The sequence below is a fragment of the Hypanus sabinus genome, chromosome 4 (genome assembly GCF_030144855.1).
Source record: "Hypanus sabinus isolate sHypSab1 chromosome 4, sHypSab1.hap1, whole genome shotgun sequence".
Classification (NCBI taxonomy): Eukaryota; Metazoa; Chordata; class Chondrichthyes; order Myliobatiformes; family Dasyatidae; genus Hypanus; species Hypanus sabinus.
In genome coordinates this window covers 117,698,360-117,842,538 of record NC_082709.1, presented here as the reverse complement: position 1 = coordinate 117,842,538, position 144,179 = coordinate 117,698,360, and the positions used below count along the sequence as shown (strand labels likewise).

The following is a 144,179-nucleotide window of genomic DNA, read 5'->3' as shown; positions in this document are numbered from 1 at the left end:
GTACCATCAGACTTCAACGGACCTCTCTAACTTTGCTGGTAAGTGATCCAGTTACGGAAATTCGTAACAAAAGGGAAAAGGTAGGAAAGTACTCTCACATAGGTCAATAGTCTATGGACAATACCATTGAAACATCATAGCCAGTACAGCCCTAATACTGTCAGGACAATTAACAAGGAGTTATCTACAGGATTATACAGATGAACATTCTAAATCCAGATTCTACTGTCCTTAAGTTAATCGAATAGAAACACATTCTCACTTGGACAATTGCTAAGTATGACATCAGAGTAAGCACTTTAGCGTTGGCAGATGCAGACAACTGCACAGCTTATAAAATGCAGATTTAATCCTGTTAGATTAATCCATTAAAATCTTGATCTCAGTGGGAGAGATGTGGAGTGAGTTCATGAGTTTCTCCATGTAGAGGTAAACAAGGAAGATGGGGTTGGTACCCAAAAGGATTACCTCACTGACAGGCATTTACAATGTTTCAGGTAAAGTAATCATATTCTCTATGTCAACTCTCTAAGGATACTTTCTACTCTCCTAAGACTCCAAAGTGCTCAGTTGCGCTCTCAAAAGCATAAAGGTCTCTGACCATAGTCAGAGAATCAGAGTTATACAGCACAGAAAAGGCCTTCCAGCACATTCTTGTCCATGCTGAGGTTCATCTTTCAGCAGGTCAATGACACTGCCAGGGCAACCATGGGGTTGCTTCAAATGGAAAAATTTGATGTCCTTGAGTGGCCCATTCAGAGTCTTGACCTTAACCCAACTGAATCATCTCTGGCAAGACCTCAACAGTGTCGTCCACCACCACTCCCCAACCACTGGCACAGCTTGGGCAATTTTGCAAGATGGAGTGGCAAATTTCACTCCATCACATTGTGCAAAGCTAGGAGATACTTATCCAAAAAGACAACTGGCTGGAATAGCTGCAAGAGGTGGTTCAACTGGATGAATACTTTTGAACTGCTGACATTTTACTTCTTAAATTAATAGTTTTTCATGCTTTAGCATGTTCCCTGGTTTCCGGACTCTACTGTGAAAAGGGAGCATTTGATTTACAAATATAAAAATCAGTAACATTCATCAAAATCCCTGATTGAAATGTTAATTTATGGTTTGCGGACTGCATACCTTTTAAGAGGCTGTATGTCCAAGTTAATCCCATTTCCCACTTGACCCATTGCAGAGAATTAGATCTTTTCATCTTCATCTTCTATTACATTACCGAATCCTTGTTGACTATATCTATTGTTGCAGGGAATTCAGTAAAGAGGACAGACAACCCTAAATACGGGTAAGTTTTAGCTATTTACTAACAACACTAAGACATTCACTAAAACATTCAAGTTTCACAGGTACTTATCTAAGTGTGTGCACAGGTCTTCCATCTGTAGCACACTTCCAAATCTATCCTCGGTGCTGTTTGCACGATCCCCATTCCGCAGTGAGCCCTGAGCTACACTAGCGGTGCTTTGAAGCTGGAAGCCAATGCCATGGAGCCAGAAGCAGCCAATGGAAGGGCTGTAGTGTTCTTCAGATGAGCCAATTGATAATTAACATGGTGGCAATGGCTTTCAACAGGCAGATAGTGTTAACCTTTCACATTACATCCCACCCCTCAAAAGATGCAATAGCGTAACACCCTGCCGTGGGCCAGTATAATCCTGGTGAACACCCCATTTATATAAGAAATAAAAACTACAATACCCAGTACAATGAGGACAGCAGTCACTCCCCAAGGTAATATGGTAACCCAACAACCTTCTGGTGCTCAAAAAGGCCACCAGGTTCCCCTCAGGTATAGAAGCTATGGAACTAGTCCCAAACTTATATAATCTTATTCGCTGACTATTGGTTGTAGTTAGCCAGGTGAGCAATGTTTTCTGACTCATTGGGATATATATGCAGCATAATCGGCCATGACAGCACAGGTGCCACCCCTTTCTTCAAGCACTTCCTCAGACTGCCAGGCCATACCGTACAGGGGAAAATTCTATTATCCGAAACCTTTCTGCCTCTATCTATGTAATACGCCTCTTACTATGCCGACTATCATGGGCAAGGTACTCATTCAGACTGCTAAGGTGACGAATATAATGTACGGCATATCCCAGATAGCAGCAGCCATATGACCCCATGGGGAGCTGTGGGTAGGTCTGGGAGCTGCATATCCAATAAGTATCATTCCATTTTCAGAGAGTGCCTACATTCACAGCAATGTGTGGCGTAGATACAGCCATCCCTGGATCCTAACTGCATCCCATTAACTGATCGGACTTGTGCTCATCATATCACCTTCACCAATATTCCTTTACCTTCCTTGTTGGCGTTTGGAGCTGGGACCTTTGGATGAGATAAATCATAAGCAGGAAATTACCAGTGTTTAAAGCTCTTATTCCACCAGGGTTACTAAGACCCAAGTTCTTTTGGGCCACTGCCATGCTGCAGAACGGGGTTGGTTGCAATGGACTACCCCCTCCCAGCTTCTCCCAAAACAGAAGGCCAAGTTTTTAAATGTTTCTTGCACTCTTTCCGGTTTAATCACATCCCTCCTATAATACGATGGCTCTAACTGATCACAGCATGAGGACTCTCGCTGTGTCTCACGCAGCAAGCCACCTTCCTCCAGATTCAGAGCAGTCCCTTCTGATCCCTGGAGCTCTCACCTCATTAACGAGAGATCCTTTGCTTGCCCAGACATCTCATATTCAACTGTCCCACATTTTGGAAATGCTTTTTGCTTGTCTCCCAACGTAAAACAAAGCTAAAGTTCACTCCAGGATGCTGAAACTACGACCCACATCAATATGAAAACACAATCCCAGTGTGTGAATATACAGATTCAACCAAGCTTCCTCCTCCACAAAATCAAGGCCCACTTTTGTGACTTTTAATCCAGTTTCGTTACTTCTGCTCTTATTCCCATCGGAGGCTTAGGAAGGATCCCATCCAGACCTAGTGGCTTACCCTCTTTAAATACAGTCATTTTTTTCTTAAATTTTAACACCTCAACCTTTTACCTCCTTTGGTAAAGACATGAATAAACTAACTCAGCCTTACCCTCCACCTTTACGAACTGCTCACTAATCCACCCTTCCCTTCTGCTTATTACTCATTTACTGTTTATCTGCCTCCAAAAGTCTTATGGGTCCTTTTTGAAGTTTCAATGAAGTCTCCTATTCTTTCTTTGCTCCTCTTTTTATTTTTCAACTTGAATCTGTTCAAGATGGTGCCAGCGAACAGCATGACCAACCACAACGTCTTGTAGACAGATCACAAAACTACTACTTTGACTTCTTCCAAATATGATTCTACGACTCAGCTGCGTGTGATTGGAACCTGTGATTTCTACTTTGATGATGTGGTTTTGGGTCGAATGAGCAATCTGGTCCTTTGCTGTCTCTGAGGGAGTTTGATGAGGTTGGAGAGCAGTGTGCTCAGCCTGGTGGCCTGAAGCCTGGATGTGGGGCGTGAGCCCATGATCGACTCCATTGTTTCTCTCCGAATGAGGCTTTGAGCAAGGTTGAAGTCAACTAGGATGAGATGCAGAGAACAGGTGGGTATTCAGTGCTGCCTGCCTGTGCTTGGCCAGTTCTCCTCTCCCTTTCACTAGTTACAGTCGGAGAAAAATGTAGGAGCCTTGTGTTCCACATTGCAAGGATTGATTGGCAAGGCTTATGACTGTGGACTCATTTTGGGGGACCTTGATGTTCATGTTGGATATATTTCTGGATTCTGCTACTCTATTTTATTGCAGTGTTTGAGCAGTTCATTCAGTGCAGACCGGGGCGCCTCAGTGAAGACTGGCTCTGTGGCTTGCAGCTGGCTAGCAGCACAGAGATGAACTGAACTAAACCGAATACTCCTGGACTCCTAGTTTGATGTTGATATTCTAAGTGTTGTCCGTTTACTTTGTGCTGTTTGCCCAATTTGTTCTTTTTTCACTCGTTGGGTGTTTGACATTTTCTTTGAACGGGTTCCATGGTATTTCCTTGTTTTGTGGCAGCCAGCAGGACAAATCTCAGGGTTGTATTCTGTATACATTCTTTGATAAATAAATGTACATAAAGTCTTTTGAACTTAGAATCTATTCCAACCTGACATCTATCATCCACCTATTTGTCCTGCTCTTATTTGGCTCTCTCATCTCTCTCATTGTTTATGGAACACCAGCTATGTTTGCCCGACCTTACTCAGCACTCATCATATTGTTTTCCTATCTTTGATTCCCTGTTAACAGAGCGATATCCATCCGAATCTACTAAAATTGGCCACTCTCCAGTTATGTATTTTTAATCTAAGTTACTCTGTGCCCTTCTTTCATGACTAATCTTAGCTTTATGATACTATCAGAAGGCGATAATATATTTTATCTTATTTTACACTCCTTTTACTATGGCTATTCACCTATTTAGTTGCCTTGAAACCGGCAAACTGTTATGGTGCTGTGCTGACTTTAGGTGATTTTTTTAAATGTAGTCTCTAATTACTTGCCAGGGATGGGGCTCAAGTTCAACCTGCATGTCAACCCATGTTACTTCAGGCTTCGGGTGCAGTGAGGAGATGAGATGATCAGGGATTCTTGACTTTTAGTGAGATTGAGGTTGCTTTTATTGAATGAGCAGATGATTTAAAATGTGGAACCTGTGAGGACTTTTTGACAGGCTTAAGGTTGTCTGGTTTAAAGGAATCTGTTTAAGTTGAGGTTTCTGTCAGGTTTCTCTTTCTTTGTGTATTAGTGCTTAGCTAGAGTAATGAGAGTGGATCCCTGGTTAGTGATGTGATCCACGTGCAGTACGTGGAAGATATGGAAGACCTCCATTCTACATGATTGCTACGTTTGTGAGAAGTGCAGTTCATTTGTGAGAAGTGCAGTTGGGTGCAGCTCCTCACAGGAAACTGAAACAGGAGCTGGATGATCTTCAGCTTTCCATATAAATCCTGTTTGTGATAGATGTCATTCAGAAGTCGCCTCTTTGACTCATATGTTCTGGTCTTGTCCTCTTTTAGAGAAATATTGGAAAGGCATTTTTGATATTAATTTAACAGTTTTGAGTATTGATTTACATCTTCATCCTATTGCTGCAATTTTTGGCTTACCAATGGTGAAACATAGTTATTTATCCTCTTCAGCTCGTCGGATGATTGCATTTGTTACATTAATGTCCAGAAGATCTATTTTATTGAATTGGTAAGAGATTAATCCTCCTACTACATTCCAATGGTTTTCCCAAACTATATCTTGTTTAAATTTAGAAAAAATCAGAAGTGTCTCTTTTGACCCTTCGGTTAAATTTGAAGGAACTTGGAGACCATTTATTCAACACTTTCATATGATGTAACTTGACATTTTCTGAATCCCTTTTATTATCCTTAAATATTTGGATAGAGGAGCAGAGTTATTGGCATTATTGATTGTATTCAATATAATATAATGACCCAGCTTTGTTGAGTTTAGTTTTGTTTAATTTTTTTTTTATTTCTAATTTGGGGGTTTTTTGATGTTTTTTTCTATCATGTTAAATATATCAAGAGTTTGAGAGGATTAGTACATTTGTGTTATCTATAGCTTATACTCATATATACTGTTTACCAACTATGTATTTGCAATCTCTCTGTATTACTAATGTTATTGTGCCTGTGTATTTGAAAATTAATAAAAAGATTGAAAAGCAAGATTGAGAGAATGAGGAGATGATGGGTTAGAGCTACAGGGAGGTGCTCCTGCACAGTGAAGAGGGGGAGTTTGGAATGTGGCTGAAAAGTAGGTCCTCAAAGGTAGTAATCAGTGCCAAAGGCAGTAGTCAGGGCTGGAATAGAAAGATAGAGCAGATGTATGGGTGGCTTAAGAACTGGTGCAGGAGGCAACATTTCATGCTCTTGGATCATTGGAACATCTTCTGGGGCAGGGGTGACCTGCAGAAGAGGGATGGGTTGCACCTTAACTGGAGGAAAACCAATATGCTGGCAGGGAAGTGTATGAGTGCAACTTGGGGGGGGGGGGTTAAGCTAGTTTGGCAGGAGTATGGGAAGCAGAGCAGCAGGCCAGAAAGTGGTGGGTAAGGTAGATGTCATGAATAACACACCAAGGTAAAAACACAATGGGATGGGTTGAAGTGTGTGGACTTTAATGCTAGGAGTTTTATGGATAAGGGTGATAAACTTAGAGGCTGGATCTGTAGGTGAAACTCTAATGTTGTGGCCAGAACAGTGACTTGGTTGAAAGAGGAACAGAAATGGATACTAATTTGTTGATGGTTTTGATGTTTTTGAAAAGATAGAGAAGGAGGTAAAAGGGATCGGGATGTAGGATTGTGCTATTAATCAATGTCACAGCTGCATTCTGAGGGGACAAAATGGAGGTCTCACCTATTAGCATTCTATGACACTGAATAACAGATATGCAGATGGATTAGGGAAAGGTGTAAAAACAACAGGGTTGTTGTAGTGGGTGACTTCAGCTTCCTGAATATAGCCTGGGACCTCCTTAGCACAAAAGGTTTAGATAGGGCAGAATTTATCAGGTGCACCCAGAAGGGATTCTTAAATCAATACAATTGTAGATAGTCCAACAAGAAGGGGGACCATACTGAACCTGGTGCAATGAACCTAGCCAAGTGATTGTCCTTTCAGTGGGAGAACAATTAGGGAATGTGATCGCAACTCCTTAGATCTTAAGATAGCTGTAGCTAAGGATAAGTATGGACTTTGCAGGAGAGTATGAAATTGGAGAAGGGCAAATTACAAAACTATCGGGCAGAAACCAGACAGGGTTAATCAGGAATGGTTGGTTTTGGGCAAGTCCGCATATGACTAGTGGGGTACCGCAAGGCTCAATGCTGGGACCCCAGTTGTTTACAATATATATTAATGACTTAGACGAGGGAATTAAATGCAGCATCTCCAAGTTTGTGGATGACACGAAGCTGGGCGGTGGTGTTAGCTGTGAGGAGGATGTTAAGAGGATGCAGGGTGACTTGGATAGGTTAGGTGAGTGGGCAAATTCATGGCAGATGCAATTTAATGTGGATAAATGTGAGGTTATCCACTTTGGTTGCAAGAACAGGAAAACAGATTATTATCTGAATGGTGGCTGATTAGGAAAAGGGGAGATGCAACGAGACCTGGGTGTCATTGTACACCAGTCATTGAAGGTGGGCATGCAGGTACAGCAGGCGGTGAAAAAGGCAAATGGTATGTTGGCATCCATAGCAAAAGGATTTGAGTACAGGAGCAGGGAGGTTCTACTGCAGTTGTACAAGGCATTGGTGAGACCACACCTAGAATATTGTGTACAGTTTTGGTCCCCTAATCTGAGGAAAGACATTCTTGCCATAGAGGGAGTACAGAGAAGGTTCACCAGATTGATTCCTGGGATGGCAGGACTTTCATATGAAGAAAGACTGGATCGACTAGGCTTATACTCACTGGAATTTAGAAGACTGAGGGGGGGATCTTATTGAAACGTATAAAATTCTAAAGGGATTGGACAGGCTAGATGCAGGAAGATTGTTTCCGATGTTGGGGAAGTCCAGAATGAGGGGTCACAGTTTAAGGATAAAGGGGAAGCCTTTTAGGACCAGGATGAGGAAAAACTTCTTCACACAGAGAGTGGTGAATCTGTGAAATTCTCTGCCACAGGAAACAGTTGAGGTTGGTTCATTGGCTATATTTAAGAGGAAGTTAGATATGGCCCTTGCGGCTAAAGGGATCAGGGGGTATGGAGAGAAAACAGGTACAGGGTTCTGAGTTGGATGATCAGCCATGATCATACTGAATGGCGGTGCAGACTCAAAGGACCGAATGGCCTACTCCTGCACCTATTTTCTATGTTTCGATGTTTCTATGAAATATGCAGGGTGTTTAAAAACTAACAGAATACAGGTAACGGAAACTTGAATATTAGGAGAGGTGGTGAATTAAATAAAAAGGAGAAATTGAAGCATATGTAAGATTAAATTAAACAGAGCTCTTGAGAATTATAATAAAACCAGAATTTAAAAACTCAAGTAAGGAATTAGGAGAGCCAAGGGGGGGTATGAAAAGTCCTTGACAAATAGACAGAGGAGAATTCCAAGGAATTTGATATATGCATCAAGAGCAAAAGGATAACTCAGGATCAGGTTGGACTACTCAAGGATAAAGGAGGGAACATGGAAGATGTGAGTGAGATCCTAATGTTACGAGGGAGCATTGGGAGCAGGACACAGACACTGAGGTAGTATAAACAGAACAGTGTTTATTGATAGTTACTAGTAAGGCCAGGGAGCGAGGACAAACTGTCAACATAGACGTAAATGTTGGATAACGAACCGGTAAAACTTGGACTTGACCTGGACTCGGATTTGACTCGGACTCGGATCTTGACTCGGAAATTAACTGGGACTCAGCCCGGACTCGGAATTTGACTGGCACTCAGCTTAGAATTGGAACACGAAGCCTGGAACTGGAACAGAGCTTGGAGCCTGAACTTGGACACAAACCACGTACCTGGACTCAGAACTTGGACCACGAGCCTGGACTTGAAGGACTTGGACAATGAAGAGACAGAATACCCAACTCAAAGGAATGGCAAACAGCCGGAACTACTCAGTTGGAAGAACTTGGACAACAAGGAGACAGAATACTCAACTCAAAGTAGCGGCAAATGGCCAGACCCATTCAGCTGGAAGGACTAGGACAGCAAGCTGTCGACTTGACCCAGGAACTGCGGACATCAGGCTCTCAATTCAGTCCAGGAACTGCGCACTGCAGGCTCCTGACTCGACTCAGTCTCAGCCAGCCATGAAAATGACAGAATTCGTATGCTACTTGGAGCCGGCAACCCAGCTGGATACGAAAATAACTAAATTCACTGAAGCAACTAGTGTCCACAATTCTCAGCAGTCCCGAGACAAGCATAGCTGCCTTGCTGAGATGTCTGGCTTCCGGTGACGAACTTCTGATGACGGTCCAGCAATAACTGTTGTAACCCAAAGCCTTTTATGTTGCAAGTACGAAATGAAGATCAGGTGTCTTAATCAAGGCACCCAACAGAACACGGGAAAAAGGAAATAACTGGAATGAGGAATCCACGGACCGGACCGTGACACCTCAATGAGTAGTTTGCATCAGTATTTACCAGGGAGAAGTATGTGGAAAATAGAAAGAACAGTGGAGAGCATACTTGTTTACTGGGGCTTTTTAAGATAAGGAATGAGATGGGGTTGGGTCTAGTACAGAACATTTAGGTGGATAAATGCCCCAGGGCCTGTTGGAGTATACACTAAGTTATTAACAGAGGCAAGAAATTAAATTGCTGAGGCCTTAACCAATATTTTTGTGTCCTGTTTGACCACAAGCTAGGTCTTGGATGACTGAAGGGTAGCTAATGTTGTTCCATTATTCAAAGAGGGAAATAGATATAATCCTGGAGACCAGTGACCCTCACATCAGTGGTAGCAAAGACACAAAGAGGTGTCTTAGAGATAAGGTTTATGAGTATTTGGAAAACAATGGCCTCATTAGGAACAGTCAGCATGGTTTTGTACAGGGCACGTCATGTCTTACTAGCTTGACTGAGCTTTTTGAGGAAGTGGCAAAGGTGAATGTTGAAGAGAGAGCTGTGGATGTTGTCTCCATAGATTTTAATGAGGCCTTTCATTGGATATTCATCCAGAGGATTAATACGCATTGGATCCATAGTGAATTGAGCATCTGGATTCAGAATTTTCCCAGAGCTATTAGCTGTTAGAGGGCAGTGGTCAATGGGACTTATTTTGGCTGGAGGGTTGTGATATGGGTTCTGCAGGAATCCATACTGGGATATCTGTTGCTTGTCACATATATATGACAAGGAGAATCAGCAGATGGAGTTTAACCCATCTGAACTCCCCACTTTATACCCCAGCAATATCCCAGACTTTCCAGATCTCCTTATAACTGTAACAGGGGTTAAGAAGCTTCTTGAGGAATTACAGCCGAAGAAAGCATTAGGACCTGATCAAACACCAGCCATGATTCTGAAGAGTTGTGCTTCTAGTCTATCTCACGTTTTGCAAAAGATATTCCAGAAGTTTATTGATACTGGGACATTACTGGACGATTGGTTGAAAGTGAATGTTATTCCAATTTATAAGAAGGGCGAGCGTACAAACCCGGGAAATCACAGACTGGTTTCACTCTCTTCCAGCCCTTGTAAAATTCTTGAGCATATTATTCACCGTCACATTATGGACCATCTAGACAGACGCAATGTTCTTACACACCACCAACATGGATTCCAACAGGGCAGATCTTGTGACACGCAACATGGACAACAGAAGCCAGGCAGACTTGATCCTACTCGACTTCAGCAAGGCATTTGACACGGTCCCCCACCAGAGATTGCTACGTAAGCTTGAACATGTGGGCATTAATAAAAGCCTTCTACATTGGTTAAACATGTTCCTTATCAACAGACAGCAACGCGTGCTTCTCGAGGGGGCAGAGTCCCCTGAATCTCCAGTAATATCCGGAGTGCCCCAGGGGATGGTGTTGGGACCCTTACTTCTTCTCATTTACATCAACAACTTGCCAAATAGAGTCAAGTCCAAGGTCAGACTCGTTGCAGATGACTGCATAATCTGCCATGAGATAAAAAATGACCAAGATGCTCAGCTGCCATAAAACGATATTTATTCATTATGTCAACGGGAGTCTCAATAGCAAATGTCCTTCAACTCATCTAAATGTTATGCTATGCATGTCAGTCACAAAGTTAAACCAATCAACACGACATATAACATGAAAGGAAAGACCCTTGAACCAGTCACCCACCACCCATATCTTGGTGTTGAAATTAACAAGGATCTTAACTGGGCATGCCACGTCAATCAGATTACAGCCAAAGCAAACAAAATGCTGGGTATCCTGCAAAGAAACCTCCACTCATGTAGTAAATCCGTCAAGGTCATGGTGTACAAGACACTCGTCCATCCAAAGCTTAAGTATTTTGTGGCCATACGGGATCCCCATCAAGCTAACAATAAGAAGTCCATTGAAAAAATCCAATGCCATACTGCTCATTTTGTGCTAAATGATTAGTAGGAAATCCAGTGTCATCAACATGCTCTCTAACCTTCAATGGGAACCACTTGAAAACTGACGTACTGAACTACGGTTAATCTCCATTTTCAAAGAAGTTCACAACATCACTCCATCAAACATCCAAATTCACCACAGGGTCAATTCAACTCGACAGCAAACTGGACCGCACATACTGGAAATCCTTCCATTCAACAAGATTTGCTACCAGTACTCCCTCTACTGAAGATCAACAAGAGAGTGGAATCTTCTGCCGCCAGACCTGCACAGTATTTCTGACAGTAATATTTTTAAAGATAGACTCAATCAAATCAATTTAGGGGATCTAGTCAAAAAAGCTCATTTTACAATTCAACTCTCACGCCGTTCACACTGACTGCACGTCATAAGAGCCGCCCGGCAATGCTTGTGCAGTCACAAACAGAAGCAGAAATGTGAAGTGTTGCACTCAAATATAAAGGGACAGGACATTGTTAATGACAAAACCCTTAGCAGTGATGTGCAGCCAGATTTTGATCTCCAAATCCATAGCTCCCTGAAAGTGACCACACAGGTAGAGAGGGTGGTAAAGAAGGCTTATGGCTTGCTTGCTTTTGTTAGTTGAGGAACTGAATTCAAGTGCTGTTGCAGCTTTAGGAAACTCTAGTTAGACCACATTTAGAGTATTGTATTCAATTCTGGTTGCTCCATTATAAGAAGGATGTCAAGGTTTGGAGAGGGTGTGGAAATGCTACCAGGATGCTGCCTGGATTAGAGGGCACGTGCTGCATGGAGAGGTGGACAGACTGAGGTTGGTTTAGGTGAGGCAGGGTAGGTTCAAAGGAGATGTGCAAGAGTGGTGGGGATCTGGAATGTGCAGCCAAGGTGGCAGTGGAGGCAAATACAACAGGGGCATTTAAGTGGCCCTGAGATAGACAAGTGAATTTGTGAGAAACAGAAAGATATGAACGTTGTGTAGGCAGAAGGGATTGGTTTAATTGTGTAATGGTTACTAATTTGGTTACTTCAGCACAATATCATGGGCCTAAGGGCCTTCTCATGTATTGCATCTTTCTATGTTCTAAGTTCTAAAACAAACTTATTGCTTTTCTGTCCAGCTAAGATCAACATACCATACTGAAATGAATGAAGATGTGTTCAATATACTTGATCATCCTCAGTACAAAACTGAGGAACAGAGTATGCGGTGTAATGCACAGTCAATGTCTGGAGGTCAAGAGCAAATTGTTTCCTGCACTGATTTAAATTGAATTGACTTTATTACTTACATCCTTCATATACATGATGAGTAAAAATCTTTACGTTACATCTCCATTCAAATATGCAATGTGCAATTATCGAAATTTATAATAAATATTATGTACAACAGGACAGTCAATATAACATAGAAGTACAGTTACATCAGTATGAATTAATCAGTCCGATGGCCAGGTGGAAGAAACTGTCCCGGAACCTGTTGGTCTTAGCTTTTATGCTGCAGTACCATTTCCCAGATGGTAGCAGCTGGAATAATGTGTGGTTGGAGTGACTTAGGTCTCCAATGATCCTTTGGGCCCTTTTTACACACTTGTCTTTGTAAGTCTCCTGAATAATGGGAAGTTCACATCTACAGATGCGCTGGGCTGTCCGCATCACTCTCTGCAGGGTCCTGCGATTGAGGGAGATACAGTTCCCACACCCAGGCAGTGATGCAGCCAGTCAGGATGCTCTCAATTGTGCCCCTATAGAAAGTTCTTAGAACCTGGGGGGCCATACTAAACTTCTTCAACCATTTGAGGTGAAAGAGGCGCTGTTGTGCCTTTTTCACCCCACAGCCGGTATGTACAGGCCACGTGAGATCCTCAGTGATGTTTATGCCGAGGAACGTAAAGCTGTTCACTCTCTCAACCCCGGATCCATTGACTTCTATAGGGGTTAACCTGTCTCCATTCCTCCTGTAGTTCACAACCAGCTCCTTTGTCTTTGTGACGTTGAGGGAGAGATTGTTTTCTTGACACCCCTGTGTCAGGGTGATGACTTCCTCTCTATAGGCTGCCTTATTATTATTTGAGATTAGGTCAATCAGTGTAGTGTTGTCAGCAAATTTAATTAGCAGATTGGAGCTGTGGGTGGTGACACATTTATGGGTATACAGGGAGTAAAGGAAGGGGGCTTAGTACACAGCCCTCAGGGGCACGTGTTGAGAGTCAGAGGGGCAGAAGTGAGGGATCCCGCTCTTAACACCTACCAGCGATCTGACAGGAAGTCCAGGATCCAGCTACACAAAGCAGGGTGAAGGCCGAGGTCTCTGAGCTTCTTGCTGAGTCGTGATGGAACTATGGTGTTGATTGCTGAACTGTAGTCCAAGGACAGCATTCTCACATATGCATCCCTCGTCTCTAGATGTGTAAGGACAGTGAGTACAGCTGTGGCTATTGCATCATCTGTCTATCAGTTGTGTTGGTAGGTGAATTGTAGGGGGTCCAGTGTGGGTGGTAGCAAGCTGCAGACCAGCCTCTCTAAGCACTTGACCAGCCTCTCTAAGCACTTGCTTTGAGATGAGTGCGACAGGACTTCAGCTGTCAACTGTGCTTTAAAGAATCGTCAGCTGTCATTAGTACAATTCAGTCCATTGCTTTACTCATTTGAGTTTTGAAGACAGCACAGAGAACTTCATTATGGTATCCTCAAAGTAAATTCTCAAACTCCTGAAAATATCTAGTGGAAGAGGACGTAAATTTTGAATGAGATTGAGTGGCCATGATAGAGAACTTTAATTTTATAAAATAGAGCGTTCCCAAAATAATCCAGCAAAAAGGTATTGTTTAGTTATCACCTAAACATGATGATAAACTTTATTTTTAAAAAAAGAACCCAGAAAATATTACGGAGTATTGATCTTCAATTAGCAGGAGCACATATATTAGTTCTGGTAATTAATACAACAATTCTGCAGACTGTAGAGGTAACAGTAGCAAATAATTTTGAGAGGGTTTAAGTAAAAACAGAATTACTTATTCCACTCAGTTCATAACAAACCTTGTGCAGAAGCATAAATGCTTTTTCTAAGTGATAAACAAGAAGACAACAAAATTAGCAAAATACTTAGTGATGTAATTATCCAATAAAAACGTGAACAATTAAACTAATAAAGTACTGGTAAATTAAACTGATAAAGGTGATATAAGATGAATTAGGGTGCATAAAATTGAGTGAAGTATTAACTGGTTAAAAAAAGAGAGTGCAGATAATAAATTTATTGATCTATCGATTGTAGCATAGTCCAAGAGACTGCCAAGGAAAAGAAAGTTTGAATAAAAGAAGAGGGCGAATAGCCAAACTTGGTCAAAAATAAAGATTAAAAAGAATTGTACAACAATACTAAATCGAGGAAGAGAAACGGCCGTGAGAAGCATACTAATTTATGAATGGAAACAAAAGATCAGAAGAACTAATTGAAAATTGTGCATCCTACAAAAGGGAACAAATTAGACAAAAGGCAAGTAATTAAATATGATAGGAAGCATTCAGAAATTTGAAGCAGACATTTTATGATTAATGTACCATTTTTGTGAGAGCAATTTGTTCCAGTACTTATTGAAAAAAAATGAAAGACAAGTTTTGAGAAAGTCAATGCAATTACATTCATCTATGGTTTCTTGAAAAGGCATTCGTCCCCAACCCTTTGTTCACATAAATGAGTATTACAACCTGGGATTTTGATCAATTTAACTGAAAATTTTTATTTGTGAACCACATGCTTCTTTTTTCACAGTAGAGTTCAATAAAAGGGAAAATTTTAAAGCATGAAAATCTAAAAATTCAAAAACTGAGATGTCAGCAGTTCAAAAGTATTCCTCCCCCTTTGCTCAGTACTCAGTACTTGAATCAGCTCTCACAGCTGTTGCAGCCAGTAATCTTTTTCAATAAGTGTCTATTAGCTTTGTACAAAGTGATGGAGCAAGATTTGCTATTCTGCCTTGCAAAAATTGCTCAAGCTGTGCCAGTAGTTGGGGACGACAATATTGAGGTCTTGCCAGAGACACTTAAACAGGTTAGGACTCTGACTGGGCCACTCAAGGACATCAATTTTCTTCATTTGAAGCTACTCCATGGTTGTTCTGGCAGTGTGCTTTGGGTCATTGCCCTGATGAAGGATGAATTTCTTCCCCAGTTCAAGCTTTCTGGCAAAAGCTGGCTGCTTTTATCCAGGATCTCTCTGTATTTAGCGGTGTTCATCGTTCCATCAATCCTGATCAGATTTCCAGTCCCTGCTGCTGAAAAGCATCCCAATAGTGTGATGCCAACTCCACCATACTTTACAGTGGGGATGGTGCTACCTGACTAAATGTGCAGTATTAGATTTATGCCACACATAACACTGAGAAAAGCATATTCTTTCCAGTAAAGAACTTGCAAAGCATCACTTAGAAGATACTATAAAGATTATGAAGGTCTTCTGGTCAAAAAACAATAAAGTGGAACTTCTTGGCCTCAACATAAGCGGTGCTTGTGGCATAAATCTAACACTGTGCATCAGCCAGGTCACACAATCCCTACTAAAAAGTGTGGTGCAGGTAGCACCATACTATGGAGATGCATTCAAGCAGCAGGGACTGGGAATCTGGTCAGGATTGAGGGGAAGATGAATGCTACTAAGTACAGAGAGATCCTGGATAAAAACCTGCTAGTCTAGATCAGAAAGCTTAAACCGGGGAGGGGATTTGTCTTTCAGTAGGACCATGACCCAAAGCAGACTGCCAGAGCAACCATGAAGTGAGTTCAAATGAAGAAAGTTGATGTCCTTGAGAGGCCCTGTCACAATCCATTTGAACATCTCTGGTGAGGCCTCAAGAATGCTGTCCACTGCCACTCCCCAACTAACCTGGCTGCTTGAGCGATCTTGCAAGGACGAATGGGAAAATGTTGCTCCATCACATTGTGCAAATCTAATAGAGACTTATCAAAAAAGATTACTGACTGTAACAGAGGTGGCTCAACTAGGTACTGAACAAATGAGGATGAATACTTTTGAATTGCTTGCATTTCAGTTTTTGAAATTTTAGTTTTTGATGCCGTACAACTTTTTGTGTTTTGGGGACTGTACTGTGAAAAAGGAGCGTGTGATTCACAAATAAAAATTCTCAGTTAAATTGATCAAAGTCCCTTGTTGTGATGCTCATTTATGTGAACAAAGAGTTGGGGGATGAATACTCTTTCAAGCTTAGTGCTGTTAAAAGGCGTATGGTATGATGGCCTTCATCAACAATGGGATTGCTTTCAAGAGCTGGGTGGTAATGTTAAAGCTGCATAAGTCCTTACTTAGATCCCACTTGGAGTACTGTGATCATTTCCGGTCACCTTATTACAGGAAGGATGTGGATACTATAGAGAGAGTGCAGAAGAGATTTACAAGGATGTTGCCTGGATTAGGGAGCATGCCTTACAAGAATAGGTTGAGTGAACTTAGCCTTTTCTCCTTGGAGAGACAGAGGATGAGAGATGACCTGATAGAGGTGTATAAGATGATGAGAGGCATTGATCGTGTGGATAGTCAGAGGCTTTTTCCCAGGGCTGAAATGACTAACATGAGGGGGCATAGTTTTAAGGTGCTTGGAAGAGGTACAAGGGGGATGTCAAGGGTAAGCTTTTTTACACAGAGAGTGGTGGATGTGTGGAATGCACTGCCAACACCAGTGGTAGAGGCAGATATAATAGGGTTGTTTAAGAGACTCGTAGATGGGAACATGGAGGTTAGAAAAATAGAGGGATATGCAGTAGGGTAATCCTAGGCAGTTTCTAGAGTAGGTTACATTGTTGGCACAACATTGTGGGCCAAAGGGCCCGTAATGTGCTGTAGATTTCTCCGATTCTATGATTCTATGAAGCCACTGTATTGGAGTTTATGTAGCTGACTGAATTGAAGAACAGTAACCAAACTGTCAAGATTTGCAGCCAAAAACAATGACAGATTTTATTTAATATCTTTTTATGGACAATAATTCTAACAATCTTGTTAAAACATATATCTGGTTGCTACCAGTCTATAACAGATTAGATTGTATATTTGTTATTCACTCAAAGCAATAAATGCAAGCCCAATATTTATTGCCCAGGAGTTCCAATACTTTCCCAATACATAGGCAGCAAAATTTGAGGAAGATGGTGTTCTACAGTACTTGTCAAAGGCTTTGATGAGGTTGCAGGTAACTGGATATCTATATTTGCTGGTGCTGTTCCTTACACCAACAAAAGATCACAGCACTGTGCCGCCAGAGGACGCGATCCATTCTACGATTGGAGAGCAGCATTTCAGCTGCTGAGAGGAGGATGTTGAGTAGGGAAAGTTTAGATCATTGGAACTTGCCTTTCAAGTAGATTCATATCCTCTATACAAAAGAGTTGAAGAGTTTACTCTAGTATTCTATCTTCCCTTTCTTTTAATCGATTTCTTTGTCTTGCCTTGCTCTGTTGCAGAACACTACCACACTAATTAAAGGGGCAAATGATTTAAGGGTGCTGAAATGTGCAGGTGAATTTAAAAATAATTTGTAGAAATAACTGATAAACAAGAGGCAATGTATAATATTGCTATCTCAGATAAGAATGAAATTTCTTCAAAAACCAATCTGTCAATAGGTTGTGGATTCGGTAGAATTTTGAGAAATCTGTCATTTGAAGTAACAATAACTGATGAGTTGAAGTGTTGAACAAATATGCCAACACTGTGACAAATTGTAAATACGTATTCAGGGGAAACTTGACAATACAGTACAATACAACCTCTCCAGTTCATGAGCATCATTATTAATTGATATTTTTCATTGGTGTTATAGTTAGACCAGGATGTTTACTTGGCAATTCGGCAATTTATTAGATTATTGATCAACTGCTACTTGCCATCGTTTTCAGTATGTCAAATTTTGATGTTCATTAAAATTGCTTCTCACTGGTGTTCAAACATTTTTTTAATAGTATATTAAGCAAAATAGACTTAATAGTTAATTGACCTATGTGAAAAGGTTAGTAATTATTTTGCCAGCATTTGCATTTAATTCATATTTTCTTTTAAACATTCCCTTGAAAGAAATACTTACTCTAAAAATTTACAATTTGCCTGAAAATTACAAGTAATTTCCTTGATGTGTAATTACATAAAGAAATAACAATTAATCACATATTTGCCTAATACCTTATTTTTTCTGCAATATGTTTTATAAGATGAATATATAAAGATTATCTCCAGTGTTCATACACAGCATTTGCAAATTTGCCAACAAGCCTTCCACAAGTTAAGAGATTTTTTGAATTAAATGTACTGTGCAATTCGTTTGTGTTTAGTGTGAAAACATGCACACTCTAAGTGCAATTCTGTCTTTTTCTTGTTTATGCATTTTGCATTCCATAATGAATAAATAATATGCATTGATTCAAGTGGAAATTGACTATGGTAAGTCATACAAGTCATACAAGCAGAGCAAAGACATTGGGGGATTTCACTGACAACAAAGCCAGTAATTTGATTGAGTCCTTTTGGTATCTTTCCAATGGGGATTTGTGCCTCTTTTTCCTTGATGTGCCATTTTAATTCTCTGTCTCACTCCCACTCTGACCCATCAGTCTGTGGTCGCCTATACTGTCACAGTGAGGCACAACATACATTTGAAGAACAGTACATCATATTCTGTCTGAGCATACTGCCACCTTCTGAAATCAACATTCAACTCTACAAATTAAGATAAGTTGATTTCTTGGTCTGCATCCTACGCATTTTGCATTTTGCAACTCCCACATTCTCTGGTCTGGTATCTTTTATCTATGCTCTCACCCTCACGGCTCCCATTAACTCACTGACCAGATAATCTGACATTCGCCGTGATGAAGTGATGAGGTTGGTGATTAAATGTATCAGCTCCTGCCTGTGTTGGATCCATTCCAATTGCCTACTGCCTCAACAAGTCAACAGCAGATGCCATTTTATTGTCTCTCCACTCAAACCTGGAACACCTGGACAGCAAAGATGTATACATCAAATTGTTCTTCGTCGACTGCAGCTCAGCATTCAATACTATCATTTCCTTAAAGTTAACCAATAAGCTTCAAGTCCTGGGCCTCTATACCTCCTTGTGCAACTGGATCCTCAGTTTCCTCACATACAGACACCAGGCAGTTCTGAATGGCAACATCTCCTCCACAAACTCCCTTAGCACAGGTGCACCACAAGGCTGTGTGCTTAGCCCTCCGCTCTACTCACTTTATACTTATGGCTGTGAGGCTCCAATGCCATATTTAGTTTGCCTTAAATGTGTTTACTTCTAATGACCATTTCATTCGTGTCTTTCTTCCCTTAATTCCTGAGTGGTCTCAGTTGTAAGTGGATTCTCCCCGAGAAAGGCCTGCAGCAGTCGCAGCCTGTGGTGTTTGTGGGCTACTTTGAGTACTGGCTGTATCATTGTTGGGTTTCCCGGTGTCTGTCTGCCTCACTATGGGTTTGCTTACTGTCACGTCCAGTGCTAACACCAGGCATGCCTTGGCGATCCCCATGAAGTGGCCATATCACTCTATTGGATAGACATCTCTCCAAAAGATTATTTTATACCTACAGCCAGGTTTTGGATTCAGCCACCCCTCATGTGGAGAACATGTGCTGACTGGAACAACTGCCAATCTGGATACAGGAGTGCCTGGATTTGTTTCTGTGTTGGTCCGTGGGTAGTACTTTATTTCCTACCTGCCCTGCATATCTGCAGAGCTTTCCCCAATCCACCACCTGGGGACACGCCTGATGGGAGACAGGATACCCCTCACGGGTTATTATTCTTGTTTTTTTTCTCAGCTCGAGCTGGTAAAACCCGAGATACGGGCATAGGCGATCACACTCAATTCTCAATTGCTAGGAACTCTCAGACCATTCTAGTGGTGTTTAGTATTATGGCTTTCTAGAGATTTACATGAATATTGCTGAATAGCCCTCATTGATTAATGCTATTGTGTAGTGACTATGGAATGATACTAATTGTAGATATTTATACTGGGGCAATGTATACCTTGTTCATGTTCCACAGTCTTTCAATTTCCTCTTTCAGTTCAGCATGTTTCTGGTGTTTTTCACTTAATTGAGTTTTGTATGTTTTGTGTGTTTGGAATGGCTATATCTATTAAGTCTGTTCTTGTTTTGTTTATCCTGTAATGTTATATCCAGATGGTTATTACAGTTCTACCTGTAATAATAAATCAGTCATATAACAATTTGAAGGAGTCTGACTCTAAAACTCCATCAGGCTTGTATTTATTGGAAGGTATGGTGTCTTTTATGAGTTTGTATTTTAAAGCAAGATTTTGGTGAATGATGTTTGCTACTTCATTCTGCATGTGTAAGTAATCAGACTGAGTTAAACCACTACAGGATCCTGTAAACCGTTGGATTGTTTCTGGTTTCACTTGGCATTTTCCGCATTTACTATCTTTTATTACCGTGTGTACTTCTGACATTGTTTGTGTTAACCACCTGTTCCTATATTGCCACAAGAAACCCCTCTGTTTCTGGGAAGAGATCTCCAACTCTGAGCCAGGGGTTCAATACTTCCTTGTTGACATCTAGTCTGCTCAGGTCGTAGGGATGACTTCCATGGAAAGTTGTAGTCTTCCATTGGTTAACTTTTTCTTTTATAGTGATAATTTCTTCATTTTTCTGGGTTGTGCTTTAATTGTCTACTTATCAGAATTATTTATGCTCGCAATATTAAATCCTGTTCTCATTGATGAAAACATATCCTTAGAAGTCTTATCAGACTGTTGTGTGATTTTTTAAGTCCATTCTTCCTCTTCCCCCTTCTGTCCTAGGTAGTGTTAATTTAAGTGCATTCAAGTGGTCATAGTGTTTCCTAAAATTTGTCATTTCAGTTCTTATTTTTCCTTGTTAATTTTCCAGACCAGTTTTAGACCAAGACATTCTTCCAAAAGAATACCTTAATATGAGATAGCAAAAGTGTTTATTGCCTTTGGTATATCTTTACTATTGAGCTCTGTTTGACAGATTATCATAAGCCTTGAAGTAAATTCTGATGGAAATTTCCATTTATGATCTATTTTCTTCGCTTGATGATATCCCAGATATTTATATGTTTCACATTCATCCATCTGTTGTATTGTATCCTGCTGCTCTGTTTTATAGTCTACTAGCTGTATTGCACCTTTCTTTATGTTTAATGTTCTGCACTCATCTAGTCCAAAGTTCATGTTTTTATCTTTAGAAAATAGTCCTACTATTTGAATTAAATGCTTTAGTTTACTGATGAAGGAGCACATAACTTCAAATTATCCATGGATAGCAGGTGTGTCGAGGTATCATTTGTTTGCTTGTTTCTAACTTGATACCCTATTTTTGTCCAATTCAGTAAACTGGAGAGGGGGTTTAAAGCTAGTCAAAACCATTGTCAGCTGAGAGAGTAACCTTATAAAATGCCTCGGTTTATTTTGATAATGGTAGTTTTTTTTTGGTTGTCGACAAAGGGGGTGATTATAGTACGCCAAGGCTTCATCAGATGTTGTAGGAATTTCACAAGTATTGGGTGTAGTATATACACAGTATATTAAAAACATCTAATAACCATGAGTGTGAGACAGAATCAAATGATTTTTGGTAGTCCATATAACAAAATGAAAGGTTTCCACTTTTCCAATTTTGGTTATGTGATTTGTTTTGGTATGTAGAGTCTTTTTGTTGGGTCAGTGCCTATGTGTTTTGTTAGTGTGATGTTAATTTTGTCTACATCTGTGTCGGTGCTCTTACTGTTAAGTTGTAGAGCAGTGGTTGAAGTAATTCGATTTTCATTAGTGCTTTGGGGGAGTGGCATCTTCATTTTCTTGTTGCATTTTTGTGGTCTTTCAATTGGCTCCTTTCTAGCTCTTGTGCAACTTCATGTTTTATTTGTTTTAACATGTCTATAGGGATTAAGTTATATTTTATTAGCTCTCATCATTGATCTGCTATTTGTTGTGCATTTCCTGGCATGAAAGGATATTATGCTATAAACTATTGATGGGGTTTGTCCCCGTATGCTATCATGTCAGTCTCAAGTTCTGTTATTCGATAATATACACACATTATGAATGTGTTTACTTCTATTGACCATTTCATATGTGTCTTTCTGCTCTTAATAGCCTGAGTGGTCTCATTTGTAAGTGGACTGCTCCCCCTGAGAAATACCTACAGCTATTGCAGCCTGTGCTGTTGGTGGGCTACTTTCTATTATTATTATTATTATTAATTCTTTTCTCTGTCTTTTTTGTATTTGCACAGTTTGGTGCTTTTACTTCTCACATTGGTGCTGTCAGTCCTGTTAGGTGCGGTCTTTCATTGATTCTATTGTGCTTGTAGTTACTGAGATTGCCTGCAAGAAAATGAATCTCAGGGTTGTTTAGGATGATTTAGATGTAATTTAATAATTTTACTTTTAACCTTGTTTGTAGGTTATCCTGCAGTCACCACAGTTTTGCCCTATCAGAGGCACCCTCTCCCCTGCCCTCCCTGCTGCTTTACAAACTTACTATCTCCTTTTCAGTTCTGAGGAAGGATCACCTACCTGAAAAGTTGACTCTGTTTCTCCTCCCACAGGTGTGGCCTGACTTGCTGAGCATTTGCAGCACTTTCTGCTTTTGGTTTAGATTTCCAGCACCTGCAGTTATTTTTTGTTGATTTCCTCACAATTCGTAGTCTATTTGCTACTGAATGGCTAAGAGGCTTATAACTGATTGCAGAAGGAAGCTGCATCTGGCTGCCCAATATGATGACCAAGCTGATAGACTAGGATAGATGGATTTTTCTTGGCATCCCTCACCATGCCAATGTTAGGTTCTGATCTGCAAAGCAGTGAGGGACTGCACTGGGCTTTGAGGGAATAAGCAATCATCCCCTTTCATTGTTGAACTTGGTGACCTTGTTTGGATAAAATGAGCAACTCAAGTAGAGTGAACCATGAATCATTCAAGTGAAGCAGGATTACTGAAAATTGCCGGAGTGAATCAGAAATCAGGTCATTCTGGGAAAACCAAGTGAATAATAAACAGCTTTATCATAACAGGAGTGTGTAACTCCCTAATCCCTCAGATCTTTACCACAGCCACTTACTCACATTGTTTCCTTATCCAATTTACTGTGCAAGATTGTACTGGAACCAGCCGTCCCGTCCCCCCCACACACATGACCCCCCCCCCCCCCCATATTACATCAGGGAAATGATGGTAGGGTGAAAGACCCATGGTGTACAAGGTTGCAGAAAATCTTGTTAAAAAGAAAAGAAAAGCTTACGAAAGATTCAACGAACTGCACATTGAAGTAGACTGACCTTGTTTTCACTATTTTCTCAGAATTCAATTACCTTGCACTGATCAACTGTGCTATACAACCAATTTATATGCAAGGAGGTCCTGCCAAAGGCAGCAGTAAAAAAACAAACTATAAAACGAATGAGTGGAATTCATATAATTCTTTGTAAACGGAACATTTAGAAAGAAAAAAGCATAAAATGGCATTAGAAAGACATATTCAGAGATTAGAAGAGGCATTAGAACAAAATTGTTTCATAATTATGTTCTCTAATTTGTATGTGAGAATTTGAGTAAGCATCAGGAAGTATATTAATATCAGTTAATTTAATAATGATAGAAGCGCTCTAACATTATTCAAATCAGATAATGATAAAATCAAAGATTACAACTTCTTTAAGCAAACAATAAATTTAATTTAAGAGATTATTTTCATTTTTATTTTGTATAAAATCAGAAGACTCCAGCTGATTCTAACTTCTTACAAATTAATAGCTGGATGAGGAATGCTGCAGAGCAAAATCCTGGCTATACGGTTTCATTAACCTGAATCAAAGTCATGTAGTGTGTTATTGTAATATCAACATAGTTGATTGTTATTTCAACATTAAACTTTGATAAATAAGTAACAATGATTATTCATAAAAATAACTGTCTGTTTTCATGCTTATACAGTATAGTTCCAAATTGATAAACTCTAATGATATGAACTGAGAATAGACCCTTATACAGTACCCGAAGTTTAGCTAATTGGGAAAGTATTGCAAATTTGGGGAAATTACAGCATTGTCAACATGCACCAATAAAATAGCTATGTGAAATATGAGCAAGAAATCTGTATTTATTCAAAAGCCCTAAGCTTCAATTAATCTGAATATGCAGAGATCAGTACAAACAGCATCTGTTCCTTCTGTATGCACTAAGTATTTGCAACTAAAGACAAATGTCTCCCCATCTTTTAAGTTAATATTCCAAACCAGGATCACATACTGAATAATACAGAGTCAAAGGCAGGCTTAGAAATAACAGTTTCATTTGGAAGGACACCAAAGTATTGGTACAGTATGTCAAAACTGGTGATTGTTGATCCACAGGTTCTTAGGAGTCCAGGAATGAGTTGAAAATGTGTTGCTTCACGATCGTTTATTGCAAGTTTAAAACAGAGCACAGGAAACTAAAGAAAAATAACTAAAAGCAAAAACAAAGACAAGATGGCGATTTTTCCAGAAACAGACACTCTTATACAAAAATAAGGCAAATCCCTGAGATTAGCAAGGGCCTATTAGAAGACACACGGGTATTGCATGTTTTAATACTTAGCCAATGAAAACGATGATAAACCGTTCTGTAACAGTTATATCATTTTGCCACCAACAGGTGAAGGCTAACACCACATATTGTGAAAAAAAACAAGTTATATGTGAGTGAAACTAAGAATTTATTCTTGCTAAAAACTCATTTGTTCAATTAATACCTTATAAAAAGCATAACAAACAACCAATTCCAACCAGTGCAACTTGTGACAAAAAAGTTAAAATTATTCTGATTTCAGATACTTAACAGAACAAAAATAGGTTATAGTTAAGCGAATCAGTACTTTAACTAAGTTGATTGCAAAATCAGCATTCGTATTGTTTTTTGCTTATATTAAAACTTATGTGATAGGAAAACACTGCTGCATTTAAAGGTAAGAGAAAGGTTTTTAAAAGGAAAAGTTTGAATGAGAATTTTAATATGAATTATTTATCAACTCAGATACTGAGAGCAGACTGTGTTCATTGCCACAACATGTGTGATTATAGTAGTAGGCCTCCGTTAGTCTCGATAGACCATCGATTTGCGCCTTGGAAAGTTTCCAGGGCACAAGCCTGGGCAAGGATTTTTTTATGGAAGACCAGCAGTTGCCCAAACTGCCAGTCTCCCCTCTCCATGCCACCGATGTTGTCCAAGGGAAGGGCATTAGAACCCATACAGCTTGGCACCGGTGTCATTGCAGAGCAATGCGTGGTTAAGTGCCTTGTTCAAGGACACACATGCAGCCTCAGCCAAGGCCTGAACTAGCGACCTTCAGATCACTAGACAAACACCTTAACCACTTGGCCATGCGCCATTACATGTGATTATAAGTACTAAATGATAATATTCATGTTCAAGTTCAAAGTAAATTTATTAACAGCGTACATATTTGTAACCATATTACTACCTTAAGATTCTTTTTTTCTCAGGCACTTACAAGAATTGTAAATACAATAGAATCTACGAAAAACCATACATAAACAAAGCCTGATAACTAACCAACGTGCAGAAGTCAAATTGTTTAAATAAATGAATACTGAAAATGCGAGCTGCAACAAGTCCTTGAAAGAGAGGTGGTAGGTCTTCGGAACAGTTTAGAGTTGTGGTGAATGAGGTTTCCACTACAGTTCAAGAGTAATAACTGTTCCTGACCTGCTGGTGTGGGACCTAAGGTTTCTGTACCTGCTGCTCGATGGTAGTAGTGAGAGGACAGCATGGCCTGGATTGTGGTGGTCTTTGATGATGGATGCTGCATTCTTGTGATCAATGGTGGGAGAGTGTTGCCTGTGATGGACTGGGCTGTGTCCACCACCTTTCCATTCCTGATCATTGGTGTTTCCATACCAGGCCATGATGCAACCAGTTTGGATACTCTCCACCACGCATCTGTAGAAGTTTGTCAAAGGTTTTGGTGACATGCCAAATCTACACTCGTCTCTAAGAAAGTGGAGTCATTTACATTTTGGTCCCAGGACAGATCTTCTGATATGTTAATATCAAGGAATTTAAAGCTACTGACCCTCTCCACCTCCGATCTCCAAATGAGAACTGTCTCATTCGGCGTCGATCACCGAGTGTTACAGACAAACCTTCGGTGATAATTGTCCGGTTCCATTATGTACATGACAAAGAACAAGTTATAAGAGCAGCTCGTCGACTAGGAATGATTAAAATCAAAGATTTTTCCTTCCGCCTGATCGAAGATTTTAGTTCAGATCTTTTAAAAAGAAGGCTTCTTTTTAAACCGTTGATGGCTGAATGTTATGAGAAAAATCTGAAACCTGCGCTTCTATACCCTGTGAAGCTTCGAATTTCTCCGTCGAATGCTCCACGACAAGTTTTCCTTTCAACTTCAGAAGTGAGAAAATATCTGGAGGAGAACTTCCCTACTGCTACAGACACCAGTCTTTAATAAATGAATGATTCTGATCGTATAAGATGGTTCTCGATCTCTTAAACCAGAATTATAATCTGGTTATTGGTGTAGGTTCATCCTACACTTTATACTCAAGTTAAAGTGTGTTTGCGTCATGTTAATTGTTTTGCCTTATACACTTTAATCATTTAACTACATACTTGTCTATTAACTTTGTTCCTTCGAAGGTATATTTTTAATTCTTTGAAGGTAAATTTTTCCTTGATTAAGATGGTGGTTTTTTGGAAAAGATTTTTGGTTTTGCTTAAGATGGCATTATGTTTATATTTTTCATGTTTCTTCTAGACAAGGCATCGCTTATCTCAGCTTAAATATTTTTTTGTTTTGTCTGGGCCAGAACCCGAGTTATAATTGTTTTTAGTGATTATATTTTTATTCTTTTTACAACTAACTATACTTAGAAATATGGTTTTTATTATAGCGATTTTATTTTTAAAGTCGGGGTGATTCTTTTATGTATATCCTTTTTATATGGAGTGTTCTTCAGCTGACATGGGGGTAGGATTAGTCTTACTTTTTCTCTTTTTAAGTCATATTTTGGCTTTTTCTCTTTTTCTCGGGGGGTGGGGGATGGTCTGTTTTCTAATTCTATTTTTTTTTGTACCAGTTTGTGTTAGTTTTTTTATTCGGGCTGTTTTTGAACTTCAAATATGTCTGTGTTGTCGTCACTTCCGGGTCTTCTCACTACTTTTGTTCCTCTTCCGGGTGCATGAGTTTATAAGTTGGTTAACCCTTTCTATACCAAAGGGTTGATTATAGAATTATGGCTCAGACCATTAATTTTGTGTCTTGGAATACTAATGGTTTAAATCATCCAATTAAACGAAAGAAGATTTTCAAAGTATTCCAAAGACTTAATGCTCATATCATTTTTGTACAAGAAACTCATGTGAGGAGGGAGGACAAATTTCGTTTTTTTAGATTTTGGCGGGGTCAACAGTATCATGCAAATTCGAATGCTAAAGTAAAAGGAGTTTCAATTTTTATTGACTCCTCTGTTTCATTTGTTCAACATGATATTTTTTCGGATCCGAATGGCAGATTTTTGTTAATTACGGGTTTACTTTGTAATAAAAAGGTTGCTTTGGTTAATGTTTATGCTCCAAATGTGGATTGTCCTGACTTTTTTATTTACTTCTTTACCCAATCTAAACGAATATAAGTTAATAATGGGTGGTGACTTTAATTGTTGTTTAAATCCTCTGATGGATAAATCTTTATCTATTCAGACTTTACCTAATAAGTCGGCCACTTGTATTAACTCCTTTTTGACTGACAATGGAGTTTTTGATGTTTGGAGATTTCGGCATTCTAACGACAAAGAGTTTTCTTTTTTCTCACATGTTCATCACTCTTATTCAAGAATTGATTATTTTTTTGTAGACTCTTGTTTTATTCCATTGGTAATCGGTTGTAACTATGATATTATAGCTATCTCTGATCATGCTCCGTTATTACTTTCTATGAAATTTACGGATACAGCTTTTAATGCTAGACAATGGCGATTTGACTCTACCTTGTTGCAAGACTCTGACTTTATTAAATTTATGGAGGAGCAGATCGACTTCTTCTTCTCAACTAATTCTACAGATGATATTTCCTGCGGAACACTTTGGGACACTTTTAAAGCTTATATACGTGGACAGATTATTTCTTATTCTGTTGGTTTGAGGAAACGTATCAAGATGGAAACTCTTTTATTGGTTGATAAAATTAAAGAGATTGATAAGAAATATTCGATTGCTCCTAGTAAGGAGCTTTACAAACAAAGGGTTGAACTTCAAATGGAACATAGTTTATTACTTACATCCTCGATTGAAAATCAATTAATGAAAACTAAATCTGATTTTTATATACATAGTGATAAATCTGGTAAACTGTTAGCTAGTCAATTGAAGAATGCTCTGGTTAAACGTCAAATCACTAAGATTGGTCAGCAGAATGGGAATCTGACAGTTAATCATGATGAGATAAATAAGGCATTTCAAGATTTCTATACCTCCCTGTATCAATCTGAATTTCCTCAAGATTATAATACCATGTCTGATTTTCTGGGGAAATTAAATTTTCCAAGGTTATCATCTGATGATCTTTTGATATTGGATACTCCTATTACAGATGTAGAAATTAAAGGGGCTATTTCCTCAATGAATTCTGGGAAAGCACCGGGTCCAGATGGTTATACAGTTGAATTTTTTAAATTTTTTTCCGCTACTCTTTCCCCTTGGTTAGGTAAGGTTTTTGAGGAGGCCATTAGTTTAGGGAATTTGCCACAATCTTTTTATAGAGCTTCCATTTCTCTAATATTGAAGAAAGATAAAGACCCTACTAATTGTGCTTCTTATAGACCTATATCTTTATTGAATGTAGACTCCAAGATTTTTTCTAAGTTACTGGCATCTAGATTGGAGAAGGTATTACCCAAAATTATTTCAGATGATCAAACTGGCTTTATTAAAAATCGTTATTCTTTTTTTAACATTAGGAGATTGTTGAATATTGTTTATACTCCCTCACATGATATTTCAGAATGCGTGATTTCATTAGATGCGGAGAAAGCATTTGACAGAGTTGAATGGCCTTACTTATTTAATGTGTTGGAGAAGTTTAATTTTAGTCCGATATTTATATCATGGATTAAATTGATTTATCATACTCCAGTAGCCTCAGTGGTTACCAATAATCAAAGATCTCCCTTTTTTCGCCTATTTCGGGGCACTAGACAGGGATGTCCTCTTAGTCCATTACTATTTAACATTGCCTTAGAACCTTTGGCAATTGCCATCAGACAATCACAGGATATTTTGGGTATTAATCATGGGACAGATATTCATAAGTTATCTTTGTATGCAGATGATTTATTACTATTCATTTCTAACCCGGAGAAATCCATTCCAGCAATTTTATCATTATTGGCTCAATTTAGTGAGTTTTCTGGGTATAAGTTAAATCTTAATAAAAGTGAATTGTTTCCATTAAATAAACGGGTCCCAATCTATGGAAATTTACCCTTTAAATTAGTTAATGACTCTTTTACTTATTTAGGGATCAAAATCACAAAGAACCATAAAGATTTGTTTGGATTTAATTTTTTACCCTTAATTGATCAGATTAAAGGTTTGTTTACTAAGTGGTCACCTTTGTCTCTATCTCTAATAGGTAGGATTAATGCTATTAAGGTGGTTATTTTACCTAAGTTTTTATATATTTTTCAAGCGATACCAATTTTTATCCCGAAATCTTTTTTTACTAATGTTGACTCTAAAATTTCTTCATATATATGGCAGTATAAAAATCCCAGGTTAGGTAAAACATATTTACAGAAGACAAAAAAGGAAGGCGGGTTAGCATTACCTAATTTCAGATTTTACTATTGGGCAGTTAATATTAGATGTTATGCTGGTTGAAAGATGGGGGTGGATCTTTTGGCCCTTGTTGGGTGAGTTTAGAAACTAAATCGGTATCAGCTTATGCTTTGGGTTCTATTTTAGGGACTTCTCTCCCTTTTGCTCTTTCTAAATTGCCGAAACGAATTGACAACCCGATAGTTAAACATACATTGCGTATATGGTTTCAATTTCGGAGATTTTTTGGGTTGACTCAATTCGTTTTAAATAGTCCTATTGTATCTAATTGTTTTTTTCACCCTTCCATTATAGATCAAGCTTATTCAGCTTGGAAAACTAAGGGATTACTAAGATTTTCGGATTTATTTTTAGATAATTGTTTCATGTCTTTTGAACAATTATTCAACAGATATAACTTGCCGAGATTTCATTTTTTTAGATATTTACAGATTAGACATTTTTTAAGTTCTGTACTCTCTACGTTTCCAAATTTTGTGCCTTCAGATACTTTGGAGAGTTTATTTGAATTAGACCCTTTTCAAAAAGGGCTTATTTCAAAACTTTATAATATAATTATGAAGATACGTTCAGAGCCCCTTTATAAGACTAAACAGGATTGGGAAAGAGAGCTTAGTTTTAGTATTTCTAGTGAGAATTGGGATAGAATTCTTCAATTAGTTAATACATCATCGTTATGTGCCAAACATTCACTAATACAATTTAAGGTTGTACATAGGGCCCATATGTCCAAGGATAAATTAGCTCATTTTTACTCTCATATAAGTCCTATTTGTGATAGATGTCATTCTGAAATTGCGTCTTTAACTCACATGTTTTGGTCGTGTTCATTTTTGGAGAAATATTGGAAAGATATTTTTGATATTATTTCTGCGGTTTTGAATATTGATTTACAACCTCATCCTATTACCGCAATTTTTGGTTTACCAATGTTAGATTCACAGCATTTATCTTCTTCAGCCCGTCGAATGATTGCATTTCTAACTCTGATGGCTAGAAGATCTATATTGTTGAATTGGAAAGAAATTGATCCTCCCACTGTATTTAATTGGTTCTCTCAAACTATGTTATGTTTAAATTTAGAAAAAATTAGAAGTGGTACTTTTGAGACTTCTATTAAATTTGAAAAGTTATGGAGACCATTTATTCAACATTTTCATATGATGTAATATGACCCTGTGCCAAGTACATTTGATTTCCCAGCTTTTAGCTTATGTATTTTGAGAGGACCGGAAGTGACGGCATTGATGAATACTTATTTTTGTGAGATATTATAAACAGCCCACTTTTTTTTTCCTTCTCTTTTGTTTGTTTTTTTTTCTTTTATATTACTTATTAGTTATAGTTATTAGATTAGATTAGTTAGTTTTGCATTATATAAATTTTTTTTGTTTTTTTTTCTTTCTTTTTTCTGTTTTTTTATATTATACATCATGAAATATTTAGATTTACTGTGTCCATACATATATCTTATGGCTTATGTCTTGGTAAACTCATTTATATTGTAACTATTATGTATGTTTTTTTTTCATATGTAATGGAATGTGTATGTTGGTAATTTCTTTATCAATATATCATCTGTATTCTGTCCATATTACTAATATTAATAAAAAGATTTAGAAAGAGAACTGTCTCATGGACCTCCAGCAGGTCTTCCTCCTGTATTCAATAATAAGCTCTTCAGCTTTGGTGACGAGAGGTTGTTGTTGTGGCACCATTCAACCAGTTCTCCAGTCTCCTTCCTATACACCGATTCGTCACCACCTTTGATTCAGCCAACAACACTGGTGTTGTCAGCATGGCTGTTTACTTAGCCACACAATCAAAGGTATAAAGTCAGGAAAGCAGGAGGCTAAGCACACGGTGCTCATGGAGAATGTGGGAGAGATGGCGTTGCCAATTCCTTCGAAATGGGCTCTGCCAGTGAGGAAATCAAGAATCTAGTTGCACAGCAAGGTGTTGATGTCCAGGTCTTGAAGCTTAGTGATGAGTTTCGAGGGGATGATAATATTGAATGCCTCGATGTAGTAAATGATGTATGCAGCTTCATTGTCCAGCTGTGCCATATCTGAGTGAAGAGCCAATGACCTGTTGTTCTGGTAGGCAAGTTGGAGTGGATCCTGCTCACTCTGCAGGAAGGAGTTGATGTGCATCATTTGCTCAAAGCACCTCATTTAAGTTCTGCCAGATGCTAATCACTGAGATAGGTTCGCGGTTGAGCGGTAGCGATCGGGGATTCTATATTCAGGGGGGCAGATAGGAGATTCTGTGGGAAAGATCGGGAGTCTCAGATGGTATGTTGCCTCCCTGGTGCCGGGGTTCGGGGCATCTCAGATCGGGTGCAGGTTATTCTCAAGAGGGATGGCAAGAACCCAGATGTTGTGGTCCATGTAGGGGCAAACAACGTGGGTAGGATGAGTGATGGGGTCCTGTGTAGTGAGTTCAGGAAGTTAGGTGCAAAGCTGAAGGGCAGGGCCTCCAGGGTAACAATCTCAGGATTGCTACCTGTGCCATGTGCGAGTGAGGCAAGGAACAGAAGGATTGTATAGATTAATAGGTGGCTGAGAGGATGGTGCAGGAGGGAGGGCTTCAGGTTTTTAGATAATTGGTCTTTGTTCCAGGGAAGGTGGGATCTGTTCCAACGGGACGGTTTACACCTGAACTGGAGCAGTACTAACATTCTTGCAGGAAAGTTTGCTAGTGCTTCTCGGTGGGGGGGGGGGTTCAAATAAATTTGCAGGGGGCAGGGATCCAGAATGCGAGAGAGGATAGCGAGATGAAGAATAAAGGACAGATGGGGACTACACGGTTCCAGAATATTAAGTGCATAGTAGAGAAAGGTGAGGCGGAACAAGTGATAAGGAGGACACATGTACAGAGGGATGGTCTGACGGAACATGGAGTTAAACGTGCTGAAAGAATAAGTAAATTTAGGAAGGGCAACAAAATTCAAGCGGCGTATAGCCCGAAGGGAGTTCAGGGAGCTGGGTTAAGCACAATAGGCAGTGATTTAAACAGAGAGAGGAGAAATGGGCTAAAAATTCTATATCTGAATGCACAAAGTGTCAGAAATAAGGCGGATGAGCTTGAAGCTCAGGTGCGAATGGGTAACTATGATGTTGTTGGGATAACGGAGACATGGCTGCAGGGAGATCAGACCTGGGAAATGAATGTACAAGGGTATACGTGCTATCGTAGGGACAGAAATGTGGGCAGAGGGGGTGGGGTGGCCCTGTTGGTGAGGAATGAGATTCAGTCTGCGAGGGGGGACATAGGGTCAGGAGAAGTAGAGTCTGTGTGGATAGAACTGAGGAACAGTAAGGGCAAAAAGACCTTAATGGGTGTTGTCTACAGGCCACCAAACAGTAGCTTGGATATTAGGTGCAAGTTGAATAGGGAGTTAACATTGGCATGTGACAAAGGTAATGTCACAGTAGTTATGGGGAATTTCAACATGCAGGTGAACTGGGAGAATCAGGTTGGTGCTGGACCCCAGGATAGGGAGTTTGTAGAGTGCCTACGGGATGCATTCTTGGAACAGCTTGTACGAGAGCCAACCAGGGACAAGGCTATTCTGGATTTAGTGTTGTGTAATGAACAGGATTTGATAAGCGATCTTGAAGTAAAGGAGCCATTAGGAGGTAGTGACCATAATATGATAAGTTTTTATCTGCAATTTGAGAAGGATAAGGGCAGATCGGAGGTGTCAGTGTTGCAGTTGAACAAAGGAGATATGGAGCCATGAGGGAGGAGCTAGCCAAAGTTGACTGGACGGATATCCTAGCAGAAAAGACAGTGGAACAGCAATGGCAGGTATTCTTGGGAATAACGCACAAGGTGCAAAATCAGTTCATCCCCCGGAGAAGGAAGGATTCAAAGGGGGGAAAGGGGCCATATTGGTTGACAAAGGAAGTCAGAGATTGCATAGTATTAAAAAAAGGGAAGTATGACAGAGCTAAGGTGAGTGGGAGGACAGATGATTGGGAAATTTTTAAAGAACAATGGAACTTAACTAAAAAGGCAATACGGGGAGAAAAAATGAGGTATGAATGCAAGCTAGCCAGGAATATAAAGGAGGATAGCAAAAGCTTTTTTAGGTATGTGAAGAGAAAGAAGATAGTTAAGAACAATGTTGGGCCCTTGAAGAATGAATTGGGTGAAATTGTTATGGGAAACAGAGAAATGGCAGAAGAATTTAATGAGTACTTTAGATCTGTCTTCACTAGGGAAGACACAAGCAATCTCCCAGATGTATGGATGGGCCAAGGACATAGGATTGCAGAGGAAATGAAACAGATTGACAGTAGGAAGGAAACGGTGATGAGTAGACTGATGGGACTGAAGGCTGACAAATCCCCAGGTCCAGATGGTCTGCATCCTAGGATACTAAACGAGGTGGCCCTGGAAATTGCGGATGCATTGGTAATCATTTTCCAATGTTCCTTAGATTCAGGATCAGGTCCTGAGGATTGGAGAATGGCTAATGTTATCCCACTTTTTAAGAAAGGAGGGAGGGAGAAAACAGAGAACTATCGTCCTGTCAGCCTAACATCAGTAGTGGGGAAGATGCTAGAGTCCATTATTAAAGATGAAATAGTGGCATATCTAGATAGCAGTGATAGGATTGGGCCAAGCCAGCATGGATTTACCAAGGGCAAATCATGCCTGACTAATCTATTAGAGTTTTTCAAGGATGTAACCTGGAAGTTAGACAAGGGAGATCCAGTGGATGTAGTGTACCTCGATTTTCAAAAGGCATTTGATAAGGTCCCACATAGGAGATTGGTGGGTAAAATCAGAGCTCATAGCATTGGGGGGAAGATATTGACATGGATAGAAAACTGGTTGGCAGATAGAAAGCAAAGGGTAACGATGAATGGGTGTTTCTTGGAATGGCAGGTGGTAACTAGTGGGGTGACACAGGGCTCAGTATTGGGACCACAGCTGTTTACGATTTATATCAACGATTTAGATGAAGGCATTGAGAATAACATCAGCAAGTTTGCTGATAATACTAAGCTGGGTGGCAGTGTGACGTGTGATGAGGATGTTAGGAGAATTTAGGGTGACTTGGATAGGCTGGGTGAGTGGGCAGATACTTGGCAGATGACGTTTAATGTGAATAAGTGTGAGGTTATCCACTTTGGGAGTAAGAACAGGAACGCAGATTATTATCTGAATGGTGTAGAGTTAGGTAAGGGAGAAATACAAAGAGATCTAGGAGTCCTTATTCATCAGTCACTGAAGGTGAATGAGCAAGTGCAGCAGGCAGTGAAGAAGGCTAATGGAATGTTGGCCTTTATTACAAAGGGAATTGAGTATGAGAGCAAGGAAATCCTCTTGCATTTGTACAGAGCCCTGGTGAGACCACACCTGGAGTATTGTGCACAGTTTTGGTCTCCAGGGTTAAGGAAGGACATCTTGGCTGTAGAGGAAGTGCAGCGTAGATTCATGAGGTTAATTCCTGGGATGTCCGGACTGTCTTACGCAGAGAGGTTAGAGAGACTGGGCTTGTGCATGCTGGAATTAAGGAGATTGCGAGGGGATCCGATTGAAACATATAAGATTATTAAGGGATTGGACAAGATAGAGGCAGGAAATATGTTCCAGATGCTGGGAGAGTCCAGTACCAGAGGGCATGGTTTGAGAATAAGGGGTAGGTCATTTAGGACAGAGTTAAGGAAAAACTTCCTCTCCCAGAGAGTTGTGGGGGTCTGGAATGCACTGCCTCAGAAGACAGTGGAGGCCAATTCTCTGGATGCTTTCAAGAAGGAGCTAGATAGGTATCTTATGTATAGGGGAATCAAGGGATATGGGGACAAGGCAGGAACAGGGTATTGATAGTAGGCGATCAGCCATGATTTCAGAATGGCAGTGCAGGCTCGAAGGGCCAAATGGTCTACTTCTGCATCTATTGTCTATTGTTAGCTCATTCTATTTGTGCACCACTGTGATTGACGCCTGCTGGAATCAGATGGGTAGCTCAGAGCGCAGAAGTGAGAGATTGAGGATATCTGGAAATACTCCAGTCAGTTGATTAACACAGGTCTTTAGTACTCAGCCAGGTATCCAATCAGGGCCAGATGCTTTCTGTGGACTCGCCCTCTGAAGGATGATCTCACTTGGCCCCCAGTGACTGAGATCACTGGATCGCCAGGGGCTGTAGGGGTTCATGAAGCGGCCTCCATGTTCTGTTGATCAAAGCAAGATGAAAAGCACTGATCCCACCTGGGAGCAGAACCTTGTTGTCAGTTATGTCCCAATGAAGGGTCTCAGTCCGAAACTTCAACTCTTTAAACCTTTCCATAGATGCTGCTTGATCTGCTGAATTCCTCCAGCAATTTGTGTGTGTTACTCTGGATTTCAAGCATCTGTAGAATCTCTTGTGTTTGTCATTTATACTGCTTGATTTTGCTTTGTAAGCAGCGAAGGCCCTCAAACTCTGCCACAGTTCTGATTCAAGTTTAGTACAGAATTGCCACTTTGCATATGGGATGGTCTTCAGGATTCAAACCTAGACCTCCTGTACTTCCCAGGACTGCCAGTCCTGAATGCCGCTGATCTAGCCCTAAGCAGAGTTGGAGTTTCTTGTAGGTACATGTTTGCATATACAATAAAACTTTGAATATTTGACATCAATGTTACAAGAAACTTATCAATTCTGTGAAATAGAATATTAAGCATATCCTCTAACAAATGCACCTAATAGAATTGTTGGGAGTGATGTATCAAAGGGAGTTGGAAACCAGAAATTTATATTCATTTTTTTCTGTAACCTGGGAGTGCTCAGTTCTGACAAAGGTATCAAAACATCTGTTTACATGCATAATCATCATCATGCTAATCCCTGTCCTTCAGCAGTTAGATGGAAAAGACAGAAGCATAAGGCCAAATAGAGGAAGAAATACTAAGAATTTCCCTGATGCAACTCCCTGAAATTTCCTGTGCAACCTATCTCATATTATCCATCTTCATTCAAGCTACTTTGCACATCTGCTGTAAAACCAGCTTCCAGAAGCAGAAATCTAATCATCACCAATCTATCTTAATAACAGTGGTCAAGAGATAAATATTAGCCAAGACTTGAAATAACTCTTCTTCAACACAGCTCAAAGAAGATGTTTACATTCACCCAGAAGAACACATGAGCCCTTCATTAAACAGTTATTTATATTAGGAGCAAGAGGATAACTACAGAAAGGGTAAATCCACAGAAGGACAAGTGAGAGAACTTATGCCTGGAGCCAGAAGAAATGGTGGAGATTCTTTATGGGTACTTTGTATTGCTCTTCACTAACGAGGACACGGATGCCATGAGATCTGAGAAGTGAACATTGAAATTCCAAGGCACATCAATATTAAGGAGGTAGCAATGTTGGATGCCTTGAGGAGCATAATGACAGGTAAGTATCAGACCCTGTCCATGGGATCACTCCTGTTGATCTGCCTCTCTACCAGAAGCCTTTAGATTCACACCCAGGGAATAACTGTCAAACACAGCTTGCTTAAAAGTACATACTGTTAATTAGCAATCTTGCATGCTCGGTTGGCAACACAGAGTCTCTGATCACTGAGTGAACCCAGAATACTGTTTGGAGCTGCAGCTATACATTGTTATCACATTCTTTGACAAGGGTAGGATGAGAAGCTTCTTGTGGAACAAACACTTCTTTGTTCATACATTATTCTCGCAGCACGACTTGTCAAACGACCAATAAGTCAGTTAGGTTCTAGCCCTTTTAATTCTGTATGTAATTCCTCAATCCCAGGATACTGAGGGAAATAAAGAATGAGATTGATGCAATCTTGAGAAAGATCCTCATTTCCTCTTTAGCCATGGGGGAGATTCTGTAAAACTGGAGAATAGTCAATGTTGTTCCTTTGTTTAAGGGCAGCAAGAACAAACCAGGAAGTTGGAGGCTGCTGAACCTTAAACCAGTGGTAGAGAAATTATTGAAGATTCATGGAGATGACTAAACTAAGCCACACAAAGGCTATAACTGGGAAATATAACAGTCTTTATAGAACACAGCAGTTACTCTGGGGAGAATCCCTCTTTACTCTTCTAGCACAATGTTTTATACTTGTTGAACACAAATACAACAACAAATGATTAACTACAGCTTCAATGCCTATAATTACCTACTTAGAATCACAGAGTTGTATAGTCATAGAATTAAAGGGCACTACAGAACGGAAGCAGGTTGTTCAGCCTATCTAGTCTATGCTGAACTGTTATTCTGCCTAGTCCCATCAATCTGCACCTGGCCATAGCCCTCCATACCTCTCCCATCCATATACTTAAATGTTGAAATCAAACTCTTATCCATCAGTTCCACTGGCAGCTTGTTTCACACATACACACCCTCTGAGTGAAGTAGCTCTTCTCAAGTACCTCTGAAATGTATCACCCTTCATAGTTCTAGTTTCACCCAATCTCAGTGTAGAAAAACCTGCTTACTATACCCCTTATCTATACCCCTCATAAATTTGTATCAAATCTCCCCTCATTCTCCTTTCTCCAGAGAATAGCATAAGACCATAAGACAAAGGAGCAGAAGTCAGCCATTCGGGCCATCGAGTCTGCTCTGCCATTTCATCATGAGCTGATCCAACCTCCCCTTTAGTCCCATTCCACCGTCTTCTCACCATAACCTTTCATGCCCTGACTACTCAGATACCTGAGTATCTGAGTTCTGATTTGAACATGTTCAACCTTTCCCCATAGCTCAGCTCTTCGAGTCATGGCAACATCTTTGTATATTTTCCCTGTGCTCTTTCAATGTTATTGCTGTCTTCCCTGTAAGTAGGTAGGTCCATTTTTCCAACTTGTCTAGATCATGCCACAAGCTTTGATGGCCTTCTTGCTGTCTACCAAGCCCCAAATCTTGGTGTCAACTGCAAATTTGCTGATGTAGTTCATCCAAATGATTACTGTAGCTGACAAGCAACAATGAACCCAGCACCAATCCCTGTAGCACACCTCCAGTCACAGGCCTACGATCAGGGAAGCAACCATCTACCACAACCCTCTGGCTTCTCCCACTAAGCCAATGTTGAATCCAACTTACTACTTTATCCTGAATGCCAAGAGACTGAACCTTCTGGACCAGCCTCTAAATAGGCCATGCAGACAATGTCCACTGCCTTTGTTTCATAAATGTTCCTGGTAACCTTCTTGAAAAACTCTATAAGATTGTTTAGACACGACCTAGCACACACAAAGTCATGTTGACTATCTCTCATCAGGCCCTGCCTACCTTCCTCCTCACCTGGACTCACCTACTTCTTAGCAGATTACGCTTCTCCAGCTCTCCCTACATTTTTATTCTGGATTCTTCCCCTTTCCTTCCAGTCCTGATGAAGGGATCTCAGCCCAAAACATCAACTGTTCATTTCCCTCCACAGATGCTGCCTGACCTGGTGAGTTCCTCCATCATTTTGTGTGTGCTGCCCAAAACTTCAGCAACTGCAGAATCTCTTGTGTATCCCACACCTTGCAATCGGTTTCAGAAGCCTTGAAGTATCATTTGAGGATAAATTGTGAGCATGTATTAATTCCTGAAAACTGGTTCTACAATCACTCATGTTGTTATTTTAATTAATATCTGCTCTCTATAACTTCACAACTCTAGAATAATCCCTAGCATACCCTCAGAATGGTGCCTAGATGATGTCATTACTGAGAACTTCAATGACAAACACCAACCTGCTGCTTCACAAGGCCAAAGATTCTGGTAAATTGGTAAATTAATTTACTATTGTTACATGCATTGAAAACCTGCCTTGCATACCATTCCTACAAATCAATTCATTACAACAGTGGATCGAGATAGTACAAGGCAAAACATTAACAGAATGCAGTCTTACTTTTATACAGAAAGTGCAGTACAGATAAATGATAGTGTAAGTTTGTAGAGAGGTAGATTAGGAGGTCAAGGGTCCATCTGATTTTATTAGGGAAATGTTCAATAGACTTATAACAATGAGATAGAAGCTAGCCTTAAGCTTGGTAGAATGTACTTTCAGGTTTAATTATATAGGGCAGCAAAATACCCATCCTTAAGATCCCATCCCCAGCACTTACCCATCTTGTCTCCATGTGGACCTACATTTAAATTGCCCATCATCCCTAATTGGCTACCTACAAGATTTTAGCAGTGATGGTAATAAAACATTCCAGACATTTGACCATATTTTCTTCTTGGAAGCATTTTTCCTCAATTTTAAAGATTATTGCTTTGTCCCTTTTGACCTTGTTTGCTGCCTCCTGCCTTGCTGGCCTTTGGTGGTGTAGACTGCATCCTTCTCATCGCCCATTCAATCTCTGATAACTGAATCTATCAGAAAAGACTGTCAGTAATCATTGCGTGTGGAAGGGGAAACAGCAGGGTAACTCATTTTATCTCACGATCTCGGGCAACAGTTCATGTTCATATGCTGTGACAGAAGATTTCTAGCATAATCATAAGTCTCTCCGTCCCCTTGATTCATCTTCAGGGGGATTTGGGGTGGTCTTTATTTGAAAGGCTGCAAGGCCCCACCCTATCAGTATCCCTCCTGTTATGTCCTTTCACTGGCTGGCCCAGCCACTGAAAGAGCCTTGTTCATTTGCTTCACTCCCATCCCAGGCTGGAAGTCAAATCAAGTCACTCTTTATTGTCATTTCGACCATAACTTCTGGTACAGTACACAGTAAAAACGAGACAACGTTTTTCAGGACCATGATGCTACATGAACAATACAAAAACTACACTGAACTACGTAAACCAACACAAAAGCTACACTAGACTACAGACCTACCCAGGACTGCATAAAGTACACAGAACAGTGCAGGCATTACAATAAATAATAAACAAGACAATAGGCACAGCAGAGGTCAATAGGTTGGTAGTCCGACGGCTTGGGAGAAATACTGTTACATAAATAATCAGCAGAATGGCGGCAACCGGGATTCCGTCCGTTTCTGGACTCGCGCCAAGTGTATCATTGCCACAGTTGTAGTCCAATTTAATGTCCATCGGAGAGCAGAATGGACGGGAGGGCCGGCAGGCTGGGGCTTATTTTTTTCCTGGCACAAACTCCTGCCTGCCCGCTCGCCTCGCTTCCGCTTCCTTGCACACCGCTTACGCTGTCCCCACCTCTGGCTACCGGCATCAGGCTACTCCAAGGACTGCAGGCCCAATTCCCTCAGCAAGCAGACATTGGAGAGCAGAATAGACGGGAGGGCCGCCTTCCAACAACACGCACTCATCCCTCTGAACCTGGTCAGCCTGGCGTTTGAGGTTGTGGAACTCGTCTTTGCCATTAACTTGGATCCCTACCTGACTATTTTCCTAATACTTTTCTTTTCTGATCTACATAACAGAACACCCAACTCCCACAACCAGCCTTCATTACAATTTAACACCTTAATCTCAGTATACTGATGTGTGCTGTGTCCTCTGCTTTTGAATTCACATTCCTTTTCATGTGGGCCTGCTTCCTGATGGAATGGTCAGATGTGAAGCAGCAGACTAGTGTTTATCATTTAAATTCTCTGTAATAACATCGTTACTGGGTGGACTTCACCTCCTAGTCTGATTGTGAGGACAGGAAGTGAGCCACACTATTGGACTTGAGTCTAGAATTTCCACTAGTTGCCTCACTGGGTCTGCACACATAGGTGCCATTTGTCAGAGCACTGCATTTGGTCCTATCCATCTGGGAGCAAACAATGCAACTTCAGGCAGCTCCCTCACCATGACTTGGTCATCTGACTGTGGGAGGATTTCCTCCTCTCCCTCTGCCTCTTTCTGATCTGATTGCTTTGCTCAGTCCCTCAACGTTTTAACCTAGTTACAACGGTCCTTTACATCTCCATATAATTTCACCAAATTGGCTTTGGTAGTTCCTTCCCTGACACTTTCAATTTGTCTGGTCTCCTGTTCTGCTGCCCTTTTGCCCTGAAGTCTTCCCACACATTCCCCCTCTGCCCCTTACTTTCCCCTCTCTGGTGTGTCTTTCCCTTAATTGCTGCTTTCTCAGCAGGGAGCCATGCTTCTTCTCGCAGCTCTTGTTTATGCTTAGCCTCTGCTCCCAGGACTTACTGAAATGATTTACACACTGTGGTGAACTACATATACCTGTCCGGACACGCCCGCCCACTGACTGCTCCTGTGGCTCCTCCCACTGACCCCGGGATAAAGGCGATCGGGGCCTGAGCCCGGCCTCTCAGTCTCCAGGATGTAGTGTGGTGGTCAATTGCTGCTTGTTCTTTCTTCCAGCCAATAAAAGCCGATATCTCGCCTCACATCTCCAAGAGTTATTGATGGTGCATCATACATGATTGTTCCAGTCTCCTGTCCCAGCTTGAGGCTGCTGTCTTCTCTGTGGATTATACATATTTTGATGTTCTTATCCATATTATTCCCCCCTTTGCTGAGACTATGCCAGCAAGTGTCTTACTTCGTGTGTCTATCCCCAGGCTGTACTGTCAACCAGAAATCCACAGGAAGCTGACTCCCTCTATCCTGAGAACCCGAGGTCCATCGCCCTTTTTTTAAGCTTCCTTTGTACATCTGTGTGTGACCAGTACTGGCAAAGGAGGCAGCCAGTGTTTTGACTGACCTGGCTGCTGTGTTCACCAGCTCGATGATCTGGTCATCAGTCAGATCAGACCGAGTGGACACTGTTGTGTTCACCAGCTCGATGATCTGGTCATCAGTCAGATCAGACCGAGTGGACACTGCTGTGTTCACCAGCTCGATGATCTGGTCATCAGTCAGATCAGATCGAGTGGACACTGCTGTGTTCACCAGCTCGATGATCTGGTCATCAGTCAGATCAGATCGAGTGGACACTGCTGTGTTCACCAGCCCGATGATCTGGTCATCAGTCAGATCAGATCGAGTGGACACTGCTGTGTTCACCAGCACAATGATCTGGTCATCAGTCAGATCAGATCGAGTGGACACTGTTGTGTTCACCAGCTCGATGATCTGGTCATCAGTCAGATCAGACCGAGTGGACACTGCTGTGTTCACCAGCACAATGATCTGGTCATCAGTCAGATCAGATCGAGTGGACACTGCTGTGTTCACCAGCACAATGATCTGGTCATCAGTCAGATCAGACCGAGTGGACACTGCTGTGTTCACCAGCACAATGATCTGGTCATCAGTCAGATCAGATCGAGTGGACACTGCTGTGTTCACCAGCACAATGATCTGGTCATCAGTCAGATCAGACCGAGTGGACACTGCTGTGTTCACCAGCACAATGATCTGGTCATCAGTCAGATCAGACCGAGTAAGTGCTGCTGAGCTTCTGCTTGTTTTGTTGGGTGACTCTCATATCTTCCACCCTTATTAGACACTTTGTCCAACCATGGTTCAGACGCCACAGCTATAACATATCATCACCTTTAACATTTTTAGGTCTATTCTGGAAGTTCCCAGCTAAGTGTCCCAGTTGCTGGCACGCAAATCAATTTCTCAGTGTCCACACAGTGACTATGTTCATTACAGCTACCTTAAACCTCTCTTCCCTGTCCTTCAGTCTATCCGGTCTGTTCAAGATGCTGTTGTGCTGTAAGTTGACCCCACAGATTTTCCCAAATCCAAAACTTCATGGTGAGCTGAGCACTTGCAAAAAGATTAGGTCGCCTCCCCTGGATTGTCCAGCCCTGAATATTCTTTATATACCCAATGTTTATACTTTGCAAAATCTATGGCATGCTCATTAACTTCTTAAACTACTAACAATATCAAACCCCCAATTACTCTTACATGCCTCACAGGCACATAGAATCATATAAGCTGAATATGCAAGAAAAACACATTAAACACAAATTATACACAAATTTTTACAAGAACGAATTAGAACAGAAAAAAAGTTGATTTTAATGCCAAATAATCAAAGTGGTCATCGCGTTGCTAAGCAGTAGTGAAAATGGTTCTCCCGGTTGATTCAGGAACTGAATGGTTTGAACATCTCGCAAGATTGACGGAGCTGTGGACAGTGCGAAAGATTGCCCAAGGATACAGCAGGAAGGATTAAAAACCTGATGAAGAAATGGTAGATAGAAAAGTGTGTGATGATGCATTTTGGGGAGGGTAAATACATGAGAAAAGTATACAGTAAATAGCAAGACCCTTAGGTGCACTGATATAGAGAGGGATCCTGGAATGCAAGTTAGCTCCCTGAACGTGGTAACATAAGTGGACTGGGTGGTTAAAGAATAGGCATAATACCATGAGTGGTGTCACTGATTAACTGGACTCTGAAAACTCGCGGTCATTCCTCACTCGTACTTTATTGACTTGTGCACAAGGAGAACAACATGGCCCCTCTCACTCACACTGTTCTGAAGTCTGAACAGTGAAATAGCATTTTTATTCTGAATTGACTGGCAGTTACGGCTATTGACCATTTGGTAAACTGTGTATATTTGAATTCCTCATTTGCAGAGTCGATCAGCATTCACAATACAGATGTTAAAAGTCATAGAAACTACAAGCTAGCAACTGATGATATTCTGAAGTTAGTAAAGTAATTGTCCATTAGTTGGTGTATTACATTCTTATCTATATAAGATAAAATAGCTTTGGGAATCTGCTGTGCAAAGCGAAGCTAATTTCTTCAAATACCTTTCTCCCCGGGCTGTCTGCACTCCATCTGCAGTCTCCCCTTGCCTGGACATTGTAGTAACCCTTACTTTGCCACAACATCCATGCATGCTTGCCTTCCTTGGTCAGGGCACGAAATATAGAGTTGGCAAGCCCACCTGGGAGACATTGATTATGCCACATTTGGAGCATTGTGTTCTGTTCTGGTCACAATAGTACGGGAAGAACCTGGAGATTTTGGAAAGAGTGCGATATAGGTTCATCAAGCTGTTGGCTGGATTGGTTTGTACCAGCTATTGGTCAAACATATTTCTTTTCCTCTGGAGCTTCAGACGCCAAAAGGCAACCTTATGGAAGTACAGAACAATAATAAGGGACATAGACAGGGTAGAGTGTGAAAATCCTGTTTCTAGGGAGAACATGTTAAACACTAGACGGAATAGACATAAGCTGAGAGGGAGAATGTTTGAAGGAGGTTTGTGAGGTAAGTTTTGGAAAGTGCAGGCATTGTATATGGCAGAACAGGTATGATAAAAACGTATAAGATGCATTTAGAGAGATACACAAACAGAGGGATTGGGGGATATGGGCCATGAGCAGGCAGATGAGATTAGCTGAGATTGGCATCACAGTTGGTGCAGACACTATGGCAAACTGCCTGTTGCTGTGTCAGACTGATCTATGGTTCAAGTTCTGCTTCATTCTATCAGACCAAGACTGTGTCATTTCCTCCCCTTCTTGCAGGAATGGAGCTGACCTTCAGGACAAATGGGGAACTATTCAACACACAGCCTGCACTCCAGAGTCTTGTGTGGCCGAGCTCCAAGCCATAGTCAGCTTAATCAAAGAGGCAGATGAGAGGAAGGGCATCCTCAAATAATTTGCCCCTGCTTCACTATACTGCTCTCGGACAGCAAAAGATTCACAGCAAATACAAAAATCACTTCCTGTATCTTGGAGCTGCCTCTTGGTGAAGGCAAATGTCAGTGATGAAGTCACCATCATTTTCAATGTTCCAGCATAGCCTTTAATCCATTGAGGGGAAAGTGTCTGCAAACCAAGACCTTGAGCCTGGGAGAAATCTATTGATCTACTGAGCAGTTGTGGTCCCTGCCCTCCAGTCTGCTTCTCAGACCCGGACTGCCCATATTGGTCATCTGAAGGCATAGGAATGCCATCTCCACCAAATCTTTCAAGTTTAGTGGGAGGATAAGCAAATCAATGTCCCTGTCTACTCCCACACATATTGAGTCTCTAGCTACACTCCCTCATCTTTGTTGGACAGACCACATTGTCACCATGGTTGACACCTTTTCAGAGTTCAGTCATTGGAAAAACTACCAGACAGCTGGAGGAACAGATTCAAGGATGTCCTCAAGGCTTCCTTAAAAGCTCTGACATCCATCTATTCCTGGGAATCTCTGGCTCTCTCAAGACAGAGGAAGACAATTCAGGATTATATTGAGAACTTCATGCATCCTGCAGCAGGAATCCTGCATAAGCAGGGAAGGAACAGGTCACCTCACCATCTTCCTCATCTGTCCTGTCAGGCACCAACTACTCTGCAACTCCCACATCGGCCTCAACTGCATCCTTAGAGTGCAGCAACCCAGAAAGAAACCACCCACTGCCTATAGAGAAGCCAACTTCACTGGGACATCTGTATATGCTTTAGCTCCATATCTCTGGAAAGGGACTTTAACTGAAACCTTTTGTCTCAAATACAGGAGTGGCACCAACTAAACAATCACTGAAACCATCAAATAACAGTGAGGGAAGGATAACCATGTTACACTGTTAGATGCGTGGGCTTTAACCAAAGGAAAAATGGCTGGAGTTGCTTAGGACTTTAGTGCAAGAGTTTTTATTAGGTACATCAAAAATCAAACCTGCAAAAATTGTGAAAAGAAAACTGCCAATATTTACAATAACAGCTCTGTTAATTCTTGTCCATTGTGAACTCCCCTATTTTTTCACACACCAGGACATACCATCTCTAATTACCCACAGTTAGCTTGAATTAGAATATGATACACTCCACAATGCAGTTACAAATATATGACAAAATAAACAGAAGTAGCTGCATTAAGTACAGTATACTAACAACATATACACACTAACTCATCCCCATTACTAAAGAAGTGTAATATCTTGCCATGTATGGTGAGAAAGGCACCATAAAGCCAATCTGAGCACATCAGTTTGGTTTAGGACCCATTATGAGAATATTAAAGTGCACACACTCAGTGCAATGACAGCAGAAAGACAAGGCAGTGTTTGTGTGTGTGTGTGTGTATATACGCATGTGTGCAAAGTGTGCCTTTACTGAATGCTTTCCATCATATTCGTGTTTGAAGCCTAATAATGTTTATACCATAGATGCAAGTTTCACCCACCTTTCATCAGAAACCTTACAACAGTGGCGTGTAGTCAAATCTTCAATGAAGAGGACTGACAGCTGATTATAAATCTCACCATATGATTCAAAATATAATAGCACAAAGTTTTGATACAATGTCTCTATGAGCAACATCATTATTTTTGTACAATGCTGAACAAGTAATGAAATGGCTCTTTTGCAGTAAGTGGAGCAAATAGGTACATTAGCCTGTTTTCCAGCATGGTCCCTTTGCTCCTCCTTGTGGCCTTTTACAGTAGAAACATTATGAATTCTCTTGATTTACCTGGTCTGGATCTTACTGTGGAACTGTCAGCCTATCTCAGGACCAGTGCCGTTGTGCTTCAGGGCTCCTTTGTGGACGCAGGAGACTCTAACTTACTGGCCACACTTCAGCAGTCATTTCCCATCCGTGCATCACTGATGGACTCCATGTGCAAGCCCTTGCTGAGATTCCATAGCTCTAAAACACTAGGAAACCAAATCTTGAATCCTTTGTCAAATTAAGCGTGGCCACGCGGAAGAGAAGAATAAAAAATGTTCCTATTGTTGCAGTTTTTTAGTGTTTCCTGTTATTTAGAGGCATTTATGGTGGACTTTGATTTTAGAAAGCAGTGATTTTCCAGTTTATTTCAGTAGTTTTTAATCATTACTGCATGTCACAAATGACCAGATATTCTTTGAACCTTGACAATTTGGCAGATGGTAAAGATGGGGTAGGGCTTTACCCCTTGTCAAAATCTTTCAGAGGAGTTTAGTGGGCAGTCTTCTGCAAGCTCATTCACACCCCTCCATACCATTATTCAAGGCAAAGGCACCAGTCTCAAAGCTTGATCACTTGCGAACCAATCTCAACCCAATCTATTCTCCAATTGACCACAGCATTACCCCCTCTCTAAGCTCAGCATAATTCCCTCTCCAATTTCCTCCAGTCTGAACTCCTCTCTGACCAATCCCAACTCTATATTTTCTCTTCAACTAACCCTAGCTTCACTCCTTTCAGAATGACTATCACTGAGTTCCCTCCATGACTGACACCAGGCCAAACTTCTCTCCAAGTGATGCAAGCTCATTCCCTTCTCCCATCGAGACACATCTTCCCTCCAATCAACTCTGGGCCAGTAACATTCTTGACTGACATCAGCCCAGTTCTTCTCTAAGCAATAAACAGAAAGCTGGAAGAACTCAGTAGGTCAAGCAGCATCTGTGGAAGTAAGAGATGAATGTAGACATTTTGGGTGAGACCCTGCTGTCTAATAAACTGAGTTCTTGCAGAGTTCTGGGTTTTGTTCCAGCTTCCAACATCTGAAGTCTATTTTGCCTATTGGGTTGATTTGGAATTAAAAGCTGTTAAACAATTTCAATTAACCTCAATATTAGGAGCTCCATTACTTTTACAGCTCTCTAAAATTCCAAATTTAAATCTTTACCCTGTTATTAAACAGTCCTTATGGATTTGGTTTCAGTTTCACAATTTTTAAAATTTTAAACAATTTAAACTGTCTAATTCTTTATATCAAAACTTTTTATTTTAACCTTCAATAACTAATCCCATTTTTCTCCTATGGAGAAATAAAGGGATCCGTTCTTTTACAGATTTATTTTGTGATGGTCGATTGATGATTTTTGAAGAGTTAATTAACAAATATTCTCTCACTCATACACACTTTCTGCAACATCTTCAGGTTGGACATTTTTTACAACAATATTTACCTAAGTTTCCATATTTACAAGAATCTGGTTTGTTGGATACCATTTTGAAATTGAATCCTTTAGTGAGAGGTTCCATTGGTAGAATGTATAATTTATTTTTACTACAAAAAGAGGACCTCTTACTAAAGATTAAACAAGATTGGGAGAGAGAACTTAATATGACCTTTGTTAATGAAGATTGGTTGTGAGTTTTGAAAAAGGTAAATTCTTCTTCTATTTGTGCCAATCACTGTTTAATTCAGTTTAAAATTGTTCACCATTGTTATTTAACAAAGGAGACACTATCTAAAATATTTCCTAGTGTAGACAACTACTGCGATGGGTGTAAAACTCAAGTAGCTACTTTGTCACATATGTTCTGGTCATGTTCTTTATTAAAATAGTTTTGGAAATCTTTATTTTCTACCATTTCTAAAGCATTAAAAATTAATTTACAACCTAATAGATTGACTGTTCTGTTTGGAATAGTTCCACATCATATTCAGGGTATTTCATCTTCAGATCAACATGTAATTGCATTTGTTACATTGTTGGCAAGAAGGGCTATTTTATTAAAATGGAAAAATACCTTTGTCCCTACATTAATTGAATGGTTTTCTCAAGTAATGTTATGTTTCAGTTTGGAAAACATTAGAAGTAGAACTTTTGATCCCTGATTTGATTTTGAGAGAAGATGGGGCCCTTTTGCCAAATATTATCATTTAATTTGAATTATTTTATATGGTTTCCTTCCAAACTTACTCTATATAAACATGAATTGGTGGTTGATAATTCTTTTTCTTTATATATATATATATATATATATAGATGATGGTGAGACATATTTAATACTGTCATCCCCTCTAAACTAATCAAGTAGCTCCAAGACCAAGACATCAATACCTCCTTGTGCACGTGGATCCTCAATTTCCTCACTTGCAGACGCCAGTCAGTTTGGATCGACAACATCTCCTCCATAATCACCATCAGCGCGTGTGTACCACAAGGCTGTGTGCTCTACTCACTTTATACTTATGGCTGTGGCTAAGAACAGCTCCAATGCTACATTTAAGTTTGTTGACAATACCACTGTCATTAGTTAATTCATTGGCGGTGACAAATCAGCTTATAGGGGGAGAATGAAATTCCAGCTGAGTGATGCTACGCCAACCTCTCACACAATGTCAGCAAGACCAAGGAGCAGATTAATGACTACAGGAGGAGGGAATCAGAGATCTATGAGCCAGTTCTTAATGGAGGATTAGAGGAAGGGAGGGTCAGCAACTTTAAATTCCTCAGTGTTGTCATTTCAGAGCATGTCCTGAGTCCAGCACGTAGGTGCCACTACAAAGAAAGTATGGCAGTGCCTCTGCTTTCTTAGAAGTTTATGAAGATCCAGCATGTCTTCTAAAACTTTGACAAACTTCTATAGCTGCACGGTGGAGACCATACTAACCGATTGCATTCTGGACTGAAATGGAAACACCAGTACCCTTGAAAGGGAAAATCTAAAAGGTTGTTTGTACAGCGGAGTCCATCATGGGTAAAGCCCTCCCCAGCATGGTACACATCTGTATGGAGCACTGTCACAGGAAAGCATCCATCATCAAGGACCCCCACCACCCAGACCAGGTACTCTTTTCTTTGGTGCTATCAGGAAGGAGGTATAGGAGCCAGATTCAGGAACAGTTATTACCCTTCGCCATCAGGCTCTTGAAACAGCAGGGATAGCTTCACTCAGCTTCACTCACCCAACACTGAAATGATCCCACAACATATGGACTAGTTTCCAAGGACAATTCGTCTCATGTTTTCAATATTTATTGCTTATTTATTTATTATTATTTATCTTTTTTTTGTATTTGCAGTTTCTTGTATTTCGCACACCGGTGGTTTGTCCATCCTGTGTGTCTGGGTTCTTTTTTATAGTGATCCTATTGTGTTGCTTAGACTTTACTGTGAATGCCCACAGTAAAATGAATTACAGGGTTGTATATGGAGACCTATTTGTACTTTAATAATAAGTTTACTTTGAATTTTGAACTTTAATCCCAGTCAAGTTTGTATTTGCTAGATCCCCTCTCCAACAATCGAATGTTTTCTGAGCAATCCAGCCTGATCTGTTTTCCAAATGACACTGTGGTGTCCCCTCCACTTTGACACAGCAAAATCCTCTCTGCAGCAACCCCAGAGATCTTACTGAGGTTGTAAGATCTCCTCATTCTCCATTCTCTCTTTTACCAAACCCACCCTACTCATGAGTCCTCGTTCCCTATGCCAACTGACAGTACCACTTTGTATGCACCTGATCCTCCTCTACCCAAACTCACTTCTTTCCAAGCCTTCCCCATCCTTATCCCCTGCTCTGCAAAACAGGATACGGCAAGAGTTCATGAGAAAGGAATAAAGTAAATATTGAAGAAGATAATAGAATAATATCTTCTTTTACGATGAAAAAAAAGGCATCTTGATTCACAATGTGTCACTCTTGGATGCCCGCACTGAATTATTTATTTCCTGAGTTTGGACTCTTGTGTTGAGCGGCTGGATCTTTCTATCTTATATGTACCATGTGTGCTTTGTGCTGCATGTAACTGTTAGCACTGCATTTTGCACTTTAACCTCAGAGTAATGCAGTCTCATTTGGCTGTATTCATGCATGGTTGAATGATAATTAAACTTGAATTGAATTGACTTGAATTTTCTTTCATGCATGTGCCTTTCTAAAAGTCTCCTACATGCCCCTAATGTATCTGACTCTACCACCACCCCGGATGTACATTCCACTGACTCACAACTCCTATGAGAAAACATACATACTTCTGACAACCCTCATCCATCTTGAATTATGCCCTCTTGTATTAGCCATTTCTACTCTTGTAGAAAGGTGCTGACTGTCCATTCAAACTTGAGTACCTCTATCAAGTCACCTCTCATTCTCCTTTGTTTCAAAGAGAAAAACCCTAGCATGCTCAATCTTTTCTCTTAAGACATACTCTCTGATCCAGGCAGCATCCTGATAAATCTCCTCTGCAGCTTCTCTAAAGCTCCCACATCCTTCCTGTAATAAGACAACCAGAACTGAACAATACACTCCAACTGTGGTCTAACCAGAGTTTTGTAGAGCTGCAACATTACCTTTTGGCTCTTTAACTCAGTCCCATGACTAATGAAGGCCAGCCAACCATAACAGCTTCTTAACCACCCTATCAAACTATGTGGCAACTTTGAAAGACCTATAGATGTGGTTCTCAAGATCCCTCTGTACTCCACACTGCTAAGAATCCTGGCATCAACCCTGTATTCTGACTTCAAGTTCAACATTCCAAAGAGAATTAGCTACTTCACACTTTTCTGGATCGAGCTTCATCTGCCACTTCTCAGCTCAGCTTTGCATCTTATCAATGTCCCATTGTAACCTACGACAACCTTCTACACAATCCACACCACCACCAACCTTTGTGACATCTGCAAACTTACTAACCCACTTTTCTACTTCCTCATTTTTAAAAACTACAAAGAGCAGGTGTCCAAGAGCAGATTCCTGTGGAACAGCACTTGTCACTGATCTCCATGCTCCATCTACTACCTCCCTCTGCCTTCTGTGTGTAAGCCAATCCTGAATCGATGGATCCTGGATCCCATGCCACCTGACTTTCTAAATGAGCCTACTACAGGGAACTTTGTTGAACGCCTTACTAAAATCCATGTACGTCACATCCACGGCTAGACTTTCACCAATTTGCTTTGTCATTTCCCTGAAGAATTCAGTCAGGCTTGTGAAGCATGACCTGCCCCTCCGAAAATCATTCTGACTGTTCCTAATCGGACTATGCTTCTCCAAATGCTCATAAATCCTGTCTCTAAGAATCTTCTCCACTAGTTTGCCCACCTTTGACATAGGACTCACTGGTCTTTAATGCCCAAGATTTTCCCTTTTACTTTTCTTGAACAAAGGAATAACATTTGCAATCCTCCAATCTTCTCATACTAAAATTGTGGACAGTGAGGATGCGAAGATCATCTATAAAAGGTGCAGCAGTCTCTTCCTTCACTTCCAGTAGTTACCTGGCCCCAGAGACTTAATTATCCTAACGAGTTTTTCAAATGTTCCAGCACATTCTCTTTTTTACCTCAACATCTTCCAGCAGATCAGTCTGTTCTATGCTATCCTCACATTCATCAAGGTCCCTACCACTAGAGAATTTTGAAGCAAAATTTTCATTAAAGACCTCCCCTACCTCCTCTGACTCCAGACACACATTTCCTCTTTTATCCTTGATCAGTCATACCCTTACTCTAGTTATCCTCCTGCTCTTCACATATGTGTGGAACAGCTCAGGGCTTTCCATATTACAACTCGCAAAGGCCTTCTTGCGCTCACTTCTAGCTCTCCAATCTCCCTTCATAAGCTCTTTCCTGGCTACCTTATAACTCTGAAGGGCCCTGTCCAATCCCTGTAGTATAATAAATGTTAAAATGAAACCCCTGAGTTTAAAGATCAAAGTGTGCACAGGTAATTGGCTTTAAAAGAATATGTGAAGTATCACCAACATGATTAGATGCTGTGCCAGAGGGATTTATGAGTAATCAAACATCAAAGTATCAGGCTATTACTCTGTCTCAGAGCTGAACATGATGTTACTTCAGTGATATCAGCTTGAGAAGTACGTTGAGGAGGAACTTGTCATATCTCACATGAGTGAATGAAGGTGGCACCAGTGAACAACACGACCAACAATGGCATCCTGCTGACAGTTCATGAAAATACTTACTTTACTGCTTCTTCTTCCATATATGACTCTACTACTAAGCTGGGTGCAATCAGAACCAGTGATTTACATTTTGGTGGTGTGTTTTGGTGCTGATTGACTGATCTGGTGCTTTGCTGTCTGGTTTTGTGAGGTTTGGAGCGGAGTGTACAGTTTGGAGGCCTGAAGGTCTGAATAGCCTGGAGATGGGGCATGAGCCCATGATTGACTGCATTGCTCCCCTCTGAGGCATCGAAGGCACAAGCACATGATTGACTCCATTGCTTCTCTCTGAGGCATCGAAGGCACAAGCCCATGATTGACTCCATTGCTTCCCTCTGAAGCATCGAAGGCACAAGCCCATGATTGACTCCATTGCTTCTCTCTGAGTCATCGAAGGCACAAGCCCATGATTGACTCCATTGCTTCTCTCTGAGGCATCAAAGGCACAAGCCCATGATTGACTCCATTGCTTCTCTCTGAGGCATCGAAGGCACAAGCCCATGATTGACTCCATTGCTTCTCTCTGAGGCATCGAAGGCACAAGCCCATGATTGATTCCATTGCTTCCCTCTGAGGCATCGAAGGCACAAGCCCATGATTGATTCCATTGCTTCCCTCTGAGGCATCGAAGGCACAAGCCCATGATTGATTCCATTGCTTCCCTCTGAGGCATCGAAGGCACAAGCCCATGATTGACTCCATTGCTTCTCTCTGAGGTGTTGATGGCATGAGTCCATGATCGACCCCATTGCCTCTCTCTGAGCTATCAAGCTCGCAAGCCCATGATAAACTCCATTGCTTCACTCTGATGAGGCATCGAGGATGCAGGCCCAAGATTGGCTCCATTACTTCACTCTGATTGAGTAGTCAAGGGTGAACTCCCATGATTGACTCTGTTATTTCTCTCTGATTGAGGCGTCAAGCAAGGTTGAAATCGACGAAGATCAGAGCGGAGATGGGCGGGTGTTTGGTGCCATCTACCTGTGTCTGACTGGTGTTCCTCTCCTTCTTGCTAGCTACTGTCAGAGGAAAGTGCAAGATCCATGTTGCTAGGATTGATCGGTGAGGCTATGGACTCAGTTTGAGGGATGTTACATGTGTTTCTGGACTCTGGTTATTGTCCTTTTTTTGCTGTTTTTGAGCAATTTGAATGAGACGATCAATGCAGACAGGTGCTTTGGCAAAGAATGGGCCTGCGGCCTGCATTCGCTAGCGGCATGGTACTGAACTGAGCATCTCTTCTTCTGTTGGTTTGATGTTGATACTCTATGTGGAGCTTGCTTGCTTTTTGCCGTTTGTGTAATTTGTTCACACATTGGGTGCTTGGTGTTTTCTTGAATCGTTTTCATAGTGTTTCTTTGTTTTTTGGCTGCCTGTGGGAGGGCGAATCTCAGAATTGTATTCTTTATACATACTTTGATAATAAATGTACCTTCAGTATCTTGAATCTTTAAAGCTGGAAGTACATCTGCAAATGCCTTTTCTTCAAACTCAGACAGTAAGTGGAAATACAAGTAAGCTAATTTATTCAACTCAAACTTAACCCTCTCATAGAAAAGTACAAGAAGTATTAAACTATTCTCAGCCATTTCACCTGCAGGATCCATGTCACCCCTAATTCTGCACACAGAACCACATGATGAGAAGTTGCATTTTCTACTCGGCATGCTGTAATATTCCATTTGCAATTAGTGATCCATTTTAATCAGCATTTAATCTCATAGGGTCGCGGGCGTCCATAAGGTCAAGTGAAAAGGACAGCATGGGCAAGGATCTCAACAAAAATCATTTGGGTAAGTGCTCTGTGTAACATGCAATTGTTTAAAATGCCCTCCGGCAACAGAGACAATTAAATTCCTGCACATACACCCACAAAGCATTTGAAAGAAGTAATAGGGAATTAAACTTTTAGGGCACTGTGTTTTGCTCCAACTTTTGAAATTCTTTTAAAAATACCTTGTTACTGTTAATATGGTTCATAAATTCACTAATTAAGAATGGATGTATTACAATATTAATGTGAATTTGTCTTTATCAGAGAGTATTAAAGTCTGCTGATGCAGCTCTGAATAAATTAAATGAGTATCCTTCAACGACTTAGTAACATATAAATTCATTGCAACTTCCTTTGTCACAATTATGTGAAGATACTGACAGCAGGAACAGCAGTATCAGCTAAAAACCCTATTCTTATCTTCATAGTACACTTGCTGAAACTGCAACATATTTCATGTACAGTATAATATTCAGATACATCAAATAAATAAGTGCCTTACACCAAATGTTCTTAAAGTGACTAATATGAAAATTGTCTCCCTGTGGTGTTGTTTTTACATTAAACTCTTATTGTATCAAAATGCTTTCCCAAAAAATATCAACAAATGCCTATGGGGTTTAGTCTATCTTCAAGGATCAATTTTAAGTACAGGGAAAAACAACTGGGAAAGCAAATTATTTCTGTATACTTATTTATCATTCTGTTTGCCTGCAGTGTATCTACTAGACCAGATTGTGCTAAGTTTTTCTGGTAGTGCCTATCAGAATGGTTTATGTTTACTATACATGACCAGAAGCTCATGTAATTACTATGATCCACAAAGTTCCGGCATCTACACAAGAATGTAAGAATAGAAGGAGGAGTAGCCATTAGTCTTGTGGACTGCTCCACTATTCAATTAGTCATAGCTGATCCACTCTTAACCTCAACAGCACCATCGCGCTCTCATCCCTTACCCTTGAGTCTGTTGTAGTTAATAATACCTACCTAGCCTGCTTTGAATACATTCTCATCATCCACCCTCTCAATTCCTTTCAGAATCTTATATATTAAAATAAATTGTAAACAAACATCTCATTCTTCAGTACTCCAGCCTGCTCAAGCTTCCTTCATACATCAACCCTTCCAACCAATTGAAGCTTCTCAGCATTGTCTCCAAAGTAAATGTATCCTTCATGGAATAAGGAGACCAAAGCTAAATGCAGAGCTCCAGGTGTGATCTCACCAGTGATTCTTGTAAACTTGTAGAAGCAATTCCTTACTTTTATAAACTCCACCTCTTACAATAAAGACCAACATTACATTTGTTTTTCCAATTAGTCATGGTACTTGCAAGGTAACTTATTGTGTTTCATCTACTGTGTTTCCCAGATCCTTTTTGCACTGAGTGACTCAGTTTAAGCGAAAATTTGTTATTTTCCTACGTTTCCCCACATTCTGTTCCACCTGTCAACTTCCTGCCCACCCACTTAACCTAACTTGCAGGCTCTTTGTTTCGTACTCAAGGCTCACACTGATTACACATCTAGAATGGAATGACAAGGTGATACAAGCCATTTATTTGAATTTCTGCAGTATTAATGAAAAAAGCCTCCCGCAGAGGATAAACAAAAAGACAACAATATACAAATAGAATTTATTTTCCCTTACCATTACTTCTGCTGGAAGGAGATCTGCAGTTGGTGACATTTCATTTTAATTTTTGTCCGTGCCCTTCAGATTGTAGAGTTTATGGGTTTAGGAGTTGCTGTAAAACTAGGAATAAGTATTCTGAAAGTTTATATTAATGTAATGTTGTAATTTATGTAATATTCCAGAGGCTAGAAAAGATTATCAAAATAGATAATATCTATTTTGGATCGTCTTCACAGTGGAACGCATTCAAAATAACTTCATAATAAGAGATAAAGAAGAGGTTCTTGGAGGGCAGAACTTAAAACTATTAAAAAATTTTCCTCCCCCCCCCCCTTCTGCTTTCTGCAGGGATCGCTCCCTACGCGACTCCCTCATCCACTCGTCCCCCCCATCCCTTCCCACCGATCTCCCTCCTGGCACTTATCCTTGTAAACGGAACAAGTGCTACACCTGCCCTTACACTTCCTCCCTCACCACCATTCAGGGCCCCAGACAGTCCTTCCAGGTGAGGCGACACTTCACCTGTGAGTCAGCTGGTGTGGTATACTGCGTCCGGTGCTCCTGGTGTGGCCTTTTATATATTGGTGAGACCTGACGCAGACCGGGAGACTAGGAACACCTATGCTCGGTCCACCAGAAAAAGCAGGATCTCCCAGTGGCCACACATTTTAATTCCACGTCCCATTCCCATTCTGATATGTCTATCCATGGCCTCCTCTACTGTCAAGATGAATCCACACTCAGGTTGGAAGAACAACACCTTATATACTGACTGGGTAGCCTCCAACCTGATGGCATGAACATTGATTTTTCTAACTTCCGTTAATGCCCCTCCTCCCCTTCTTACCCCATTCCTGATATGTTTAGTTTTTTCCTCCCCATCCTTTTTTTCTCTATCTCTCTGCCCATCACTCTGCCTGTTCTCCATCTCCCTCTGGTGCTCCCCTCCCCCTTTCTTTCTCCCTCGGCCTCCCGTCCCATGATCCAGCTCCCTTCTCCAGCTCTGTATCCCTTTTGCCAATCACCTTTCCGGCTCTCAGCTTCACCCCACCCTCTCTGGTCTTCTCCTATCATTTCGCAATTTCCTCTCCCCCTGCTACTTTCAAATCTCTTACTATCTTTCCTTTCAGTTAGTCCTGACGAAGGGTCTCGGCCCAAAACGTTGACAGTGCTTCTCCTTATAGATGCTACCTGGCCTGCTGTGTTCCACCAGCATTTTGTGTGTGTTGCAGAAAATTTCTATCAAGGCCAGCAGGTTCCCTGGAACGGACAGTTTCTTAAAGCAGGTGTTGACACAAGGGACTGCAGATGTTGGAATCTGGAGCAACAAGTAATGTGCTGGAGGAACTCACCCAGTTGTGTAGTATCTGTGCAGGGAAAGACATAATTGACCTTTGAGGTCAAAACCATGCATCTGGACTGAGAGTGGAGAGGCTAGATGGCCAGCATAGAGAGGAGAAGGGGAATAGTGAGAGAGGACTCAAAACCATTTCTTTCCACACAAAACCACTTCTCTTTATGCTGGCTATCTCGCCTCTCCATTCTCAGTTCTGATCCAGTGCTTTGACTCAAAAAATTGATCATTTCTTTCCTACCATGGATGCAGCATGTCTGGCTAAGAGACCCTAGCACGTTGTTTGTTATTTTTAAAGGAGGCAACTGCAGAGATGGTGAATGCTTTGGCTATAACCTGCTAAAATTCCCTGCATCCTGGAGAGGTCCCAAAGGATTGTAACATCACAAATGTTATCCCACACTCAATATTGAATGAGAAACTATTTAGATATCACACTCAGGGTTTGAACGGGGCACGACTGCACAAGCGCGTGGAGGTCAGCCAGTGAGAACAGTGGGAAGAGTTTAAAAAGAAGACAGCATTACAGAGTAGGAAGGATTTGGCTCAACGGGGCTTTGGCAATAAAGGGTTGAGGCGAGGTAGGTCATCTGTTTAGTATACAGACAGGAAGTATGTGTGTGAGGCCAGTTTTCTGTGCTCGGTAACAGATGTGGGAGGTCCTGGAGACTCCCAGCCTCCTGGACAGCCACATCTGCACCAGGTGTGTCGAGCTGCAGCTCCTTAGGGACTGCGTTACGGAACTGGAGATGCAGCTCGATGACCTTCGTCTGATCAGGGAGACTGAGGGTAATAGAGAGGAACTATAGGCAGGTAGGCCCTCCAGGGCCTGAGGAGACAGATAAGTGGGTCAGGAGAGGGAAGGGCAAGAGGCAGATGCTAGAGAGCACCCCAGTGGCTGTCCCCATTAACAATAAGTACTCCTGCTTAAATACTGTTGGGGGAGACAGCCTACCTGGGGGAAGCAACAGTGGCTGTGCCTCTGGCACAGAGTCTGGCCCTGTGGCTCAGAAGGGTAGGGAAAGGAAGAGGATGGCAGCCGTGATAGGGGATTCTATAGTCAGGGGGTTAGGCAGCTGATTCTGTAGACACATTAAAAAAGTGCGAATGGCAGTTTGCCTCCCAGGTGCTAGGGTCTGGGATATTTCAGATTGCATCCAAGATATCCTGCAGTGGGAGGGAGAACAGCTGGAGATTGTGGTACGTTTTGGTACCAATGACATAGGTAGGAAAAGGGAAGAGGTCCTGAAAACAAACTACAGGGAGTTAGGAAAGAAGTTGAGAAGCAGGACCTCAAAGGTAGTAATCTCAGGATTACTGCCCATGTCATGTGACAGTGAGTATAGGAATAGAATGAGGTGTAGGATAAATGTGTGGCTGAAGGATTGGAGCAGGGATTCAGATTTCTAGATCATTGGGACCTCTTCTGGGACAGGTGTGACCTGTACAAAAAGGATGGGTTGCACTTGAATCCGAGGGGGACCAATATCCTGGCAGGGAGGTTTGCAAAGGCTACTAGGGAGAGTTTAAACTAGAATTGCTAGGGGGTGGGAACCAAACTGGTGTGATGGAGGAAAGAGAGGTTGGCTCACAAATAGAGAAAGCTTGGAGACAGTGCGAGAGGGAGGATAGGCAGGTGATAGAGAAGGGATGCACTCAGACCGATGGTTTGAGATGTGCCTGTTTTAATGTGAGGAATATTATGAATAAAGCGGATGAGCTTAGAGCGTGGATCAGCACTTGGAGCTATGATATTGCAGAGACTTGGATGGCTCAGGGGCAGGAATGGCAGGAGTGCCAGGCTTTAGATGTTTCAGAAAGGACAGGGAGGGAGGCGAAAGAGTTGGGTGCATGGCACTGTTGATCAGAGATAGTGTCACATCTGCAGAAAAGGAGGAAGTCATGGAGGCCTTGTCTACAGAGTCTCTGTGGGTGGAAGTTAGGAACAGAAAGGGGTCAATAACCCTACTGGGTGTTTTTTTTATAGACCACCCAATAGTAACAGGGACATCGAGGAGCGGATAGGGAGAGAGATTCTGGAAAGGAGCAATAATAACAGGGTTGTTGTGGTAGGAGATTTTAATTTCCCAAGTATTGATTGACATCTCCCTAGAGAGAGGGGTTTAGATGGGGTGGAGTTTGTTAGGTGTGTTCGGGATGGTTCCTTGACACAATATGTGGATAAGCCTGCAAGAGGAGAGGCTGTACTTGATCTGGTATTGGGAAATGAACCTGGTCAGGTGTCAGGTCTCTCAGTGGGAGAACATGTTGGAAATAGTGATCACAATTTAATCTCCTTTACCATAGCATTGGAAAGTGATAGGAACAGACAAGTTAGGAAAGCATTTAATTAGAGTAAGGGGAAATATGAGGCTATCAGGCAGGAACTTGGAAGCATAAATTGGAAACAGATATTCTCAGTAAAATGTACGGAAGAAATGTGGCAAATGTTCAGGGGATATTTGCATGGAGTTTTGCCTAGGTACATTCCAATGAGACAGGGTAGGGTACAGGAACCGTGGTGTACAAAGGCTGTTGTAAATCTAGTCAAGAAGAAAAGAAGTGCTTACGAAAGATTCAAAAAACCAGGTAATGACAGAGATCTAGAAGATTATAAGGCTAGCAGGAAGAATCTTAAGAATGAAATTAGGACAGCCAGAAGGAGCCACGAGAAGGCCTTGGCGGACAGGATTAAGGAAAGCCCCAAGAGATCCTACAAGTATGTGAAGATCAAAAGGATAAGATGTGAGAGAATAGGACCAATCAACTGTGACAGTGGAAAAGTGTGTATGGAACCGGAGGAGATGGCAGAGATACTCAGTGAATACTTTGCTTCGGAAAAGGACCTTGCTGATTGTAGGGATGACCTGCAGTGGACTGAAATGCTTGAGCATGTAGATATTAAGGAAGAGGATATGCTGGAGCTTTTGGAAAGCATCAAATTGGATAAGTCACCAGAACCATATGGAATGTAACCCAGGTTACTGTGGGAAGCAACGGAGGAGATTGCTGAGTCTCTGACGATGATCTTTTCATCAACAATGAGGATGGGAGAGGTTCCGGAGGATTGCAGGGTTGCAAATGTTCTCTTATTCAAGAAAGAGAGTAGGGATAGCCCAGGAAATTATAGACCAGTGAGTCTTACTTCAGTGGTTGGTAAGTTGATGGAGAAGATCCTGAGAAGCAGGATTTATGAACATTTGGAGAGGCATAATATGATTAGGAATAACCAGCATAGCTTTGTCAAAGGCAGGGCATGCCCTTGAAGCCTGATTGAATTTTTTGAGGATGTGACTAAACACATGATGAGGGTAGAGCCATAGATGTAGTGTGTATGGATTTTAACAAGGCATTTGATAAGGTACCCCATGCAAGGCTTATTAGAAAGTAAGGAGGCATGAGATCCAAGGGGGACATTGCTTTGTGGATCCAGAACTGGCTTCCCCACAGAAGGCAAAGAGTGGTTGTAGACGGGTCATATTCTGCATGGACGTTGGTAACCAGCTGTGTGCCTCAGGGATCTGTTCTGGGACCCTTACTCTTTGTGATTTTCACAAATGACCTGGATGAGGAAGTGGAGGGATGGGTTAGTAAATTTGCTGATGACACAAAGGTTGGGGGTGTTGTGGATAGTGTGGAGGGCTGTCAGAGGTTACAATGGGATATTAATAGGATGCAAAACTGGGCTGAGAAGTAGCAGATGGAGTTCAACTCAGATAAGTGTGAAGTGGTTCATTTTGGTAGGTCAAATATGATGGCAGAATATTAATGGTAAGAGTCTTGGCAGTATGGAAGATCAGAGGGATCTTGGGGTCTGAGTCCATAGGACACTCAAAGCTGCTACACAGTTTGACTCTGTGGTTAAGAAGGCATAACAGGGTGTTGGCCTTCATGAATCGTGGGATTGAGTTTAAGAGCTGAGAGGTAATGTTGCAGCTATATAGGACCGACTTGGAGTACTGTGCTCAATTCTGGTTGCCTCACTTTAGGAAGGACGTGGAAATGATAGAAGGGTGCAGAGAGATTTACAAAGATGTTGCCTGGATTGGGGAGCATGCCTTATGAGAATAGGTTGAGTGACCTCAGACTTTTCTCCTTGGAGCGACGGAGGATGAGAGGTGACCTGATAGAGGGGTACAAGATGATGAGAGGCATGGATGGTCAGAGGCTTTTTCCCCATCCTAAAATGGCTAGCACAAGAGGGCATAGTTTTAAGGAGTTTGGAAGTAGGTACAGAGGAGATGTCAGGGGTAAGTTTTTTATGTGGAGAGTGGTGAGTGCATGGAATGGGCTGCCAGCAACGGTGGTGGAGGCGGAAACAATAAGGTCTTTTAAGAGACTCATGGATAGGTACATGGAGCTTAGAGAAATAGAGGGCTATGGGTAAGCCTAGGTAGTTCTAAGGTAAGAACATGTTCAACACAGCTTTGTGGGCCGAGGGTCTTATATTGTGCTGTAGGTTTCTATGTTTCTATTATGGCTACTTCCATGAATCGGGGTAGCAATAACAATTGTTTCATTTTGTATAAACTGCTCCACCCTCCAGCTTCATGATCAAAATTTAGACCAAGGCGTGAATACTTTGAGATTAGTATTATCCTCTCACCATCTGGCATTTGACACCAATTCAAAGTCCATGCAGAACAAGGGAAAGTGATTACACAGACAGCCATATTGCAATCCACACTGATTTCACTGGACAACAATTCTTTTCAAAAATGTTATTTCCGCAGATTTGTTTTTTTTTGTTTATGATAGACCACTTGAAGCTGAACACAAATAAGTCTATTTTTATCACATAGGAATTTGGAGAAACAAGAAATTAGCTTTTATTGAACATAATGTTTTAATTGCATCATGGTGCTGAAGCTTTGCAACAGTTCAACTAAGCTAAAAATGTTTTGTTGAATATTTTCCTTTGTGTCAGCATCTGAGGCTTCTTGCTTATGTGCCCAACAATAATCAGCCAGCATTGATGGATTCCAGTTACCGTTTCTCCATGACCACAATGCCCTAGTGAAGCCTTTCAACATGATCGTCACTGACAGCACCAAGAATTGCAGGGAAGAAGTGTAAATGGGAATGCAGAAAATGAATCTTTAGTGCCATGTTGCACTTTATGGTTTCCTGTGCTTGAAGCATATTGCCACCCAGCTGCACATAGTTTAGTGCTCTGTAGTTGCCAAGGGAATTTTCAACAACATCCTTGAATGCCTTCCATAAGATTTTCTCTATCCCACGAGGAGTTCTTCGAATTGCCTGTCATTGAAGTCCTGTTTGATTTGTGGACCAACAAAAATGCCTTTCTTAATCTTGGCATCAGTTATTCTGGGAAACATCTGTGTCAAGTATCAAAATCCTTCACGGAAATTTATAGCCTTTCTAAATTCTAAAATCATAATAATTGAATTATGAATTGAAATAACAAATACAGGAGATTTTAACAATGGTGCGTGATTCGGAAATTTCATGGTGATTTTCATGACCAGCACCCCAAAACTTCCTAAAAGTATTCAGGAAGCAAAATCTTTGTTGCTCAGTGTATTGGGAGAACTATATATTTGTTATATGGATTAAACATATTTTGTAATACACAGCAGAGTAGATCTTCAAATTGATGGCCATGTGACGAATATTCCTCAAATGTAGTAGGAATCATATGAGTTCAGCTCTTTTCAAGGTGGTGGAAGAGGTGATGGAGGAACAGGAGGCTGAAGAAAAAAAGAAGAAAGGAGGAAGGGAGAAGATAAAGAGATACATCAGGAGCCCTTTTCTGGCCAGTCAGTGTGAGACCAAATGAAATAACTATAAAATCTCAATCTTACATTCCCTCTGGCATCAATCATCACAATGTCAACATAAAAGCCAACAATAATCAATATTTCCAAATTACCAAATTATGAGAGAAGCCACTCAAATGTCAACTATTCATTTTTATGCTTTCCTTGTTGCTTTCCTTCCACATATATTTGCCACCCAGTACTGTAATTCCTATGCAGAGTGGAGCATATTGTTGCCTGAGGACATGCAGAAATTCTGAAATGGGTGAGATAGGTGATTGGTGATAAAGGATACTTAGTGAAGTTAGGACAAGGGCTCAAAGTAAAGGTTCATTTAAAAAATGTGAAAGGTCCAAATGTTTAATTCTAGAGAAGCAGCTTGCTTTTATACTCTTTTTTCCAATGTTCATTCAGAGTTGTCTCATACACCTATTTGCAAATTCCAACCTGAAACTAGCAAGTGATAAAGATCACAACACACTCATTCCCACGAGAAAAAGATGACATGATTTAAAATATTCTGGGATATTATATACTAAAATGACCACAAAAATTGAGTAAGCATATACAGTTTTAACATTGTTAAGTTCAATGTACAGTTAGTATCCTTCAGGTGGCCAGAAATGGTGCTAAGTATTCTAGTTTATTTGATATTTCAAAGGAACAGGCTCAAAGGGAGGGTAGAATAGCATTGTTAATCAAGAAAGGTATCAGAGCTGTGTAGAATTGTGACATAGATGCAGTGGGTAGAAATTAAAACTGATTTGGATTGAATCGAGTTGTGTTGAATAACAGGGAAAAGAAGATATGGGTGGGACTAGTCTCATAGGCCCCCAAAATGTGACTTCTCAATAAAGCAGAGCATAAATCAGGAAATATCCAGAAGAAAGGCAGATAGTAGATGCTCTCATGAGTGAGAGAGTTAAAAGTGAATGGAAGGCAGGGACAAAGATGCAAAGTGAGCCAGTCATTTAAATACAAAGGGATTTCTTCTGTAAGAGGGTGGTGAATCTCTGAATTCTCTGCCCCAAGGGTGGTAGAGGCCTGATTACAAAATATACACTGTTAAGGTGGAAAGAGGTAAATATTTGGAAGTTGGAGTAACTGAGGGCTATGGGGAACCTGCATGGAAGAGAATTTAAGGCCAACACAGATCAATAGTGATCACATTGCAAAGTGGGTCAGGCTTGATGGACCTATTCCTGCTCCTATATTGTATTTTTGTGATCAACAGTAAAATTCCAGTAATAAGTCACATAATAGACTTTATAGTGACAGCTATGCTAATATGAAATTATACAATGTGCTTAGTATGGGGCAGCGGTATAGCAAAATGGCTAGCATAACACTTCACCGTGCCAGTGATTGGGATTCAAGTCCCTGTGAGTGTGAGGGTTTCCTCTGGGAGTCCCAGTTTCCTCCCACATTCCAGGGCAGGGTAAGTAAGTTGTGAGCCTGTTATATTGGGAACGAAAGTATGGCAATACTTGTGAACTGTCCACAGCATATCCTCACACTGTGTTGGTCATTGACACAAACAATGCACTTCACTGTACGTTTCGATGTACATGTGACAAATAAAGCAAATTTTTAATACTTAATTACATACGGAAGAGATTCTGCAAGTGCTGGAAATCTAGAATAACACACACAAAATGCCAGAGGAACTCAGCAGGCCAGCTAGCACCTATGAAAATGAATAAGCAGTCGGCATTTCAAGCCAAGACCCTTCATCGGGGCTGTTGATGCTATAATGCTTTTAATGTCATGAAGCAGATGACTTTCCTTGAGGAGACCTTGTTAGTGATATTAATTACCAATCTTGCTGTAAGTGGAGCACCTCAATGATTATACGTTATGTATAACGTACGTGTAAAGCCAGAACAAATAGACTGAGGAACAGCTTCTACCCCAGAGCTGTGGCCTCCATCACACCACTCCCACAGAATGATGACTGAAACTGTGAGTACACACAACGACTCAAATACTTGCACTAATGGCACTTTGTGCATTACTGTGATACTCTGGTGCAGCTGCAACTTATTTTCTGCTTCTTATCTATCTATTACTGTTTTTCTATTACTGTCTTGTTTTTATCTACAGCTTTATTTAATTGCCTGAGAGGAAGCCAAACAGAGTTATATTGTATCTATGTATAATAACAATAAAGATCATTTGTCATTGTCATCTTCTTCAAATTTGAGGCATACTTGTTGGCCTACCACAACTTTGAAAGGTTCTATTGAACAAATGGGAGAAAAGTTGCTGGTTTAAGTGCATTTGGCAACCTGGCCACAAACTGTAGCCATTGTACACTACCTCAGATTTCTACTTTAGCTCACAGGCATATTGCCAAGTGGAACATCTGATTGTTCAGCTAAGGGGGAGCAATGTAAGAGGGAACCAAGGGGCAAATTCTTCATACAGAGGACGACACATAGCTAGAATGAGCTGCCAGAGGGACTGGTTAAGGCATACACAATAACATTTAAAAGACATTTGGATTTGGTAAATGGATAGGAAAGTTTAGAGCAGTGGTTTCCAAACTTTTTTGGTTAACATCTGCTTGGCTCCCAGACCATTTTCCCTTTCTGGCTAGTGCATAAAAACGATAAAGAATTTTATTTTATGATGCACAGTGAATGAAAATAGGAATGGTAAATTCACAACACTGACAAATAATTGCAAATATATTCAAATCTATTTAAAGCTATAAAAGCTACAAATGGTTGATTTTCATCAACCATTTTAGTGCATACATTAGTAGTCCAACTATTCACTTCTTCTTTGCTTTTTCATTTTTCAGTGAGATGGATGGTCTTAGTGCAGTGATATCAGCTTCTCAATATCCAGCTGAGTGTCACTCAGAAAGTGTCTCAAATCCCTACATTCAGTAATTTGCAGTATGTTTCGATGCTTTGAAAGAAATTAGGTGACTGCACTGAAACCGTGTTCCAGTAAATACGATATTGGAAAGGCAATAAAGAACATTTTGACCATCTTCCACAGAGCAAGATAGTGTTCAAAGATTTCTCTCTGGAACCAAAAGTCTTGGTACGATAGTCTTGATAGTCTCGGCTTCAGCTCAAAATCATTTTGTAACAAGATTAGTTCATCCTCCATCCTTCCTGTTGATTCCTCATCGGGAATGGATTTATTACCCAATTTGGAATTTGTATCAAAAGAAGATCCTGAAATCTCTTTGACTTGCCTTCTTGCAGCTCACCCAGGTGGGCACAGTATACTTAATGTTTGATGATCATCTTCTGAAATTCTTTCTTTCTCTTCTGACTCAGTGAGCGTCGGAAATTGGAAAAGGTCACAACAGCCAATGTTGCTCTTAAATAGGGTTAACTGGGACGGACACTGATTTGACTTTGATAAGATTCACATAATTTATTTGCAATTGCAGATTGATTTCATTAAAATTTGCCAAAGTCATGTTTTGAAGTGTTTTCCATTCTGAAAGTTTTCACAAAGTGACTGAAAATAAGACAAGCTCATGTTTGCTTTATCAGATGCATCCTCTTCAGATGTTCAAGGAGTCTTAACGGTTTCTCGCCTCTTTTGAAAAACATTTTCACACAACAGACACATTGCCTGCTGTTTGTTGCTTGGTTCTGGCATAAATCCATATTTCAGATCCTCCACACTATACTGTCAACACTTCTTTTTCATTTGGTCTGTTTCTACACTTTTCATGATGGATTAATGACTAAGATCAATCACTGATTGTTTAAGTCCAAACTCAAGGGCTGTGATCAATAAGGGGAAAGTTATGACATTATCACAGCTCAGGCAAAACCTGACTCTTTGTCCGAAGGTACATAAAGTGGGGCAGTGATATGTCGGTTGGACCATGGGCAAGAGAAATGTGGTCAAGGGCAGATTCTGAATTTTACCATATTGAATGTCCTAATTCACAGAAATTGTGTGACTGTGTGATTAGATTATGGGAATTTTACTAGCTAACACTGTACTACAGAAATGAATGGCAATAATGCATGGGCAGGGCCCTAATATGATATAATTCCTTCAGTCCAGATTTCTCATGATAGACCAAGGACAGGAGCTTTCCAACAACCATAATGTGCTTCAAGCAAAGTCTATGAGAATGGTGGGTTAGCAAGAGTTGAGGTGTTTAAGTGATCATTGTAATTAACTATGAGGCACCAAGAGTCAAATGTTTACAACGTACTATAATTCATTTCTTAAATTAAGCCTATAATCACTCAGCAGCACCAATGTTGAGAAATATTCAACTACCTGGCTCTGTGTGAAATTATAACAATTGCAGTAAATGAGCAATTGTGGAAGTAAAAGAGCATCCTGATTTGGCTGTGTCATCGCCTGGTACAGGAACTGTATTACCCTCAATCGCAGGTCACTGCAGAGAGTGGTATGGACAGCCAAGCACATCTGTGGATGTGAACCTTCCTCTATTCAGGACATTTACAGCAGCAGGTGTGTAAAAAGGGGCCCAGAGAATCATCAGGATCTCCAGCCACCCCAACCACAAACTGTCTCAGCTGCTTCCGTCTGGCAAACGGTACTGCAGCGTTAAGGCCAGGACCAACAGGCTACAGGCTAGTTTCTTTCCCCAGGCCATCAGAATGACCAATACATATTGATCTGATTGCAGTCCTGCTGAAGGGTTTCTGCTCGAAACGTCGACTGCACTTTTTTCCATAGACGCTGCCTGGCCTGCTGAGTTCCTCCAGCATTTTGTGTGTGTTGCTCGGATTTCCAGCATCTGTAGATTTTCTCTTGTTTGAGATTTGATCTGATTGCATATCTGACTGTACATTGATGTATACAAAACAATTCTCTATACAATCTTAGTGTTTGGCAATATCCTCCCACATTTCCCTTCCTTATTGATTGTACATAGAGACAGATGCAACATAAAGATTTTTACTCCCTCATGTTGTGAATTGGATGTAAGAAATAAATTCTAATCTAATTAATGAGCAAGGAAGTCATGATTAAAATTTACAAAATGCTGGTTTGGCCACAACTGGAAAATTGTATCCATTTGTGGACACCACACTTAAGGAAAGAAACCAAGTTTTTGAAATGTATAGAAGATATTTACAAAAATGATTCCAGGAATAAAGGACCTTAGATACAAATAGTTGGAGTTGTTCTCATTGGAAGAAAGATGCAAGGAAACATGAAAGGAGCATTTGAAATTATGAAGTGTATAGAGGAAGTGGATAGACAGAATTGGCTGAGAGGACATGACTGAAGATGGGGACATAGACTGAATATGGTTGGCACAAGAACTAAAAGTGACACAAGGAGAAATGAGGGACTGAGACCTTCAGAGCTGCTCTTCCATGCGGCCGAGATAAATAATAATAAATAATAATTTCATGTAGGAAGAGCAGGAGGGCAACAAATTAACTGCAGAATATTGCAGGATATTTTCACTAAATAAACATTAAAATAAGCATTGCTTCTTATTCTTTAGGAATGGTTAAATTCTTCAAAGATTAAAAGTCAATTGTTTAATCTACTATGTGCTGTCATATTCAAAGGTTCAAAGGTCCAATTTAATGTCAGAGAAATGTATACAATATACATCCTGAAATGCTTTTTCTTCACAACCAACCACGAAAACAGAGGAGTGCCCCAAAGAGTGAACAACAGTTAAACGTAAGAACCCCAAAGTCTCCCCACAAGCTCCCCTCCCTCCCATCAGCAAAAAGAAGCATCAGCACCCACCACCGAGCACTCAAGTGTGAGCAAAGCAATAGCAAAGACACAGACTTGCAGTTACCCCAAAGACTTCACGTTTCACCTGGCATTCGATATTCCACAGGCTCTCTCTCTCTCCCTAGTAAGGGAAAAGAAGGTGTCTCCATTTTCCCCAGCGAGTGGGGAGACATAACAAACAACTCGCTGGTTTATGATGTTAAAAGTCCGTTATGTTGCTTTTTCCGAGCTCTGTTCCCAAAGATCTCAAAGATCCCGGATCTCTGGGCACACAGCGGTAGATTTTCTGACTCCCCCGATGACACACAGTTCTCTTGTCATGACACGGACCCTCGAACTGTCCACCTCCAGAGCTCCGAGATCTTAGGCTTCCAAATCTGAGCTGGACTCTCAGGCCAGACCCTTGCCGGGCCGAACATTGGCCAGTCCTGATACTCCGAGAACAGGTCCCATTCCCACAAAGAACTGAAGTCAGCATGTAACTCCAGGTCAGGGTCTTCAAAAGCACAATGAAAGAGAAAAATAAAGATATCAAAGATGGAAATGGAGCTGTTTCCGAAGATGCAAGCCAAGGAGTCGCCATTTAGCGCCATCTTAACTTTGCCCCACCTCCAGATCTCAATATGCTGTTTTATTTTACAAAATTTCATTAGCATGTTCAAACTAGATTCCTGGTTTACCAAACTGACAGAAATTGTGAAAAATTCAAACCAAAAACACCAGCAAAGTCTCCAGAATTCATAGTCACCAGGACCAGGACCATAGGTATTGAACTTCCAGATGGTATCTTTCATACTGGCAAAATTTTAAAACACAGGGAGGGATAAACCATTCGACTTTCAAAAGGGTACACTGGAATTCCAATGGCTGCTTGCTGTCCTCTGCTTTATTCACCAGTCACACTGCAATCCCACTAACATGGCCTTAGCACAAAAACTACCTGGCAGAGTTCATGAGCAGATAGCAGAAGGTTAAGCTAACAGTGATGACTAAAGCCAGCCAGTATTTCACAAAGAGTAGCTATCCTAAGACTGAAACTGGGCAATGAAAGTAATTTGCAAATATTATCAGTTTTCACAGAACGCGATGAGACACCCAGATTTCCTGGTGTGTCTCTGAAGGTTCTTACCCACAGACACAAAATCTTCCAGTCAGACGGTCATGTTGTAGCAGGAAATGGCACCAATTCAGAGGACCAGCGTGAGTCACATTCCACTGTCATTGTGCCTGATTTGCATTTACCTTGGAGCCACATCACAGAGCTCCAGTTTTAATCAGACAAATAAAAAATACAAAACTTCATAGCATGCAAGCTAGATCACCTATGAAGACTTGAGGCATCAATCAGTCAGATGTGCAATTTTCCGAGGAAGGGTACAGAAAGAGGAACAATATTCAGGACTGCTGAAAGGGCAGGCTATGGGACCTACAATTAGTATAATTGCAAATGGTCTTCAGCCCAAATTGCTTTCTGTCCTTCTCAAACAGAGAACAGCCTATTAATGTCCCGAAATCAGACCCGGTGGAGGTTAGCATAGGGGACATCATACCTTTGTACTTTCTCCGGATGTGCCTGTAAACTTGTGTGGAAGAGATTTATTGTGTAAAATGTCATGCACTCCTGAGGGACATAATGTGTGTATACCAGACAGCCACAGTGGACTGAACAATTTCAGTAATAGTCAACCTACTTGTAAAAGCGGCAGGTACTCACATCCCACTTATCAAGAAGTCTGGAACATTTTTACGTGAATGCCTTGAAAGCCTCCAGAGATTTCCCAGGATTCTGTTTAGAACTACAACCCAGTGGCACTGTTATCTTCACTATACAGCTTCCCTATATCTAGACTCAGCTGCAAATGACCATTTTACACATCGGAAATTGGAGACCTAAATCAGTGAGGAAATTATTCTATACACTGCTGAAATATACGTGAGTGATTCCAATATTGCAGAGCCAGGGTGACTCCCCCACGAGTTTCAGTGGATGGTAGAAGATCAAGAGAACAGGGAACCCACCTAACCCTAGCAGCTTCCAGAGGTAAGGCAACAAAGGACCCTGGACCAGTGGTTAAGGGTCGGCGAGGTCTGCACAACAGAATGTCCTGGCAATGACTGGGTGGAGTCTGTAGTGATTGGAAGGAGGTAAGGGCATTCTTTTATCTCTCCCGAGTAATTAAGAGCAGACGCAACCTTTGAGCAGGAAGTTGTAGGAGGGTTGTTGTTCAGTGTTGATGTGGAACCTTTACTCTACAAGTCCCTCCGCAACGTTGGTCCCTCCAGCCAAATGAGAGGGGTAGGACGCTCACAGCTGAGCCGCATAATATGACCAGCAATCCAAGTGCTCCACTGCCAAGCAGGGCACTGTACCCTCTTTGCCTGGAAGCTGAAGAATGGATTGAGAGATCCTATAAATCAAACATGGTATGCCCCTGGTTTATCGCAAACTGCGAATAAAGTTTGTGAACAATGTATGATGTGTATTTTACAAAATCCAGAAAAATTAGTGAAGGTGGAATGTTCTCATACACCACCTTCTGATGGACCACTTGTGAATTTACAAATGGATTTTATTGAATTACCTTTGTGTGAAGGATATAAATATGTATTGGTCATTATTGATGTCTTTGCATGATGGGCTGAAGCAATTCCTTGTAGAAAGAATGATGCAATTACAGTAGCTTAATGTTTATTGAAGGAAATCATCCTGAGGTTTGGGATCCCTTGGAAACTATCTAGTGACAACAGTACCCACTTTATTGGAAAGGTAATGAAAGACATATATCAGGCCTTACATTTCGATTGTAGCTTCCATCCTTAGTCGGCAGGCTTAGTAGAAAAGGTGAATGGAATGAAATTAAAAACAAACTTAGTAAAATGTGTGAGCGATTGGAAGTTAACAATGTGAGTAAAATCTTTTACTAATCAGAAAAATGCCAAACATGTGATCAACTACAAAAACAGCATGAGAGAGACAGTGAAATATCTGGAGAGCAAATCTTTGCATTAACCAAACAAGTGAAATAACACTGTAGTTCAATCAATATGCATTGTGAAACCTACTTCTGGAACTCCGCCCAAGGAATTACAGCTCACATCAAACAGTCTCCCTGTACAGCCCCACAATCCAAACTCAGGAGAAGTTTGGACTCTGGGAAAAACAACACCATCCGAGCTCTGAGGAATTCCAGGATGGGCGTGACATGGACTCTACAGGGGCCCCCAGTAACAGTGAGAAAACTAAAAGCTTGTCAGCTATGTCAGGTGAAACTATTGCTAACTAATATAGAAACATAGAAACCCTACCGCACAATACAGGCCCTTCAGCCCACAAAGTTGTGTCGAACATGTCCTTACATTAGAAACTACTAGGCTTACCCATTGCTCTCTATTTTTCTAAGCTCCATACACCTATCCAAAAGTCTCTTAAAAGACCCTGTAGTATCTCCCTCCACCACCGTTGCCAGCAACCCATTCCACACACTTACCAGTCTCTGCGTAAAAAACTTATCCCTGACATCTCCTCTGTACCTACTCCCCCACCTTAAACCTGTGTCCTCTCATGCTAGCCATTTCAGCCCTGGGAGAAAGCCTCTGACTATCCACACGATCAATGCCTCTCATCATCTTATACACCTCTATCAGCTCACCTCTCATCCTCTGTTGCTCCAAGGAGAAAAGGCCAAGTTCACTCAACCTATTCTCACAAGGCATGCTCCCCAATCCAGGCAACATCCTTGTAAATATATTGACAAGATAGTGGTTGAGCAATCGACTATTGATCAGCCGCTCAGCAATCTGCTGAAGGACCATTCCAGGTACTGTTGGTGGCTAATACAGTATCAAGGTAAGAGGGAAATCATTGTGGAAATACACATTGCACTGTAACAAGACCTCTGAGCAAATAAAAACATGAAACCCTGCCTTCAACACTGCACCAATCACCCTGCTTGTACTGGTGGTGCTGGAACTTCACAGATGAAGGAGGGATCCCTTTAGTTCAAGAATAACTTCTGGATGAATGGGGCCAAGCTAAAATCAGGACATTCACCAATTACCATTACGAGTGCTTTAATGAATGGTATGCTCCCCCCTTTAAACACAACTGGTGCAGCCACAGAAGTATGGAGATCAGATTCCCCACATGAAACTGTCCGGGGTGGTGGCTGAGGGTGTTGATCAGGGAACGTGTCAACTGGAAGGACAAGGGCCCCTATCTGGAGAGCAGAAAAAGTCTATGTACAGAACAGACAAATCTCAGTCCTCTCCGTCCGCTGAATGGCACATAGAGTATGTAGTTACCGGGCCTACCCCTGGCTGCCGGCCATGTCCCCCGGGTGTGAAGGGAAGTGGAGAGAGCGGTAGCCCTGGAAAGGACTACTGTTACTTTGCTTACATTGTGCCTCACATGTAACACTTGGCATCACTACCTCATCACCTTACAGTGCGGCGGCACCAGAGATCCATAACTGAGGCCAAGAGATACTGGGTGTTTGCCTTTCTGGGATATGGGATTGTTGGGCTGTCCCAGGAACTGCATAATATGGCATTGGCTTTGGAGAAAATAGGGAATGAAACTGCATGTGCCTTTGATCAAACCCAACAAGCATTAACCGAGTTGTCGGCAGAACTGGTGGCTGTCCATCGAGTAGCATTACAGAACAGAGTGGCTTTGAATTTTATTCTATCATTAAAAGGGGCACCTTTGATGCTGTAATATATATGTCACATCAGAAAATATAACTCATTTGACAAACTATTTCTGAGAATCTACCAAAGAGATTAAGGAATCAGGATCACAGCTATTACACTCCGGGAGGTAGATGGTGGGCATCTGGGGTTCTGGGAGGATGGTGGCAACTATTCGGTACTATGGTATAACTATTGGTATTATAATAATGGCTGTTACTCTTTAACGATTTTTGTGTGAAGTAACAGGATGAAGTAGAGGATATTAAGGAAAGGAACAGGTACTAGTTGAAGTGGACAGATGAAAAGGGATGTTTTTGGGTTGGGCTTTGAAACTGCATCATTGCTTTATATACATATATCTCAATATTTCAATTACTGTATTTGGCGAAATGTAGTGTTGTCATGACATGACAAAAAGGAGGGGATGAGAAATCTACTTCACTTGTAACAAACTGGCACTTTTGCCTGTAACAACATGGAACCTGCATTGTACTAAAGTGCTAATAGTGTCTGTGCAACGTTATGCCAATGGACCCTCAGGATATGACAAACAGCAGAAAGACAAGCAGAAGTGTTATTAGAAGAATGCCAAGCACACTGATTATCAGATGAATAGAATGCACCCTGGCCTTGAACTGATGCACAGAAGCTAACACTTGTGTATAAAGCAGTGACTTTGCTGTCTGTTTCCTGATGCTACCACCAGCACTTGTACAATGATGGTCTTCCCTTGCAGCAAGTAAAATAAACGCACTTATGATTGATCCACTCTGAGTTAATTGGTGTTTGTTCTAAGCTGTAGTGAAAAGATGTCTGACACATTCTTTGTTGATTACATAACTCATTACAGGTTAAATGTAAAAGTATGTGAATGTTATACGTCATTACACCACCACTGCACGTTTACACACCTCACTAAAGTAAAAACAAAGCATACATTCTCCAGGTCTCCCCGTACTTTTCCTTCAATTAGTTTTTAAGTTTTGAAGTTAAAAACATAACACTTACTAAATCAAGAGCTTATCAACCTCTGCTTTAAATATATTCAATGATTTGGCCTCCACTGCCCCCTGTGGCAATGAATTGCACAGATTCATCACACTCAAGCTAAAGAAATTCCTCCTCATCTCAGTTCTAAAGAGATGTCCTTCTATTCTGAGGCTGTGCCCTCTGATCCAAGAGTCTTCCACTATAGGAAACATCCTCTCCTTGTTCACTCTACTTAGGACTTCTAATATTCAGTATGTTTCAAAGAGATCGCCCCTCATTCTTCTCTCTCTCTCTCTCTCTCTCTCTCTCTCTCTCTCTCTCTCTCTCTCTCTCTCTCTCTCTCTCTCTCTCCCCCCCCCCCTCCCTCCCTCCCTCCCTCCCTCCCTCCTTTGATAAGGGTGCCATAAATATTGAGAAAGTGAGAGTCCATGAAAGTGAGTCCCTAGGTTGTGGCAACAGTTCAGTGATGAGACAAGTTGAGTGAATTCATCCCCACTGGTTCAAGAATCTGATGGTTGAGGGGTAATAACTGCTCCCGAACCTGGTGGTGAGAGTCCTGAGGCTCTCGCAGGGTTTGCCTCAAGTTTAGTGAGGTTACAATCATTACAGCAATTCCTGGATACTTGTGGAATTTTTACAAGTTTTCTAATGATGAAACAGAAACTCTGAACCAACAATTAATCATCACCAAACCTTCATCTACAGTGACCTCTCATCACTTTAAAGAGCTCACATCATTAAGATCCAATTTAACAAGCCTGCAAACTAATGTATATTGCCCACAGTGATGTCATGCTCTGCTTGCTTTACATAAGCTGCCAAGTGAGTGGCTGAAATTGTGAGACTGTATAGAGTGTAATGGTACTGTCTCTGAAGTATTTAGTGTTATTGAATGGTTTATTGTAACTAATTTTATTGTGAATAAAGTGTATTTTGTTAAACAAATATAAGCTTGTCGCAAGCTACAATCCTTCCAAACGTAGCAGCACAAGCCGAACTCAAAATGCACAGAAATTTGTTTCTACTGTATGTGACATTAAAGGAGACAATTTCAGCACATTCAGTCAATGCGGCTCAGAGTGTGGTAACTTCTACTTTACAAAAAGACCACTTGACAATTTGATGACCAAAAGAACATCTTTATCAGGGACGGCAAATAATATTTACAATACACAGGCTTCCAGGTACCTCGTGCAACCTGGGTGGAGGAACGATATACAATGCATACTGGGAGTAAAAAGAGCGGAAGTAAAGACCCTGCCAACCCCGGATCCCGCCTCTCGTTACCAACAGCTTCCTGATTAGTATTAACTTACTTTTAATAATACTCACATTACAACACTTCTCCCCCTTTAAAATCCAACATTCCCCAAATTTAGAAGAACTGGGAAATAAAAACAGTGGTATCCTAAGCACAGGTTACCAATACAAAAACATCTAAAAAATATGGCAAATACAACATTCAATCTAACAACAAAAAAATGTATCCAATCAAAGATTCAGTCTGTCAGGAGGTCTGCGAGGGCGCTGCGATCTACGCACTACCCCCGGTGATCCAGCAGGCACCACTGGTGAGGATGTTTAGGGTGGATCTACTGTTGGGGACACGAGAGGGATCTGTATGTCCGTATGAGAATGTCCATCCTCTTCAGGGGACTCTGCCCCCTCTGCCACTGTCTCTCCCTCTAGCAAAGTCACTGGTGGACATGCTTTCCTGGTATGCATTAAGTGGTCATTGCTCCTTAACTGTTTTGGACTACTGAGCTTCTTTGAAATCAGTGGCAAGCTATTCTCAGCATTAGTGGGATAAACGGCATCTGCAGGTTTGCCACCTAGCTTGGAACGCACTGGTTTTTGAACCATCGTCACGACCGTGGCTCAGAATAGACCCAATTGCAAATTCTTCATAGAGTTCCTTGTTATAACTTGGAACTATCTGGAGTTCAACAGCAGGAAATTGTAATGTGTTTTGGAAAACCTCTTGTGCTTGAACAAAGGTCTTGTCTGTTAAATCACAGTCATTCATTCTCCTGGAGCAGGTTCTCTTTTCTTGAATGGCTGTTCTCTTCAATACCACGAATACTCAGGCCAAGGAATCTTCCACTCAACGTAGAGTTAAAGGGCACCACACGGATTCCCAGGGGGCCACCATCTCCAGAAAATTCTACTTTCTTTGTCAAATCACTAAGAGTGCTTTCTGAATGCTGGTCTGGTGGTCCTGGAGGCTCTGTTCTTACATCGTCTGCGGGTGCCCTGTTTGCTACTGTTACGATTGGCTTCACATGCAGGTTCTTGTTAGCGGGATCATCAGGCTGAGATGCACCTTGCTGTAACTGGGCAGGTGGTACAAGAGCTGGGTCACTGCTTCGCCGTACTAGAAGTGGCGTGCTGGCTTTCAGTGCTGAGGGGGTAACTTCAATTGCTCCTGTAATTGGCTGAAGAGCCGCCAGCTGCGCTGCGAGCTCACTCTCAAACGTGTCCGGACTACGTCTGTCACTCACATTGTCATCGGTGACTTCATCTGCACGCTGCACCTCGTGCTCTTCCGTCATGTGTGCATATTTAAATTCATGCCAGTTGAGCTGGAATTTGTGAAGCCAATCGCGGCCCAAAAGACTGGGCCCACTGCCCTTAGCTATCACCAGCCTGGCTTCAGCCGTCTGGCCCCCGGCCAAAATATCCACATATACCACCCGTAAGTGAGGAATGGGCTGCCCCATATAGGTCCTGAGTTGGAGGTTAGATGGTCTGATGGGAGGCAGGTTGGATCCCATGTCCTCCTGTAGGTCTCTTCACTAATGACCGATGCAGTAGCCCCCGAATCAATCTCGAACTTAATGTCCTCTCCCCTGACAGTGACTGTGGCATAATATGGTTCAGGTGGTCCCTCATCCATTTCCACCCCAAACATATTGTAGGTACATGCTGCCTCTTCGTCTGCCTCTCCTAGGCGGTGTGTGGCTGTCCAAGTCTTTTGAGCTTTCCCCTGCCCAGGCTTAACCTCACCCTTTATGCTCCTGCACTTTTTAACGAAATGTCCCTTCTTGCTATAAGCATGGCAGACAGTATCTTTGAATTTACAAACATCTACATAGTGCATTGCTCCACACTGAAAACATTCGACCCGCTTTTCCCGTCTACCAGTCTCCCTCCTGACCTGGAGCACTGCCGCTGACTGCGACCCCCTTATATCCTTTCTGTATCTCCTTGGCATTATCAGCGGCCATCTCCATACCTTGAGCAATCTCTCGGGCTGTCTTGAAAGTCAATGGTGGGGTTTCCCCCAACAAGCGGCATTGTACGGCAGCATTATTAATGCCGCATACTAATCTGTCCTGGAGCATGTCATCCAACACGGCCCCGAAGTGGCAATGCTCCGACAGCTGCCGAAGCTCGGCCGCAAAATCGGCCACAGACTGACCTGGCTTCCGGACATGGCTGTGAAACTTGAACCATTGAACTATCACCGAAGGCTTCGGATTGCGCTGGTTCACCACGAGCTTGACCAGTTCATCGTATGGAATTTCTCCCGGTTTCCGCTAAGTAGCTGAGTTCCTTATCAGCTTGTACATCTTTGCCCCACACGCACACTCAGGAGAATAGAGCTCTTCTTAGCCTCCTCAGTAACTCCATTAGCACAGGAAAAGAGTCCCAACCTTTCCTCATACTCTGCCCACTCCTCGATTCGCTCGTCGAACACACCGATCGCTCCGAACGTAGCCATCTGAACACTAGGCTCCTTGTCCACTCGCAGCTCCTGATCGAAAATAGGCTGACCTGTCCACAAAACCAGTTTACCTCATCGCCCAAAATATGTGGTAACTTCTACTTTACAAAAAGATCACTCGACAATTTGATGGCCAAAAGAGCATCTTTATCAGGGATGGAAAATTATATTTACAATACAGAGGCTTCCGGGTACCTCGTGCGGCCTGGGTGGGGGAACTATATACAATGCATACTGGGAGTAAAAAGAGCGGAAGTAAAGACCCTGCCAACCCCGGATCCCGCCTCTCGTTACCAACAGCTACCTGATTAGTATTAACTTACTTTTAATAATACTCACATTACAACATAGAGTATAACCCCATTCCCAACTAGGTTCCCCTGCAACCTCTTCTCTCTATATTCCCATCAAGATCCCCAGATCCAGCACTCATGTACATAGTACTGCTAATTTGTATTGGCCCACTAATATACTGACCCACATACCATTGAGATGTGGGAGAAAACTGGGAGCAAACCAAACTAGTGCCCAAGAGAATGCAACAGGCAGCACCAGAGATCAGGATTAAACCCAGGTTGCTGCAGCAATGAAACAGCAGAGCAGCTCCACTAGCTACACCACTGGGCCTTGTGTAAAGTGCCAACCAAAATGGTAACCATGGCAACCAAACAATAGACTTTACACAGAAAGATAACACGGCAAATATCTAGATACTGCTATTCAAGATATACAAAAATGCATTTGCCTCTATTACATATTACATTTTTACCAAGTGCTAAAACAAAGTCTTCAGCTTTATTTGCAGGATATAAAGTGAATTGGCTAGAAATCTTCATAAATCTCAATCTAGTTAAAATGAGAACTACAAAATAAGCACTGAAATATACGCACTTTTATCTCTCTCACTCATGAACTTATCAAATCAATTTATAAATAGTTATAAAATTATTGTTTGGACGTAAAACCTGAATCAGAATGCAAAGCTATATGTATGCTATACACACACACACACACACACACACACATATTAGTATATATATATATATATATAACCGTGTATATACTATGTTTATATACATGTTACTGTTTATATCTATGTATATAAACAGATCCAAGTGTTTGAATGCCCATGAACATCTCAGAGAATCTATCCTGGGCTCTACATATTAATGCAATCATGAAAGAGGCATGCCAGCGGCTATACCTTTACTAGGAATTAGCAAAGATTTGGTATATTGCCAAAGACTCATGCAAATTTCTATAGATGTACCATGGAGCATTCTGACTAGCTACATTACTGCCTCCTATGGAAGCTCCAATGCCCAGGATCGAAAGAGGCTTCTGAAGTTTGTAGACTCAGCCTACTCCATCAAGGGCACAAAGCTCCCCACCATCAAAGACACCTTCAAAAGACTACCCTCAGGTAGTCGGCATCCATAATTAAGGACCCTCACCATCCAGCACGTGGCCTCTTCTCATTACTATCATCATGGGGGAGGTACAGGAGTCTGAAGATATGAACTCAACATGATAGGTACAGCTTCTTCCTCTCCGCCAACACATGTATTCTATAAATACTACCTCACTTTTCCTTTTTTGCACTATATATTCATTTTATTTCTTACTGTAATGTACAATTTTTAATGTCTTGTGCTGTACTTGTGCCACAAAACAAATTTCATGACATATGTCAGTAATGTTAAACCCGATTCTGATTCTAAATTCACTCCATATCATAAGAAGGAAGAAGTTAAATGTATTCATTATAATTCACATATTTTAGACATTATCTGTATTACAACACATTAGTTTAAAGCCATTTTGTATTTTAGCAAGTTTACAGAAGTAAATATAAATGTTTCCTCGCGCTAGCAGAGGAAAAGATGATCAATAGCACCATCTAGTGGTAGAGAGGTTTACACCAAGCGAGGTTATCTCATCAGATGTAGGCAGAGAAAATCAGAATCTGAATCAGGTGTTTTATCACGGATTTAGATGACGTTACAATTGTTTACATTGTTTATTAAGTGTTGCACATGAACTTCAGGTACTGTATGGAACACTGAAGGGAGGTAAAAGAGAAAGTGTGAGCTGTAAATGATCCTAATTCCAAACAGCGATTCTCCACACAAAATTTTCACCATAGATTATGGCAGGGTTCCACTCCTGTGAACTGTTCGTAATTGGAACAGTTTTTAAGTCAGAAATGCGATAAATTAAATTTATACAAGAGGTCCTTTTGAATTTGGTTGACGCACATGACAAAATATTAATAGGTGGAGATTTTAACTTTTGTCTAGGTCCAGTTTTAGATAGATCAAGAAAGGTTGTTACAAAATCAAAAGTAGTAAAATTAACTTTATCATTGATGAAAGATTTAAATTTGATTGATATATGGAGAAGAATTAACCCAAAAGAAAGAGATTATTCATTTTATTCAAATAGACATAAAACTTATTCAAGGATAGATTTTTCCTATTATCAATGAATATTCAAAGAGTGAAAAATATGGAATATAAAGCAAGAATATTGTCAGATCATTCTCCTTTGATAATGACAATGATAATGATAGATAAAGAGGAATTGATTTATAGATGGAGATTTAATTCAATATTATTAAAACATCAAGATTTTTGTGATTTTATGAAAAAGCAGATTCAGTTCTTTTTGGATACAAATTCACATTCAGTTGATGATAAATTTATATTGTGGGAAGCAATGAAGGCATATTTGAGAGGCCAGATAATAAGTTATACTTCTAAAATTAAGAAGGAATATATAATAGAAATAGATCAATTGGAAAAAGAGATTACAAAATTAGAAAAAGAATCTCTAAGAAATATGACAGAAGAAAAAGGAAGACAACTTGTTAACAAGAAGTTACAATATAATACACTTCAGACATATCGAATTATGAGAATTATGAGAACTAAACAGAGATATTATGAACTAGGTGAAAGATCACATAAGGTTCTAGCTTGGCAGTTAAAAACAGACCAGACTTCTAAAACGATAAATGCAATTAGAACAAGAGTAAATAAAATTACTTACAAACCTTTAGAAATTAATGAAACTTTTAAGAATTTTTTTTCCGAACTGTATCAATCAGAATCACAAAATGATAATGTCAAGATAGAAAGGTTTTTATCACAAATAACTCTTCCAAAATTGAATTCGGAAAAACAGAAAGGATTAGATGTGCCTTTTACATTAAAAGAGGTCGAAGAAGCTCTAGGATCACTTCAAAGTAATAAATCCCCAGGAGAAGATAGTTTTCCGCCTGAATTTTACAAAAAGTTTAAAGATTTACTAATTCCTCCTTTTATGGAGTTAATACATCAAGCGGAAAGAACACATAAACTTCCAGAATCTTTTTCGACAGCTATCTTAATAGTATTGCCAAAGAAAGATAGAGATCTTTTAAAGCCAACATCATATAGACCTATTTCTTTGTTAAACACTGACTATAAAATAATAGCAAAAATTTTATCTAGCAGATTATCTAAATACTTACCAAAATTAATACATATGGATCAAACAGGATTTATCAAAAACAGACCATCGGCAGATAATGTAACCCGGTTACTTAGCATAATTCATTTGGCACAGAAGAGGGAGGAAATGAGTGTGGCAGTTACTTTAGATGCAGAGAAAGCATTTGATAGATTGGAATGGGATTTTTTATTTAAGGTATTGGAAAAATATGGATTAGGAGTATCCTTTATAAAATGGATTAAAACCTTAAATACTAATCCTAAAGCTAAAGTAGTGACAAATGGTCAAATTTCAACATCATTTCAGTTAACAAGGTCAACTAGGCAAGGTTGTCCATTATCACCTGCTTTATTTGTGTTGGCGATAGGACCATTAGCTAAGTTAATTAGAATGGACCCAGATATTAAGGGTTTCAGAGTTAACCAGAAGGAATACAAGATTAACTTATTTGCTGACGATGTTCTGCTTTCTTTAACAAACCCATTGTATTCACTGCATAAATTATCTTCTGGATTGGAAGAAGATGGGAAAATATCAGGCTATAAAATAAATTGGGACTCAGGCAACATCTATGGAAGTAATTAAACAGTTGACATTTTGGGTCGAGACCCCTTCTTCAGGACTGAGAAGGAAGGGGGAAGATGCCAGAATAAAAAGATGGGGGAAGGGGAAGTAAGCTAGATGAAAGGTTCTCACATGACAGAAGATGCCTGCAGCCCTCTAGCAGCCAGCAAATCCGTACCGCTAGTCTCGTTAGTGCTTGTTCACATACAGTAGCAACTGCTCAAGTAAGAGTTGATATTTCCTATACTGAACTTACCTAGATATTCGCTTGGTAGGTGTAAATGATATAGTTGGAAACATGCTGAAGCACATTAGAGCACAGGTCTTCACCATTATACCAGGAATGTTATAGAACCTATGGCTTGATTCACTCAGACATCTCTTCAGTTCACAAGAAATGTATTGGCAGATGAATACCATCTGAGGAGTGATACAGGTTCTTCCCAATGAATAGCCCACAGTTTGAAATGTTGGCTCATGTTGATGATACTGTGTATTGTATATACTTTGCTCAGCAAGTCCAGGGAATAGATTTTTAATTTTTTCCACCAAATATTGATGATAATGAAGTCAACTTTGGAAGGTTACAAAACTGACTGTTCACAGTTGTTCCTTTGCAGTATTGTTAACTCCAGTGAAAGCTGAGAGGCCCAGGAAGTTTTGGTATTTTAATTAGCAGCACTTTGATGGACCAAAATGTTTACCAGCTTTTGTCAGAGAATAGGCCAAATTGTTCAATTCTACCCTGCTCATGCCAGGGAAAAATTAAAGGTGTATTCAAGGTATTATAATGTTTCTTAAAATATTCAATGAAATGATTTGCCCTTTTATTATATTATTTGTCTTTAGCGCTCATAAAAATAGTTTGTCCTTCAAGGTAGTGGCAATCTACATCTCTGTATAATAAAATAAGTTGGGTTTAAGCTTGGAAGTGTGCCTGTTAGCCCTCAGACAAGACTTGGACATTCCACACCAGGGGTGAGTAAAAAGAGTTACTTTTTAATCAGGACGGCGATTGAGATTTCAAAGTTAGAGATTCACAGCAGTTTCCTCTGAGTTGAGAAGCAACCAATCAGCAAGAGGCATTGTGTGAAAAGAGCTACCTTTCAGTCAGATCAGCATTCATCGTTTAAAAAGCAGAGCTTCGAACCAGTTTCCTCCGAGTTGGACAATCCACACAAGAGTGCGCAAAAAGGTGGCAATCGAGATTTCAAAGGCAGAGTTTCAGGGCAGTTTTCTCTGAGTTGAGGAGCGACCAATCGGCAAGAAGGATTCGACAGAAAGGGCCAATAAGAATTATTCAATTACAAGCAGAGCAGCCATTCTTTGAGCAGCTTTGGCCTCTTCAAGTTTAGGTGATATTGGGCTTGGGTGAGATAGTTATTGTAAGTTACTCTCTCTCTCTCTCTCTCTCTCTCTCTGTTCTTATTCTTTCCTCATCTATTAGTGCTTGGTATAGTGAGAATGAGGCTTATAGTGAGAACGTCATTCTCCCAGATAACCACACCTGCACCACGTGCAACGAGTTGCAGCTCCTGAGAGAATGTATTAAGGAACCGGAGCTGCAGCTCGATGACCTTCAACTCATCCAGGAGAATGAGGAGATGATAGACTGGAGCTACAGGGAGGTATTCACCCCTTGGTTGCAGGAGGCAGGTAACTGGGTGAAGGAGGGGGAATGCACAGCTAGTGCAGAGTACAGCTGTGGATGTTCCCCTCAATAATAAGTATATAACTTTAGATACTGTTGAGGGGGATGACCTACCGTGGAGGAGCCACAGTTACCGGGTCTCTGGCACTGAGTCTGGTGCTGTGGCTCAGAAGAGCAGGGAGGTGAAGAGGTCTGCAGTATTGATAGGAGATTCCTCAGTAAAGGGCATTTCAATGCATGAGAGAAGAGCTGGCTAGAATTGATTGGAAAAGAACACTGGCAGGGATGACAGCAGAGCAGCAATGGCTGGAATTCTAGAAGCAAGTCGGAAGGCACAGGATATCTGCATCCCAAGGAGGAAACTTATGGGGTGTTTCATAAGTCGAGGGATAGAGTTTAAGAGTCGCGAGGTAATGATGCAGCTCTATAAAACTCTGGTTAGGCCACACTTGGAGTACTGTGTCCAGTTCTGGTCGCCTCACTACAGAAAGGATGTGGAAGCATTGGAAAGGGTACAGAGGAGATTTACCAGGTTGCTGCCTGGTTTAGAGAGTATGGATTATGATCAGAGATTAAGGGAGCTAGGGCTTTACTCTTTGGAGAGAAGGAGGATGAGAGGAGACATGATAGAAGTGTACAAAATATTAAGAGGAATAGACAGAGTGGACAGCCAACACCTCTTCCCCAGGGCACCACTGCTCAGTACAAGAGGACATGGCTTTAAGGTAAGGGGAGGGAAGTTCAAGGGGGATATTAGAGGAAGGTTTTTCACTCAGAGAGTGGTTGGCGCGTGGAATGCACTGCCTGAGTCAGTGGTGAAGGCAGATACACTAGTAAAATTTAAGAGACTACTAGACAGGTATATGGAGGAATTTAAGGTGGGGGTTATATGGGAGGCAAGGTTTGAGGGTCAGCACAATGTTGTGGGCCGAAAGGCCTGTACTGTGCAGTACTATTCTATGTTCTATGAAGAAGTGTTCTAAAGGCAAGATTACAGAACCATGGCTAACCAGAGAATAAAGGAAAAATTAGGGGGGGGTTAGAGGATTGGGAAGAGAATACAGAAAGTTTCTTCAGATATACAAAGAGTAGATATCTGACCACTGGAAAATGATGCTGGAGAGGTAGTAATGGAAGACAAGGAAATGATGGATGAACTGAATAAGCATCAGTCCTCACTGTAGAACACACCAGCAGCATGCTGAAGTTCCTGGCATGAAGTGTGTGAAGGTACATTACTAGTGAGAAGGTTCTTGGGAAACTGAAAGTTCTGAAGGTAGATAAGACACCTGGACCAGATGATGTACACCCCAGGGTTCTGAAAAATGTGGCAAAGGAATTGTGGGGATATCAGTAACAATCTTTCAAGAACCACTAGATTCTGGAATGGTTCCGGAAGACAGGAAAATTGCAAATGTCACTCCACTCTTCATGAAGGGAGAGAGGCAGAGGAAAGGAAATTATGGGTCAGTTAATCCGATCTCAGTGGTTGGGAAGATGTTGGAGTCAACTGTTGAGGATGTGGTTTGGGGGTACATGGAGGCACATGATAAAATAGGCCGTAGTCAACATAGTTTCCTCAAGGGAAAATCTTGCCTAACAAATCTGTTGAAATTCTTTGAAGAAAAAACAAGTAAGGTAGACAAAGGAGAATCAGTTGATGCTGTTCACTTGGATTTTCAGACGGCCTTTGACAAGGTGCCACTACATGAGGCTGCTCTAAATACTTTGCTGCATATTGAGTGTTTTTGCTTTTCACTAATTAGGCATGATAGTCTGTTTTTAACAAATTTCATGTCACATGCTGGTAATAATGAACCTGATTCTGATTAACAAGCTACGAGCCCGTGGTATTACAGGAAAGATTCTAGCAATGGCTAAGGGAAAGGGAGCCTTTTCTGAGTGGCTGCCGGTGACTGGTGGCATTCCACAGATGTGCGTTGAGACCGATTCTTTTTATGTTATTTATCAATGAGTTGGATGATGGAATTGATGGCTTTGTTGCAAAGTTTGCAGACAATATGAAGACAGGTGGAGGGGCAGGTAGTTTTGAGGAAGTAGAGAGGCTACAGAATGACTTAGACAGATTAGGAGAATAGAAAAAGAAGTGGCAGGTGGAATACAGTGTCGGAGAGTGTACGGACATGCACTTTGCTAGAAGAAATGAAAGGGCTGACTATTTTCCAAATGGAGAGAAAATATTAAGATATTTGGGAGTCCCTGTGCAGGATTCCCTAAAGGTTAGTTTGCAGGTTGAATCTGTAGTGAGGAAAGCAAATGCAGTTTTAACTTTCATTTCAAGAGGACCAGAACATAAAAGCAAGGATGTAATACTGAGCCTTAATAAAGCCCTGGTGAGGCCTCTCTCGGAGTATTGTGAGCAGGTTTGGGCCCCTTATCTTAGAAAGGATGTGCTGAAACTGGAGAGGGTTCAAAGAAGGTTCACAAAATCTATTCATATGAAGAGCGTTTGATGGCTCTGGCTCAGTTTTTCACTGGAATTCAGAAAATGAGGAGTGACCTAATCGAATGGTGAAAGCCTTGATAGAGAGGTTTTGCAGAGAATGTTTCCTGTTGTGGAAGTGTCTAAGACTGGAGAACACAGCCTCAAAATAGAGGGCCATCCTTTTAGAACTGAGATGAGGAGGAGTAGTGAAGTTTAGTGAACTTTAGCCATGGAGTAGTGAAGTTGTGGAAGCTGTGGAGGCCAAGTCTTTATGTATATTTAAGGATAAGTTAATAGATTCTTGATTGGTCAAGGCATGAAGGGATACAGGAGAAGGCAGGAGGTTGAGGCTGAGAGGAAAAATGGATCAGTGAAATAGTGGAGCAGACTCAATGGGCCAAATGGCCTAATTCTGCTCCTATATTTTATGGTCTTAAATCAGCTGATGGATAATCAAGAGTTGATATATCCTCCTCAGTCTAGTGCAGATTAACAAAAAAAGCTTACAAAAGTGCAATCAATTTTTTTTTCCTAATGAGAAAAGTACTGATTAGTACTAAGCTTTGGGATCATTAATCAACAAACAAAAGATATAATGTAAATACATAAGATGAATTTCATCTGAGGAACAGACTTGAACAAAGTAGGCTTCACACAGTTTCAAATATAGTGCCTTAAAACATCTAATTGCTGCAAACTTACTGGCAACCATTTAATCTCAAATTGTACTCCTACCACAAAATGAATTGAAAATTTGATGTTTTGGTGTTGCCGATATAGTGGGAAAATTTTTTGGCTAGGTTTCTATTCAAATTACCTGTGATTAGCAGCAGGAAAAGTAAGTAATGACACACAGTGGTGTGCATTTCTGGTCATGCCTTTACAAGAAGGATGTGGAAATGTTGGTAAGGATACAAAAGAATTTGACCAGGTTGCTGCATGAATGAGAGGACATGAGATGAGTTATAAGTTGAGTTTTCACAAATTAAGGTTGTTTCTCAGCAGTATCAGAGGCTGAAGTGAAATCTGATTAGATTATGAGTGGCATCAATAGGGTAAACATCCAGAATCTTTCCCCGGGGTAGAAATGGCAACTATAGGATATGCATTTAAGATGAGAGGAGAGAAACTAAAAGGAGATGTGCAGACATGTTTTCTTTTACACAGGGAGTGGCAGGTACCAGAAATAAGTTGCTGGGGCAAGTAGTGAGAGATCATGGTGTTGAAGATACTGTTATATAGGTAAATGAATAGGCAGGGAATGGGAGGATATTGATCATATACAGACAGAAGAGAATTAGTTTAATTTGGCATTGTGGGCCATTTTGTAGTGTTCTGTTATAAAACATTAGTTACTTTGTTCATGGATGTTGAGGTAGCAATCTTCCCCCTAATATTTATTATCATGCCTAATTAGCGAAAGGCAAATACACTTGATAAGTAGCAAAGTATTCAGAGGAATTCCATGTAACTCATAACAACTTTCTAATACCCTATTTCCAGCATCTGCAGTCTCAATTGTGTCTCCTGTGTTGTGCACTGAACTGCTACTGGCTTTGCTTGAGCTATCGGTCTAGCTTGTCTTGAAACGTAAACTCTGTCCCTGCTTAATATTTTGAGTATAGTGGATTCTGGTTAATTGGGGCACATCGAGACCAGTACATTTTGGCCCAATTAAGTGGCCAAAGTTTCATGGAAATAGTTAAAAAGGGTATGAAAAAAAAGACCAGCTATGTTTAACTGAGAAACAATTTATGTATTTAAATGAAATACAGAACAAATTAGAACACTATCAATAGTTAGTTGTCTGTGGTATCCAACAATGACAGGAGATCTCTACAGGAGTGTTTTAAAAATGGAAAAAGTCATTGCACTAGGGCAGTTCCATTCTTTCAACCTCAGAAGACCAGATTCAGTGATATAATCAGTTGTCACGTTGTATTACAGTGCTATAAAACTATGTAGTAGTTCCTAATAGCTATCAATGGAGGAATGCAATCAGTGTACACTGCCAAGTTCTTTTGATTGACTGTAAGTAAATAAAATCAGTGCAACTAGTGGATATAGTGGACTCTCTTTATATAATGTTTTTCCTATTTCTATCTTCTAAATCGTCATTGTTATTGTAACTTTCACTATGATTTGTCAATATCTTCAAACTCTTTACAGATCCTGACATGTCGAAGCAGTGAAATCATTTCATTTTCACCCCTAGCCATTTTTGTCATTTCCAGGTCTGAATGCTTGAAACCGCTGTACGGAAAATATTTCCGAATTGTTTTACTGCTTATTTCTTGGCAACTATCAGTTTTTGAACGCAAACACATGCAACTGATACTATTTAAAACTGTTCTCCCTCAGTACCAGTGCATAAGACTGGTGATAGTTAGAAACTGTTCGGCAAGTCTACCGTCCCAAACAAACGAAGCTATTTTCTCGATTAGTTTTTGTTCCTTAAGATTTGTCCCAAATTAGCGGCTTCCCCATTAATCCTTTCCAAATTAGCCGGCACGCACTGTTTCCAGCCCTCATGAGTTGTGTTTATTTTCAGATTTCCAGCAACTGCGACATTTTGCTTCGCTGGGATCGCGCATGCGCCGTGGGTCTCACGGTTCCGCCGAGCGCCAGTCGTTTCCGTGTTGTCCTGCGTCAGCGGGTCGGCGAGATGTTTCGCACCGTGGGCAGCTGGTTCGGGCTGGAGGAGGCGCCGCAGAGCGGCCCCCTGGAGGCATCGGCGAGCGAGGACGCGGCCCCGGAGGTGACGGGTCAGGTCAAGGGGCTAGGCGGTGAGTTTGAGCCGCGGTTGGCTGCGTGCGCCCGGCAGCCCTTCGCATCGTCAGGCCCAGGCCGCGGGGGACTGCTGGCTGCTTTCATCGGCTCTGGCTGTCGTCTCAGCCAGTGGCACCCCTACCCACCTCCCTGCACACAGCTCGCGGAGAGGGTGAAGCCCTGATGCCCTCGCATAGTGAGGAGGAAAGCGACCTCAGCCCCGACTCTGCTCAGGTGTTGGTGGGGTGGGTTGTTAAACACACACAGCTCTTAGTGGCGAGAGGGGACGAAGCCAGGTCGGAGGGGGAGGAGATAGCAGGTAAAGGGCCGGAGGAGGACTCTGTTAAGGTAGGAGAGGAGATTGGACCATGGGAGAAAGTGGAGGAGGAGGGGCATCATGGGGAGGTGATAGGCAAGTGAGGAGAAAAGGTAAAAGGGGGACCAGAGTGGGGAATTGAAGAACAATGGGAGAGGAAACAAGAAGGGGGAAAATTGCTAAAAGTTGGAAAAATCAGTGTTCATGCCATCTGCATGAAAGCTGCCTAGAGGGAATATACAGTATTAATCCTCCAACCTGGGTCCCCCAATATTTGTCTTGTCGCACCAACATAGAGGAGGCCATACAGGGAGCACTGGATACAGTAACTGATCCCTACAGATTTGCAGGTGAAGTGCTGCCTCACCTGAAAGGACTGTTTGGGTCCCTGATTGAAGGTGAGGGAGGAGCTGAGTGGGCAGGTGTAGCACATTTTGCACTTGTAGGGACCTGACAGTGGTAAGTGCCAGGAAGGAAATTCGTGTGGAGGGACAAATGGACAAAGGAGTCTTGGAAGAAGTGATGCCTGCAGAAAGCAGAGAGTGGAGGGGTCCCGTTGAAGATCGCAGAAGTTGCGAAGAATGACATATTGGATGCAGAGGCTCATGGGGTGGTACGTTAGGACAAGGGAAACTTTATCCTTGTTAATTCAGTGGGAAGATGGGGTGAGATGGAAAGAGGTGACCTGATGCAGAGTCTTGCTCCCAAAATATTCACTGTTTATTCATTTCATTTCTTAATTTCTACATATTCATTTCTATTGATGCTGCCTGACCTGCTGAGTTCCTCCTCAATTTTGTGTGTGTTACTCTGGATTCTCTGCATCTGCAGAATCTCTTGTTCATTTCAAGAGTGTGTGGAGGGAAAATTGGATTCTGCAAAACAAATGTCAAACCCGTGAGGGCTCCGCTACTTTTCATGTTATCTGTTAATGATCCGGATAATGGAACTGATGGCTTTGCAGCAAAGTTTGTGGATAATGAAAAGATACGTAGAAGGGTAGACAGTGTTGAGAAAGCATGGACTCTGCAGAAGGACTCCATGGGCAAAGAAGTGGCAATGTGTTTGGGAAGTATGGTCATGCACTTTGGTAGTACGAATAAAAGTATACACAAGTTTCGAAATGGTGAAAAAATTCATAAATTGGAAGTGCAGAGGGACGTGGGTGTCTTAGTGTAACTTGCAGGTTGAGTCAACTGCAATATTAGCATTCATCTCAGGAGGATTAGAAAGCAAAAGGGTTAATGTATATGGAGCATTTGATTGGCTCAGGCTGCACTCACTGGAGTTTAGAAAAATGAGGGGGAGTTTAGACACAGAAACATAGAAAACCTACAACACAATACCCTTCTGCCCACAAAGCTGTGCCAAACATGTCCTTACCTTAGAAATTACTTAGGGTTACCCATAGCCCTCTATTTTACTAAGCTCCATGTACCTATCCAAGAGTCTCTTAAAAGACCCTATCGTATCCGCCTCTACCAACGTCGCTGGCAGCCCATTCCACACACTCACCATTCTCTGCATTAAAAAACTTATCCCGACATCTCCTCTGTACCTACTTCCGAGCACCTTAAAACTGTGCCCCCTCATGCTAGCCTCTGACTATCCACATGAGCAGTGCTTCTCATTGTCTAATATACCTCTATCAGGTCACCTCTCATCCTCCTTCGCTCCAAGGAGAAAAGGCCAAGTTCACTCAACCTATTCTCATAAGGCACGCTCTCCAATCCAGGCAACATCCTCGTAAATCTCCTCTGCGCCCTTTCAAAGATTTCTACAGCCTTCCTATAGTGAGGCGACCAGAATTGAGCACAGTACTCCCAAGTGGGGTCTGACCAGGGTCCTATATAGCTGCAACATTACCTCTGGGCTCCTAAACTCAATCCCATGATTGATGAAGGCCAATACACCGTATGCCTTCCTAACCACACTGTCAACCTGCGCAGCAGCTTTGAGTGTCCTTGGACTCAGACCCCAAGATTCCTCTGATCTTCCACACTGCCAAATCATAACATTAATACAAAATTCTGCCATCATATTTGACCTACCAAAATGAACCACTTCAGAATTATCTGGGTTGAACTCCATCTGCCACTTCTCAGCCCAGTTTTGCATCATACCAATGTCGGGCTGTAACCTCTGACAGCCCTCCACACCATCCACAACACCCCCAACTTTTGTGTCATCAGCAAATTTACTAACCCATCCCTTCACTTCCTCATCCAGGTCATTTATAAAAATCGCGAAGTGTAGGTTATCCCAGAGACACACCACTGGTCACTGACCTCCATGTCAAATGTGACCTGTCTACAACCACTCTTTGCCTTCTGAGGGCAAGCCAGTTCTGGATGCACAAAGTGATGTCCCCTTGGATCCCATGCCTCCTTACTTTCTCAATAAGCCTTTCATAGGGTATTTTATCAAATGCCTTGCTGAAATCAATATACACTACATCTACTGCTCTACCTTCATCAATGTCTTTAGTCAAATCCTCAAAAAACTCAATCTGGCTCGTAAGGCACGACCTGCCTTTGACAAAGCCATGCTGACTATTCCTAATTATCTCTGAATTTTCATAAATCCTGCCTCTCTTACCAGCCTCTGAAGTAAGACCCACTGGTCTATAATTTCCTGGGCTATCTCTACTCCCTTTCTTGAATAATGGAACAACATCTGTAACCCTCCAATCCTCTGGAACCTCTTCCGACCCCATTGATGATGCAAAGGTCATCACCAGAGGCTCAGCAATCTTTTAGCTCTCTAACATTACCTAGTTTTTTGAACCTTTCGTAAGCTTTTCTTCGTGACTAGATTTACAACAGCCTTTATACACCACAGCTCTTGTACCCTAAAGTTCTTGAAGAGAAAGAGAAATTTCCCCCTCCCCCCCACTACTTTCAAATCTCTTAGTATCTTTCTCTTCAGTTAGTCCTGATGAAGGGTCTCGGCCCGAAACGTCGACAGTGCTTCTCCTTATAGATGCTGCCTGGCCTGCTGTGTTCCACCAGCATTTTGTGTGTGTTGTTTGAATTTCCAGAATCTGCAGATTTCCTCGTGTTTGCTATTGAAAGGCTTAGATAGAGTGAGCCTGGAAAGGATGTTCGTATTGTAGGTAAGTCTAGGAGCAGAGGGCAAAGCCTCAGAATTGAGGGACATTCCTTCAGAACAGAGATAAAGAGGAATTTCTTTACCCATTAGGTGGTGAATTTGTGGAATTCAATGCCACAGATGGCTGTAGAAACCAAGTCATTGGATATAATTAAAGCAGAGGTTGATAGGTTCTTGACTAGTAAGGGTGTCAAAGGTTATGGCATTTGGATTGAGGGATAATAAATCAGCCATGATACAATGCCAGAGTGGACTTAATTGGCTGAATGCCCTTATTCTACTCTGATATAGTCTCCAGTACAGGTGTCCCCCGCCCCCCTTTACAAAGGTAGAGCGTTCCTATGAAACCTTTCTTAAGCCAAAATGGTGTAAAGTGAAGAACCATTAATTTATAAGGGAAATTTTTTTTTGTAAAAGTGAAAATCCTTTTTAAAATGCAAAAACTGGTTACTAATGTAGGTCTTTTGTAAAAGCAAAGTGGTGTAAAGCGAGCATTCGTAAAGCAGGGGGACACCTGTACACAAGAGATGGAATGAGATTCTGCTGCATAAATAACTTGCCGCATTTGACAGCACTTTTTCTCTGGAGATTTAAATATACAATCAAGATTGACTGGAGCAGCACTGAGCTTCTGTTATTTAAATGCTGGATGTGCTGATTAGATATTAAACTATGATGCTTCCGTTGTTTGGACAAGTTCACTTAATGCCTTCTTTTGAATCTTACTGTTTTGCAATTATGTTTTATCAGAATCTTAGGCAGTCTTGACTTGTGTATTTGGATCTTGAAGAATCAAACAAATTCTTAAGGGATCAAAGATTCGTCTCCTGGATGATACTGAAAGCAACTAATTATTCAGCTTGATGGCTTATTGATTTACAAGCTGGGGTGACTGAAATAGAAGCCAAAAAGTGTGATTTTCCACACAAGATCTGTGGAGGGCAAATGTTACATTATTTCAGGACAATGATCTTTTATCAGAACAGAAAGTACTCCATTAATACTTAACTTTTTCGTGGTATATACTTTCTTTAATTATACTAAATTAAGAGATTTTCACTGATATTTTAAATTTATTTATGATCAAAGTGGATTCTGTTCACCAAACACGTCTGTGGAATCATAGAAGTGTATAGCAGAGAAATGAGCCCTTTAGGCCTGCTCACCACTCCAAACATGATGCCTGTCTACCCTAATCCCATTTGCCCATGTTAGACACATGTTATTATATACCTTTCCTATCCAAGTACCTATTCAAATATCTTTTAAATGTCGTAACTCTATCTAATTTTTCTGCAGTGTTTCCCAATCTTTTTAGTCCATCGCACCCCCCCCCCCCCCAAAGCAACTTCATACTTGCCAACACCCTCTTAGGCACAATATACTTTCCAGAGCCCCCATAGTGTGAATTCATGTCTACCGTATGCTGACATGAGAAAAATTACTCTGCTTTAAATTTTATTTGTATTTAAACCAAGCTTACACAGTGCCTGTGTGCTCCTTGAAAAGCATTTTGGCTTCTTCATCATTCTGAATTTTCACCTTGCAAAGAAATGGGTTGATACTCAATCTGGAATTTCCAGATTGTTCAAACCCTGGAATTGATTCTAAGAATCCTTCTTCAATGACTGCAGTTGTTATTAGTGTTCTTGCAAATCATTGTCTCTGAGAGAATGCAAGAACGTTCTTCTACCAATGTTTGCATTTTCACTCTGCAGCTTCATTTTGTCATAAGATCGGCTAAGTATGCCACATCTCCACGTAGAAGTTCAATCTTGTTTCCCAAGCTGTTGGCGCCTTTGAGCAAAAGTTCAAACACAGTGTGAAAAAGATCGAAGAAACATTTTAAGCAGCAGCCTTTTGACAGCCAGTGCTCTTCATTGTGAAGAATCAAGCGTTCAAACTCTTCTTCATTATCTTGGCATAACTGCCAAAGTATTCTGTTATTTAATGGATGAGCTTTAATTTTGTTGATAGCAGATATTACAGGAGTCATGCTTGGATAAAGTTGTTGGCTGAGGTTTTTGGCTGTGAGATGTTGGTGCTGAATTACACAATGGATTACAAACAGACTTGGAATTTCTTTTTTCATAAACGCCACTAAACCAGCATGGCGACCTGTCATAATGGTGCTCCATCTGTTGCACAAGAAATCATGTTCCTAATCAGAATACTGTTAATCTCAATATACATATTGAGTTCGTCATAGATAGTTTCTCCGTTGATATTTATTTTTAACTTTTTATGAAAGAGAATCTCTTCATAAACCTTACCATTTTTGATAGACCGTACATGTGCCATTAGCAATGTTCCATCTCTTAGTTGACTTACCTATTTGTATCCCATATTCTGTTTTTCATAGCTCTGTGCATAGTTGATACTCAATGTTTTCACTCATTTTGTCAATATGACAAGCTACAGAGTTATTCAGGAATTGATTTTAAAAACTTATACATTTTGGGAATGGTGTGAGTACTTCTGATACAGCAAGTATTATTAATCTTTCACCAATTGTATATTTTCCACACTTTGCTATCATTTTGGAAATGGTATAAGTAGCAATGAGATCACTATCAAAGTTGAGTGTGCAACACTTTTCAAGTGCTTCTGTAGTGTTCTCGTGCAGGGTGTAGAAACTCTGAGCTAACACCAAGTTAAATCGAAGTCAATGAAGACGGGATTGCAGTAAGATTAACCGTTTACTGTTCACTCTTCCATATTAACATATGGTGAAAACTGTTGATAAAACAATACAAAATATATACAATATTTGTTTCCTTTTTGGCATCGCATTTATATCATAAATACTTGTAAAAGTAAAACTACAACAAACTATGTTACATTAAAGTCTTATTAAAGTACAAACGTTTGTACAACATAGTCAGAATCTACCTACGCCATCAACAGCTTTAAATACACTTCAACACAAACTTTCCAGCAACGCTTTCTATAGCACAAGAAAATAAACTTTATCAACCGTCATTACTTTTAACAGAATCAGCATTAACGTTTTTACTTCAATATATCGATTGTCTTATGAACTTACGGCGTTGCTTCTATGATGTTACTTAGTGTGTAGAAATGGAACCTTTCTCGCATTGATCCTGCACACACATGCCGCGATACATCACAGACAATGAATTTACCTTCAACAACTGCAACGTATTTATCAACCTTAACTTTTAACTAGAAAATAATTACAAACAAATTACTAAAGCGAAAATGTAATAAAGCTAAGTAAATGCCTTATGGGCAACACAGCTTCTTTCATCTTCTGGAACTGAGTAATACTACAAGTAGCCTTTTCAGGGTGTCTTGCAGAAAGGTTCCTGCAAGATTGATGGCTTCATTAGACAGTACAATGTTACAAATACTGTACACAAGGGAAAGCGTAGATCTAACGAGAACAAAATAAAACCATTCTCCAGGTATGTAACATTGTATTGACACACTTTCTATAGTTTCTGATTCTTAGCAGGATTAGAATTCAAGGGTTCACTGCCTTCAGACTCTTAGAGATAGCACTGTATGTATTTATCCATCACTAATTGGGTCAAGTTAAAATAAAAACACAAACTGCGAATGCCTGTCAGATGTTGACACAGTTGGAATGATGGTAGCACACAAAGGAACAGCGAGGTGAAGATGAAGACGATCATGATGACAAAAATTGCATTCACAAGGATTCAGATTGGAATCTGAATGTTAGTCAGGATAGAGCTGGTGATCAGCAAGCTACCTCTATGCTATTCCAGTTAACATGAGCAATCACATAAGGTCTCATAATCCCCAAAGATGGTTCCTGACCACATATATGAAGCCAAGGTTTCTTTGAACACCTTGAGGAATCCTTGGAGTTGGCAGATTCACTGATTGGTTCTATTTCACCATTTGGTTCCAGCCAGCGCAATATTGTTGTGTGACTTGTTTTCCGTAGATCTGTAGAGAAAGTTGAGAGAGTGTACTTGACTTACCAACTGTTAAATTGCATAAATTCGTTGCATGCTGCAAGTCAAGGGGAAATGTTGGGCACCCTCATTGCTAATTTATGCATCCCCAAATACAAATGTCAGTTTAGTTGGTAAGGTGGAATAAGATTGCAGAATTTCAGCGCGTTGTGAAGACGAGTGCTCACTGCCTGGAGAGCTACAATTCTTCCTGTGTTTAAGTGCCTTGTCCTTTTTTTTTTGGAAGTGCCTGCTTTACGGCCAGTCAGGTCTCATGCCTCAAGTTAGGGTGATGCTTGCCAAGCCCTCCGCCCCCCCCCCCCCCCCAATGACTTATATTTCCCCGAATGCACCTGTAGGCCACATAAGCACCACTGGCCCCACTGGGAATGACTGCTCTGGCAACATGCTCCAAATAATCACTATGCTGTTAAAAAAAATCTTGAATTCTAGACTCCTGCACCTTCTAACAAACCGCGTTACGGAGTTGGAGCTGGAGCTGGAACTGGATGAACTCTAGATCATTCGGGAGGCTGAGGGGGTGATGTATAGGACATAGAGAGAGGTAGTTACACCTCAGGTGCAGGGCGCAGGAAACTGGGTGACAGGAAGGAGAAAGTGTTAAGAGTATCCCTGTGTCTTTCCTCTGCTATGTCATCCTCCCCCCCCCCCACTTTGGATACTGTTGGGTGGGGGGGGGGGGAGGATGACGTAGCAGAGGAAAGACACAGTATGCAGGTCTTAGGTACTGAGTCTAGCTCTGTGACTCAGAAGAGAAGGGGGACAAGAGGCAAGCTGTGGTGATAGGAGATTAGTTATGGGAACAGAAAGGAGGTACTGTGGACAAGAACGAGATTCCCAGATGGCATGTTGCCTTCTGAGTGCCAAGGTCTGGGACATCTTGGATTGAATCCTCAGCATTCTCAATTGGGAGGAGGAATAGCCAGAGGTCATGGTCCTTGTAAGTACCAATGACAAGAGTACACACAGTGATAAGGTTCTGCAAAGTGAGTTCAGGGAGTTAGGTGCTGAATTAAGGGACAGGACCTCCAGGGTTGTGATCTCAGGATTTCTACTCATCCCACACTGTGTTAGGCCGGAAATAGGAAGAGCATACTGTTTAACATGTGGCTAAGGAATTGATGTAGGAGAGAGGGCATTAGATTTTTGGATCATTGGGCTCTCTCCAGAGGTGGGACCTGTACAGAAGAGACATTTTGCACCTGAACTGTAAGGGTCTTATATCCTAGCAATAAGATTTGCTAGTGCTTCACCAGGGTTGGAGGGGGGTTTAAACTAGAGTTGCAGGGGGATGGGAACCAAAGTGCCAGAACAGATAGTGGAGAGGTTGTGGAGACGGTATTGCAGCATAAAAGCCAGAACCAACAGGCTCCAGGACTGCTTTTTGCACTGGGCCATCAGTCTGATGAACTCACGCTGATCTGAGTGTATTTCTATGTTACATTGACTGCTCTATTTATTATAAAATATTATAAATTACTATGATTGCACATTACACATTTAGATGAAGATGTAACGTAAAGATTTTTACTCCTGATAAATGTGAAGGATGTAAGAAATAAAGTCAATTCAATTCAATACATGTTGTCAAGACCTCAGACAACGTCAGGAATCAAAAGATAGAGCATGGTGCAACTAGTGTCCTAAGCTGAGCGTATTTAAATGTCAGAAAGGCAGATGAGCTCAGGGCATGGATCAACATATGGAATTATGATATTGTTTGCAGGAGGAGCAGGACTGGCAGCTCAATATTCTGGGGTTCCGTTTTAGATGTGACAGAGTGGGAGGGTTTAAAGGGGGAGGGGTGGTGTTACTAGTCTGGGAAAATGACACTCGGTGCTCAATCAGGACAGACAGGAAAACTCGTGAGGCTTTATGAGTAGAACTGAGGAATAAGGAAGGTATGGCCACGTTAATGGGGCTATACTATGGACCACCCAACAGTCCTCAAGATTTAGAGGAACAAATTTGTGTAGCAGTTACTATTACTAGAAACATAAGGTTTTCATAGTAGGTGATTTTAGCTTTCCACATACTGACCAAGATTTCCATATTGTAAAAGAACTAGATGCGATAGAATTTGTCAAATATGTTCAGGAAGTTTTTCTTAATAAATACGTAGAAATCCCATTGAGAGAATGTGCCATACTTGATCTGCTATTAGGGAATGAGTCAGAGCAGGTACAGAAGTTTGTGTCGGGAACACTTTACATCTGGTGATCATGATACCATTAGGTTCAAAGTAACTACGGAAAAGGATTGGCCTGGACCACAGATTGAGATTCTAAATTGGTGAAAGTCCTATTTGAAAGAGTGCAGGGAAAATTTACAAAGGTGTTGCGAGGACTTCAGGAGCTGAGTTATAAGGAAACATTGAATAGGATAGGACTTTATTCCTTGGAATGTAGAAGATTGAGGGGAGATTTAATAGATGTATACACAATGTTGAGCAGTATAGATAGGGTAAATGCCCACAGGCTTTTTCCACTGAGGTTGGGTGAGACTATAACTAGAGGTGGAATGAACTGCCGGTGCAAATGGTGCATGTGAGCTTGATTTCAACATTTAAGATAGTTTTGGATAGGTACATGAATGGCAGGGGAATGGAGGGCTATTGGTCCAGGTCAAGGGGACTAGGCAGCTTAAATGGTTCATCGCAGAATAGATGGTCTGAAGGGCCTGTTTCTGTGCCATACTTTTCTACGACTCCTAACTTCGGCTTATTCAGACAGTTTTCTACAGATGCTGGAAATCCAAGTGCTGGAGTAACTCAGTAGGTTGGCAGCATTATGGAGAGGAGTAAACAGTCAATGTTTGGGGCCAAAACCCTTCATCAGGACTGGAAAGGAAGGGGGGGAAACCCAGAATAAGAAGGTGGGGGAGTGAAAGGAGTATAAACTGGTAGGTGTTAGAAGAAGCCAGATGAAGGGCAGGATGGGTGGGGGACAAGGGGATAAAGTTAAAAGCTAAAACATGGTGAGTTGAAAAAGGTAAAGGAATGAAGAAAAAAGGAATCTGATAGGAGAGGAAAATGGACCATGGGTAGAAGTTAATAGATGAGTGAGGAGAAGAGAGAGGATAAGAGGGAAGCCAGAATGGGAAATGGAAAAAGAGACTGGTGGGGTAGGATTATTGGAAGTTAGGGAAATTGATGTTCATGCTGGCAGGTTGGAAGCTACCCAGATGGAATCTGAGGTGTTTCTTCTCCAAGCTGGGAGTGACCTCATCCTGGTGGTAGAGAAGACCATTGATTTATATAGAGATACATCTGGCCCAACAAGCCACACTACCCAGCAATCCCCCGATTTAACCCTAGCTTCATCACTGGGCAATTTACAATGACCAATTAACCTACCAACCCAGTACATCTTTGGACTGAGAGAAGAGATCCACGCACTCACGGGAAGGAAATACAGCTTCTTACAGAGGGCACCAGATTTGAATTCCAATGCCCCAGACTGTAAATGGGCATGCTAACTGCTCTGCTACCATGGATTAACATGTCAGAATGGGAATGGGAAGTAGAATTAAAATGGGTGGCCATTGCGAAATCCTACCTGCTGTGGACTGAGTGAGGGCTCAACAAATGGGCCCCCAATCTATGTCAGGTCTCGCCAATGTATGGGGAAGCCACACTGGGAGCACTGCATACGTTAGATGATCCCGGCAGACTTGCAGGTGAAGTGTTGCCTCACCTGGAAGGACTGTTTTGGGCTCTGAATGGTGGTGAGGGAGAAGGTGAAGGGGCAGGTGTAGTTCTACTCATCTTCATTGGCTGATCCTTCTAGGATATCCGCTCTGTGTACTGCCATAATGCTACGTCTGAATCAGAAGTGCAACATTCTCATCCTCTCTTGCACCCTCATCATGCCCTGAAACAGTTGTGCTTTTCCTCAACAACACTGAAATACCATCAGCATCCAGTGTTTCGATCCGTGTTCTCAACTCACCCATCTTACCTATGAGTCTGCTTCCATTGAAGTAAAAGCATTTGAATCTCCCATCCCTCACATGTGTCACTATATATTCTTCTGTTTGCATCTATCTGTTTTATTTTCTACATATGATTCAATTTATTTACTTGCTCTGTCATTCTTAATTTCATTCCCCTGCTGCCTCTCTTGTTTAAGCCCTCCCAAATAGCACGAGAAGGATAGTGGTTCCCAGTCCAGTTCAGGTGCAGTCTATCCTTGTTTTGATCAACTCCATCCCAGAAGAGATCCTAATTACCCAGAAATCTGAAGCCTTCCCTCCTGCACCAGCACTTTAGCCATGCAATCATTTATCATACCTCCCTATTTCTATACTGACTCATGTGGTACAGGTTGTAATCCTGAGAGCAGAACTCTAGAAATCCTGTTTTTCAACTGTCTACTCCCTAAATTCCCTTTTGTAGGATTTCATCTCTTATCTATGTCCTTGGTACCAATATAGACTGGTATGATAAACTTTATTTAACTCAAATTGTGCTTAATACCTTTCTGTTTATGGAGCATAAAGCTCCTACTTATACTTCATTGCGGATGCAGAATTCTGACTTTTGAAGTATTAGGTTCTGGCTACACACCACTTTTCCTTTTACTCACTTTCATTACAAGCCTGATAATCCCCAGGGCCTGCTAGAATGCTGAAGATGTGCCTATGAGCCAGCTGTATTTCTAGCTAGGTGCTTCCAACACAACTACGACACTGGTATCACTAAGTGAAACTTATGTGCGTCACAACCCCCCGCCCAGCAATATATTCTGCCCACGTAAAGTTGGGTAAATTCATTTTGGCTAATTACTGCACTATCAGTCCGCTCCTCAGTCATCAACAGGAGGTGGCTGGCTGTTGTTAACAATGCTGTCACCTGATATTAGCTCACATAATCAGCACTCTTCAGTTTTATGACGTAAGGTAAAAAATAATATCTTCTGGTTCAGCTCTTGTGTATGGAGAGTATTGCAGATTTTTTAGAAGTTGGTTATCAGCCAGTTTCATAGGATGGAGCATAAACAAGTTAAATAGCTGTCCAAGCTGAAGCTGGGTTTCTGTATGATTACTCTTACAAGACATATTGTGTACTCCATTTTTACTGAATCTGAATTTATTAGGGAAGAGTACTTTCTTTCAAAACATTTTAGATTTCAGAATATTTAAATATTATAAAGAAATTTAAACATATTTTTGGTTTGTTTATATTACTTTAACAAAAATTCTCATTTCAACATAAACATTAGGATTTATGACACAAAGTTCGAAGAAAATTTATTTTTGAGGTATGTATATGTCACCATATAGTATCCTGAGATTCGTATTCTTGCAGGCACTCAAAGGAGAAAAAAGAAATACAGTAAAATCAATGAAAAACTACACATGAAGAAAGGTGAGCAACCAATATGTAAAAGAACACAGTCAAAGACAAAAATAAATAATACTGAGAACATGTGTTTTAGTGTCCTCGAACATTCATTGTTGAAGTGAGTAAAGTTATCAATGCCAGTTTTGGGATAATAACTGTTCCTGAACCTGGTGATGTGGGACCTAAAGCTCCTGTACCTCCTTCCTGATGGCAACAGCAAGAAGAGAGCATTGGCCTGGATAGTGAGGATCTTTGATGATGGATGCTGCTTTGATGGACTGGGCTGTATCCACTACTTCTTATAGGTTTTTCTGATCTTGGACTTTGGTGTTTCCATCCCTTACCATGATGCAACCTGTCAGGATACTCTCCATTAGAAGTTTGTCAAAATGTTAGATATCATGGTGAATTTATGCAAACCTCTAAGAAAGTAAAGGCACTGCTCTGCTTTCTTTCTAATGATAATTACATGCTGGTCGCAGGACAGATACTGCGAAATGCTAAAGCCAAAGATTTCAAAGTTACTAACCCTCTCAATCTCTGATTCCCTCATGAGGACTTGGTTGTGGACTCCTGTCTCTTCCTCACGTAGTCAATAATCAGCTCTGTGATTTTGAAAACGTTGACTGAGAGGTAGTTGTTGTGGCACCATTCAACCAGATTTTCAGACTCCCTCCGATATGGCAATTCATCACCACCTTTGATTCGGCCAACAACAGTGGTGTTGTTGGCAGACTTAAATATGGGATTAGAAAATGTCAACATTGCAACCATCTGATGAACAAAAATGTAGGGCTGAGGCAACCCATTCACTATTTGTTGTGGAAGCTTAGCGGAAGTAGAAATTCAGGAGAACACTGTATGGAAGCTCTCATTTGCTTGGTGCACTGGTGCGGAATATTGTGGACAAGCTTAAGTTGTAACCGAAGTCAGAAGTTACAATCAATTTTCTCCTATGCAGAAGTGTTATTGTTATGAGTTGGGAAAGTAATTGTGTCCCGTTGAATGCTTATCCTGTCAGTGGATTTAGATAATATTGTGGAGACAGTGCTTTGCAATCATTGTGCTCTCTCAGGCTAATATCCCCAGCATGGAGACCTTCAGCATGTCCAGTGGCCTCCACTCTGCAAGCCACGTTGATCAAGTGCCCAGTATTTTATTCCCGAAGCTTGCAGAAAACTCTGTCATTGCAAGAGATTATCAGGTGAATGGGCACGTGGTTCAGTGATATTCTTAAAGCATCCATGAAAATCTTAACCATACCTGCCATTTCCTGGGCACTGTTGGCTGAATCTTATGCTCTTTTTTTAAAAACAAAAGGTTCAATGTACTGTAAATGGCAGAAGACATACACCTACCTAGCTCATCAGGCAACTTCTGCCTCCACTTTAGCAATATGCAAATCACTCAATGGCCTCATCAACCACCTCAGAGCCTACAGGACTGGAGTGGAAGTAAGTTATCCTGATTTATGAGACACTGACTAGGGACAGAAGGAAGAAGAATCACAATTCACCATATGTTATATTGTTGAAAAAGGTAACAAATTGATCCCACAAGATAATGTAGTTGTAAATGCCTATCTAGTTTGGTATTCAGAAACTTTGTTTATTAAACTTTATAAACCAACTTAATAACTTGTATAGTCTGTTCACTTCTGTTTTCCAAGGTAGGAAAAGGAATTAGAACAACTATGTGTCTCATTTGTTGATTACAGCAATGTCATATTTCAGTTATAAAATTCAGGAATATTATTTTATTAGAGACTGCCATTTAAGAAAATTAATGCTAAAATGGGAATCTACTTATTATATAGAGTGTGTACATCAAAGCAGATATTAGATCCTGAATTAAAATTACAGTGCTGTGCAGATGATCAGAATATCTTAATTATAGATGGACTTTATAAAAGAACAGAAGGGAAAGGCAATTGACGTGCACTGGAGCTTAGACCACTCAAAAGTCTCACGCATACTTACAACCAATCATTCAGTTCAAAATCAAATAACATTAATTTATTCCCTTAAGGTCTTGTGTCTCGAGGATAAACTTGTTATTTTACAAATGTGATGCAGGCATACAAAGAAATACAAAAGTAATTCATGTAAGGTAGAAAGTAAAAGTAAAAACAGAAGGTGTAAGTAAAATAAATGGACAAGATCAAAAATGTCTTCAGCAGCATTGATTGATGGTGAGAGCTGGACACCAAAGAGGAACATCATCTCCTTAGACCCTAATTTACTAATTTTCCAGTTTCCAAACCACTCCTGTGAGAGAAGGGCAGTCAGATAGTTACATGGGCAACTTCATTTCCTCAAGTGTTTACTGGACTTAAGGTTCTTTGTTTACAAATTTTCTGTCAGCCCAATGGTTAAAACTAGCAGATATATTGAGAGTCGCATGAGGAGATACAAAAAAATCAAGGCAAGAAGCTGATCTATATGGTATTTCCCATTTGTGAGATGAAAACCTATAGGAAATCTAAATTTTCTTTATAGTTTTTTTATTGATATTTTTGTCAGTAAAACTCTGTTAATGCCCTTTTTGAGCTCTTTATTGACTTGAGATTTATGTTTGATCATAGATATGGAAAGTTGAATTGCAATTTTTTTTTATCCTTCTCAGATTATCTGTTCAGTTTTGCCACTGCTGCAACAAAAAAGATATCTGAATCAGTGGTTGAGACTGCACAAACTATAAAGAAATCTGTGGAAGAAGGAAATATTGATGGTATGATTGACAAGGTTTGTACTTTTCAATGGAAAGACATTTGTGTACTTCCACATTGGGCAAATAGGTGTTAAGTAGTAAACTATATTGATTATTGCAGTTTGAAGTTTTTTTTAAATTTATTCGGAAGAAGTGACTATTGCTGGAACACCCAGAATATATTGTCTATTCACAATGGTTCATAGAAAAGGTCGCTGCCGTGCCTCCCTATTGTATCGGTGTTAGTAGGGTTTATTGGGTGGAAAGCTCATGGATTTAGAGCTAATGATACAAAGTAAATGAAGATATAAAATCAGACAGGTGGGGTGGGCACCTTCTAGAAGGTAGATGTCGTAGATTTGGGAATTATGAAGAGTTACTTTCAAGGAAGTAAGAGTAAATATAATGCATTGATTTCCCTTGGGAAGTGTTACAATTGCATGTAACATTTTCAAAGAACCAGTACAGTAACTTTGTGCAATAGAATGTAATCATTCCACTTACCTCACCAAATTATTATATGTTTTGTGTGTTTACATTTGCAACATTGGTTTTTACATAAACTGGCAAAATTGGATTTTTTTTATTTTATTAAAATTGCTTTTCTTTTCTTGTCTTCTCTTCCTATAAGCGATCTACTTTTAACCACAAGAAAGGACTTTAAATAAAGCCATCCTTACCATTTCAGTTTTAAAAATGTTGTTCACCTTGTGAGAAATTTCAAAACAACTTCAAAGATTGCAGAAATCTCATATTTTTACATGTATTATATAAAAATAGCAAACACTATTACTTAAATAAAACTAGATAAAATTTCCTATTTAACATTCCGTTATTATAAAAGAAGGCTAACTTGCATGAAGATAATTTCATGGCTAATTTTGAATTTATTCACATAGATATGATATGAATTTCATTCTTGTTTACTGATGCAAATCTCAGTTGCAACTGCAAACAGTTGTTGATATCTAATATGCATCAAAACTTTTGTGTTATGGCCACAATTTAAATTTTAAAACTATTTATGTTTAAAATTATTGTTTCACAGAAGTCACTTAAGAAGCACATCACTGATATATGAAGATGAATTTCCTGGGTGCATGATTAAATTTTATTCAGCTGATAGCGAGTTTGCCATGTTCAACTGTTTGCCAAAGTGTATGTGTAACCATTTGCTTTCACATTTTAGACTATCATTGGGGATTTCCAAAAAGAGCAAGACAAGTTTGTGCAAGAAAAGCTTGTAAAGAAAACAGGTGCTTTCCTTTTCTCATATTATGTGACTTTTTAATATTTTTCCATCTTAACATATTTAATATTTAGTTCCTGAAGGTCTTTTCAAATTCTGTAAGTCCTTAATCTGTTGAGCGTTTCTTTATCTAGATAGTTTATTATACATTAAAATAAAAATCACCAGTATGCACTAAACTAATTTAGATGTTTCACTTTCCACTGCTTTGATCTTGTGCTATTTTTATCATCTATCATCATGTAATATGCTTTTAAAGAATTTGCAAATTTGCTATTCGCCATGAAAAAGACAGTGATTCCAATAATAGCCAATAATGTAAAGAAATATTAAAAATCTACATAAAATATTGCTGCCTGTGCCACCTTTCAATAAGTATAAGAACAGGATGATTTGGCATGAATGTGATGCAGGGAGCAGGGTTTCAGATTTCTGGATCATTGGGATCTCTTCTGAGGAGGATCTGACCTGTACAAACAGAATATGTTACATCTGAATTCAAGGGGGACCAATATCCTGGGGGCAGGTTTGCTAGAGCTGTTGGGAGAATTTAAACTCATTTGATGTTTATCACTGAAGTGATAGGTCAGAACATGGGGCAGTTGGTGTACAAGTAGATGCGGTGTGTAGTGAGACTGTGAGGAAGGACAGGTCGGTGATAAGGCAAAATTGCAGTCAGTGCAATGAATTGAGTCCTTCTGCATACTTCCTGGAGCTAGATTAGGAGAATGGGCAAATAAGTGGCAGATGGAATATAGTATTGGGTAGTGCCATGCACTTTGGTAGAGGAAATAAAGCCAGAGACTATTTTCTAAAAGGGGAAAAAATTCAGAAATCAGAGGTGAAAAGAGACTTGGGAGTCCTCGTGCAGAATTCCTTAAATGTTAATTTGCAGGGTGAGCCTGTAGTAGGAAAGGCAAATACAATGTTAGCATACAGTTCAGGAAGATTAGAAGGCAAAAGCAAGGTTATAATGTGGAAGCCTTATAAGGCATTGGTCAGACTGCATATAGAGTATTGTGAGCAGTTTTGGGCCCCTTATCTAAGAAAAAATATGCTGGCATTGGAGAGAGTCCAGAGGAGGTTCCCAAAAGTTATTCCAGGAACGAAAGGGTTAATGTATGAAGAGTGTTTGATGCTCTGGGTCCGTACTTGCTGGCTTTTGGAAGAATGAGGGATCTCTTTGAAACCTATCAAATATTGAAAGGCCCAGATAGAATGCATGTGGAGAGTATGTTTTCTATTGTGCGGGAGACTAGGACCAGAGGGCACAGTCTCAGAATAGAGGGATGTCCATTTCTAACCGAGATGAGGAATTCCTTTGGCAAGAGGGTGGTGAATCTGTGCCTTTGGAGGCTGAGTCATTGGGTATATTTAAAGTGGAGGTTGATACATTCTTGATTAGTATGGGTGTCAAAAGATTGTGGGGAGAAGACAAAAGAATGGGTTTGAGAGGGATAATAAATCAGCCATGATGGAATGGTGGAAGAAACTCGATGGGCCATTTGGCCTAATTGTGCGCCTATGTCTTATGGATTAAAGTGATTTCAGCTGTCTGAGAAAACCACATTTTTTTTTCCGTGGTGTTCTAATACTTTTCATACACTTTAGGAACTAAATTCTAAAAACCCTATTATTCTATGAAAAGTCTCAATCAATAGGTTTTTTATATATTTACTTGTATTAAATGTTTGTTCATAAATCATTTATCCAAAGTGAAAGTTTATGTGGGTATCCAGATTGATGAGGTATGGTTAGGAGAATTAGCCCTCTGATTTTGTGCAGATTGTCTTGCAAACTCAAAAAACTTTGATAAGTTTAAAGTTGTAGTATAAATGTAGTCTGAAATTCTATATACGTGTGATAAATTTTAGTAAGAGTAAAAATTTCAGTGGTAGCTTAAGCATAATTTCTTTTTAATAAGATAAAATGTCATTGTAAAAACAGTACTTTGATTTTTGCAGATGCTGCTGTACCTCCTTGGGTTGGATACAGTGAGGAAGAAACTATTCAACAGCAAATCTTAGCGTTGTCAGCAGTACGTCCGATTATCTCTAATATTTTTAGGTGGATTTGTGTAAGATGATGTTTAAGATCAAAGACTTTAACATACAATAAAATTCTGTTAATTTGCCATACTCAGAATTTAGCGAATAGTGAACATGTGAATTATCGGAATTTTACCGTACACAAAAAACTTTTTTTTTAAAACAGCTTCATTTTGCTTAGGGAATATATTACATGACCTAGAACTGGGCAATTAAATAAAGTACACCATTTTTGAAATTGTCCCTCTCACAATATAGCTTGAAATTTATACCCGGCCGATATTTTCCTTTATTGAGATATTGCTTAAATCTTATTATCTGATTCGTGCTGATTTGTATCACTAGTAAAGTTGTATATCTTTTGTGCTGCATTTTTAAAGTTTAGAATATCCATCCTTTAAGTTCAAGTTTAATCGTCATTTAGCCATATGTGAATACCAATGAATCCAGCCATATGAAACAATGTTATTTTGATGCAAAACACAGTACCAGCAGTCACATATAGCACACATAAGACCGAAGTACATTTCAATCACAAAAAATAGTCCCAAGTACAAGTCCATGAATGTTGCACCAGTCTACTGTCGAATAGAGTACATGCAAACACTCAAGGACAGCACCGACACCAGCATGGACCCCATGCCACACCACGTCTAGCACTAATTCCAATGCCTCTTTCCTAGACTGCTACAAGCAGGTGACAGCATGGCTTCAGGCTCAGTCGTCGCTGTGATCAAGACCACGCAGCTTCCCCCTGCCACTGGTCCTGCTAATAAACCAGTGAACCAGACTTGCAGCATTCCACATTACCAATGTCCAACAAGAACAGCAACTAACAGTCACGACTGCACACTGCCTTCGCACACCAACTCCAGTGTCTCTGTAGAAAGCAGCAAAGTAGTCTGCACCAGTGCACCCCCAACGAGCAACTTACTGATGGGCTAGACATGCAATACTTTAAGCTCTTAATGTTCAGCAGGGTCTTGCGATCGTAAAAGACATTAACACCTTTGGTTTGCCCTGTAGAAGCTGATACATCTGAGCAAGCTGCCATCTTATCAGAATTATATACATAACACAAGTCAAAGTGACATCAAATTCTCTGTCTGAATCTACAAGATAGGTTAAACTATAGTTCAGTGATAACACTGAAATTCTCAACAAATGATCATCCTCATCGATAGTATGAAATCTAAAGCCTGATTTTCATTTTTGTTGTTCTGGGCCATTCTAATATGCAACTATACGTAAAAATAATTCCTATTACTTTTTTCAGTACAAGATTCAGAAGCATGTTCTTCCCAGATTTCTGAACAGCCCAGAAACACTTGCTTGTTATTCCTTTTTGTTTTGCCATAATGATTTTTTAATTTATAGTAATTTAAGTCTTTGCACTGTACTGATGCACCAGAACAAAATTTCATGATAAGTCAGTGATAATAAATCGACTTCTGACTTGCTTTACTTGCAGCAACTCATCAATACCAACCCACCTTCAGTAATGTGCACTCTAAAAGCACCCAGACACTTTTTTATATAGGAGGTTGGATTTTATTCAGTGATTTGCTGTAATTTATAGCCACGTTCTTGATTAATCTTAATGCATGTTCTCCAGTAAGTTTTTTTTAAACATAGTACTTGAAAAGGTAAACTGATCTGTGTTCCCAGGAGAGGAGAAATTTTCTGCGAGACCCTCCAGCAGGAGTCCAGTTTAATTTTGACTTTGATCAGATGTATCCTGTTGCTGCTGTAATGCTTCAGGAAGATGAACTCCTAAACAGAATGCGATTTGATCTTGTTCCGAAGTTGTAAGTTTTGCACTTTCCTATGTTAAACAAAAATGCCAGAACAAAGTGAAGGCTAAATAAAATTACTGTATTTGTCTTTTAATAAAATCTAACTCAGGACTAGTTAGATCCCTTCTACATGTACTTCATATACAATGCTAAAATTGAAATTTTCTTTACTGACAACTAATTTGGTAAGTTGCAAATTTGCAGCAGAGCACTTAATATATTAAGATGGAGTGTGAATGTGTAGAACAGCCTGATAGATTGGGCATCGTTTTATCAAAGTGGGAGAGTCTGCACAGCAGAAGCATTTTTTTTTTACAAATTTTACTGTAGTTCATTTTATTTCTGTAAATGCCTGCAAGAAAATGTATTTCAAGGTAATACATAATGTACTTTGATACTAAGTATATCAAAGGACTGGTAAATTTATCAGAATCTGATGGGAGAGGAGAGTGGACCATGGGTGAAAGGGAAAGAGAAGGGACATTAGAGGGAGATGATTGGCAGGTAAGGAGACCAGAAAAGGTGAGAGAGGGGCCAAAATGGGGAATGGAAGTAAAGGAAGGGGGAAAGAGGAAACATTACCAAAAGTTAGTAAAATTGATGTTCATGCTACCAGGATGGACCAAGACAAAATATGAAGTGTTGTTCCTTTAACCTGAGAATGGCCTCATCTTGGCAGTAGAGGAAGCCATGGACCAACATGTCTGAATGGGAATGGGGATTGGACTTTGGGAGATTCTGATGGTTGCATATGGTGCAAAGATGCTTAACAAAGTGGTCCCTCAATTGATAGCGGGTCTCGCCGATGTAGAGGAGGTCACACAAGGACCACTGGATACAGTAGATGACCCTGACAGACTTGCAGGTGAAGTGTTGCTTCACCCAGAAGGACTGTTGGGGCCCTGAATGGTGATGAGGGGGGAGGTGAAAGAGCAGTTGTAGCATTTTCTGCTTGCAGGGATAACTGCCAAAGACAAATGGACAAGGGAATCACAGAGGGAGCAATCCCTACAGAAAGCAGAGAGTAGGGAAAGATGGTATAAACCCTTTGAAGATGTTGGAAGCTGTGGCAAATGATGTGCTGGATCTGAAGACTCGTTGGGTGGTAGGTAAGGACAAAAGAATATCACTGTTAAGAGAAGAAGCTGGGAAATGGAGGAGATGAGGGTGAGAGTAGCATCAATGGTGGAGGAAAGGAAACCCTGTTCTTTGAAGAAGGAGGACATCTCTAATGTTCTGGAAAGGAATGCCTCATCCTGGGAACAGTTAGCAGAGACGATGGAACTGAGAAAGGGGAATGGCATTTTTACAAGTGACAGAGTGGGAAGAAGTATAGTCAATAACTGTGACAGCCAGGAGGTTTATAAAAAATATCAGTAGGCACACTGTCTCTAGAGATGGAAACAGAGATCAAGAATGGCAGGAGAAGGGTCAGAAATGGACCAAATGAATTTGAGGGTATGGTGGAAGTTGGACGCAAAGTTGATGAACTTGGCAAGTTCAGCCTGGGTGCATAAAGCAGCATCAGTGCATTCATCAATGTATCACAAAGTGTTGGTTAGCATTACCAGTAAAGGCTGGGAACATGGTCTGTTCCACATGGCCAATGAAAAGGCAGGCATAGCTGGGGCCCACATGGATGCCCATGGCTACACATGGGTTTGGAGGTGTTTTTTTTTCCAAATGTATTGATTCAGTAATCAGACTTTGCTGAGAAATATTCAATATGTCATCCGCTTAACAGTGCAGAACCTCTTTTGTTAGAAACCTGCAAGGTCTCATAAATTAAAAGAGAAATCTGAGTGACTTAACATTTTTTTTAATTAGTTTCTTTAATGGGATATTGAATAATCCTCTTAAAAGAAATATCTATATAGGCAAATTGGATAATGTTAAGAAATATTAACTGTTTAATTTTGATGTGATTAACTATTCCTTTGTGTCTACAAAGCATTCATTTTGAAGACTAAATATCTACTGAATCTGTTTAAAATAGGACTTATTTTTGGTGACCTTCTATTCCAGAGTGAAGGAAGAAGTATTTTGGAGAAACTACTTTTACAGAGTGTCACTTATCAAACAATCAGCGCAGCTTACTGCTTTAGCTGCTCAACAACAGGCAGTTGACCAAGAGGACAGAGAAGACAACAATACAGATGATCCCTGTTTGACAGGTAATGGGTCATCTGTAGAATTTAGGCAAATTATATTTTTATATAGTAAGCTTCCCAATTAGAAAATGGTGCAGAAATTACAGGCAACACGCAAAGCACTGCAGATGCTGGAATCTGGAACAACATACAAAGCGCTGGGAGAACTCAACGGGTCAGGCAGTATCTATGGAGGGAAATGTACAGTTGACTTTTTGGGTCAAGACCCTTCAGTTGGACTTAAAGATGGCCAGTATGCCTAAAACCTATACTGATTTCTCTCCACAGATGCTGTCTGACCTGCTGCATTCTTACAGTGTTTTGTGTGTTGCCTGTAATTTCTGCACCATTTTGTATTCCCCAATTATGTTTTCTCAATTTCATTTTAAACTTGGTCTTAATTGAGATTTCCTGGTTTCCGATGCTCCTTAATTTGAAGCTGGGTGTTTTTTGGTGGTGGGGATGGAGGAAGCAAAACTATATTTAGCTTCCAATTAAAATAGGGTGCCAGGTTTTCCTGTAATGGAACCTTTTAAGTAGTCATTTACAAGACCTGCATTTAATTGGTTTTAAATACTGTTATATAGTCTGAGAAATTATTGTATTATTTCTATTTATTAAATCAGTTGATAAATTATATTTCACCCTCTTCCATTCCCCACCTCAGTGGTTTCTGATTAGTGAAGTGGAGTTTGAATGACCTACAGCTGGCTGCTGAGTAAACTGTTCGTAATCAGAATCTGGTTTATTACCACTGATATAACCATATAACAATTACAGCACGGAGACAGGCCATCTCTGCCTTTCTAGTCCGTGCTGAACGCTTACTCTCACCTAGTCCCATCGACCTGCACTCAACCCATAACCCTCCATTCCTTTCCTGTCCATATACCTATCCTATTCTTTATAAGACATTGTTATGTATTCAGGCAACAATAAATATATGAGTTCGGCAAGGGTTCCTTATAACAAACACGTTTATTAAACACAGAAAACAAACCCCCCAAAAAGTAAACAAACACTACCGTAACCAGAAACCAACTGCGGTGCGGCAACCCAAACAGTTCTTAAAGCGATATTGCAAAAACAGTTCTTTAAAATGGTATTGCCAAAAGTTCGATATGCTCACAGTCTATTTAAAAGGAGAGACTTTATAAGACGATTCAAATTCTCTTTCACGTCGCTTGGCTTCGATCCCCGACGTCGAACTTCCCACGAAGAATCTACGAAACGAAACGGCTTAAAGGCACTGACCTTTTCTCCCTCACTACCTTCAATCCTTTCTGGTAAACCCAGGGATTAACACAAAGATAGTCAACGAAATCCTTCCATATAAGGATCAAACAAAGGTTGAAACCCGTTTCACCGTAGAAAGTGATTCTCCTCGATCTTTAACACCCGAACTTCGATCTTCGCTCTCCACAAATTTCTTGAACTAGCAGAATCGTAAAGAACCTGCTGGCAATGACCTTTTAAACTTTAGGCATTAGATAAAAACTTCATCCTTCAACTAAACTGCGTCATCACTTAAAACACGCAGTGGCATGAAGTCAACCTGGCAAATCCAGCCACGAACTGCCCCTCCGCACAGAGTGGGGTCTACCTTTTATAACCTGTAAAAAAAAAACACCTGTCACATGATCTCTACTGGTGGGAAAATGACGTCATTCCACCATCACAAGACCATTACCTCAAGTCCAGTATAGCTTCAACCCCAGTCATGTGACAAGGGCACCACTGTCATGTGTCACGAGTACGTAACAACATAAAGAATGGCTATTAAGTTATAATAAGAAATAAATAGTGCAAAAGAGGAATAGTGAAGTAGTGTTCAGAAATCTTATGGTGCAAGAAAAAATAACATCATGTGTGTCTTCAAGTTCCAGTACCTTCCTTGTGGTGGTAATAATGAGAAGAGGGTATGTCCTTAATGATGAGTGAGGGTCCTTAATAGTGGATGCCTCCTCCTCCTTGATGGTGAGGAGTGTTGTGTCTGTGATGGAGCTGGCTGAGTCTACAATGCTCCGCAGGCTCTTACAATCCTGTGCATTGGAGCCTCCATACTAAGTGGTTTTGCAACCAGTCAGAATGTTCCCTAACGTATATCTGTAGAAATTTGCTAGAGGTTTTGGTGACAGTCCAAATCTCAAGCTCCTGATTAAGTATGGCCACTGGCATACCACCTTTATGATGACATCAATATGTTGAGCTCAAGATAGATCCTTTGAGATGTTGACACTCAGGAACTTGAATCTGCTAATCCCTCAGCGAGACTTACGTGTGTTCTTCCAGTTTCTTTCCTGAAGTCCGCAGTCAACTCCTCGGTTTTACTGACACTGAGTGCAAAGTTATTGCAACACCACTCAACCAGCCAATCATTCTCACTCCTGTACACCTCCTCATTGTCATCTGAGATTCTGCCAACAGTGTTATTGTCATTGTCAAATTCACAATGGTGTTTGAGCCAAAACTAGCCACATTATCATGAGTGTAGAGTGAATGGAGCAGTGGGCTGAGCATAAAGGTGTGCCTGTGTTGATTGTTAGTGAGGAGGACTGGCCTCCCAATGAGGAAGTCAGAATCAGTTTAATATCACCACCATACAGTACATCGTGAAATTTATTGTTTTGCAGCAACTGTATAGTGTAATATATAGTAATAAAAACAACAAATTGCAATAAGTACATATAAAAAATAAGCAGTTCAAAAAGAGAGGGAAATAAATACGACGTTCATCGGTTCATTATGCATTCAGAAATCTGATCATGGAAGGAAAGAAGCTGTTCCTGAAACGTTGTGTGTGTGGCTTCAGGCTCCTGTACCACCACCTTAATGGTAGCGATGAGATGAAGGCATGTCCTGCATAATGGGGGTCCTTAATGATGGATGTCATCTTTTTGAGATGTTGCCTTTTGAAGGTGTCCTTGATGCTGGGGAGGCTACTTTCAACTTTCTGCAGCTTTTACCGATCCTTTGCAGTGTCCCCTCCATACCAAACAGTGTGTGTTCCTTCATCTTACCCTTCCTGAAGTCCACAGTCAGTTCCTTTGTCTTATTGACATTCAGTTCAAGGTTGTTGCTGTGACAGCACTCAACCAGCTGATCAATCTCATTCCTGTATGTCTCCTCATTACCATCTGAAATTATGCCAACAATATTTGTGTTGTCGGCAAATTTTTAGATGGCGTTTGAGCTGTGCCTAGCCACACTGTCATGGCTGTAGACAAGAGTAGAGCAGTGGGCTGAGCACGCAAACTTGAGGTGTGGTAGTGTAGTGTTGATTGTCAGAAGGAGATGTTATTTCTAATCCGAACAAACTGTGGTCTCCCTGTGAGGAAGTCAAGGATCTAGTGGCAGAAGGAGGTACAGAGGCTTAGCTTTTGGAACCTTTTGATTAGAACTGGAGTATGATCATGTTGAATGATGAACTGTGGTCAATAAATAGTGGCCAGACATAAATATTAGTGATGTCCAAGTGATCCACGGCCGAATGCAGAGCCAGTGAGATTGCATCTGCTGTAGACCTATTGTAGCGGTAGGCAAATTGCAGAGGGTCCAGGTCCTTGCTTAGACAGGAGTTGATTTTAGCCACGACCAACTTCTCAAAGCACTTCATCACAGTAGATGAGAGTGCCACCAGGTGATCGTCATTGAGGCAGCTCACTCTGCTCCTCTTTAGCACTGGTATGATTGTTGCCCTTTTGAAGCAGTTGGGAACCTTTGCAGCAGTAAGAGATTGAAGATGAACATGAACACTCCTGAGAGCTGATTGGCACAGGTTATCAGATCTCTACCAGGAATACCATCAGGGCCTGATGCCTTGTGAGGGATCACATTCTTGAAAGATATTCTGATGTTGGCCTCCAAGATAGAGATCATAGGTCACCAGCTGCTGCTGGGATTCTCATAGATGTAGTTTTATTCTTCCTTTCAAAGCATGCATAAAAGGCATTGAGCTCATCTGGGAGTGAAGCATCACTGTCATTTATGATTTTAGGTTTTCCTTGTAGAAAGTAATACCCTGCAAACACTACCAGAGCTGATGTTCATCGAATTCCGTCTCTATCCTCAAACAGAATTCTTTTTCCCTTCTTAAGACAGTCTTCCATAGGTTGTACCAAGACTTCTTGTATAGTTCTGAATCACCGGTCTTGAATGCTACAGATCTATCCCTCAGCAGACAATGAATCTCCTGGTTCATCCATGGCTTTTGGTTTGGATATGTCCAGTATGTTCACAAAGGCACACACTCATCTACACTGGTTTTGATGAAGTCAATGACAACAGTGGCATTTTCACTCAGACTCGAAGATGAATCCCTGAATATGTCCAGTCCACCGACTCAAAGCAGTCCAGTAAGCACTGCTCCCCCTCCCTTGGTCCTCACTACTGGTACTGCAAACTTTAGTCTCTGCCTTTACGCTGGGAGTAGAAGTACAAGCAGGTCATCGGACTTTCCAGAGTACGGGTGTGGGATGGGACAGTTAGTGTTCTTGATAGTGGTATAACAGTGGTCGAGTATGTTGGATGTTCTGGTTCCACGGATGATATGTTGGTGATAGCTGTTCAGAGACTTCTTCAAGTTGGTCTCATGAAAATCTCCCACAATGATCAGGAAAGCATCAGGGTGCAAAGTTTCATGTCTACTGATTACATTGCTCAGCTCCTCCAGAGCCTGTCTGAGGTGGAATGTACACTGCTGCCAGGATGACGGCAGAACACACTCAACAGATAAGATGGATGACATTTGACTGTTAGATGTTCCAAGAAGGGTCAACAGGACTGAAACAGAACTGCCACATCTGTGCACCACAGTGAGTTAATTATAAAGCATACTCTACGTCCACTGCCTTTTAAGAGACTGAGCTGTCCTGCCTTCGCAAAGAATGGTGAAGCCAATGAGCTGCGGCGCTGCATCTGAAATGATTAGTATGAGCCATGTTTCTGTGAAGCATAGTACATAGCAGTCTCTGATGTCCCTCTGGTGCAGCAATCTTGCTCTGAGGTCTTCAATTTTATTTTCCAGCGACTGTGGTTTTGCCACCAGGATAGCTGGGAGTAGAAGTTTAAAGCCTCTGCATTTCAATTTAACTTGTAAACCGGCATGGTGTCCCCGCTTCCGCTTTCTTAAAGGGGAACTGCACCTGTGATCCAAGTCTGCTGTCCGAGGTTTGTCGACTTTACTTATCGTTAGATTTTTTTTTAACATCTTCAAGTGATCCTGCTTACTGAAGCATCCATGGATGTGAGTGTGGATTTCAGCTGAACAGGAGTATTTGATAATTCACATCAGAGCTGCATGCAGTTGTCCATTAATGGCGCCATCTTGAGTTGATGATCCTGTTGCAGAAGGTGGTACAGAGTCCCAGGTTTTGAAGCTTGTTGCTTAGTACTGAGGGGTTGATGGTGCTCAACACAGAGTTGTAATCAATAAACAGCAGCCGACGAAATATTGCTGTTGTCTGGGTGGTCCAAGGCAAAGTGGAAAGCCAGTGAGATTACTGTAGACCTGTTGTGGTAATAGACAAATTACAGCAGGTCCAGATCCTTCCTCAGGCAGGAATTAATTCAAGCCATCACCATCCTCTCAAAGCACGTCATCATAGTTGATCTGAGTGCTACCTAGCAATAGTCATTGAGACAGCTCACCCTGCTCTTCATGGCAGAGGTATGATTGATACCCTTTTGAAGCAGGTAAGAACCTACGGCTGCAGCAGTGAGAGGTTAAAGATGTCTGAACATTGCAGCCAGTTGGATGGCACAGGTTTTCATATCCTGTCAGCTACACTATTAGGGCCTGACACCTTGCAAGGGTTCACCCAGTAGATATCCTTTGTAAGGAGAGACACAGAAGGTTGCAGATGATGGAATGCAGAGCTAAAAACTGCTCTATGCCTTTCTGCAGAATCTCTACCCAAAACCTCAACGTTGACTTAATGCTGGCTTAGTGGGAAAAGCCAGAGTGTTGTCTCTCTTGATTAGAGGTCTGAGTCATATGGTGTGCTGCAGGGATTGGTGCTAGGTTTGCTGTTGTTTATCATCTATGTTAATGATTTAGATGATAATGTGGTAAACTGCAACAGTAAATTTGTAGATGACACCCAGATCTTGGGCACAGTGCACAGTGAGAAAGTTATCAAAGCTTGCAATATGGTTTGGAGCAGCTTGTAAATGGGCTGAAAATTGGCGGATGGAATTTAATGCAGACAAGTGTGAGGTTTTTGGAGTATATCGGGTTAGAGCATACACTGTGAATGGTAGAGCACTGAGTAGAACAAAGGAGCCTGGGAGTATAGATCCATAATTCCTTGAAAGTCACATTACTTTCTTAAACAGGGTCTTGAATACAGGAGCTGAGATGTTATGTTGACATTGTATAAGACATTGGTGAGGTCAGATTTTGAGTATTACAATCGGCCCTCCTTATCCACGAGCTCCGCATGCACAAATTCAACCAACTGCGAATCGAGAAAACCCGTAAGTGCTCTTCCAGCACTTGTTGTTCAAGCTTGTACAGACTTTTTTTTCTTGTCATTATTCCCTAAACAATGCAGTATAACAACCAGTTTGCATAGCATTTGCATTGTATTAGGTATTATAAGTAATCTAGAGATGATTTAAAGTCACGGGGGGGGGGATGTGCATAGGTTACCGTTGATCGGGATGGAAAAAAAATTGTAAGTTCTCTTTACTATGTAAGTCGGAACAGGTACATCCGGTATTTTTTAGTGTCAGTTAGTCAAACGTTTGTCTTAGTATATAGTATATATTTTACCTTTCTGTGCATATAAAACACTTAAGAACATATGTTTCAGTGCCGGGCTCAGGAAGTTCCCGAGTTCGATCCAGTGACAGACCACTTCCGAGTGCGCTCTCCTTCTGTGCCTGGTTGATGTGGAGAATCAAAAACCCAAAACCCCAAAACCCAATAATTAAACCACTGTGTTGCTTAGTAATAATTGTAGCTTTCATTGGGGCAGGGCCTTTCTCACTTTATCCTTTAAAATTGTTCCGATCATTGACCGACTGTAGCCTAACGCTTTTCCAATGACCAATAGCGTTTCACCTCTTTCCGATCGCTTTATTATTTCCACTTTATTTTCAATCATGATCGTGATTGTTTTCGTGAACAGAAACACTGAGGATTCAGAGCTCAGCCGCCAGATCCTAATGTCCACTGCACTGAGACAGTTTAAATAAGATCTGGGGTTCCTCTGGGTCCTAAGGTCCACCGCATTTAGACGGTTGAATAAGGGACTTGAGCATCTGCGTTTTTTTGGTATCTGCAAGGGGTCCAGGAACCAATCCCTCACGGATAAGGAGGGCGAACTGTATGTGCAATTCTAAGGAAAGATATAAATAAGTTCAAAGGAGTGCAGAAAATATTTACATGGATATTGCTGGGACATGAGGACTTGAGTACAGGGATTGGTTGAATAGGTTAGGACATTATTCTCTGGAGTGCAGGAGAATGAGAGGAGATCTTATAGAGGCATACAAAATTATGAGGGTTATAGATAGGATGAATGCATGCAGGCTTTTTTCTCTGTTGATGGGTGAGACAAGAACCAAAGGTCATAAGTTTAAGGAGAATCTAAGGGCAACTTAGAAGGTGGTGCCAATGTGGAATGATCTGCCAACGGAAGTGGTGATTCCAGTTCACTTATAACATTTAAGAGATGTTTGGATAGGTACGTGAATGAGAGACATGTGAAAGACTATGGTCCAGGTGAAGGTTGATGAGACTAACCAGGAAACCCAGCTGACACAGACTAGATGGGATGAAGGACTTGCTTCTGTGCAGTATTGCAATGACTCTATTCCCTTTCTAAGCCCTCTCCCCACAGATGCTGCTTGACCTGCTGAGTTCCTCAACCTTATCTGTTTTAAAAGGGATGATGTTTAAAGTCAATTTTAAAGTATCAAATTTATACCTAATGGCCCTATTTCAAAATTTGTAAAACATAGTAAAATCAATCAAGAATTTCAAATAATTTGAGCCACAATTAATAAAATATAATTGCCATTAATTTTGTAAAATAGATTATTAATTTGGCTGAATTTTCCGAGCATGGCAAATTGACAATACTTTGATGCCGTTTCGTTTTAGGCTTAGTCCCCATGTACCTCCTCAAGCAAAGGTGCAATAAGTAAACATATTTTATCTCTTACAATAAATTATCAAACAATTATATTGTTTATATTTATTATTAGGAAAAAATACTTTATAACATTGTTTTCTTTTTCAGAAACAATAAGGTCAAAAACACCACCATTTCCTATCAAAACTCAGACAGAATCTCCAGAGGTAATTTATATTTCAGTGTTAATAGCTTATTACCCCACTAAGTACATAAGTTTTGTTTGGGCAGTAATGTAGTATTTGTTCCTATTTCTATACAGGAAATAAAATTCTACAAGAAAAAGTTATTTCTTGATTTTATTTTCAGGAGGAGGAAGAAATTTCTACAAGTCCAGGTGCTACAGAATTTATTAGTGATGCATATGATGGATGCAATTTAAACCAAGAGGATCTACGGAATGAAATTAAGCAGTTGGTGTTAGATAAGAAGGATGGTGATTCAAAAGAAAGTGAGTTATTCAGATATAATAGCAATTACAGCTTGACATTTCATTTCAATATAATTTGTCAAAAAACTGAAGAAATAAGTTTTTTTTATCTAGTCTGTACAATATATTGTCAGTGTTAGATTAAAAAAAAACAGCTAGTATATGATGCAATTCTAATAGCATTTCCCAGTCTTTGACCAAAAGATATAGGAGTAGAATTATGCCATTCATCCCATCGTGTCTGCTTTGCCATTCAATAATGATTTATTATCCCTCTCAACTCTGTTCTCCTGCTTTCTCCCTGTAACCTTTGATGCCCTTATTAATCAAGAGCCTATCCACCCACTTTAAATATATCCAATGACATGGCCTCCACTGCCACATTTGGCAATTAATCCCACAGATTTGCCACCACCCACTGTCTGAAGAAGTTCCTCCTCATCACTGTTGTAAAGGAACGTCTTTCCATTCTGAGGCTGTGCTCTCTGGTCCTAGACTCTCCCACTATAGGAAACATCCTCTCCATGTCCATTCTATTTAGATCTTTCAATACCCAATAGGTTTCAGTTGTATCCCCCACCTTTCAGTGTTTTAAACTCCTGCAAGCATCCTGGGATAACTATCATAAACTTCCTCTGAACTGTCTCCAATTCCAGCACATCCTTTCTTAGATTTGGGGCCCAAAACCACTCATGATACTCTGGCAATCACCTTATAAAGCCTCAGTATTATGTTCTTGTTTTTATATTCTAGTCCTCTGGATAGGAATGCTAACATTGCATTTGCCTTCCTTGCCACCGACTCAACATGCAAGTTAACCTTTAGGAAATCTTGCATGAGGACTCCTAAGTCCCTTTGGTTCTCTAAATTTGCTTCTCATTTAGAAAAGAGTTTATGCTTTTATTCCTTCTACCAACATGCATGACCATACTCTTCCCTATACAGTATTCTGCCTGCCTCTCCTTTACCCATTCTCATAATCTTGTTCAAGTTTTTCTGCAATCTGCTTGCTTCCTCAACACTACCTGCCCTTCCACCTTTCTTTGTATCATCTGCAAACTTGACCACAAAGCTATCAATTCCATTATCCAAATCATTGACATAGAACCTGAAGTGTTCCTAACACCCTCGTGGACACCACTAGTCAGCAGAAACCAACCAAAAACTTCTTTCCATGCTAATTTCTTTCTTGTAATGCCATGGGCTCTTGTTTAGCAGCCTCTTATGTGGCATCTTGTCAAAGACCTGAAAATCCAAGTAATCAACAACCACTAACTCTCCTTTGGCTGTTCTGCCTATTATTTCCTCAGAGAATTCCAACCAGTTTGCCAGGCAAGATTTCCCCTTAAGAAAACCATGCTGATTTCAGTCTGTTTCATTGTGTGCCTCCAAATACCGAAATGTACTTCTTAATAACGGACTCGGTAACATCTTGCCAACCATTAAAGTCAAACTAACTGCCCTAAATTCCCTTTCTTCTGCCTCTCTCCCATCTTACCTTGCAATTTTCCAGTCCTCCAGAAGCTTTCCAGAATCTGGTGATTCTTGAAATGTCTCCACAATCTCTTTATCTCTCTTTCAGAGCCCTAGGTTGTAATCAGACTGTTCCAGGTGACTTATTTAATTTTAGATCTTTCAGCTTCTCAAACACCTTCTTAGTAATATTGACTACACTCATTTCTGCTTCCTAACAACTCAAATTTCTGACTGGTGTCTTTACTGTGAAGACTGACACAACATATTTATTCAGTTCATCCATCATTTCTTCATTCCTGTGTCACTACCTCTCCTGTGTCATTTCCCAATGGTTCAATGTCCATTCTTGCCTCTCTTTTACTCTCTAAAAATCTGAAAAATCTTTCGCTATCCTCGTTTTTATTATTGGGTAGCTTACCTTCATATTCTTTTTCTTGCTCCCTAAGCGAATCTGGTTCATTACATGACAGCCAATCTGGAATTACCTTTTCATTAGTGTGTTCAACCACAAGCTTGGTTTCTTATACTTTGTGACCATCATGTAATTCATTTTTTATTTTAATAATTAGTTGGATTTTAAACAAAAGATCTTTTACAGTTTAAAGCATTCTGTTTTAGATTTGATTAACCTAATTTTAAGCCACTTTAATATGGAGCTTTAATTACAGTTTAATAGTTTTGTGATATACACAATTGTTATTGTTATATTATTCTGACTTTTTTTGCTAAGCAATATTTGCAGCCATTCCGGGTTACATATGCAGTTCGTTGATCGATTTCGAACACAGATTAAAAAGGACAATGCTCTCATAATGTAAATAGGATATGAATAACAGAATATTCAATTCTTAACCTTTGACAGATTAGTTTGATTTAGCTGCTCTGCCACTGAGATTAGGCCAGATTGCTTGACATCTATAACGGGAAAAGTCTTAGAAGCTATTATTAAATATAATAGTGCACTTTTTTAAAAAAAAAAGTAATCAAGGTAATTGGACAAAGTGGACATGGCTTTGTAAAAGTTAAATCGCACTTGACTAATTTATTGGGACTGGCTGATGATGTAGTGACATCAGTGCCGGACTTCAGGGCGAAGGCTCCTGTGTTTCAATCTAGCCGGCTCCCTTGCACGCTTTCCATTTGTGCTGGGGTGAGCATTGAGCTAGCAACTCGGCCTCGTAAAAAAACAAGAAAGCCTGCTAAAAAACTGCCATCACGACGGCGTCCCGATAACTCCACTCAGAGTTAAGGGCTACCTTCTTCTAATTTACTGGAGTTTTTTGAAAACATTATTGTCTACAGATAAAAGGGTGAACTAAACTTGAATTTCCATGAGGCATTTCATCAGATGTGGAATCAAAGGGGAAATAAACAAGAATGTTCTGAGAGAGAACATACTGGTGTAGCTAAAAGAAACAGAGGAGACATTTGGTTGATAATATATAGCAAGTGATGGGACTAAGGAAAATCTTATAATTAAGTCTATTTTTTAAAAAAAATCACCCATTTAAGACAAATGAATCAAATTTTTGACATAAGGTCATGAGTTTTTGAGCAACAGAAGAAAGCTTTTGAGCATTTTTAAGGCAGAGGTAGTAGATTGCTGGTGAGCAGAGAGGTGAAAAGGTGCTCAGAGCATATGGAATTAGGAGTCAAGATTATGTTTGGATCAGTCATGTGCTGAGCAGGCTTTGGGGTCTGCTGGCCTGTTCCTGCTCTCAATTCTGTTTGTGTTGTGATTCTTGTTTTCATGGGTTACTTCTGCTAAAAGTTACTGTGAATGGTTATTTGAGAAACATTGTTCCAGATTATGCATTTTTAATAAGTATATCCATTGTAACAGAAATATTTTTCCCAATAGCATCTGCTGACTGGGAAGAGGAACTGCAGAAGGAACTTCAAGAGGAACTTCAAGATTATGAGGTGGTGGCTGATTCAGGAAAAACAGATGAAAATTGGGAGAAGGAGATTGAAGAGCTTTTGCAATCTAATGGTTGAATTTGGACAGTGCTACACTCCAGTATTTTCACTGGCACAAATCTTGACAGGACTGGTATAATTCTAGAATTTTCTTCACACAAAGTCATCTGAGAAGATAACTTTTAACACTAATTTGTGGAAATCATTATAAAATGGGACTTGTCGTATGATTCTCCATAATCCAGAGTAATTTTTTATATTCTCAAGGCAGACGAGAAAAGTTGAATTTCTAATTACAGAAATTTATGCATTCTGTGTTTATACCAACCATTAATACCACTTAATGCATTCCATGCAGGTGTAATAGTAACCTGTAGCTGAATATAAAATATCTGCCTGGAGTAAGTAAGATTAAGTATTCATCAGGTTTCATTATGCCTCTTATTTTTGTCCCAATTAGATGATAGAAGTTAGATAACTTCCTTAACAAATTAGTTAAGGACTTGATTTAATTCAACTGTACTTATTACAAGCAATTGTTTGGTCTTAAGTTTTTTTTTGCAGAATTAAATCAAACTATTGCCAAAATAATCAAAATTGACTGTTTTGCATATCAATTAATAAAATGAAACAGACTTTCATTTTTTATGGAATAAAACTTGATAAACAGCTATATTTCCATAATGCTTATGTTGATTAAATAGCAATCCCTTGATCCTTCAGGGTTTTATTTTGTTGAGAATTGGGTTTGGACATAAACTTTAAAACTTCATAAAACATTGCAGAAATTTGCATAATTATATGCAATTACATTTTGTCAAGAAATATTAGTCACCAGACTTCAAATGCTGGAAATGTAGATATATTTATATTTTGCTTTCGCATTTATATTTTTGTGAAATAAGTCAAATCCTGTATTCATGTTGATTCTGAAAGCTGTTAATGATTAAAAACATTTATGCTTATTTTAATAGTTCTCTACTCCCAAGGTTTATGCCTTCAATGGTTAAAACATTGGAATATCAAGTCTGCAGCAGTAATTTATTACCATTCTCTGCACTGAGCTCCCACCTTTCTGATGAACTAGAGAATTAAAGTGATTTAAAGTAGGTAAATGACTTGTTATCACTCAGAGATCGTATCTGCATTGTCTTTCAGCCTGGATTGTATATTGAATAACTAGGTCCTTTGTGTTTCAGTAAAATGCTTTTTTAGTTTCATCACAACACTTTAAGGCTTTAATAAAAGCTTAATTTACTTAAAAGTTGTACGAAGTTTTACTCCCAAGCTAAGTGGAGGCTTAATAATTGGTTTTCTTTTATTTCTTACATTTTATAATAATAATAATAATAATAACAAATACAGATGATGTGGTTCTAAGTGCTTTACAATGGGGTAAAATGCAAACATGAAAATAAAAGAAACTTATGAAGAAACATATTTGAAATATGTCAATCAATATGCAAATAACATTTAAAATCCAGTGAATTCCAATTAACCAGGCCATCAGTTAATAGGGACAGCTACTTATTTGAAACAACACTTAAAGAACAAAAGCTAATTGAAAAAGTAGCTAGGATTCTCTTTGTTTAATTGGGACTGGAGACTGGTGCCAGTTTCTAACTAGCATCAGTCACATGCATTTATTGGCTGTTAGTCGTGACAGGTGCTTAGAGCAAACAGTATTTAAATAGCATTGGTTGCATGTGTTAGTGTTCAAAAAGCAGTGATTTTTGCCACTGATAGTCATAGAGAAGTATGGCACAGAAACAAGCCCTTTGGCCCATCTAGTCCATGCGGAAACCATTTAATCTGCCTTTTTCCATCGATCTACACCGGGACCATAGTTTTTCACACCCCTACCATCCATGTATCTATCCAAACTTATCTTAAACATTTGATAGCGAGAAATAAGCAGTGAGACAATTCACAACTGTATTGCTCACTGCAGTTTCAAGCATTCGGGCTCAGAGGTGCCAGAAATGGCCTGGAGTAAACATGAAAGTGATGTTCAAGATAAGAATTGTGAAGAATTTGAAGGTATTGATGATCATCTTGAATGTTGTAATAAAAATGAAGATTTGGAAAATGCAATCGTTGAAATCATTATATGATGGCAGTACAGTACCTGCACTAAATGTCTGCACTGATTTGTTCATTTTGAGTAGGGGTTCTGAACTTCTTTAATGCCACAGAGTCCGACCATCAACCGAGGGGTCTGTGGACTCCAGGTTGGGAACCCCCAAGTCAATCAAAAAAGCATTTTGTAAACTGGGTGAATTCCTCCAAAGATAACCATTAGGAACTAATATAATTTTATAATACTGTAGTAATTTTGGTCATGTTTTAATTTGTTCTGTATTTCATTTAAATACATAATGTTACTTAGTTAAATGATAGTTTGCCTTTTTAAAATCTTTTTAAACTATTTCCTTGGAACTTCAGCTAATTGGGACAGCCGCTTAATTATGCCAAAATGCATTGGTCCTGATTTGTCTCAATTAACCAGATCCAATATTTCCCAAAAATGGTTCTTTTAAAGTAAATGTAAGCAATATTTTCACTATTATATAGAATAATGTGTTCTAGAATAATAATTCTATTATATAGATAAGTGAAGCCATGAGGGTGGGAAAGGTAAATGGCTAGAGAAGATGGAATCTGATAGGAGAGAAGAGTGGACCATAAGAGAAAGGGAAAGAGGAGGGGAGCCAGGGAGAAGTGATAGGCAGGTGAGAAGAGGTAAAAGGCCAGAGTGGGGGAATAGAGGAAGAGGGTTTTTTTTTCCAGAAGAATAAATTGCTACTCTTACCATCTACTATATCTATACCTCTCATAACTCTATGAACTTCTCTGATATATGTTGCTGTTCTGTTTGACGTTGATTTATTTGGTACGTCATTGCCAATTGGCAGGGTACATTGGCAATCAGCCAGGCTGTGATCAAGGTGTGAGAGATGATTCTGCACAATGAGTGAATCTCAATCATTTGCACAAACTATCCACCAAGCAACAGCATTATTCACTTCTGCAACCAATGCCAACCATATAATTATTTGAGGTTAATGTATGGTGCTGTTTCTTGGAAATGATAGATTTGTATTAACAGTACAAACTCTGCAATGGAGGGATGATATGGTCAGTCTCGGCCACAGTGGTACTCAAACTGGTGGTGCAGAAGTGTGGTATCATTGAGTCTTAGAATTACAGAGCAAAGAAACAGGCCCTTTGGCTGCTAGTCCATGCTGATCAAGGTGTCTACTTCTATTTGCCTGTATTTTTCATATCCATAAACCTGTCTAAGTGCTTTTTAAACATAATAATTTTAATCTCTTTCCATTAAGACAATGGTATGCCTTTTGATTCTTACCCTAAGGCAGGACCTCATGCTTGCCCACAATGAATTAAGCCAGTCATTCAACCAATCAAAGTCCTATTTCTGAGTCTTTGTATCCTCTTTGCAACATGACTTCCAATCTACTTTCATGTCATTTGCTGACTTAGATACCTTATTCTCTGCTTCCACCTCCAGTTGCCTCATATAATTGAGGGCCAAGAATTGATCCTAATTACTTTCATCCAGCCTGTAGCTCTCTCTAGCACAATTAATAGTCTTCAATCCATGATAACACATTTCCTCCAGTACTTTGGGCTCTTAAGCACCAATCTAGCTCTAGCTAATCTAGCACTTCGTCAAATGCCCAATGGAAATACAAATATACCACATCTTTAACCTCCCTTCTATCAACCTTCCTTGTCATATCCTCAAAGACTCTAGAAAATTTGTCAAGCAGAATGTTCCTTTCATGCTTGATTCACATAACAATTTTCTGTAAAATATTACTTTATTATTGACCCTAATATTTTGCCAACATAGATGTTAAATGAACTGGCTGATGAAATTCCAAAAAGAAAATCTGCAGATACTGGAAATCCAAGCAACACACACAAAATGCTGGAGGAACTCAGCAGGTCAGACAGCATCTAGGTGAAAAGTTAAGTCTACGTTTCAGACCCTTTGGTAGGACTTACGGCCCAAAACGTTGACTGTCTTTTCCTAGATGCTGCCTAGCCTGTGGAGTTCCTCCAGCATTTTTTGTGTGTTGACTGATGAAATTGCTCCATTTGTTCAGAGTTCCCACTGTTCATGCATTTTTGAACAACACTAATTATTCCCTACCATCTCTTCTCATTCTATCACATCATATCTGTCTGTATTAAACTGTGTCCAACCATTCTCTCTCCAATTTGCCTGCTGATCTGTGCCCACTGGCAATCCCTTACTGTCCTCAGCACTGTTTACCACATTTCAGAGCTTTGCTACATTGAAGTGTGTCTGCTACTTCTCTGCAGGCTTGCCAATCCTCTTTGTTGTCTGTCACTATTCTAAGCGCCATTTATCACATATCCAAACTCACTAAATTAAATGCATCAGTTCTGACAAATGGTTTCCAATCTGAAACATGAAATCACAATCAGAATCAGGTATATTATCACTGGCATATATCATGAAATTTGTTGTTTTGCAGCAGTAATACATTGCAATACATAATTTGAAAATTCTTAAATTACAATGGAAGCATTGATATATTAAAAAATTAAATAAGTAATGCAAAAAGAGGAATCAATAGTGGGATGTTAATGGGTTCACTGTCCATTCAAAAACCTGATGGTGGGTGGGAAGAAGCTGTTCCTAAAACATCAACTGTGTCTCTTCAAGCTCCTGTATCTTCCCCTTGACAGTAGTAATGAGAAGAGGACATGTCCTGGATAATGGGGGTCCTTAATGATGGATGCCGCGTTTTTGTGACATCACCTTTTGAAGGTGTCCATTTTGCTGGGGAGGCTAGTGCCCATGATGGAGCTAGCTGAGTTTGCAACTTCCGGCAGCTTTTTTCCAACCTGTGTGGTGGCCCCTCCATACCAGACGGCGATGCAACTATTTAGAATGCTCTCCACAGATGCCTGACAATTGATTATTTTCAGCACTTTGAGTTATACAGCAGAGAAACAGGTCCTTTGGCCCATTTGGTCCATGATGACCAAACTGAGTTACATTACGAATGAGTTTGTTGATTCTGTTGGTGTCTGCTACCCTCAGCCTGCTGCCCCAGCACACAACAGCAAACATGATAGCACTGGCCACCACAGCCTCGTAGAACATTCTCAGCATCGTCTGGCAGATGTTAAAGGACCTCAGTCTCCTCAGGAAATAGAGACGGCTCTGACCATTCTTGTAGACAGCCTCAGTGTTCTTTGACCAGGTACTCATTGAAACATGAGTAACATGTTTCAATGCAGAAGAGGAGAAAATAAACACTGGAATGGAAGAATACACAAAGATCATTATTATGTCGTGAAAGTGAATTAATCTGCCAACAATCCAAATCTTGGGGTCTTCAGCTGTGGATCTAGTATAGATGGGGGAGGATTTCCTGCTTTGCATGTCACTGGCAACCAGGACCTTAGTTGTGGCTATATTTGTAGTTCTGAATAATTTAATGTTGTATAATGTTAACTGGTCAAATATGTCACTATTAGCACACATGTCTTGCTAGGGCAGGCCAACACAATGGAGTTGGGACATGTTAAATCCACAGTACCTTCAACTGCCACAACATCCACAAGGAGGTGCTAGCTATCCAAAAATGCCTGCTGACACGTTCACCTGTACAGAAATCCATCATGGAAACAGTCAACCTCGTCAAGAATGGCACAGGATTAATTAGATCAGAATTAAATGCCTGTCTCAAAGAGTAGTGTGAGAGAAGTGTGTTTGTGTTCATGGGACATTGACACTAGTATTGAGAAAAGAGGGAGCTGTTATGATGGGACAGGCTCCACATGAACTTTGCTGAGACCGAGGTCATGGCAAATCACATTACTGGGGCTGTAGATAAGGCTGTAAACTAAATAGTAGGGAGTAGGTTCAACAGCTGGGAAAAGTGAGGATAAAGTAAAAGGGAGGGAGAGTGCAGGAGTGGTTATTGAACTCTTCAGAATGAAAAATATGACAAAGTTTAGAAGGATAATAATGTAACTTCAGGGAACATGGAGACAAAATTGAAAAGAGCAATGGTGAATACATGACTGAAGGTGTTACATATGAATGCATGCAGTATACATAATGATCTAGTCATGCACTTAGAAATTGAGAGGCATGGCATTGTGGGCTTTACAGAGTTGTCGTTAAAGAAGCAAGGAACCTAATGTACAAGGATACACATTCCAACAATAAGTCAGGCAGGTGGGTAAAGGGGGTGGGGTAGCTCCATTGGTAAAAAATGAAATCATATCCTTAGAGAGAAGTGACACATGATCAGAAGGTGTAGAATCCTTGTGAGTAGGCTTAAGAAACTGCAAGGGTTATATACCGGGTACTGAATAGTGACCAGGATGTGGTGTACTTTGAAGGCGCATGAGGGGATGCCTGTTCTGCCTGATTTCACCTTGTGATGTTCTGATCACAAATGATCATGCTGCATGCTGCCAGATTATTGTTCCTTTGGTTAATTGGTCTGAAACCCAGACAGCTTCACCGCTTCTGAGTGGCAACAAAGATTTTGCTCTGTGTCTGAGATCATGATGATCTTCATTTTCTCACACTGTGTTGTCTCACAATTTCTCACTTTGTCTAAGTCCAGTAGTTGAGGTGGGAGAAGGGGAAGGAATAACAGGTAGGCTTGTTCTCTGTCTCCAGCCTAATCTCAGCTCTGATGGACTGCAGCCATTCACAAGAGGCGTGGAACAATGAGCTGGCAGAGTTTTGTCGGGGTCTTTTGCCTTCAGTAGGAGACTCTTAACTACCCTTTCAGCTTTTTCATTGGCCTGTGGGTACTGTGGACTGCTTTTCTGGCGTTTGAACTCATAGTCCCTGGCAAAGACTTTGAATTCTAAGCAGCTGAATTATGGACTGTTGTCTGACACAAGAGTCTCTGGTATTCCATGGTGAGCGAATACAGCTTTTAGGTGCTGTATAACTGCTGCTGAGGAAGTAGAGGATACTTAGACACCTCAATATACCATGAGTGGTAATCTCCACTATCTCTTTTCAGGTCGTAAATGTCTGTGGCTGCAATTTGCTATGGAAAGGCTGGGAATTCTGTGGGACGGAGAATTCAGTATGATTTTAGTGCGGCTTTCTGCATGCTTCACTTTGCTTTACATAATCTCTGAGCTGCAGGTCACCATAGTGATTGCCTTACGGTTAGGTGACATTTTTTGTTGCCCTGATGTCATTGGTGGATTTAACTGATGCTTTTGGCATGAATAGAAGCAGGAATGACAGGTCTGGAGCCCTTTAGCAACAAACAGTGAAGAATGGTGAGTGTGTCTCTTTCCAGCCAGTAAGGTCTGATTTCATGAGTTCCTTTTGGATCAGCTGACCACGTTCACTGCATTGCATGACCTTGCAGCAGATTTGGTTCTTTTTCAACTCAATGCAAATTTCATCCAGTTTACTCTGTGATGCAGGAAAGCTTTCACGTAGCTGAGCTAAGTAGATGTTGCCATCTTTGATGAGCGTGGAGTCAGTTTCCTTCACCGACAGAGTGTCTGATGTTGTGAAAGATTTGCTGGAGACATATTCAATGTTATAACAGTATCACATAAGCCTTATTCTAAACATTTGCAGACATGAAAGTAAGTCATCCAAGTACTTCGAGCTGAGGAGGCTGACAAGTGGCTTGTGCTTTGTTTAAAGTAGAAATTTAGTGCCTATCAAACAGCAGCCGAAGCGTTCACAAGCCCACATGAGAGCCCGTGTCTCCTTTCCAATCTGGGCATAACACTTTTCAGTAGGAGTCAGTGCCCTAGACACAATGCCATTGGTTTCCACACACCACTGTAGCATTAGATGAGCACTCCACTAGGCCAAAGGAAGAGGTGACTGCTGAGACCTTGGTTGCTTTGTTCAGATTACAGAATGCCAATGTTGGCAGAGAGGTAAGCTTTGCTTTGAGAGATTAGAATGATTTCTCCTGTAGTTCATCCCAGGTCCAAACATTTGGTTGAGAGAGAAGGTCTTGTTTTTTTTAATGTCAAATCAGCAATGAACTTTCCCAGCTGGTTTACCATGCCAAGGAAAATGTGGATCTCTGATACATTCGTAGGTTTTTCTATGTTCTAAACTTCTGCCAGTTTGCTGAATCTGGCTGCACTGCCTCTGGGGACAGTTGGTGGTCTAAGAACTTCACATCCAACTCTGTAAACTTGCATTTATTTTTGTTGAGGATGATTCCAGCCTGTTTCAGTTTCTCCAAGGTGCTTCCTCTCTTTTGTCATGTTTCTCACTTGAGCCTCTGAAGATGACTATATTGCCCATGTAGCAGCCTATTGCTCCAAAATTTGGTTCATCCTCATCTGAATGAGTTCAGGGGCTGATGAGATACCAAAAGAGAGTCTCCCAAAGGCACAACGTCCATATGGTGTGATAAAGGTTGTGAGTTTCTGTGACTCAGGAGCTGAAAGGATCTGCCAGAACCCCGAGTTTGCATCTAGTTTGGTGAAGAATTTTGCTCCACTCAGCATACCCAATGTGTGCTCAACAGAGGGACGAAAAAACTTCTTCTGCCTCACTGCATTATTCAATTTTGTTAGATCAACAAGATCATCAATATGCCATCTGGCTTGGGAAAAGGAACAGTGCCTGCACACCAGTCAGAAGGTCCTTTCACTCTTGTTATGATATCAAAGCATTGCCACTCTCTCAAGTTCAGCTTTAATTTTGATCATTAGTGGAACTGGTACACACCTTGATGTGGTCAGAAAGTTGTGTGTCGTTCCTGGCCTCAGCTGGATAAGGTGATTTTCTTTCAGTACCTGTGAACAACTTTGAGTACTTCTGCAACTGAACATTGTTTAGTGAATCTAACCTTGCAATGTGTTTCAGCTTCTCAATGGCATGTTGTCACAGTACTAGCGAGAAGAGATTCTGAACAACATAGACATCTTCTTTTAACTGCTTCTCATTTTTACGGATAGAAGTAGTAAATATTTCTTTCACACTGAGCTTACATTTCCCTAGCCCTGTGACCACTTTCTTTGTTGGGTTACCAGTTTTGTGAACAGACATTTGGGGATGGCTATGACATCTCCCCCAGTGTCCACTTTGAACGTCACTGCCTCACTTTGCAACTGGACCATAGTAAACCAGCCTTGACTATTTGAATCTAGAGCCCCAAGGAAAACTCTCTCTTTATCTGAACCATGGTCTTCTTTGACCTTCTGAAGGACTGGTTTTGAGTGACACTCACTTTTATAATGGCCAACTCTATTGGATTGGTGGCATTTCATCTCTTTTGTTGGACAGACCTCTTTGATGTAGAAAAGAGACTTGCTGCACCTCAAGCATTTGGGCATTTTACCTGTTCTTTGTTTTACTTATATTTTTATTAAGCTGAACCCTACTGTCACCTCTTTTGTAGTCTTTCTGTCTGCACCTTGTTTCCTCTGATATATCACATTTTGCTTTCCTGTGAAATATTCTTTGAATTTAGCCAGCACTGTTTTCAAGGAAGCAAGATGGCGACGGCACAGTTTGCAGCGGCCTCTCTGGAGTTGATATCTGTTATTTGTTAAGCCGGGTGCAGTGCACAATCCTAATCTGATGAAAAACGGACATGGGAGCACAGAGGAACATATGGAAATCTCCAGGAAGGCCTTCTTCATTGCTGCTGCTGTTGTGAGGTCCGGGTCTCTGCTGAGAAGAACAGGCCCCCAGTCTTCGGGGTCGCGTTGCCAGTGGCCATTGGCGGGGGCGTTATAGTGTGCTCGGCAGAGGATGGTGCTCGGAGAGGCTGTGCTGGAGGGGATGGTCGGAGGCTCGGATGTTCCACGGACTTGGAGTCCGCTGCGGTCGAGGCACTTTCACTGTGTGGTGCATCTGCAAGGCTGAGTCTGGCGGCGCCTTAGAAGTCCATAGCGGGGTACTCCCTTCTGCCGCTTGCGTGGGATGATGAGTCTATTGGGACCCTGAGGACTTGTGGAAACTGTGTGGTGGTTTCTTTCGAACTTATAGTCTTTTAACATTTTTGGACTATTTTTACTGTGCCCATGGTCTGTTTTTTTTATCAATTATGGTATTGCCTGCACTGTTGTAACTATATGTCAACTATAACTATATGTAACTGTGGTTTTGTGTAGGTCTAGCTTTAGTTTTTGGTTTGTTGGGTGGTAGAGTTGGTCTCCTGACTTAATGTGTCTGGGTAGTTTTGTTTTGTCTAGTGGATTTGGAGCTCCTTTCCAGGGAGTGTGCTGAGATGGTAGCGCAATATTAATACGCAGCAGCCTTTCCGGACTCTGGATTTGGGGATTATCAAACATTATATGGATTTTCTGGTGTAGTCTGTTTTTTCGTGTGCTTTTGTGATATCATTCTGGAGGAACGTTGTCTCATTTTTTAACTGCATTGCATTTGTGGTTTCTAAATGACAATAAACTGAAACTGAACTGAACTGAACTCCTTTGGCTGAGCTTCTGTCAGTTTTAATCTACCCATGATGTCATCAGCTTTGTCACTCATGCAGAATATCAGTGTGCTTACTTGATGCTCTTCTGAAACTTGAGTGGATCACCTGCAACCCTAAATCTCTCAAAGTGTCTGAGTCATCTTTCAACGTCCCCTGGCTTAGAGACATCGTGTCTTGGGGAGCTTTATTAGGTAAGTAGATGTAGGTACCACAGGCATTTGCAGCATTTTCCTGCTTGTTTATTTATCATTTTATTAATTTGGACTACAAAAGTTATCTTTTCTCTCTCAGAGAGCTTGACTGACTTCTCTGCTGAGTCTGTGTCTCTGTGCACTTCCCCAGGCTAGTGGCCCACAGCTTATTACTATGTATCCACTTTTGGGTGCAGCTCAAAGACATTGCCTAGCAACCCTTACCAGGTCTCAGCTCATCCTCAGTGCATGCAGTTAGGAACTAGCAGTTTAGGTTGATAAGGCTTTGGATATTTTCCATAGATGTATTCATACAAGAACAGTCTTACTCTAAATTCTTTCCTTTTGGGGATCTGTAGCCTGAATTTGTCAACAATCAATAACTCTGACACCATATTGTGTTCGATATTGAGGAAGAGTGTAGAGAGACACCCAGATGCCTGCCTTGCGGGATCTTTAACCACACTTTTTTGATAACTCTGCTTGTATAGTATGCAAACTCCTCTTGTGTGGGAGTGGCATAGCATTAACCCATTAACTACAACAACATAGTGATGAACTTAGAGCATGCATCAGTACATGGAAATGTGATGCTGTGGCCATTATGGAGACTTGTTTGAGCGAGGGACAGGAATGAGTGCTTAATATCCCAGGGTTTTGATGTTTTAGTAAAGTTAGGGAGGGAAGTAAAAGAGTGGGGGAGATGCACTATTACTCAGGGACAATATCACAGTTGCACTGAGTCTATATGGGTAGAACTCAAAAATAGGGGAAGAAAGTAAGGCTACAATCCCTCTGATGGGATCGTACGACAGAACCCCTCCCCCACCCCCATAGCCTCCAGGACACGGAGGGTCAGATATGCAGGCAGATTAAGGAAAGGTGTAAAAACCAGAGAGGAGTTGTAGGACACTTGAGGATAAAGTGGGTGGGGGTGGGGGGAGTTATTTGCTTGGATGTGGAAGATGTGGGTGAGATCCTAAATAAGAACATTACACCAGTATTTCCCAAGGAGAAGGACGTGGAGGACAGGGATATCAGTGCTAACTGTATTGATAAGCTTGGCATTTCAAAGTTCAAAGTACATTTATTATCAAAGTATTTATGCATTATACAACCTTGAGACTCATCTCCTTACAGGCAGCCACAAAACAAAGAAACCAAAAAGAACCCATTTTTTAAAAAAAGACCATTAAACACCCAATGTGCAGAGAGAGAGAAAAGCACAAATGGTGCAAACAATAAAAGCAAGCAAATAGCATTCAGAACTGAAGTCCACGAAAGAAACTGCATCCACAGACACAAAGCCACAGACCTTCAGTTCAGTGCAGAGCTGAGTAAATGTCGCAGAGCAGCAAGCTGAACCAGCATGTCCCTAGCCTAAAGCCCCAACATTCTGACCTTTTCAATCTGGCCTGGCACTTAAATTGTCATCCAAACATCGGGTCCTGCTGTTTCGATATACTCTGGGTCTTGGATCCTGCTGCCTCAATTCGGCCTTACCCAACCTTTCCAATTCGGCCTGGCACTTAAACCAATCAAACCTTGGAACTTTCCAGCAGCTACACCTTGTTCAGAGCAAAGTTACAGGCTATTGTTTGCAGACATTGTTTTCCAGAAAAAAGCGTGATTATCTAAGTATTTAGTTACTTTCTTTGTTTCATTGGCCATCGGAGAGTAGTTGCTGAGTTCACCAGTGTCATCTTAAACCAGAATCCCCATCTGAACCAGGAAAGGAGGAAGTGTTGGGCCTTTTAAAGGGCATTAAGGTAAGTAAGTCCTCAGGACCTGGTGGCATATACCCCAGTTTATTGAGAGTGGCAAGAGATGAGATTTCTGGGGCTTTGACTAATATCTTTGTATCCTTTCTAGCCAGAGGTGAGGTCCAGGAAGATTGGTGAATAGCTCCTATTGTTCTATTTTTCAAGAAGGAAACCAGGGATCATCCTGGAAACTATAGGCTAATGGGTCTCAGGTCAGTGGTAGGGAAATTATTGGAGAAATTTCTTAGAAATAGGATTTAGGAGCATTTGGAAAACCATGGCCTAATTAGAGAGAGTCAGCATGGCTTTGTGCAGGACAAGTTATGTCTGAATAACTTGAGTGTTTACACAAGGCAATTAAGATGTCGGGGGTGACTGATGAAGGTAGAGCTGTGGATGTTGTCTAAATGGATTTTAGTAAACCATTTGACAAGGTTCCTCATGGGAGGCTCATCCAGAAGATCTAGATGCATGGGATACATGGTGCATTCACAGTTAGGATTCAGAACTGGCCTGCCCATACCAGGGTAGTGGTTGAAGGGACTTATTCTAGCTGGAGGTCTGTAGTTCATAATGTTCCGTGGGGATCTGTACTGGGACCTCTGCTGTTTATGGTGTATATAAATGACCTGGATGAAAATGTAGGTGGGTGATGTTACGTACAAGACATAAAATTAAGTGAAAGGAAAACAAAGAAGCCTGAAATGTGTCTGACTTTGGTTTTTATTTTAAGCAAGGCTTCACGTATTTTTACATATAACTTGTAGTGAATTATTTAAATGAACAAGGAAGCTTAATCAAGCAATATATTTACAATATTACTCAAATATTACTTGAATATTGAACACACAACACTCCTCCCTGCTTAGCAATAAACTACAACTCAATATAGAATGCATCTCAACTACTATATGATATACGGACAGCATGGTAAATTTTAAATTGGCCCATTCGGGGCTAAAGACTTAATCATTGTGAAAGCTTTCCTATTCTTGTGGGATAATGTATTTCCTGACACAGGGGATCACTTTGTTTGGCAGGTGAGTCTTGTGACTGTGAAACTACCTTAGGTTCCGGAGCATCCTCCATGTTGGTTGTAGGAGTTGACTCTGAGACTGAAGGAAGTGGTTCTGACAGCTCTGGGCACCTTTCTCTTCCTTTTCTCAGCATTTTTCTCGGGATCCACTTCAATCCTTGCTTCTCTACTGGTCACAATTTCTTTCTCTCGCTTTTGCTTTCTGGTCTTTTTCTGGCCTTTCTAGTTTGTGCTTCTTGAGAAGGTGCATTTAGTTCACGGGAGTATTCTCTTACCAACCCTTCTATTGCTCCTTTTACGATTTGATCCCTCTTGGTTTCCTCATCCATAACATCACCCAATGAATCCTCTGAATTTGGCCTTCCATTCATCCAACTGGTCTTTGCATTTACTTCAACAAGCAGCTTTTTTCACCCACAAAGTTCATGCAATAACCTCAGTACACTGAGAATAGATTCTGGTTCTTTATACTCACAAAAGACGAATGTTTGCAGCTTTCCTGAAGCTCCTGGAATCTCTTCCAGCTTAATACCAAGCCACACTTTGTAAGTAACTGCCTGATTAACATATCGAAGCTTTCTCAGATATGTTACCTACGAAAACTATTATAGTCGAACCACTGTTTTCGTCACTTTCACAATTCCTCTGAATAGCATGGTCCTTCCTTGGTCCAATATGCTTTCCAACCAGAGGCTCAGAGGTTGACATCAACACCTGTTTGCCCTCTGTTGGTCAATGGTAAATGGTGTACAGCATGGAGACAGTTGTGGCATCATCCAATACCTTTCTTAATTCACTTTCAGTTGATTATTGCAGGGATGTTGTATGCAAATGGTGGATGGTTTGTCAATCAAGTTGTAGTTGTCTCAGCCACTCAGGTCACAACAATGCTGGCCCTCCTGTTTTTACCACATACAAGCCCAATGTTGCTTGGTGGTTGTTGTATTGCACTGTTACAAATGTCATTCCCACAGGAATTATCTGTTCTCCAGTACAACTTCTTAGTTGGATATCCGCAGGCTTCAGTTTAGTATCTCTGAAATGCCATTCAAACTCATTTTGTGGAATAACTGACACAGCCAAGCCAGTGTCCAATTCCATTTTAATTAGTTTGTCATTCACTTCTGGTGTAAGCCTTATTGATTGTCTAATATTAAGTTTCACATTGTTAATCTCAAGGTTACCCAGTTCTGTATCTCTCTCATCATTATCAGATTTTTCATCATCAGCATGTAAATTAGTGCTCTTTTAGAAATTGCAACTTGACTTTTAATTTTTTTCCCCTTCCCTGTGCAGTCCATTTATTTCTGTCTGCCCAGCATGCCCTTTGTATATGTCCTACTTTGTTGCATTTTCTGCAAAGTTTCTCTCCAAGTCTGCATTGATCTAGTGTATGTGAGCTCCTGCCACAATTTGGCCAGCTTCTGTTTAAATATCACAATTTTGTTCACACTCGCTTTCATTTCTAACTGAAAATTCAATTCAACGGTTCAACGTTTCCATTTAATATCAGAGAATACATACAGCATACAACCTGAAATTCTTACTCTTCACAGACACCCATAAAACAGAAGAAAACACCAAAGAATGGATGACAGAACCCCAAAGGCCCCCAAACCCCTTCCATACATAGGCAGCAGCAGCAAAGCATCAACCCCCTCCCCACATTCTAGCAGGAAGCACCAGCACCCTAACACTCACCAAGCAAGCAACAGCAAGGCCCCAGAGGGCCCGTGATCTGTAGTCCAGCTAAAAGCTATAGCTAATAATGCAGCATTTTGACATGCCACAGGCTCTCTTTCTCACTAACAGGAAACAGAGGTGTCATCCTTTCCACGGCGAAAGGGAAACCAACAGATTTCTGCTTCGACATTACAATCCAAAGCAACAGTTATTCCAGCTCACCCGACATGAGAACCAGCAAACTGTCCCTCCCCACTCCCATAGATACGGGGAGAGAGCAAGCATAATCGCTCGAGTGTGAAGCATCCGACAGCCACATTCGCTGTCCCGATGTTGTGACCTCCACGACATTTCAGTTGGCAACACCAGCAAGGAATCAAGTTGTCCACAGGGGCCACCTGAGGCAGCACCCCAAAGGCCCCAAGGGCACACTTCTTCCAAGCCACTCCTGGGGGTATTGAAAAATGGCTGGTTGGTAAGCTCCAAAGTATAGAACCACAGTTTGAGAGATCATGGACTCTGACACGACCTTAGCCACCTAGAAATGATAAAAGAGACATTAAAGAGAAGAATTTAAGTTGTTTTGCAGATGAGCTCAAAGAAGTTGCCCTCTGGTGCTATCTTAATTCCTCCTCTCTGGTGGAGGAATTTGTACTTCCATTGATACAGCAACATCAACTGCTCATTTAAATGTGCCTCAGTTAGGAACCATTTTTTGAATGCTTTCCAGTAAGATTCCACAAACTATACCATCTCTCAGTGCATCATTTAGCCTATCACTGAACTGACAATACTCAGACAACTTCTTCAATTCAGCCACATAAGCTGAATACTTTTGATTTTGCTTACAAAACCTAAAGCAATCCTCAATCAATAATGGCTTTGGATCTAAATGTTTCTGCATTACTTTCATATCAGCAAATCTAATTTCAACTGGTTTGGTTCGGGCAGTTAAACCTCAGAGCAAACTGTATGCCTTTTAATCCAGTGCACTCAGCAAAATTAGCTCTTGTTTCTCATTGACAATTCCATTTGTTTTAAAATATTGCTCAATCCATTCAGTACATAAAATTTGCTTATCTGTTTTGTAATTAAATGTGTCAACCTTTCCAATGTAGCCAGTCATTTCTGCTCTTTTCTTTATTATTATCACCCGGTACTCACTGTTTACGAACCTGTGAATTTTTGTTTTCTGTGCCTTTTTTAAACTCATACGTTTCTCTCATTCCCTTCTGAAGACTTTTGTGACACTACTTTTTTAAAAACTTGAACACCTCGCTGTGTTTTATTTAAACTAGAACGTCATGCTCTGCCTCTGCAGGTAGGTAGGCATCTTGGGTTCACTTTTAGAAACCTCATGGCCATTGTTAAGTTTTGTAACTCCAAAAGATAAAATTAATTGAAAGGAAAACAAAGGAGTCTGAATGTGAGTCTAACTTTGGTTTTTAAGAGAAATACTCATATCATGACCTATGCAATTCCCATATTTTTACATATTACCTGTAGTGAATTACTTAAATGAACAAGAATACTTAATCAAAGAATATATTTACAATGTTACTCAAATGTCACTTAAATATTAATACACAAGTGGGTTAGGAGTATGATCCAATGATTAGTGGTGTTGTGGATAGTGTAGAAGACTGGTAAAGAATACAACAGGATATATATCAGTTGCAGATATGGGCGGAGAAATGGCAGATGCTGTTTAACCCAGTTAAATGCTGTTTAACCCAGTTAAATCTTCATAGGTCAAATGTAAAGAGACAGTACAGTATTAAGATCAAGACTCTTAACAGCGTTGATGAGCAGAGAGATCTTGGTTTCCAAGTTCATAACTTCCTGAAAGAGGCTAGAATGGTTAAGAAAGAATATGGCATGCTTGCCTTTATTAGTCAAAGTATTGAATTCAAAAGTCAGTAAGTTATGCTGCAGCTTTATAAAATTCCAGTTAGGCTGCATCTGAAATATTGCAGACAGTTCTGGTCGTCCCCATTCTAGCAAGGATATTGAGTCTTTGGAGAGGGTGCAGAGGTAAGAAAGCAGCAATCACTCTATTGGGAGTATTCTATAGACCCTCCTCCCAGTATCAACAAAAACGTACAACATAGAATGCAGTACAGTACAGCTCAGGAGCAGGCCCTTTGACCCACAATGTTGTACTGAACCAGTTAAATGGCTAACCGCACTAATCTCTTTTGCATATACAATGTTCATATCCTACCATTTTCCTCAAATTCATGTGCCTGTCTGAACATCTCTTAAAGGTCCCTATTGTTTCTGCCTCTACCACCACCCCAGGCAGCGCATTCCGGACATCCACCATTCTCTTTGTAAAAACACTTCCCTTCACATCTCCTTTGAAATGACCCCCTCTCACCTTAAATGCATGCCCTCTGGTATAAGACATTTCAACCCTGAGAAAAAGATACTGTCTGTCTACTCTATCCATGCCTCTTGTAATCGTTAAACCTCTATCTGATCTCCCCTCAGCCTCTGTCACTCCAGAGAAAGCGACCCAAGTTTGTTCAACCACTCATTTTAGCACATGTCCTCTAATCCACACACACTGACAGTCCCTCTGCAGCAGTGATATTATCCCTGATTAGCAACCACCCCACCTTTTGTTAGCTCCCTCCCTGTCCCTTTTTGGAACATCTGAGCCCCAGAACATCCAGCAGCCATTCTCCTTAATGGCCACAGCACAGTAGACTGACACAAGCTCTAAGTTCATCATCCTGGTCCCTGATACATCTTGCATCAACCGATCGCACAGACTGCTTTATTCTTCCTCACAGACTCTCTGTACATTGCATCTACTTGGCCACCAACTGCCCATCCTCTGGCCTGTCACTCTGGTTCCCATTCCCCTGTCAAAGTAGTTCAAATCCTCCCAACAGCTCTAGCAAATCGACCCGGAAGGATGTTGATCCACCTCAAGCTCAGGTGTAATCAGTCCTTTTTGTAGAGGTCATACCTTCCCCAGAAGAGATCCCATTGATCCAGAGATCTGAAAACCTGCCCTCAGCCAGGCATTATTCTGCCAAATCATCCTACTCTTTCCCTCAGGGGTAGCAATCTCTGGACTGCTATCTACACATGGCACAGGTAGCAATCCAGAAATTGTTACCCGTGAGACACTATTTTTCAACTTTCCACTAAGCTCCTTATATTCTCCGTTCAGGACCTCATCTTTTTTCCTATGTTCTTCTTCTGGTTGCTCATTCCACCCCCCCCCCCCCATTTAGAATGTAGTGGACCCAATCTGAGACGCTCCTCTCCCTGGCACCTGGGAGGTAACATACACTCCAGGTGTAGTTTCACATCCACAGAATCTCCTGTCTGCTTCTCTAACTACTGAATCCCTTATCACCTCTGCACTCCACCTCTCCCCTCTTCCCTCCTGAGCCACAGAGACAACTCAGTGACAGAGACCTGTTCACTGCAGCTTTCCCCTCATAGATTATCACCCACCCCCCCAAAAGTTTCCAAACTGGTATACTTACTATTAAGAGGAATAGACACAGGAGTATGCTGCACTCTCTGCCCCATCCCTCTCCTGACAGTCACCCAGCAACCTGCCTCCTGCAACCTAGGGATGACCAACTCTCTGTAACCCCCTGTCTGTCACCTCCTCATTCTCCCATATGAGCTGAAGGTCATCCAGCTGCAGCTCCAGTTCCCCAATATGGTTTGCAAGAAGCTGCAGCTGGATGCACTACATGAGCATGTAGTTATCAAGGAGATTGAAGGTCTCCCAAAATTTCCAAAACTGAAGCAAAGAAGGCAACAATGACCGTGGACTCAGTCTCACTGAACTAGCTATGCACTAATAGACAAAGAAAGAAAGAAACTTACTAGAAACTTATCCGAGCTTTTGCACCTTCTTGTCCCAAAAGACCCCACTTCCTTTTTAAATCTAGCGCTGACTCATTAAAAAAACAGATTTCTCATGATGACTGAAGCCCACTGAAAAATTACAGGCAGGATAGAAAAAAGAGAGTCAGTGGATCTTTAATTAATCTAATTAGCTTAGAAGTAGGTAATGGAGGCAGCAGTTAGGGCAGTCGGGTGCTCCGTTTGCAGTATGTGGGAAGTCAGGGCGAGCACAATTGTCCCTGATGACTACACCTGCAAAAGGTGCATCCAGCTGCAGCTCCTGACAAGCCGAGTTAAGGAACTGGAGCTGGAGCTGGATGAACTTCAGACCATTCATGAGGCAGAAGCAGAAATAGACAGGAGTTTCAGGGAGATAGTCATCCCTAAGAGTCAGGAGACAGGTAGCTGGGTGACTGTCAGGAGAGGGAAGGGGAATAGACAGGAAGAGCAGAGCACCCCTGTGGCCGTTC

At 40.7% G+C, this 144,179-nt stretch overlaps 1 protein-coding gene across 1 annotated transcript; it reads left to right on the top strand.

Annotated features, from left to right (window-relative positions):
• The first annotated feature begins 89,776 nt into the window (after positions 1 to 89,776).
• syap1 (synapse associated protein 1) lies at positions 89,777 to 126,832 on the top strand. The gene is made up of 9 exons (XM_059968012.1): positions 89,777 to 90,047; positions 105,395 to 105,513; positions 106,668 to 106,734; positions 108,692 to 108,765; positions 110,444 to 110,583; positions 112,597 to 112,745; positions 120,971 to 121,029; positions 121,172 to 121,313; positions 124,630 to 126,832. The coding sequence occupies exons 1-9, from the start codon at positions 89,792 to 89,794 to the stop codon at positions 124,764 to 124,766; spliced, it is 1,143 nt and encodes a 380-aa protein (XP_059823995.1). The 5' UTR covers positions 89,777 to 89,791; the 3' UTR covers positions 124,767 to 126,832.
• The last annotated feature ends 17,347 nt before the right edge of the window (positions 126,833 to 144,179 follow it).

Bases quoted from the DNA above. Each gene is read 5' to 3' on its own strand.
- syap1 (XM_059968012.1), top strand. From the start codon at position 89,792: ATGAGTTGTGTTTATTTTCAGATTTCCAGCAACTGCGACATTTTGCTT. The intron at 108,766-110,443 runs GTACGTCCGATT...CTGTGTTCCCAG, and splicing joins AAATCTTAGCGTTGTCAGCA to GAGAGGAGAAATTTTCTGCG. The intron at 112,746-120,970 runs GTAATGGGTCAT...TTTCTTTTTCAG, and splicing joins AGATGATCCCTGTTTGACAG to AAACAATAAGGTCAAAAACA.